Genomic DNA, 144,179 nt, shown 5'->3' on the forward strand with positions numbered 1-144,179 from the left:
CTCACCAAGTTTCAAAGGATTAAAACAAGCATTGAAAGATACACACTCGAATATGATAACCTTTAAATTTATCTGTATCTCCTCAACCAAGCTGTAGACAGGTTGATCTTTTAGATGGAGGCTGGTAAAAAGATGGATCTTGATTCAGAAAGTGGGCACTGTATTTCACTCTTTCCCTCGTGACCTTAGTTATTCTGCATACTGTTTCATACAAGGATAAATATCTCCCCTTCCTTGTATTGGTGATACGCTTGACCTCAGCCTCATGAACATTTTCACTCACTTGTAGTCACGAAATCATTTATCATCTTAGGGAATCTGTGGTCATTAGACATATATTTTAGATGTGCCCCATAAATAATTGAAGAATTAAAATTCACTAACGATTACGCTCTTTAGTGAAAATTTTGTTTGTTCTTGAAGATTATGTGGAAACTTTTAAAACATCATAATATCTGTTTCTAGCCATTGATGAACGTGATCACAGGAAATTTTTGATAGGTAGACTCAAAGAGCTTGCATTTCACAAATCATAGGATCCTTACATTCTTGAAATCCTAGCAGGATTCGGTTCTCAAGATCAGTTATTTCTTCCATTGCCAGGTGAAAAGTGGCATGAATTTCAAAATTTGGAAAATCCCTAGTGTTTTTTGAAAGATTCCAAAGAACCGTGATGTCCTGAGAAACCTTATCACGGTGTTGGTGCTGGGCAAAGCTTTGGTGGGAACTTTTCCTCGCCTCCCTAGATTTGTGTCATTTCCTCATGGAAATAATGATTTATGCAAATGCGTCATGCTAGGAAAAGACAAAAATTTTCCTAAGTTGGCAACTATGTCTAAACAATTTACATGCCCTTAGTGTTTTACAAGGATTATATGTACGCATATGATAAAGTGTCCTCACATTTGAATGGCAGTGATGCATTTTGTGGATGTTGCCAATTAAAATTCATCTTAATGTATTCAATGTTCTACGGCTGATGCTTCATGTAATATTTTACCATTTAATTATTGCTGACCATCTTTCGTGGTAGGGACTGCTCTGAGAATATGGGCCTTGTCAGTTACATTGGAGCGTTTTATGTATCCTCAACTCAATGACCTGACTTTTGCTTAAAAGTATGTAACCTCTCGATTTTAACATGAATGCTCAAGAATAATGATACTTTCAATTTGAACATAAATAAACAATACTAGAGACCCGCATGGTGACTCCTCCCAATCCATTATAGTATAAATTACAGATACCTCCATGCACATAGCATGGAGTGCAACAGGAAAACTTTATATTACTTCTCACCTTCACTTGAGATTAGTAAATTAAAGCAGTGGAAGCAGGTGCATGAGTATGGTTGTCAAAAAAGTTTGTTTCATAAGACTCACGATCCATTCATGTTGCTCTAGTCATAGACAGAGAAATGGAAATGGGAGCCACTCTCTTTAACGCAAGGGGATCATGTTCATGTGTCTTCGGTTTCAGTTCCGTGTATTGGACAAAAGGTTATAAGTGTTAGTACATTGCATGTGTACACTGGCCTACAGAGGACGTAGATTGCAGGTGTATTCACTTCCTCTTCAGCAAAAGCGGATGAACATTGAACCTGCCACCACTGAACCAATATTAGAGTGGATCAGGTCAAGGGTACAGCCTAAGCCATTCATCGATGCTATAACGGCGATTCATTCAAGATGCTCTAGATGCCGTTTATCTAGAGCACGAATGCCTCTGAAAATAATTGCGGAAGTTTATTTAGAGCATAGACAATCCAACCATGGTAGTTGGTTGATGTTCATTGCATGGATGAACCGAATTCGAGAGACCCGCTGACAGTAATGAAATGAATGAAGTGATCCCGACCATTTAGTAGAACCTACCCTAGCCCAAAGGCGGAACTGGGGGGGGGGGTTGCGCGCAGTCCTCCCGACCCAGTGAAAAAAAATTAAAAGCCCAGTCCTAGACCAGCCCTGAATCCAAAGGCGAAGCTTTGGGGGGGGGGCAGGACTGGGCTGTAGCCCAGTCCTACCTCCCAGACCAGTTAAATAAAAATAAAAATTAAAAGCTCAGTCCTAGCCCAGCCCTGATTCCCGGGTTGGATCCAGCATCTGGCGAGGGCGGGCACCCGCTCATGCTGGATCCGACCCGTTTAACTTATTACCCCAAAGCCCCTCTTCTTCTTGATTTTGAGTGACCTAGCCCTTTCCCTCGTCTTCCCCAAATCCCCCAACTCTCGACGACCGATCCAACGTCACCCAACTTGTTCTCTGACGCCGGCCGCCCACGTTTCTCCTCTAAGACTCCGGCACTGCTCCCGTGCTTCTGAGTGAGCGAGATGACGAGACACCGACCGAGCGTGACGATGAGACACCGAACTTTTGGGTAATTTGACTAATTAAATATGTGCTAGTTTAATTTAATCAAATTATAGGTGGATTAGAGTGGATTTAATCAAATCAACTCCAAAGTAGGGTTGATCCTGACCTTTGCATTTATTTTTTATTAAATTTTATTTAAAATAAAAAAACAATTTACCCATTTTAGAGATAAATCCTATTTTTTGTTCCTGAATGAGCTCCTATGCATATATTTCTATGTATATATGTATATATTATATACATATATGCAGATGTCTCTCAGTCTTTTATCTTATGTTAATGTTAATTGTTTGACTCACAAATTAAATTAAAGTGAAAGATGAATGTTGATTGTTGATGGTAATTTATGTTTTTTTGTGCAATAATTATACTTTATCTACTCATTTTAGTTGAAACAAAGCTAAGAGAAGGTTGTGAATCAATGACTTCTGAATTTTAGAATAAGTCCTGATTTCTGAATCATAGAATCAATTATCTACTTTATCTACTCAAATTATATAGAATTATAGAAAAGTCCTGACTTCTAACTTGTGTTTTAATGTTCTGATATCCAAGATATATTTTACTGAAAGCAGAGTTACAACATTATCAGATTGATGTGGTTTTTTATCCTCGATTTCAAGTAACTACTCTACTTGATTTGTATCAAAAGTTGGTTGCAAGTGGAAGGTCAGAAAGTTATGTCATGCTAACTAGATTATTTCATCTTGTATTGACATTACCAGTTTCTACAACCACTACATAACAAGCATTTTCAGTGATGAAGCATGTGAAGACAAAATTTCATAACAAAATGAACGACGATTTTCTTGCTGACTGTATGACATTATACATCGAACGAGAATATACTATAACTTTAGTTATAGATTCTCTTATAGATGAATTTTATGTTGCGGGTAACCATCGGAATCCATTTTAGTTGGTACTTTTGTATTTTGATTTATTTTGTCATAAATAAAATTTTTGCATTGTTATGAACTTCAAATTATCGCACCATTGTTATATATTGCCATTAGATAATGTTTAAGAACTTTCCGTTGAGGTTGAGAAAGACTGCAACAGATAGTTTGATTTGTCCATATGAAATAGATTTCTATTAATAAGTATAGCCATTTTTTATTTTATCTCAAAAAAAAATTTGGGGGGCGCTGCCCCCGAACCCCCAACTATCACACCAATTTTTTTTTTTTTGCTACAACCCTGTTTGCCCCCTCCCCACATGAATCCTAGCTACGCCCCTGCCCTAGGCAATGTTGTCAGAATCGGTATCGGCATCCAATCGATTTTCAAAATGATTCAGTGAATCAGGTTATTCCAATTCTGAACTGAATCAGCCAATGACACGTCACACAAATATAAAAAAGGTTTTAAACCGTTTTTAAAAACTATTGAAAAATAAGCCGATTCATCTTAGTTTCATAAGGGTTTCTGGCGGATAAGATACAATTCAGCCTGACTCCCAACATTGGTCCTAGGACCCACTGAAACAGGTCCAACAGGCTTCCCAGATCCAGCCAATAGACCACGGGTTCTAGTAAGACCCAGATCTGACGTGTATACCAAGCTCCAAGCTGGCTATATCTGAGACCTTGTCAGACCCATGCATCGCAGAGGGAGATGGGAATTCACTGAATCCCTTACATCCCCACTGTTTGGGGTCCCGGATTTGGAAGATGGGAGGGGAGGTAAGAGGAATTTGGCCTCCCATCTTCCAATTTCAACTACATCCTCATAAGAATGTAGTTGACAAATCCCCTCCAATCGCTCCCAAACAGAGCCTTAGAGACAAAGGATCGGAGTTGTGTCAATATCCAGATCTGCCTATGGATCAGTCATCCAAGAGACAGTAAGGCCCAGAACTGGAGCTGGTAAGCGTACTTAAACATGCCCAGTCACCTAGGTCCACTCATTATAGCCCCCACTTAATTCACTGTGGGTGTGGGATCACGAGGAGCTCCACCTAAGAGGGAGGATAATTAAGTTTCAAACTAACACATAAGAATGAGGCCAATGTCCATTACGAGTAAAAAAAATTAAACCAGTTACACGAAGAAACTGCTGCCAATAAACCATGAAAACTGACACCGGCAGCTCTTGGGGTTACATATTGAAACCGTTCTGAACAGGGAATAAATAAAATCCCAAAGATGCATCAGTATGGAGAAAGTGATTATCTGAAGCAATGTATTAAAAGAGTTTCTAACAATTAACTTCCATGCATTACTGGAAAAAATAGATAAACTTTTTTTGTAATTGAAGCATAGAGTCCACAAGAATATACAGGTCCTAAACTACCAGACGGTTCTTCAGATGATTTAAAGCTTAAATTAAACAGGAAAGATATGCTAAAGACAAATATCATACAAATTTTTTACACAAAATCCACCATAATACGAATGTCAAAATTGATGCATGTTCAAAATAAATTTCAGTGCATCAAGGACGCTTGCAACCCAAGATCGTTCATTATGATGAGCCTTACAGCTTAAGAATAAGACCTACAGGGCAGTGGTCACTACCAAGAACCTCTGGAAGAATGTAAGAATCATGAACTTGATCGGCTATAGACTCTGATACGAGAAAATAGTCGAGTCGCCACCCTGTCACATGTAAAGCAAAGGAAACAGCTCAACAAAAAGTTACTTAAGCTCGACAGTACAGCACACTAAAAAGCATCATTAGTTCTGATCAAAGATATTAAATCGAACTTTTCTATTTTTTGGATTATCCTATTATGCTAATCTTGTGATACTAATTAAACTTGTATTTGACAGGGTTTCTAGAAAAATATGGATCAATTTCTTGGTTGTGGTGAAGGCTTGCCGATTTCCTATACTAGGACTCCTGTGCACGCATGTCCATACATATGACTATACATTTCTTCCAGGTTATGAATAACTTGTCGTTACCCAAAGCACAGGACCAAGTAACCTATAAGAAGGCTTTGCAGATGAAGTTGAACATTAATCGAGAAAATGTATAGAAGCAATTTAACACAAGCAAAAGCAAAAGATATCAGAAACGTAGTCTTTATGATCACTCCAGGACCTACTGTATTCTCACTAGTGAATAACCAACAAGAATGGAAACAAAAGTCTAGAACTTTATAACCTTTATTGGTCCGACGTCCTCCATGCTTATAACCCCAATATGTGTAGCCAACCACACCAGGGTGTTGTCGCCGGAAGGTGTCCACAAAACCTTTTGACAGAAAATTTTTCCCAAATGATTGTCTTTCTTCATCTGTAAATCCAGCGCTTCTCCGATTTCCCTATGAAAATGGGGGAAAAGAATCAAGTGACACGGTAATGCAACTGTATAAAACTAACATCAAACAAAAACCACAAGACAGCAACTTCCACAGAAACATAGGAAGACCATGAAAAAACAACCTAAAGCCTTAGGTGTATCAACTAAATAAACCAGAAAAAATCACACTTCCATGGAGTAAGTTTCTTTTCCATAAAGATGATCAGTGCAAAAGAGTTCGCATTGTTGACCGGTAGATAATTTACACAGTGGTTTCGAGTAGAAAAGACAGACCCGGAAAGGACAAAAAAAAAATAGAAGGGCACAATCTCATGCTGCCACTTGTACAAAGATATTTTGGGGTAAGAAATAGGAAGCAAATTGTCGTATTTCATACATGCAGCTAAAGCTGTAGGGACTTTTCAAAGTTTAAATGCTCAGCGTCAAATACTTTTCAAAATCAAGCGATAAAATTTGGCAAAGTTAGAATGCTGGGAAAACGAGGATATTGCAGTCGGATTCTTGAAAAAAATCAATTTGTACATCATGTTTATACCATTAATTAGATTTTAGGTTGCCCAAAAAGACAATCAAATATTAATGGCATGCCTACTTTAAGAAATAGACTTCTTAGATATAATACCAGATTTTCTTTTTACCTTTTATCTTTATGTGTAATACCACTATATAGATATGAAGTATAACTAAATAGGCATACTATACCAAATTAACAGAAAAGGGCTTAAGGCCGTGACATCCATGTCTCTTACAGTTGGGTTGAAGATGTCAATCTCTTCATGTGCACAGTTAAGATCACCAGTTAAGATGACAGGTTTTGACTTTTCCAACTCCTGCATAACAGAACACAACCAGATAGGCAATTACACCAAATTGTTTATCATAAGAACATAAACTAAGCATGACAACTGGTCAAAAAAGGTCTCAACATGACAAAGATGTACCACAAATAAAGGATCAATCTAATCTTTACATTGACTACTTATAATTAGTTTTGCAGGTAATCAACCGCACCACTCTCCACTTCCTACCCACCAACCCAGAAAAGGTAAGAATTATTCATATCTCTAAATAACTACATCTATTCCATTCATCAGTTGCATTGCAAAAAATTCTCACTGCTCTAGTGAGAAACTTGCTTCCAAAAATAGTCTCAATACAGGCACCTATTATACCAGCCAATATTTCATATAGAGGTGCCAAGATACATAGTTTGAAATCCCAGTTGAACACAATCTACATTGTTCACTATCATGGACATTCCATCTCCACACATCTATCTTATCTCCCATTTCCATAAAGCTTTTATCAAATTATTAAATGCTTTAGCACTACTTCCATCCAGAAACTTTTGTTGTAGTCATGCCAGACCCTGTATGAGGATGGCGGAAGTGGACCTATTATCATATATTTATACAATTATCATGAGTGGCAATCTTGGCAATTCAATAACTGGGAATCTCCTCTAAGGAGTGGATCACATGATGAACCTTAGGCATTTTTTCAGTTTAAGAACTGCAACTCTCTAACTTGTTTCTAATATGATGGTCAATTCGTGTGACTAAATCTCAAGATGGAGTCACATGGATGGAGAATTACATTCAAATCCTATATCCGTCAGATAAAGGACTTTTATACTTGCAAGTTTACCTATGCCTGACAAATAATATTAACCTAGTAGGCGAGTACCTCATTTTGTGAGCCAGTTCCACTCAACTTGTACCACTCATTTGAATGCCACTGCCAAAACACTAATCAGTGATTTAACAATCTCTCTCTTTCATGGTTTGCCACTGTCAATTCTTCAACATTCACAGAACGACTTCTGGCAGCTTCTTGCTTTTCACAGGCATGAATATTAAATCAAGACAATATACAAAGATGGACAATTCTTTTTCTTTTTTAAGATAGGAATGATCAATAATTCTTACGAAGATGGAATTTACTTAATAACTTCACCAACTCCTCTTGTTACTGTGACAGATGAGGAGACCTCACTCAAATATGAACCAATGCAACTTGAAGAAAATTATGCATAAATGAAACGGTGGATAACCAGATATACCTTCATATAGTTGCCAAGTGATGGATCCCATTCTTTAACCCTGTATGACTGACAACAAAAGCTCCATTAGTTTAAGAGCATAAAATACTATCAATTGCATAGAACACATAAAAGCGGAGGCAATGGAGGAACAGAAGGTATTGAGAAGCATAAGTACCAGCCTCTTTAGACCATCCCCAGAATTAGGGACATAACCAGTAATCAAATAAAATGAATCAAACTCCACAGTGATAAGCCGGCCTTCCCCATCATGGTCTGGTATTCCAAGCCCATATTTGATTGAATGTGGCTTTATCTGCAATTACACAAATAAATGATCTACAGTGCTGGCATTTAGTAAACTGATTTGTATGCCGATGCTACGGAGAGCTGGAAACTGGGTCACACATATGTCTCCTCAGAGAAATGCAGAATTAAAAATGCCGGTGGAATAAACAAAGATAATCACATGCTAAAAGCCAGAAAATTTGAAGATGGAAAAATGACAAAGAATAGTTAAAGAGAAAGTCTATAACCATCCCAAGTTTCACAATAATAACAATATTACAAGAAACATTCTGTTTAAGTTACACACTTGTGGATAGATAATTGCATTGTTTGCATTATTTTCCATAAAAGCAAACAAAATTATCCCAGGAATCTTAGGATAGGACTACCATTACTTCCTGAAGTTCATAATGAAAAAGAATCACATAAAAAATGGCAACCAATGAATTTAGACATGCTTGACCTTCAACCAAAGTTTTAACATCAAGAACTGGAGCTGGTTTCATTGGTCTCCTAGGCCTCCAATTTTCTAAGTTAACAAATTCTAACTTGCTGGTAGGGAAAATACATAGAATTTAAGATATAAACAAATATAGGTTCAGATAAGACTGTAAGTATAGAAAAAGATTGATCTAGGTACAAGCGAAGGTATCAAAATATCAAATATGGAAAGTTATATTTGCAAGAGAGTATTAAGGACAACAATGACACCATTATGCTAGCCAATATCAATGAGAAGACCAATAGTCTATGCAACTGTAAAAGCGGCTATATATGCAACCGTAAAAGCAGAAGACCTACTACCACAATAGGTTTCTAACATGCATGGCAATGTGTGATGGATTTGGATGCACTTCACTGTTCCTACCCCTTGCATCAGTCTCCATCAAATGCTTCCTAAAGAACCATCAAAGTTTAACGTACGCAATCAGGAACTTTAGAAGATGCAAAGACATGTCTAATCATATTTATTACGATTAAAATTGAAAAAAAAAATATAAATACATAAAGTGGCCTATCTGGCAGTTTTTATTCGAGCTATTCAAGTATTTTTCCCATGAAAACAAAAATATACCAGTGACAATGATACCTAGCATATAGCATTAGTAACTTCTGGATAGTTAGTACAGATGGGAGAGCACAAACACATGCATGCATGTAGAGTAGTGCTGATATTGCAAAGGTAGCTCAGATACCCGTGAAATCACTGCAGTGCCAGAATATCCAAGTTTAGAAACACTGCATGTCCAAAAGCTACTATCATAACCTTCTATCATGTACTTCATATCTTCTACATCTTTCTCCTGTTTGCCAAAAGGAAAGAACACGTGATAAATTCAAAAAGTGAAAATCAACTAGTACCAAATTGTTTAAAATCCTCTATTGCAAATAATCAATGCCTTGTAAATGAAACAAGCAGCTCATAAGTCAGCCCAGCTCATCTTGGTAACATGCTTATCCAGCCTCATAAAATAAGCTTATATTCAGCTCAATACAAGCTCATTATGTTTAACAAGGAAAGCTTGAACAAGGGCTTCTCAGCTCTGCTTTTCTCTGGTAAGATAGGCTCATGTGTGTATTTGTGTGACTGTGTGTGTGTGTGTGCATGTGTATACTCATTGTGCTTAGCAAGCTAAGGTTGAATAAGGGCTGATAAGCTCAATTTTGCTCTGCTCAGGTAGGCTTGTGTGTGTGTGTGTGTGTGTGTGTGTGTGTGTGTGTGTGTGTGTGCAAGCTATTTATCACCTAGAAATTATGTAATGAAAAGGTTGTTGCCAGGCATGACTTACATACAAGAGGTTAGGAGTTCATTTATTCACTTTATCATTCTTTGAAAAAAATATACATTCAAACAAGCTCAGTAGTTAAATTCTTCATCTTTTCCCTCTTAAAGAAAATAATATCTTTTAGGATGGGCCAGCTCAGGCTCGGCTCGAGATTGTCATGGTGCGAGCTTGGATTTGAAGCTTGAACTTTGATTGAACCAAATAGACCAAGCTTGAACAAGGAAAGCCTGACTCATTGAGCTCATCAGCAGCATTTTCACAACTGCTAACAGTACAATACCAACACATTTTCATCCTAGCAACCTAAACAGCTAAAGGAAGTGTCACGAGTTTAAGTAACCAATTATTTAGTGATGCAGTTATACCTGCAATTTAGTCTCTTGCAAGCACAAAACATCAAAATCCTCCTTCTGTGCAAGCTGAAGTGCTGAAAAGCCTTCCAGTTTCAGTAAGGATCTTAATCCATTGACATTCCATGACATCAGCTTTACAAATTCTGTATCAGCAGAAGGTGGTGGAGGTCTCATGATGCGAGGATTATATGGAACCCATCCAGGCTGTGGCTTCTTGTGGGCAAGGACTGTCCACGGCTCATTATCATTCACTGCTAAGCTGACACTCTCTACAGATGCAGCTTTTTTCTTTATAACAGTTGCTGCTGCCTTTCTTTTGGCCCCAGCCACCCTCATTCCTTGCATCATTTTTAATCAATCAACTTGAAGCATGAAGATAACATGGAGATGGAGGTAATAATCCACAACAGGTAACTACTACTAATTATAGCGCAAAGTGATTAGTTGCCATTTTGTAGGAAAAGGAAGAGGAAAGCCAAATAACAGGGAGAAGAAGAAAATCTTTAAATTATATACCAAGATTACCATTTTTTTTCGTTGATGTCTCTTGTTCAACCGAGACAACTGTAGAATCATCTTCAATAGTGGCATTCTGGAGCAATGCCCCCTTTCTGCTACGTTTCATTTTTACTGTTTCCACCTGTTCCGAAATAATGTTGCTTTCTTTTTCCTCGACTGCTATAGCCTGTTTTTCAACTTTACTCTTCCGAGTAGCAGTCTCTAAACGGGTTTCTGAGACAGAAGAGGATTTTTCATCAACTACAGGAAATTGGTCGCTGGAACTTCGCCAAGCATTGCCAGGAAAGAACCACAAAAAGCTATTGTAATCAAGATACAGCTATTAAAGAAAGAATTTGATACAATTCTCTTTCGAAGACCATATTTGGTAGACCGAGAAAGGCAGCGAGTGTTCCTACCACGGTCCCGATTCTCAGTTTCTCACCTTGGCTAGCGAGGAAAGACTTGAGGGCCAGCACGAGCTCCTGTTTACGACCTTTGGTGGACATCTCAAATTTCCTGGAATCAAAAGAGAACAAACAAACACAGAGGAGCCATGTTTCTCACTCAAAAGGATTAACCAAACACAGCAACGAAAACTATTCCCACAATCGATTTTAGTAAAGGGTCACGTTATACAAATCTCTACAGTTCAAAGCAAGCACAAAGTTTACCTCATCATCTCCCGGAGTTCCTGCACCGTTAGAGTCTCCAGGCTGTTGATTTTCTCCCTCAAACTCTGGATGGCGTTCTCCTGCATTTCCAAGAGCCATTATTAGCGAACCCATCGGTTTTTTTTTTCGAGGTGGGTTTCGCCCCCCATGATGCTAAAACGATTACTGATAAGGAATAACCTTGATGGTGCTGCTCGCTTGATCCTTGACCCCGTTCCCGGATGGTTCCCCGGCAATGGCATCCATACTACTGGTAGCAGTAGATCCTCCTTTGATCTCCTTATCGGCCGACGACCCAATCTTCGACTTTGCGTTCCTCATATTGAGGTGAGATGACGATGATGATAGCGATGCCAACCCGCTCCTAAACTTCCACGCTCCAAAATTCCTCTGAGACACTGAAAAACTAGAAGAAGATTGGTGTCATCGCAATGAAACGCAGAGAGAGAGAGAGAGAGAGTAGCTCCGAATCTGATGGAAAGAAACGCACTGCAATCGCATCGCGCTCAACAAGACGCAGGCACAAATGTTTCTCACTCGGAGACGACGCCTGATATGCACATTCTGATGCATTCCATGGATTTTTGTCACAGGGACACCGCCAAAAATGACACATGACATGTCAATTTTTGTTGGTCCACCAAAAACAGTACATAAGATGACACGACACGACGGTCAGTTCGAGTATCCTTGTGAAATAGCGGGCGTGCACAGATGGAAAATGGCGGGATCGTCCACACACTGTGCAGGATCAAGGCCCTTGAAGAGGGTCAGGTTGGTTCGTTGTGAATCGGGTCGGTACAAACCCACGTCCTCATCTAGATTGGACTTTTTTTATATTTACACAGAGAAACCACCCCAGAAACAGAGACCTAGTAGCACTGGTTCTTTCTGCCGTACTTACAGTCACTGTCCTGACACGTAAAACTCTGTGGGCTTATTCTTTGCCCTCAAGGAGTTGCCATGCTTCAACTTATGGAAAGAGGTGATGCCCATGAGATTTGAACCTAAACCGCCTGCCTAGCAGCCTAAGCCTAATTGGACTTGGCTTTGGTTTTTATAACCTTTGGTTGTGCCCAACCTGAGATATCACCCAGGATCCACATTCTTAATTTATTATATTGCGGGTAAATTCTGATATTCCGGCGATCTCAAGTTGTTATGAGTTCAAATTGGATCTAGTCCAATACCAACGGTACTCCGAATGTTTGGTAGGAGGAGTTTGTGCACGTCAATCACGTCTTGGGATGTTGCAAGTTCGAAATCCACTGGTATGCATGGTGGCTGAATAACTGCCTGGCACCTGTCTGGTTTGGCTAAATGCTATTTGTAAAAAGAAGGTGGGCCTAATTCCCCCAACTCTGTTATGAAAAAAAAAGAAAGAGGATATAGTCCGATGATTGATGAGTTTTTTGTGAGAAAAAAAAAAGATTCGTGTATTTCTGGTCGAAGATTCATGAGTCAGAGGTTGCATTTGAATCTTAAGTGAAGGATCCGAGATCCCATGTTTTGCAAAGAACATAAATTTAGTTCGAGTCTCATACCAGGTTCAATACATTATACGCATTCAAATGCACTCTAAGTTTGGAAACTTGGGTTACAAGAGAAACAAGGCGAGCCACTCATGGCTTAGCTCATGCTCATAGAATAAGCTCAGCTAAATGAACCATGATCTCTTTTAAAGTTTATCCGACCCGAGCACAAACACTGGGTGATCGGCTTGGATTATCTTGTATTGGCTTTTAAAAACTTAATATGTACATCTATATGATATTACAATATTATATCACAATTTAACAGTGTAGCATAGTTAGTTGAGCTTTTTGGCTTATTTATTTATGTTTAAATGAAATTTTAAAGCAATAAGAAGTCAAGGACTCATTGCACTAAAACTAGATGACATAAAAACGAATTTTCTGATATATATATATATATATATATCGAATCATCCAATGCTGGTTTTTTATTAAATAAACAATAATAAACATATCTACAGGTTTGAATTAATTAGCAAAACCCTGGAAGTATGCTTTTTTGAAATGTCCAGATTGTCAAGGATAAAAACTGTTTAGGAGGCTCCCTGGACTCTTAATGGACCCTGTTAAGAGCTTTTATCAAAACAACCATGATTTTATGTTTGATCTCCATTTGTCTAGTAAATATATGAGCTCGTGCCACTCAGGTAGTTCATATGACTGCACGGTTCAATGTGCACCCTTAGTTGGACCTGGACCCTAAACCCTCAAGCTTGGATCCACTTTAGGGCCCAAATCTGACGAGCATAGAGCTCTTGCATCCCCATCACTGTTTCACCCCAGAACCATAGGTATCCAAACTGGCTTAGATCAGGGCGCTGCCAAGGACTGATAGGGTAGAGACATCGAGGCTGCATGCTGGCATGCATAATTTTTAAGTCTAGATCCAATTGGCCATAAACCAAAACAAAACATATTATACTGACATGTTCCCATACAAAAAATCACGTAAGCTGTAGAGGCCTTGGCTCACACTCGATTGGATCTGAAACACCTAAATCAAACAGTTCCATCAAGGACTTGGATCCAGCCATCGTCTCTCTCTCTCTTAATTTTCTGGCCAAGCCAAGCTAAGTGCCAGAAAACTGTGGGGATTCATCCACATGTAATCTTGAGGCTCATGGCTATCAGTCGTTTTCCATACTCCCAATTGCAATAGGATCACATCATAACTTGCAACATCACGTGAGTCTCTATGTAGTGAAGCTACCAATCAGCAATTTAAATAAGACAAAAATAACATAAAGCCACGGCTAAGCGAATTGAACAAGTAAACAAAAAGCCTCAGATTCATTTTGATCGGTTATTTGGAGCAAACGTGTGAGTAGATAAAAGTAACAATGCCCATAGAAATCCTATTAAAATTGAGTTCAACATTGATACCATCTAGGTACCGTACTCTCTGGTCTAAATGCTTGGATTGCATGTTTTGTAATGTCATCGCTAGTCTTTTTATTTTTAATGAAAAACGTGCATCACTTTAAAGGGTATGTCCGGTTTGCTGGGCCTCGTGTGGTCATAATGGATAAAAATCACAAGAAGCCCTTTGTCATTCTGATTTTCACATGAATAAGAAAATGGCTCTCATTTGCAAAGGCAAATGAGAGTTTCACACCGCTTAATACGTTGTGTTCGCTCATTCGCAAGAGATTCCAAATCTCCTGAGAAGTTTTTATTGTAGACAAGTTTCTAAGGGTGTGTTTGGATTCGTGTGAATACTCTTGAATGAGAATTCACAATTCCTAATTTCCTTCTGTCTCACGTTTGGATTTGATTTAGGTTTTGAGAAAACAAATTCTCAATCATCTAAATTCCTTGTTTAGAGTTCCCACCTAAAGAGGTGGGTACTCTAGTTCTCAATACTTTCAGGCTCTGCAGTGTTGGAGGGATTTGCAAGGCTGGATTTCAACATAAATGGATTTTAAAGGAGTGGATTTTCTCTATTGTTTGGAAGCATAAGTAATATTTTAAAGGATTCCGACTTTCAACTACTCATGATTCCTCACCATGTTTGGTTGTAGGTGAGTGTAATGCCCTTAGATTTTTAACCACTTGTAAAACACATAAAATTTAACACTTTTTTTATTGAATAATCATATGCAAAAACATTTTTCTTTTGGTTCAAAACCTTAGGCGGGTTACATTTCACACAAAAATAATTATACTGAATTTAAATGCAGATAACATGACTCATTTAAAATACTTTAATTTCAAAAGAACAAATTATTACAAAACCATTGCAATAGTAACATGTGTCTGAATTTAGTATCCGAAAAAGAAAAATGATTAGCCCATCGATGTCATCGCACCATCCCACATCTATAGTTAAACCTGTAATATTATATATGCACATAAAATGGGTCAGACTCTTGAAAGCCTAGTAAGTTTATGCCAGAACATATGGTGAGTATACAAAGTTAATATAGGTAGTACATTAATGATAACATAATCCATTTAATTAGATATTCATGATATATATTCATCATAGTACACAAACATGATGCATGTCAATTAGAAAAACACAATGCATTTATTAGCAACATGACTAAGTAGGTCTAATAAGTCAACATGTTCATTTGTAAGCGTGATGTATCATTCACCTAATAAGTCAACACATTCGTTTGTAGGCGTGATATGTCATTCACCCAATATATCAACATATTCATTTTAATCATACTGTGATATATATTCGATCCAAGTTCATCATATAATTATGCTACAATATTTAGAATAAAGTCAAATCCATAGATTCACAACTAACTATACTAATCAGCTCATTCGATCATCATAATCTATTGCAATCAATATATTTAACTTGTTTACACTCATCGAGATTTATCGCATATTGAAACAAGTTCTCTGACAGATTACCTGGTCTTGAAAATGTACATCCTTACAGGCTCGTCCTTGTCGGGCTACCTAGTATTGGGCCAGTACACCCTCACAGAATCGTCCTAGCTAGGCTACTGGTATTTGATATGTACACCCTCACAGGCTCGTCTCTGCTAGACTACTGGTATTGGACATGCATATCCTCACAAGCTCATCCTGGCTAGACTATCCAGTCTTGGATATGTAAAACCTCACAAGAATATCCTCTTGAAAACAATTCTTCAACGAGTTGTTTTATCAAGTGGATTTTATTACCATATATGTATAAACACAATTGACTACTCACAAGGTCGATGGCCACCAATTTGCGCACAAGCATGTATACATTCAATATGCATCACATTATATATCACATCATATGACATTTCAAGTCATATCATCATGCATTTAGCATATCCAGCAGGATTCCATGAACCTTAGCTTAATCTTAAGCTTGAGCATTTATTGCATACATTTATAGCTTCACATCATGTGACATTTTAATCATAAAGAAACATTTCATCATATGCATTAATAGCATAACATAGTCACTTACATATCAGCCACTTACACATCATATTTCATCATGCGTTCATTAATTAAATCTTGAAGCATTTAATCTTTCAATATGCATAATTCAAACATGAAGCATAAGTATAATTATCACATGCGTACGTGTAATCTCGCATATGTACGTAAATTCAAGCATATGTATTTGATAATATGAAACAGTTAAACCTCAAGCTTATGTATTTTCTACACAATTCAGGTTATGCATATATAGTTCAAATCATACATCTATATTTTTCAAAGTACGAACAATATCATGCATGCAATATAGATATTCAACTTCAAATAGAAAACACAGTTTCAACATATATATATATATATATATTATTTATTTATATATATATATATATATATATATATATATATATATATTATTTATTTATTTATTTATTTATAATGCAAATTAATGAGCAATCAATGTAAATACCAACACCAATATTCAAGCATTAGAATCGAACAAACACCAAACCAAGTGTAGTTTTACTACCTCAAAATCCATGCAGTTTTATAAGGAGCGCAAAATCTCAAAAATAACAAACTTTTTCAATAGTGAGCTCTCACACTTAAGAACTAGCTCAATTTTATGGATTTAGAGAGAGCCTAATTAGAGGTCACTCCCAAAATCGTGAAAAGAATTAGCTCTTTTACTCTAAAAACAATGGCACCAAAGAGGGATGGGAGGGAAAGAGTGGGAGAGAGTTAACAAAAGGGGTATTTATAGAGGAAAATACATAATGGTGAGTGCAAGTTTGATGCGAGATGAGTGATGTGAAAGGGAGGTAGGTGAAAATTTTAAGAGATTGTTTGGTAAGATATTGTGATGGTGTTTGGTAAGGGATTTAAGGGATTAAAAATAAGGGATGAAATGGGTGAGAGGATGTGATGGTTTTGAGTTTTGGGTTCTTGAATCTAAATCCAAATCAGTTACTTATTTTATTCTCTAGATCTAAATAGAGATCCAAACACAATTTAGTTTTAATTTGGATTAGATCTGTCAAGTGGATCCAATCAAATGCATTGATCCATTCGGATCTCCTAGATCCAAATACATCGGGTTAAAAAAAACATTTTAGGTGGGTGTACTCGTGTGGATCCATTAAGATCCAAACCCAAATCACTTTTGGATCTATTGGATTCGATGTGTTCCAATTAGATATTTTGAATTCAGAATTTTGTAGGTGGGTTTTGATCAGATCTTTACTAAGATCCAAACCCGAATACCTCTTTTAATCTTGTAAATCCAAATCGATACTTGGATAATTTAGATTTACTCTCTTAAGTCTTTAAACAAATTATTTAATTTATTAATTAAATATAATCGATGAATAATAGCTAATTAATTATCCCAAAAATGGTAAGTTAAATTGAATGCCAGAATAATTTCTTTTTTAATTACTTTAAAATTCAAAAAATTTGGTAGGTATTACAGTGAGTGTAGTTGTAAGTAAAGGTGGGCAATAAGTCGGGCAGCTCGACCCAGTCTGTCATGGACCTATAAATTAGGTTCAAGTTTGACCCAAACCGAGCTTAAATGGAGTTGGTATATATATATATATATATAACATGTATTACATATAATATATGTATATACATATATAATATAATAAGCAGCTTGACCAGATTAGGCCCATGGGCATAATAGACGGGTTGTGGGCCAAGGTTTTCTCAATAGGTCAGCCTGAACCAGGCTGTTGGCTCAACCCATCAATTTATGGGTTGGGCTTTGATCGGGCCAAGTTGGGTCAATGAGCTAGGATTTGACCGAGCTGGTTGGGTCAACAGTCTGATCCATTAGCGGGCTGAGTCAGCCTGTTGTCCACTCCTAGTTGTTAGCCTCTTAATTGTATCATTATTGCAATTAATAATGAGATAAAATAAGTGAATATAGGATTTATTGAGGTAAATGAGGTAAAAAATTTGAAACATCAAAAATTTACGAACCCACTCGATCCTTGTAATTCAAGGAGTTGTAAATACCTCTCCACTTTATTGGAAGAGTTGAAATTTGAAATTTTTGGTATTTGGAGTTGGCTTACTCCCAACCAACATTTACGCTTCCCTCTACTTCTCTCTATCAAACACATTCCAAATCCGTTTAAACCCTATCATGTCATGTAATCGTCTCTGACATCCTCCCAACTCCTTTGATACCCTTCTCTTTGTAAAACCTATAAATTTTGAAAATTATAAATAAATAAAGTAAACATCTTTATTATCTTGTTAGAAATGTGTTTTTAACTTTTAACTTTTATTTATTGATATATTATATGTTTATTTACTCATTTATGGCCAATAAAGGTATAATTGGTAGTTTTAAAATTATTTCAGACAATTAACTATTAAAATTATTTAATTTATACTTAGAAATATATATTTAAGTGTGTCTATGACTTATCAATGTGTTTTCACAATGCTTGAGATTAACAAGATGTATTTAAGTAGCTTGCAAATGGATTTTTATCAAAAAGGATATTTTGGTCAAAACAATTTAAGTAGATATTTTATTTCAAAATAATAATTTAATCAAGGACTTTATAAAACAATAATTATGAGAGTTAGAATAATTTGTTTTATTTTATCAAGTTTAGAATTTTATTTAGTAAAAGAAAATGGATTTTTAATATGGACCCGTAGTCCATATGGGTTTGGACCCAATGAGTCGACTCAAATTAGAATTTTTAAAGATTTGTAAATTAAAGAGAGATATATGTGATTGTATTTTTGAAATTTTAAAGGTATATATATGAAATAAAATGGCTATTATTGTGGGTTTTGAGTTTTAGTCTCTATAGAACCTAATTTAGGGTTTGGGATTGAACCAGACCCAAATTGGATCCGGTTTGGGAGGGTGCATAAGAGGCTTAATGAGAGGTTGGATGGTGCCCACCAATGCACTCGACCCCTCTTTTCTTCCTTCCTTTTTTCAATCCTCAAAGTCGATATCCCACTCTCTTTTTTCTTCTTGGGTCTTTTAGAGAACCCTTTTCATCTCTCTTCACCCTAGCCATCTTCTTGCCTTGGGATTCATGCCATTAAGGGATTTCAAGTGGTCGACCCCCTTCTTTCTCATTGTATATTGGGTTTTTCTTGAGAACAATATCACATTGGGATTCATGCCCCAATCTTGTGGATGTGGGTGTTCAACAACACCATCTACTTATTTTTGTAGTTCTTCTCTTCTTAATCGATTTTTCTAAAGAAATCAATTTCTTCTTGGAAACCATGTGCATTGGGAACTATGCAGCAACAAAGATTGTTCTCAAAGAGCATGCAGACTAGTGGAGGAGGCCCAGCTTGTGGGGAGCATTAGCCGACCAGCCCTCTTTATCAATTTTGGGAAAAACACCTACCCAATTTTCCCTATTCTTTGCCAATTTGGTGAAGGACAATTTTGGCATCTCCATCGAAGTGTGTGCATACTTGCACCTTTGTCAGCATTCAGTCACTCTAGTTCATGTTGTGTTTCCTTGTTTAGTTTTTTTGCACATGCAAACCAAGTGTTCGGTAAATTGCCAAATAGGCAATTTGTTGCGGAGTTTGCGAAATCTCTTAAATTTTTGGGTTTCATCACTTATTTTTACCAGATCTATGAGGGTAGGATCCCTTAACTAAACTTTTAGAATGCTCATTTAAGTTATTTTATTGCAATCTAATGTGTTTTAGTGTTAATATAGTTGATGTGTGTAGCATAGTATCATGTTAGCAAATTACGTTTTTGATATGCCTAATTTGATGATCTTGTTGGTGTAATGACTATGTGATTATAGTTGTTTAATTAGTATAATTTAGTTGGTTTAACATATTATAAATTCTGAAAAAAATCAATTTATGCCTTGAGAATTATGTTATACATTAAGTGTTCGGTAAAATGCCTAAGCAATAGAAAATTTTAAATTTAGATGCAGTTTTAAATGGAATTCAAAATCAGTTTTTAAATGTTGATCATGTATATTTAAAACTCAGTTTTGAAGTGGTTTTGTACACATTAGAGTTATGATTATGTTTATATATAAAATGCGTCATAAAAATGCATGAAAGCAGACGAGAATGTGCATAGTTAACTATGTTAACACACATCCTAAATTCAACTTTGTGCAAGTGCTCATGCATTGTTTATGTTCACAATTGAGTGTGCATAGATGCATATGTTAATTCAGTTTAGACATGTATTAAATGCTTAAATTTTTGTACCATGCAAATGTATGAATTATTATGCAGGTACTGTAATTAATACGATACTTAATGCTAAGTATTGCAAGTGACAAAAAGCCAAACCGCATTCAAAAGAATGGTAATGCTAGTATCGCAAGCGGTTAAAAGTCAAATGCTTTCAAAAGAATGTGAATGTGAGAAAAATTGGGTAAAATACCCGTGGTAAGTAATATTGATGCAAAGCATCGTGCAAATTATTGAAATGTAGTTCAGAGATCATGCAAAGCATGATTTGAATGTATGATAATAGAAATATTTTTTTGTTGTGGTTTAGAAGATCATGCTTGACATGATTTTAGATGGTGACATATGGAGTATTTTTATAGGTACATGTTTGCACATGCATAATTGAAATGAATGTTGCATAAATGATGTGAATGCATTGAAGAATTGAATGTTTGTGCAAATATTTGTATATAAATTATACTATGTATACAATAAATGTATCATGCATATGAATGAGAAATGAATGGATCATGAGTGTTGGCATGAATAAATTATGACATATATCATGCATTGAAGCATAGTTGAATGTGTCATGTATCTTGCATGGGAGCATGAATTGAATATGACATGTATCATGCATAAAAGCATGATATGGACAAATTATGCATAAAAGTATGTTTGAATGAATCATGCATCAGGGCATGAGAGAGTTATCCTGTGAGAAAATGGCACTGAAATGTGACATATGACTTTAATAAAAGATAACTTTGAGACCATGGGTCCAAATGAGGCACCGGTGAAACTGGACTCTCAGATATGGCTGGGTTCATTTCGATCTCATGTCTTCTTTGGAGAAGAAAAGATGATACAAATCTCATGGGGCATTATGATGTTGAAGGATTGTGTGTGCCTCATTCTTGCCCCACGAAGGTTATGGGGACATACTTATCCGAGGATTCACAAGGTAGGGCAAAAAACTCTGCAGAATAAAAGAAAATGTTCCCATTATTTTTAGCTCAGGTAGCATACACGGGTATAGGCCGCTACAAAAACTTTGTGTCCATCTCTCAATCATTGCATTATAGAATTAATCACCTAGGATAGACCCATTTAAGTCAAAGGAGAGAAAAATAAAATATATAGTATAATAAATACTTCTATGGTTGTTTTTGAGCGGCTATACTCTCTATTGTATCATATGAGTTTAAAATAATCAAGAGAAATAATGCATTAGATTCGTTATCATGTGCATAAACATATAGATGTAGACATATAAAATTTTTAATGTTTACATATGTCATTGCATACAAGCATACATGTGAATGAAAAAGACATGTATAGGATCATGTAATTTACGTTCCGGAATTGATAGAAATGCATGTGAAGTGTATGTGTGTGTGAGACACACGAGAGAGGTTGAGAGAAATGACCTATTACCATTTAATAAAAATGCAAAAGTGCATAAGTGGTCATAAAATTTGTTCTATTACCTACAAAATATAATAATGTATAACATAGTCATGAGATGGATGTATTTATGTTTTTTCTGAGAAAATGAATAAGAATGGTTTAGTTGCCATAGACTTGTATTTCTTATTTACTTGACAAGCATGTGTATATCAAGTATACATGAATGGTTGAATGAGACTTTGACATATTTGTCATATGTAATTTTATAAATGCATATGTTATGTTTGTGAGAGACTCTTATATTCTGACTTGTTTGAAAAGCATGTGTGTATTTCTCGTTTGACATGGTTAATGGGATTTGACCTATTTATTTTACATAATTATATGTGAATTGTTTAATTGTTATTCATTTGTGTGAATGAATGAATGCTATGGATGTGATTGAATGAATGAATGCAATGTGAATAAATGTTATGATGTCTATACCCTTTACCCTCATTTTATAAATGATGAGAATCACAATATGGTTATACCATTACAAACTTACTTTGTATTCTTTAAGTTTGATTTTGAGTTTCTTACAGGCACATTGTTAATACCCTACAATATTATAGATATCATCCTGAAATATTAAAGTGAATGATGGGTTGTTATGCATTTGAAGGAGACACGTTTACCTATTACGATCCCTGGGAGATCCAGACTTTTGATCTTTTACAGATTTGTAAACACTAAATTTTATTGTTCTATATCATTACTCATTTAAATACTTGTAAATATTTTGGAATGATATAAACTTGTGGATGTTGTTCTTTCCTATATGCAAAAAATAAAACGTGATTGCAAAATCTCAACTTTAACTCCTCAAATGTCTTAAACCTTAAATAAATTGCGTCTTTTGTATTTTATTATATGAATTTTTTTAGAGTAATAAACTCAATCAGGTTGTGTCTACGGATGGTTGTGTATTGTATCTGATACTGGAAAACTAATATGTGTTTGCGCTTAGGCGGGTCGTCCAGTATTTAGAACGGTTGGAATGTGACCCTAAATAAACTCGTTGACACGTTACTTTGTGGAGTCATATAAAACTTTATAAGAAATAAAAAAAATTAAATTTTCTTAAAATTTTGGGTTTTGGAAAAAGTTTTAAAATGTTGGATTTTTTAAGGCGTTATACTCCCAAACAAAGCCTCATGACATCGAGAGTTTTCCTTCCAACGCTCGATAGTCTTCTCTCTCTTGCATTGCCTTTCTCTCCCTCCTTCGCCTCCTCCTCCCCTTCATCATCATCTTCCTCTTTAACCCTCTTCAGCCTCTTATTCTCTCTCCATCCCTCTTCCACATCTTCCTCCTCCTCCTCTCTACTCTTCTCTTTATCCTTCTTTTGCATCTTACTCCTCTTCTTCTTCTCTCCTCGTCCCTTTTCTGCATATTCCTCCTCCTTTGTTGTCGCCTTCTCTTCCTCACAGTTAAATCATATCTAGCTGCATATAATGCATATTCATTTTTTCTGATGGTGGATAATGTCTCACACGTCACTCTATTGACTCTTATATCTGTCTATCCACCAAAAGTGATTTGTCAAGCAGAGCGACCTAAGATGAAGAGATAGAGAACATAACACAAGAATGTTGTGCTATATAAGTGTACTGCAAGTGATGAGGTTAGCCACAATAAGCGAAAGCACGAATAACAATATGCTAGAGTATGTTGCAAAATATAGGATTTGTTAAGAGTAGTTTAATAATGAATAAGCATGTTTATTTTTTAAAATGAATGCAATATATGAGTAAGTTTATTTTTTTGAATGAATGCAATGTATGAGAAGGCTCATTCCCTTGAATGAATGAGAAAAATTAGTTTTGAATGAATAAAATGAATGCAATGTATGAGCATGTTCATTTTTTTTAATAAATGCAATGTATGAGCAAGTTCATTTTTTTTAATGAATGCAATGTATGAGCAAGTTCATTTTTTTAATGAATGGAATGAATGCAATGTATGAGCATATTCATTTTTTTGAATGAATAGAATGAATGAGCAAATTCAGTTTTGAATAAATGGAATGAATACAATATATGAGTCAATTCATTTTTTTTTAATGAATGCAATGTATGGTCAGATCAAGTTTTGAATTAATGAAATGAATGCAATGAGCATGTTCATTTTTTTAATGAATAAAATAAATACAATATAAATATAAATTTGTATGAATTATTGAACTTTAAAGATGTTCCTTAAATAGTTAAACTGTAAACTTGCGATGATGAAAAAGTTTGCATAAAATATAGGTAAATAATGACCAATATTTATGATGATAAGAAAGTCTATGAGGTATATGCGAACTTAGTTCAGTATGTGCATAAAATATATGCGAACTTCATCCACTATTTGTGATATTACATGGTTCAGTTTAACTTCGCATATATTTTCACATAATTCGCATATATAGGACGAAGTTTGCACACATATATCTGTGAATTTTTTGTAATTGAAACATGTCAACACTTCACAACTAATGCATAGGAGATTCATAAATTTATTGAAGACTTAAATGTGAACATCTATATATTTTTGCAAACCAACATTAATTATGATGTTTCAATTTTTATGACGATACTTCGATAGTAAAAAAGTGATGGTTCTCATTTTAGGTTTTGTATTTTAGGTTTTGTTTTCGCTTTTAAAAAAATGACAGTGGAGAAGATTTTGGAACAACAAGAAGCGGATGTCATGGTTGAGGTGGACAAGATTTTGGAGAACATAGTTCTCTTTTTGGCTTATAAATGTCAGTCAGGTTATTGTTTTTTTTCGTAGACCCTCTTTTCTCTCAAGTAAATGATTGAGGCAAAATTTTCACCTCTGCAATCTGACCCAAAGGACATATAATTGTTCCTCCAATGGCTTATTTTCAATTAGACATAGCTCCATATCAAAAGTTTGATCTTTGGCTTCTTAATGTCAGTCAAACCTTCGATGTTGAGCTATTCATGGTTAAAAATGAGCCCTTACAGAGGAGGAAATTTCACTTCAATCATTTTCTCAAGCGAAGAGAGGGTCAATGGACAAAATTAGTAATCCAACTGACATTAAGAAGCCACAGAACGAAACCCCAATATTGAGTCTTTCCCTATTTCATCAATAATGACCATGTGCGGCGTAGTCTAGCGAACCCTCTAATGTTGAGTTATGTTCTATGAATGTTTGTAACATTTTTATTTTTGAATAAACAAAATGAATATATATATATATATGTTCATTTTTTAATGACTAGAATGAATATATATCAATAAGTTTATTTTTTGATGAATTGAATAAATATAATGAATATATGTATGACCTCGCTTAGTTTGAATGAAGTTGTATTGCACCCTCTGACTAAAAGGTAGATCCGTATGATTTTTTTTTTTGAACCTCACGAAGTCTGCATAAAATATAGGTTAAAATTTATCAATATTTATGACAATGAGGAAGTCCACATAAAATATGTGTGGATGATTAAGTCTGCATAAAATATATATGAAGATGACCAATATTTTATATACTTCCTCATCCTCGCAAATATTAGTTATTTTTTGCCTATATTTTATGTAGACTTCATGAAGTCTTCCTGATAAAATATATGCAGATTTTCTCATCCTTGCATAAAATATATGTAGACTTCATTCCATTCTTTTTCATTTTTATAAAATATAGGCGCTCATACATTGCATTTATTTCATTCTTTCACAAAATTAAGTCATTCATTCATTGTATTTATTCTATTCTTTTACAAAATGAAGTTTTTCATACATTGCAATCATTTCATTATTTTGCAAAATAAAGTTGCTCATACATTGCATTCATTTCATTCTTTCACAAAATAAAGATGTTCATACATTTCATTAATATCATTCTTTCACAAAATAAAGTCACTCATACATTACTTTTATATCATTCTTTCATAAGAATATAGTTTCTCACTGCCTCTTTGATGGAGAGAAAGCAGTTAATGTATAGAGGTACCTCCATCTCTTTGGCCTCAAGAATGTTGCATATCACCTCTTTCTATCTCAGTCATACCATGTGATCAGATGTTAACTGTGAGATACGTCAACTCTGTATTGATAGGAAAAAAGTATAATATATCATTGATTTTATACCATCATCGTCCATATTCTTTATGTTGAGAATGGATTGCAAATTTTATTTCTTATGTCACCTATACCATAAGGTACCCTTACTAAAAAAAACTCATCGTCGATGTCTTTTTTCGATGAAGTGTTGTCGATCTTTTCACTGTTGATGCTTGGCCCTAGGAAAATGGTCATAAGTTCCCACTTGTTTGAGACCACAAAAAATCTAGATTCTGTGAAACCTTATCGTTGGTTTTATAGTATGCTTGTACAAAAATCTACATATTTTATAAGAAGGTTGCATACCTAATTATGCAGAGAGACGCAAATATGTTACATCCCAAAATTCATTATGTTCGCAATACAAAATAAGTGTTTTTCCTCATGAAAATTACATTCTATAAGTACCAGCTATATGTGATTTTGCCAAGGTATTTGTGAAGTTACTATCATAAGGAGGTTCGCAAAACTTGTTTTTGTGCACTTCATGAAAACCGTAAAAAAATGTGTGAACATACATTTAATTAAGGGTTAAAACAAGAAGAAAGGAGGTTGGCACAGTTTTCCGCAACTTTGGTGTAAAATATGTAATTTTACTAAGGTATTTGTGATTTTACAAATAACAAAGAAAACCTCATAAATAACATAATTTTTTATGCACTTCATGAGGTCCACAAAAAAAAAATATGTACCTCCTTTTAAATGAAAGTTTTTAATACCCGACGAACAGAGCGATATATCACACGAACTTCATGAGTTTCGCACATGCGAAGGGAAAAAAAGATCCTAACGAAGGTGACTATTTGCAACTTTGGTGATCAGTTGGATTTAACAAATTGTGAGGTTTTTAGGAAAACACATCTTTTTTCATTTTTTCATTAGTAGATTTATATCTTATCTTAGTTTCCTACAACATTTTGTTATTTTTAAAATTTTGAATTCATCAAGATTTATGAGAAAAAATAAACAAATTTTGTTGCAAAAGATCCTGATATATTCTCTTGACGGGAAACTCTTGAGAACGAGATAGTTGTGACATACAGTGGAACGACTCAGGCAGGCTTTTGATGACACATACAAAGTGGCACAGCCACAAGGTAAAATCATCATAGGCTAGGCAAATACACGTAAATTACTCAATAATTTATTTACCTTACAAGATGAATTTGGAAAAAGCAATAAAACAAGATGTTGTATTAAAAACTCCCTAAAGGGAGGGACTAATTAGGCTTGGGCCTCTAAGAGAGGGCCTAATATGGATAAAATACCGTAAAAAAATTGCAAGTCTGAAATGCAAGGTGCAGCATTTCGGTTCACGACTCGGATCTAAACATCATGACATTTTTTTAATATTGTTGAAAAAGTCACAACGTTTGTCACTATGGCAGAGAACGGGATTATAGGAATTTAAACCCCAAAGCCGTAGTAGTGATATTGGGTTACCCACCCGGGCAGCAAAGCCCTACCCACCTTCCAAACGATGCGGATCACTGAGGGGCGTTTGTTACACTTACACACCCACACGGGAAAGCAGTTTCCCATGAAAGAGATGACCACAAAAGAAAGTGCTTGGAGGTGTGATCCTGTTTTCATAAGAAACAGGTTTTTGGCATTTAATGAGTGGGCCCTGTCATCTCTTTCTCATGAAGTTTTTTTTTCCTCATGAGGAAGGGGAAACCACAGACGAGATCAGAGACTAGTCGTGCTGGCTATGTCCAGTCGGTTTGAAACTTTCAATCTATTCGACGAGAGAGGCTCACCGGCCAGATTGATGAGAAACTGTTACGTAAACAATGACCAAACCAACATAAGAGTGAGAGAATCGCAGATAGAATTTTTTTTACCATGAGGATAACATATCATAAGCTCGAGTGCCTAACAGCAGTTCCTAAGTAGGGAGATTCAGATCTGAATCAAAAAACAATCTACCCATCGTATTCCCCTGTTGAAAACTTGTTCTCTGGATAGAACACTGCAACCACTATGTTACCGCCAAATTTTCTTCCGTTCAAGCTTGCCCGAGCTCGCGAAGCAGCATCCGTATCCTCATACTCCAAGAACACCTTAAATTTTTAATTAGCAAATGTGACCAGTTATCAACTGGCGATGAATACCAACTAAACTAAAAATCATTTTCATATGAAATAATTTATGAGAAAGTTTTGGAACACGGTCACAAATCATGTCCTCAAGTGCAACCACAGGGAATTATGGGCTCACCTTTCCCACCCCTGGAGTTTGCTCCCCATCTGGTCCAGGCCGTGGGATGACAACATTTACCAATGTTCCTGCCCAATGGAAGAATCGTTAAAATTAATCAATTCGCAAGAGAACCAGAGACTATTGTACAACACAATCCCCAAGGCAAACAAGTCAACCAAAACAAGAAAAAAAGAAGGCCATCGATGCAAACATTAAATGAGGCATATTTGGGCACTATAACAAGTTGGATGAATACCATATTTTCCGCCTTCTCCTCTCATGTCCTCCATTATGTCTTCAAATTCCTCATCATCCTTCAATTCATCCACACTTACAACTTGCGTTAGGCACACAACCTTGGTAGGGAGAGCACCTCCTTGAAAGACAAGCCTCTGCATGGTAATGTTACAGCATGCAGCTCGATTAACTAATTTAAAAAAAATAAACACAGAAATTGAAACTGATCACAAATTGTTTTCAATGATTCCGAGTTTCCAATGAAGAACTAAACAGATTGGGAAAAATAAAAGAATAAAGAAAACTATTCCGTACTCCGACTACTCATCCAAGGAAATAATGAATAACCCCCCTCCCCAGGAAACAACCCTGTATATTCTCAAAAGGTAAAACCACAACAGGCAACAAGGCCTCAAACGTGAAAAAATGTCATACTTCCTGTGGCGCAAGCACCACCCAGTGTTAGGGCATCCAAAATCGCATATAGTCCCAGCCAGACAGCAATACACTGTTGGTTCCAGCCTCAATGATGCTAGAGTTGCAACAGAAATGATCAAGCATAGACACAGATGGGGAGTGTGTGTGTGTGTGTGTGTGTGTGTGTGCACGTGCTCGCACGCCTTACCTGCAAAGCTACCACAGATGGGAAGTGTGTGTGTGTGTGTGTGTGTGTGTGTGTGTGTGTGTGTGTGCACGCCTTACCTGCAAAGCTACTTGCTGCTGTGCCTGTAACAACACACTCTCCTGCTCAGGCCTAGGCTGTGTGGCTCCCTGATTTGCACGCCGAACTGTGAGAGTTTTATCACCCATCTTAATGCCATTAAGAGCAGCACATGCAATGTCTGTAACACTTAGATCCTGATAGACGCAGAATGCATAGCCTTTTGAATTTCCTGTTTCCCGGTCCTTGACAAGATCAAAACCACGAAGAGGTCCAAAAGACTCAAGTAACTCCCTTATTTGTGCTTCCGTGAAGTAATAGGGAAGCCCACCCACGAAGACTCGATCTGGACCCTCTAGCCCACCAGCAGAACCAGGACTTAATCCAACAGCCGCCAAGTTTAGATTGGGATTAGGTTGGCTTGGACCTAATGCTGCTGCCAAAGAAGGATTGTAATCACTGGGCCTCCTCACTTTGACAGGTGCTCCCTACACAATTGAAACAAAGAATCAGGTAGAGCAAGCCAAACAAGCACCTTATGAATATCAACTTGATTATTTTATACAATAATAATTAAACGAAGAATTCAGTTACTGATGGCATGAATCAAAGACTCAGGAAACTGGGAAAGGAAAACAACATGAATAACATTACCAGCTATGGTACTAAGATATGGATATGAAAATGATGTAAGAAAGTACAGCAACATATTGGAAATTAATCTACGAATATGCACTCAAATAAATTATTAGAATTATTAACCTTGTCCCACTTTCCTGGTAATGGAGAACCGGTGACCTGGGGGCTGCATGGTTACCAATCTACAGGTAAAAGGGGCTATCCCACTAGCGCTCTGGCACTTACAAGTGAATTTTGTCAGACATACCTGATGTAGAATAATAGCTCTGTGATCTTGTATTCTGCTATTACTGTAATATATGTGTTAGATTTCATTCTTGTAACATGTATTGGGTTTCATACCACCTGTAGATGGCAATTATGCAATTAGTCCATTTTATATTTGACACAACATATGGTGGCATTCATTATAAGTTATGATCTGCTTGCATTTTGTAGTAACTCTAATCAGCGTTTTTGTATACTAACAAAGGTAATGCATGCTAGAGTGCCACTTATAATATGTTTTAATCTGCAACAACCCGAATCAGGGATTACATATATTAATGAAGGTTATGAGTGCCACCACCATACAGGAGGTCATTACAGAACAAAGGACCTCTCTCAATGCTTTCTTCAACCTTTGTCTTGATGGTATCAGAGCTTGGGCAACTTTCACCTTTGTTCTTTAATCTCAGGTTTTTTTATTTATAGTTTTCTTTCTTCTTAATTATATTACATTTTCTCTTCCCTCTCATTTCTCTTTGATTCTTGACTCACTCTTATTTTCTCTATCATTCCTAGAGTCAAATTTATCAGACATACACACATTATCGTGAGATTTTCTAATGCATCAAGTTTTATACATTCTCTATTTCTTGAATATTCCTCTGTTTACTCTGTTTAGCCATCATGAAATATCTAAGTCAGATATCAATTTGATCCAGCACTTTTTAATGCAAGTACATTTCAACATTAAAAATATTTTTTAATGTTGAAGTTGTTAGTGATCTGATACGTAACTTTGTTCCAAGTTCCAAACCAAATTCAATTCTTAGTTGTACTATATATTGAGATAATAAGAGCACCTCAGCGCTTGTTGCAAATCCAGTCTTTCATGACAGATCAATGCATATAGACATTGGATACCATTTTGAACACAAGATTGAATATGAAATAAAGATGAAGTTAGCTGATTCAGAATGGCAGATATCTTAGTAATTTCACAATGGACAGGTTTCATTTCCTAGAAGATGAATTTTGCAGCATAAATCCCCAAGAACAATTCAACGAGCAACATTACGCATTTTATACAAAAAAATAGCAGTTCTGTTATTTCATATAGTTTTCTTGTAATTTGTATGGGGCTTCATTCTTATAATATATGCACCGGGTCTCACACCACCTTTAAGCGATAATTTTCTATTCATTCTATATCTGAAGCAAACCTATGGTGGTATGTGAACCATGTAATATGCAATAATCTACTACGCATTTTGTAATAACTAATAACCCTTAACAAGGTTTTGATATATTAATGAAATTAACATGTGAAAAGAACTTTCTCAGTGCTTTCTTCATTCTTCCTCTTCCTTCATCGAAAGTTTACAGATTGAAAAGGATTCGAACATGCAATGTTCCCCTTCACCAACCAATAATTGATGTTCAGAATGCTTATAAAATCCTTGGATATAAAAAATAAACTATCTTATCACATCAATTGCAAATGAACATTTCATGTTCAACCAAAAAAGAAAAGATAAAATGCACCCACAACACCACCTCTGAGTGAAAAAACAATAGATGCATCCATCACACCCACTTTTCAGGACAATCAAGAAGAAATACTTTCTCCATAAAATGTGAAATTATTGACAAGACCTTTACAAGGAACAGCGAACCAGGATTCAGAACCCTTTGCATTAACTTAGTGGGATTTCCCTTCTTATCCCCATTAATTGCAAAAATCCATGCCAATCCTTTAATTGGATGACTCAGCCAACCACATCAGTAATTTCATATTTCTATCCTCCTTTTTTTGTTGCAAGCATCAAACGAATGTTCCCCATCCTCTCCGTTAAGATGAACAGCATTTTACTGTCATTCAATAATAATAAAAAGGCAGGATGAACCAAAGAACATAAAAAATAACTTAAATTGTTCTTCCTTGATAAGGCATTCACAAACTTCAAATATTAATTCAAGTTTCAAAGGTTTCAGCATTAAGGTATTCACAAACTTCAAATATTGATTCAAAGCCGACAACATTAACATAAACCACAGCCAATGATGAATGTGTATGAGCATGTGTCACATTGCAGGTACCAACGTTAAATGAAAAAAGTCAAACCTCAAAAATAATGCCATCTAAGGCCATCGCATTACTGGCTTCCTCAACAGATCTCATCTCCACAAATGCAAATTTCTTTTCATGGTTTATGTAAACATTGACAACCGCATCACCTGAAGTAACCAAGCTCACAGTAAGTCATTGCAACACCCCTCCCATCAGAGCACAACAAAACTAAATAACAAATAATTAGAGAAACAGATAAAGATGGAAAGTCATCAAGCAAACCTGGACCAGCAGTGTTCCCTCCAATAGCAGCCATAACCTGGCTAAAAAAGATTGCTACAGACTGCAAGAAGAGGAAAAAAGTGAAGGAAAAAGCATATCAGCCAATAGCCATACGATCAATTGAAGAATAAATCAACAAGAAAGAACAGTGAAAAGGCTACATCCAATGATCCATTCTCCCCTTCCCCCCACCCCCCCACCCCCAAAAAAAGGATTGTGCAACCCTGAAACGTGAGACAGTTTAAAAAGAAGGCCTCAACAATAACAAGATTGAAAAAGGAAAAGTACATAACCTGTTCATTGGCTGTAGGTGAGAGTCCTCCAACATACACACGGCGAGCATGCCGAGTAGCCTAACAGAACCAAGCAGATGCTGTCACTGTAGATCTATGTAATCGTACAATTAAATTAATGCAAAAGTGGATAAGCTCATGCCTGCTGTGTCATTGCTTGGACAGGCATTATTGGGAGGGCTGGAAACTGGAAGAGCAGACCAAAAAAGTTTAAACAATGAAATTAGCACAATATAATCAAAGGCGCCTTCAGGAGGAGGAATAGAAGATACCTGTCCAGTTCCCACTGGGAACATGTTCGGAAACATCCCGGGGATAGGCTGCGGAGCTCCAGCTACTTGCCCTGAAGGTTGACAAGAATTCACAGTTTACAACCAAAAGGTCATATTACTGAATCTTATCATGAAAAACAGTCAAGCAATACGCAGTGCATCACCTTCATATCTGCTCATACGAGATACGTCCTAGCTGATATGCCTTTCATAAGAAAGAAAACGTATCCAAAACAAAAGAAATATATTATTTCTAAGTACTGAAGGAAATATTTGTAAGACTACCAAAAAAGTAATAGTTGCCGGTTGAAGACGAACAAGATCCATCAAACCGGTGCACTGAACCTCCTTGAACATTAAAGCTACAGTAGTCAGCTCACACCAATTGGCACCACAGTGGGACAAGTAACCCAACATTGCCTTCTCACAACAACATACAGACACAAAACAAACAAACCACCACCAAAAACAAGAAAACAACCAAAAGGGCTCTCAGTTGAGTAAACAATATAAGAAAAAGATACCCAATATAGCAATATTTTACAATCCTATGTAACATATGAAATGGATAAAGAATAAACTATAGCTTGCCCACAGGACACTATGAAAATTCAACATGAAGTTGTTAGCTAAACAAAAGTAATGTAGAAAACTGTACTGCTAAACAGAAAAAGAAAATACAGACCTGGCACAGCAGCACCGGGAATCAATGCCGCAGCTGGAGGGGCCATGTCAAAACCACTTATCCGTTTGCTGCAGGCACAAAAAAACACATAATGTTAAGTGAATTTTTAGATAATAAGAATTATTATCAGCAACTGGAGAGCAAGAGCATGTAGTTGTATATGAGTCAAACATAAGAGAAATTTGCATCTATCTCTATCAAAAAGGCAATTAGGCTCTGATTGGGAGCCGGAGATAAGAGTGGAGATGGTATTTAATGAGGTTGCAATTAATACCACCTACCTTCACAGGTGTTTGGGAACACTGTTTTGGGAGATGAGAATGGCGTTTGGGTGAAGATAGAAGTGGAGATGGGCCATTTTAAACTACATCCTCAGAAGGATGCTACTGACAACTCAAGCCTCATCTCCTATGTCACATGGGTGCGGGTGCGGTGTGTGTGGCACCTTCAAAAAACTTGGGTGCGAGGGTGCGGCAAAAATAATATATATACATATATATTTTAAGTTTTAACAGTTAACAACAGTAACATTAATAAAATAAAAAACAATTATCACAATATCATCAAATCAATTCATCATCATGCATGCAATAAATCAAATTAACAATCTACAATTCTATTTTACATCATAAAAATCAATACCACAATTATAAAAACAATCAAATAAGTAAAGCAGAAAAAAAAAAAGTAAATTATATAGTATACTAACAAAAGAAGCAAAAAATGCATAATTACATACCAAAAGTATATCCTACACAACGTATATGACTATGAGGTAATGGATCCTAATAATTTCTTCTTCTTCATCAAATGCATCATAAGAAGAAAGACTGGACTCAGATATATCCATGTTTGTAATGTTGAAATCATGCTCTCCCTCTAAGTCACACTCTTCTGGGTTTACATCCCAAAATTTGGATGATCCTTGTCTGCATTACAAACCCAATTTGAAAATGTTAAATACAAGCATATTTAAATGAAAAAACTAAAAAATAGTTAAATAACTAAGAGAGAAAACTAGTACTTGTATTCATCATTGGTTCACAAAATTAGTCGAACATTTGAATGAACATATACTAAATCCTCTGCACGTTTGCTGGTGAGTTTGTTTTTCTTCATGTTGTGGATTTGAGAATATGTGATCCAATTTCTTTCACAACAGGATGAACTAGCAAGTTGGGATAGCAATCTCAATGCAAAACGTTAAAGAAGAGTATTTTTTATCCAAATGTTGACCATCATGTAATAGGATCTATATTATCCTCCCTATGTCACATGGTGCGGGTGCGGGTGCGGGTGCGGGGATTCGGCACTTCCAAAAAACCCGGGTGCGGCAGTGCGGCGGGGGCAAAAATGTAATATGTATATATATATATATATATATATATATATATATATATATATATATAAAGGGGAGAGAGAAAATCCTTTACTAAAAAAAGGATTTGAAAAGGCAGGAGCTGTCAGCAGCTGACAGGAGCTGTCAACAGAGAAAATCCTTTACGAAAAAAAGGATTGGAAAGGCAGGAGTTGTCAGCAATTGTCAGCAGAATTTTTTTTTTTAAATTTCACAGCCCATCGGCAGCTGTCAGCAGAATTTTTTTTTTTAAATTTCGCAGCACATTTCATAGGGAAATCTTTTTTTTTTTAATCCAAAAAAAAATGGACCTAAATGATCCTGGGTGCGATTAACGCACCCAGGATCGGGTTGACCGCACTCGCACCTGCGTCGAGTCACGTCGATGCGGGTGCGGCACCCTGCTAGCCGAATCTCTGTGACATAGTATCCCCCTCTCTCGCGAGTAATGCATGTCCATATAATCTCGAAGATGCAAATTTTTCAAACTCTCGTGTAACTTGATTTAGAATGTAATTCTAGATAAAGTCATGTCATGCACATATTTTTATGCCTTGATAGCTCTGGGTCTAAATTTGGAAGAACACGACAAATACCACCTTCCTGTTGTTTTTTGCATAATATTTTGGATTAAGAGAATGTGTCATGCAATGCAAAGGAGTGTTGCTCTTATCCCATCTTCTAACTAAAACTAAATGAATATGGTTAAAAAATTCTGAATCATCCAATGCAGGATTTTTTCCTTCAACTACAACTTGTATTTTTTCAATCATATTATCTCACATTTCATAAACTTTGTAAAGCATGGGCTTATCCTTATCAACTTCTTTCAATATTTTCCAAATAAGTTGAGTAAATTGAAGAAAATATACGACTCTGTCCCAAAACTCATCATCAACAATAAATTTCTTATGTCCAATTTTCATCTGTCATCATGCTAACCAAAGCATTCTTCACTTAATCTTCTTCATCATCACAATGATGGACGCAAAACGTATTTCAGCGACCTTTAACAATTTCATGCCAAAATGTTTATTAAATATAGCATTAGCATGATGATGGTTGACAACAAAATTCCTAATGCTTTTGACATTTTTTCTAATTCTTCAATCCATGAACATAGATCATATGCTCGTGAATTTTCTTCTTTGGGGTTGCAAATGGTCTTGAGGGTCAGATTCAAGCTGTGTGCTACACAGGGAGTCCAAAAAATATGAAGATACTCACTCTTCAAACTCAATGTCGCACTTTTACAAACTAGAGCGTTGTCTGTGATGATTTGTATTATTTTCTTATCACCCATTTCTTTTATTACTTCTATAAACAACCCCTTCAAATACTCAACATTCTTATATTCCTCAGATACATCAACTGCTTTCAAAAATACTAAGTCACTAAGCGAAGAAGCAATGAAATTGATTAGTGGATGCCTTTGAATATCTCTCCACCCATCAAAAACAATGAAAACTCCATTTTGCTCCCATTAATATTTTTTAATATCTAGCAATCTCTCAACATTTGCTCTGTGTGATTCATAGTTTTTCTGAGCTTGGAAGTACATAACCACTCAAATTACAATTTACCAAACAAACAACAACAAAATCCTTCCAATAAGGATTTCTACCTGCATTAAATAGGAGTGAAATAGAATAAAAATACCTCATTACTTTTCTATCCATTTCCTCCCTTCCATATATATTGAATGATGCTTGTATCGTTCCTCTTCCTCTACCTCCTACATTCACTTTTCTTTTTTTTAACATCTTCTTGGTGTCTTAAAAATGGCACACTAATTGCACAAGAATCACTCTTCCTCTTCTCATATTCTTCTTATATTTTCTTGTATTGTTTTTGCATTGCCTCATCAACTCTTCTGCATCCTAAAATGTCATGTCCTAGTATCTTTAACAAATGAATCTTAACTCTTGTGTAAGACCCAACAAAATCTCTTTCACATAGCTTGCATCGAAATCCCTTGTTTCCACCAGCTCCTCCTCTAGTTATTGCAAGTTTATCTACATGTACCCATAGTGGCCCCACATCATCACTCTCACTACAACTATCAGCAACACTTGCAGCAGAACTCACATGTGGAGATGAGGATGACGCAAGTCCTTTTCATTTATCCATCATTTTTTCCAAAAAATATAAAAAATTTATATTAAAATCAATTATGCATCTGGGGTTTTTTCAGTAGTAACCAATTATTAAACACTAGTAACCTTGTTAATTATTAAAATTTGAACACTAGTAAATTAACCAATTTACTTGTATTAGTCACATCAAATGGTATGCTTGTTTAAGCAAAGTATCAAACAGAAAGTTTGTATAAATACAGGGTCAAAAACAAGACCTAAGCACCTAATACTATTCACACTCTACATGCTAGAAACGTCAAACCACATGAATGAGGCCTACATGGCTTTCAAATGAATTTATGTGAATTTTGGTTATTGAGTTTAATGCCCTTCGTCAATGTTGTTCATGAAAAGGCTGAGAATTGTCTTCAAATGAAGTCTTGAAGTGTGTTACTTATATTAAAATCAATTATGCATCTGGGGTTTTTTCAGTAGTAACCAATTATTAAACACTAGTAACCTTGTTAATTATTAAAATTTGAACACTAGTAAATTAACCAATTTACTTGTATTAGTCACATCAAATGGTATACTTGTTTAAGCAAAGTATCAAACAGAAAGTTTGTATAAATACAGGGTCAAAAACAAGACCTAAGCACCTAATACTATTCATACTCTACATGCTAGAAACGTCAAACCACATGAATGAGGCTTGCATGGCTTTCAAATGAATTTCTGTGAATTTTGGTTATTGAGTTTAATGCCCTTCGTCAATGTTGTTCATGAAAAGGCTGAGAATTGTCTTCAAATGAAGTCTTGAAGTGTGTTACTTATAGAATCACTAGTTTGCTTTGGTGTTTGCAAGAAATTGCAATTGGTTGTAAGAGACTTCAAATTACTGAAGATTCATTGTGTATAAATAAATGCAAGTAAACATCACTTTTTCATTGGGAGTTCATAAGACTGGCATGGTTTTTCATAAGATTCAATATACAGCTATGGAATCATCGGAGCCACTTGTGGTACAACATTGGATTTACTCTTATTACATTGTTCTAGAAAAAAACGGTACATTGAGATTATTCTTCTACTAATCACTTACAATTTTTTAATGTCAGTATAATCATTGTATCCAAGTTTATGATGATTACAAAAGTTTGAAGGGGCGAGAGATTGAGAGTGAGAGAAGAGACAGAGATGGAGCGAGAGACAGAGGGAGAAGAAAGATGGAGAGATAGAGAGAACAAGTGAGAGTAAGTGAGAGATGGAGAGAGTGAGAGAAGAGAGAGTGATAGTGAGAAAGACAGAGAGAGTGAGAGACGGAGAGAAGAGAGACAGAGCGAGTGAGAGAGAGTACCTGAGGAGGAGAGGTTCGACAGAGAGGTTGGCAGCAGCGTTGGGGTTCGGCAGAGAGGTCATCGCCGGCTTCGGCTTCAGGAGAAGAGGTCGGGAGGAGAGGCAGGGAGGATTAGGGCAAAAAAAATTTGCCCTAATCCTCCTCTCCGCAAACATTTTATCGGGCGTAATTTTTTTTAAGGTCCAAAAATTGTACAGAAATGACCCTGGGTGCGTCACCGGGTGCCGCACCCGCACGCGCAGCTGCATCGCGTCGACGCGGGTGCGGCATCTTGTTGGCCGGATCCCAAACAGAGCCTTAAAAGAAGAACATTTACATGGAGATTGATAGGTAAAAAAGGAGTAATCATACCTTTGGAAGTAAATAGATAGAATTATTTTTTCTTAACACTTTGAGAGCAACATTTTTTATGTTGTGCTGTGTCATTGGTGTAAAATATAGTGTATGTGTATGTGTATGTGTATGTGTATGTGTATGTGTATGTGTATGTGTATGTGTATGTGTATGTATGTGTATGTGTATGTGTATGTGTATGTGTATGTGTGAAATGAAGAAGTGTAGCGATAAAAAGTAAAGAAGAGGGAGACATTGAAGAGGTGGGAAGACTTGCAATAGTATTAAGGCAGAGAAAGAAGAATTCGCTTATTCAGTTGATCCCTAGTTATGTACATAGCCGCCACCCTTGAGACAAAGCAAATAGGTTGAACTGTTAATGTGGGGTAAAAGACAAAAAACACCTTTATACAACAAAAAGAGGATATACAAGATTTGAATATGAATAAACCCTTCTACCATTCTTATTCTTATTCTGTCAGCCAAGGCTAACACCTTGTGATGAAGATCCAAATAAACTCTAACTTTTGTCCAAGATGTAACTATTCCAACCATGGTTGCCAGTTGAGGAAGCGGGAGCGGGAAGCGATACGGGAAGTGAGGCGCTTTCAAAATTTTAGGAAGCAGGAAGCGTGGGACGACTTAGGAGCGAATCAAGAATCATCTCGGAAGCGACCTAGGAAGCGAACCGGAAGCGACCTAGGAAGCGGAGGGAAGCAAAAAAAGAGAGAGAAAAAATAAAAATACAAAAAAAAAAATGAAAAAAATGGGGAAAGCGAGGGGGAAGCGTGCTTCCCATAAAAGGGAAGTGTGTTTCCCATTAAAGGGAAACGCGCTTCCCAAAAAAATGGCGCTTCCCCGCGCATTTTGGAAGTGCGACGTTTCGCGCTTCCCCTCTTACCTAGGCGTTTCCGGTAACTCTTATTCCAACCTACAATAAGTAGAACATTCCTCGCATCTAAACTTTGTATAGAATGATCAGAAAATGTGTCAAACACCGTCCACACTATCATGAATGATTCATCCACAGCAGGGCTTTCTAGTAGCTTTTACGTGACCAGAGGGTATTATGATATATTACAGTTTTCTACTATTTCTTGCAGTAGCATAACAAAATCAAACCTGCTATTCCGACAGATTCCAGATCGGCCCACACCAACCACCAGAAACAGCACCCATACAGCCAAATGTTGTCAGTTTTTTTTTCAATTTTGTGCATCCATATGGTTTCTTATAGACAAGGAAATTTGCCTTCTGTTAAACATGTGAAAAGTACTAAATTCTTTTGTTTTGGTTCAGATAATGTTAAAACCAAGCAGTGGTTCAACCTTGCATGCAACAAAAACCAGCCAAGATGCTGATGGATTTCAGATTGTTCGTAAAACCTTTAGGACAAGAATACCCCAATGTTGTTTAACGCGCATTCAATGGTTATAATGGATGCAACCAGTGTCACTGATATCACCGATATTTTAAAAATATTGTGATATTATCGGCAAATTCTGGTCAGCCAATCATATCGGCAAAATATCAGATATTTTCAAAGTATTGCCAGAAATAAATATATCACAATAATATCATGATATTATCACGATATTTTTGCAATATCTTTGGGAAAAAAACTTACTTTTCTATATTTTAAGCCCAATTCTTGTATTTTTTGTTTATTTTTGTATATTTTAAAAACTTTTCAAAGTTATTTCCTCATGCTTTCCCAATAATACATATTATTTTTATATTTCTAGAACTTCTGAAATTTTCCCAAAAAAAAACAATTATTGAAAATCTCTCTGAGAAAAACCCTCACCGCCTTGAACGATATAGGTGACTATGGATACAACTAAGGGTGTGCAATGAGTCTGGAGGTCTGACGAGTCAAACAGCTCCAGCCCACCTTAGCTTGGGTTTGCATTAGGGTTTTAGGCCATGAACCGTTAGGTACTAGACGAAACCCAGCCCATTCAATGATGGGTTGAACTTGAACATAGGTCAGACGACAGGGTACCAGGCTGACCCAATGGGCCTTAGTTAAATAACATCATCTAAGTGTTTGGTTCTTTGCATTGTTTGACTTTCTTTTTTCTTTTGTTTGAAGGGAACAATGGTTTTAGGGCCTATGAGAATTGAGAAATTTCATGTTGGTTGTATTTGGGGAAGGGAAGATGGTAGAAGAGTGGTTCTTGGTGACCATTTTTTTTGTCACTTTTGGTTTTGTCATCCAAAATATAGAGGTGCTTTTTCCTGGAATTAATGATGGTTTAGTTGATGTTGGCAGTTTTGGAATTGATAGGGGCCAATGAATTCAAACTCACTGGAATTGCAAAAGTAATGAAGATAAGAAGGGTGGGAAGAGTTTTTTGGACTGTTTGGTTTCATTTTACCTTGTTTTCTCTTTCTTGCATTAGAAAATGTTAATTACATGTTCTTGCTTCTTAATTTCTATAAAATCTAAAAAAAAAATTGTTGGTTTGCTAATTTTCAATTGTTGTTGACAACTTTATATTTAGTTAGTTTCCCATCACTGTAATTATCCTGTTAAGACCCAGCCCGAACAGAATACCCTGTTCGTACGGTGAGACATGGGTTTTGAAACCCATGCCCTAAGAAGTAGGCCAAAACCCCACCCATCAAGAAATAGCCCAGGCCATCTCGGGGCTGGGTCACTCCCAAAATCCAACAGGCCTAAGCTAAACATGTGCAGGACAGGCGGGCAACAGTATGCATGTATGATGTGGTACATATGTATGTAATATGTGTATGTATGAAAACAAATGGTTTGATTCATGTATTCACAAAGTGATATATAGATGGCATGTGGCAGACAAATTTTCAACATGTGCATTATGAGGATGTTATTCACACGGATACTCATACAAACTCCAAAATTTTGATAGAGGATGTAATGCACAAAAAAGATCCAAGTTTAATCAAACTGAACCATTTATACTAATTTGCCCCTTCAAGGCATAGAGTAAATCTTCCTCTGAATTTTGCTTACTAAGTACTATTGCACATAAGATGCTCAAGCATGAAAACAAAAGTTAATCTCATTGATCCGCATGCAATCCAACGACCGTGAGTTTTCAGAAAACAACCACTCTAACTCAGAAAAAAAAATCTGTGAAGCTTCTATTAGTATCCATAGAAGAAATTTCAGCAAACACAATATAAACACAAGCTGCTACCCTAGCAAACAGAAATTACCTCTTTGAACGTGAGCGAGAACGTGACCTTGATCTATGCTCTGATTTACTCCTAGAAGGAGATCTAGATTTATGCATGCGCCATCCTTCCCTGTCACGATCATAATCTCTGTGCCTGTATTCACATTCAGGAAACATTGACATTAATAAACCCCAAAAAGAACAATGGAAAGACAAAAATGATGCTCATTCAATTATTATTAACATTCCTACATCCCATCTTTGAAATCCATCATTCTTCCCAGTGCATCGCATCTGCATGACAATAACTTACAGATCTCATTTTGTTAAAATCCTATATAATAATGGGCAACTAACTTTTAAAATAGATAGCTAATAATATAGTACAAGATATTTAAAACGACACAATACGCAGGTGATATGCTTGGAGCTTTCCTGCCCATAGTAACATTTTAATCGAAGTCGTAAACACAAAGTAGTCAATAATGTGATGTAAATTAAACAACAGTCAAAAACACAAAGTAGTCATAATTCCTACCGCATCAGCATGACAATTACTTACAGATCTCATTTTGTTAAAATCCTATATAATAATGGGCAACTAACTTTAAAAACAGATAGCAAATAACATAGTACAAGATATTTAAAATGACATAATACGCAGGTGATATGCTTGGAGCTTTCCTGCCCATAGTAACATTTTAATCTAAGTCATAAACACAAAGTAGTCAATAACGTGATGTAAATTAAACAGCAGTCATAATTCCTATCGCATCACCTGTCAGAGTCACGGCTTCTGTGATAATCATAATCATCACCCCTATCACGGTCTTTTTCTCTCCTCTCACTGCGATCTTTATAGCGATCTCGATGGTGTCTATCACGATCCCTGTCCCTGTCCCTGTCCCTGTCCCTGTCCCTGTCCCTGTCCCTGTCCCTGTCCCTCTCCCGCTCCCGCTCCCGCTCCCTGTCTCTGCTTGACTGCAATGAACAGAGCATATCTTTCGAAAATACTTCAAAAAATAACAAACCATGCAGTTGAAAAAAAAGGAGGGAAACCAACTTCACGAAACATAAATGGTGGATGCAGATCGGACACACCCACCAACACCCAGACCAATTGACATGTGCTTGAAAATGATGTCTAGCAATCAAGCATATGACAGCGTTAGACAGTTAAAACTCACTAAGGAAGAACTTTTCCAGTGTCAATCATGGACAATAGGAATTAACTAAGTCAATTTTGATAAGTGTGCCTATTTAACATGTAAAACATCTGAGAGAGTATGACCAGACAGATTTTGTTTAGGGCGCCCATAAATAACAGAGTACACCACGAAACAGGAGAAAGATGTGAAGGCCATTCGTGATAATTATATCACCAGTCAAAAGCCAAGTAACTACAGTTTATTGTAAATAGAAAAAGAACGGTAGCTTGATTTTTTTCTCGAAACAACTCAAAAAACTAAATCTAAGCTAAAAAACAGATATGCAAAACTAAATCTACGCTAAAAACATATAAAAAGGGCAAGGAATAGCGATCCGTCCATCGTTACACCGTTCAAAAATAACAAAACTGCGCTTTCCAACACATTGGAGGGATGAAGACAGAAGAAAGAGTTCGAATTGATACTTCCTTCGAAAATCACAAAAACCCCAACTCCAAGTTCGCATGTTCCAAAGGGGGAATAAGAATAATAAGACAAACATGCGAATAAAATGAATCAAAGTTTCTCATAGATAAAAAAAAAAAAAGAGATGGGTTTCATCGTAATACTTTCTTTGTGCACTAAAAGTTAGGGTTTTGACATACTCCGGAAATTTTTCAAGAAACGCCTGGATAGAGGAGCAACCAGAAGAGTTTACAAGCTCTCTTGAAGCGACCGCAACGATCGAAATCATTGATCAGGAAAAGGAAGAGAGATACCTGGCTTCTGTGATCGCCATAATCATCGTAACCTCCCCCTCTTCCACCTTTGCGTGGAGAGGATGAGTAGTCGTTGTACCCATCACCGTTCCCCTCGTATCTCCGATCGTAATCAGGCATATCGCTTCGCTTTCTCTGCTAGGGCTAGGGTTAGGGTTAGGGTTTGATCCGTGAGGAAGAAGAAAGGTGGGGTTTTAGGGCTTGGGAGAATGCAAGAGGAACCAGATGAAGCAACGGCGGGTAGGCTTCTTTTACTCGGACCGCAAGCAACGAAGATGCCGACTCGAAATGCGAGCAGAGCAGAATTTGAGCGTGACTTGAACCCCAATCTGATGTTTGTCCGATCAGAATCCAAACCTGCCCAACTTGCTGTGGATCCCAGCAAAGAAAAATGATTAATGAAAAAGGATGAAAAAAAAGGTAGGTAATATATATAAAAGAGAGAGAGAGAGAAAAGGGCAGGTGCTTGCTTGGATGACCGATTTACTAAGAAATCACACTTGGATCATGTTTATTTGAGAAAAAAATTTGATTTTTTAAGTATTGAGTATTTTTAAAATTATAAATTGTTCATTTTTTAACCTTATAAAAACCTAACTTGGTGTTGGTTTCAGACAATCCAAATGTCAATTCTCACAAAATCTAGCACGCAATCTTTTTAAAGCTCAGTAAGCACGCGATAGTCTCTCTCTCTCTCTCTCTTTATATATATATATATATATATATATATATATATATATATATATATATATATATATATATATATATATATATATAAGTAATTAGTAAGTGCTAAACTAAATATGCTAAGTGAAATATGTTAAATGTGTTTTATGCTCTTTTGATGTTTTTTCACAATTCTAACCTCATAAATGTGTTGGGCATGGTCGATTTACGAGGAATCCACACTTTGATCGTGTGTTTTCAATGAAAAAAATGATACAAGAGTTGATCCGTATCAAATAAAATACAAATCAGAATTTAAAAAAATAAAATTAAAAAAAAAACTAAAAAACTTATTTAACATGTTTCATTTTCCATATTTTATTTAGCATGTACCTCTCACTCTATATATATATAGAGAGAGAAAATGGGTACATGCTAAATGGGTTTTCTGCTTTTTCAGTATTTTTGCAGTTATGACCCCATAAATGTGTTGAGCATGATCGATTTACGAGGAATCCACACCTTGATCATATGTTTACGAGGAATCCACAAAGATTTTAGACCGTTGATTTTTCAAACGCTATATAAAAACCCACCAATGTGTCAGAATTGAACACTTCAAAAGTTGATCCCTATAAAATCAAGTACATATATCGCATTTGTATGATCATAATTTAAAAATTAAATAAAAAATCCTTAAAAAAACTCATTTAACACGTTTCATTTAGCATGTGCCCTTTACCATGTATATATATAGAGAGAGAGAGAGTGTGTGTGTAACACTCCAAATTTTATCAAGTTTTAAACAAAGATTCAAATTTCATGAGACAATTGCACAGTTTTGCAAAACATAAAGGACAATCTATTTCATAAAATTTAACTTGTATAAAATGTTCATCCAAATTTATAAATTGCATAAAGTTTTCAAAAACCATATAAGCAGTTTCAGGTCCACATCCACTAATGTTCATGAGTTGTTCATGTGTCCTCTGTTGCCACATCTGCCTACAGTTGAGTGCCTAAAAAATAGTAATAATTGTGGGGTGAGACAAACCATAGTCTCAGTGTAAACCAACTACTCACACAAACGTCATATGATAGTAGCACGAGATCAAGTCTGTTCGAAAATGGTCACTATGCTTAAAAATTATTTTCTCAAGCAGGAAAAGTCAATCCACTACTCATCAAAGGTCAACCTTCAAAAAAATTACCATTCAAGAAAAAACTCAAGAGCAGTAAACTCTTTCAACTCAAGGGTCGACCCTCAACTAACAAGGATAAGTTGACTTAGATATATTCGAGAGTCAACTCTAAAAATTCTGACATAATATTCAAAACTAAAAGAGGAGTCAACTCATAGCTTAATAAAATCATCTATCATAAACGACAAAGGAGTCGACTATGATACATCTGGGAGTTGACTCTCAAAGTATGACAAAATATACAACAAAAAAGAAGTTGACTCTTAATGGAGAACATAACACCAATATAAGCTAAGATGAGTCGACTCGTCTAACTCAGGGTTTGACCCTCAAGTACGCCATGCACTGAACACATAGAATCATGTCATATCTACCTACATGCATGGATATTTTATTAAATATTTTCATTTAATTACTGTTGCAATACATGTCATGCACCACACACATTTATTAATTTAATCTTGCTTATCCAAAGGGGCACCACTATTGTGGTTGCTTAGGCATTACTGGGTCATTCAATGGGTGTTCATTCCCATATGGTTTACCTTGATACTTGCACGAGAGTTTGAAACCCTTCGCCAATGCATTTCTTTTTATGTGACCTAGAGTTCGGGACCTTATTTTTCTCCCTATAGTCAACGTAGTTTACACTATTAGGTATACTTTAACAACTCTACCTCTGCCTCGAGTATTGGAGTCCAGTGTTCTCTAAGCCTTGTGATGAAGAACGGATCCCTTAGATTCACATGACAGAAGCTCACTCAACTATCCTAACAATTCTCCTATGAGGTTGGTGTGGACTTATTCACATATGACAATCTAGTTCAAGTCACAAAAAAACCCAACGAGCATAAACAACCATTCAATGTAGCTTGCTATTAAATATTAATTCATTATGCATCATACAATGCCCTCTTGGTACTCTAGGTCAACACCCAAACACATTCTTGTAACAAGAAACCTGTAGGGTCATCACCTAGAATTCCAACTATATGTATACATACCCTTTTATTCTCATTAATATTACCTTATTTGTAATAATCATAACTGGAAATAGCGAGACTCCATATCCCATTGCAATACACAACATACAATAAGAAATATGCATTTAAACATGAAATGGATCCCTCTTGGACCAACCAAGATCAATGAATGCTTCATTGCACAAATATTGTTCAAAATCAACAAACACTAGTACTATCAATCCATACACAACTGTTTTGGGCTGGTTTCATTGAATTCCAGGCTCAACAAACCATACTCGAACTCAAAACATCACAAAATCACATTCAGGTAACTCAAGACTCGACTCTTAATGTTCAAGAGTCAACTCTTAATGTTCAAAAGTAGACTCTTTTATAATAGGTGTCAATTCTTTTAAAACATGCATTGACTCTCGTTCTTTATAAACACCCAACAGAGTTATGAAAATGAGGTGTCGACCCTTTATCCGCAGGAGTCAACCCTCACCCTCAAGAACATAGCAACAAGCATGTCCATGAAAGAGTCGACCCTAAACATGGCCAAATTGAAAATCCTTTCTCTAAAACAAAAGTTTTCAACCAAAATTCATGGATCCTCATTCTAAAATATGACACAAACTATTCTAACATGCAGTTCTATAAAAAAACTGAATCAACATTACATTTAACCTCATATTCACGAAAACACGCATGCATACTTTTGAAAACACCATTTCCTAAATGTACCACCATCATGGGTACATGAAAGTTCAAACTGCAAACAATACTGAACAACTTCATAGCATGCAACAAGTTTTTCAGTAGAAAACACTCATGATTTACACTTTCAACACTTCCTAAACATGCCAAAATTTTATCTAACAAACATGGTTTTCAGACCAACTTCATCTACATGCTTACACGGCCCTAGAATTCATGGAGTAAGAATATCATACCTTATAATCTTTGGAAAAATAGGAAATTCACTAAAGATAGCTCCTCACGCGCAAGAAAAAGAACACCATGAAATGGAAATCCCCAAAATAGAGACCCAAATCCGTTCTTATATTTCTCAACCAAAACTTGATGGTTATGAGAGAGTAGTTGAAATCAAAGGGAAATGATGTGTGGTTCAATGAAGGGGATGAGCAGTGAGGAATGAGAGTGAGAAGATAGAAAATGATATATATATATATATATATATATATATATATATATATATATATATATATATGTGTGTGTGTGTGTGTGTGTGTGTGTGTGTGTGTGTGTGTGTGTGTGTGTAAGCTTAGGTTTAATAAAATCCCCTTAATACACTAATCACACCTTTCTTAACAGATGCCATCACAATTAAGTAGGTGGAGACTAAGTTTTTCATTTTAATGACAGTTGCTCTACCAAAATTACCAAAATGCCATTCATGCATTTTTTATACTTGTTCTACCCCTCTAACAATCTACTAACCATTTTGCCATTATCCAATAAAACCTAAATCTTTTAATCAAATTCCTAAAACATCCCTTGACAAAATAATCCTCCTCCTTTTCAAAAAAATTCAATTATGTCTTTTGTATATGGAATTATGATTCCATCCCTAGATCATATCGGATCCAATTCGAACCCGTTTTTGGCAATTTCAAGGTCCAAATCTCGTAAAATCTAAAATACGATAATATAATTTATGAATTATGCATAAAATTCACTTTAATGTATTGTAATATAAAAAATATCGGGTTACAAAAAGTCAGGATGTTACAAAGAGAGAGTAATGGGTATGTGTTAAATGAAATATGCTAAATGAAACATGCTAAATGGGTTTTTATGCTATTTCGGTGTTGTTTCCACAGTTTTGATCCAATAAATGTGTTTGGCATGATCAATTTATAAGGAATCCACACCTGGATAATGTGTTTTTAATAAAAAAATGATATTTGGAGCTTCAAAATTTTATAAAGATTTTAGACTGTCGATTTTTTGAATATTATAAAAACTCACAAATGTGTCAGAATCGAACACTTCAAGAGGTGGTCCCTATAAAATCAAATACATAGATCGCATCTGTACGGTCAGAATTTAAAAATAAAATGAAAAGAATATGAAACACTCATTTAGCACATACCCATTACTCTCTCTCTCTCTCTATCTATATATATATATATATATATGAAAAATTCATTTAGCATATACCCATTACTCTCTCTCTCTCTCTCTCTCTATATATATATATATATAGAGAGAGAGAGAGAGACCTATTAAATGAGCACAATTCTAAATGAAGCATGTTACTGGATTTTTGGTGTTTTTTCAAAATTATGACCATCCAAATAGGATCTATATAATTGTTTTCATAGGAATCAGTTCTTTAAGCATTTGATTACAATGAATTAATAGGTTTTTAAGGTTTCAAAAATCAACAACATACAATTTTCACAATTTATTTAAGCTCTAAATACAATTTTCTTCATCCAAAATGCATGATTCAAATGTAGTGATGGCAGTGGACCGTGGCGGAGGCGGGGGACAAGGTCTCCACCCCCACTCGTCTCAAATTTATGTCCTCCATCCTCGCCTTCATCTTCACACAGGTTTTGATTTTAACCTTCATCTCCGCTTCCATCCCCGTTTCATGTCCTCTATCCCCGGTGAAAATGGGGCGAGGCAAAGCAAGGGAAAGCGTAAGTCTATCCCCGCCTCCATCCTCACACGGGTTTTGATTTTAACCTTCATCCCCGCCTCCATCCCTGTTTATGCCCTTCATCCCCGATCCAAATGGGGCGAAGCGGGCGGGTACCCATTTTCTCCTGGTCCATTGCCATCCCTATCCAAATGTTGATTTATAGTAAATCAATCATGTTCAATACATCTATGGGGTTGGAATTACAAAAAATAAAATACAGGTAATCCAATGTCATGTTTCATTTAGCAGTCTCTCTCTCTCTCTCTCTCTCTCTCTCTCTCTCTATATATATATATATATATATATATATATATATATATATATATATATATAAGTAATATTTGTTATCCTCATGGGTAAGGATCCTTTTAGTAAAAAGATATAATATTTTTATTTGTCAATGAGTTTTGCACATCTAACCCTTCACAAGTGATCTACATATCAAGTTTAGTAGAAACTAGCCTTTGGTTCATGTTTTGTCTAACATATATATTGGATTCTACTAAGGTTGAAAAATCAATCTCCTATAATGTACTAAATTTTCAAACTTCAAAAAAACATGTTTTTATGTTAAAAACTATATGCTCTAATAGTTGATTCCTACTATTTTGACCATGTTTAACACATCCATGATGTTATATTTGGTCAAAACAATCCTCCTCTATGAGTTCTAACTAAGGGATTCCTTACCCACGAGGGAAACAAATGCTATCCCCCCCAACACACACACACACACACACACACACACACACACATATATATATATATATATATATCATAAACAGGGTAATCATTGGTCCATGCCAAGAATTTGATTCTTTACATTTTTTTTAAATGATGCTTCTAATGTGTATCATGCATATGTAATTTTATTTTTTGGTTGGGCTTGAGTATTTAAAAATAAAGTGTCATTTAGATTGCATCTCTATATATATAAGGGTAATATTTGCTATCATTATATGTAACGAACCCTTTAGTAAAAAAAAATATAAAATTTTTATTTTTTCAGCTTTTTTGCACATCTAACCCTTCTAAAGTGATCTACATATCAAGTTTAGTAGAAACTAACCTTTGGTTTGTTTTTTTCTTACATATATGTTGGATTTTACTAAGGTTTAAAAACCAACAACCTATAATGTACTAAATTCTCAAACTTCAAAAAACATGTTTTCATGTTTAAAAACTATGATCCAATAGTTGATTCCTACTATTTTGACCACGTTCAACACATGATGTCATATTTGATCAAAACAACCCTCCTCTATGAGTTCTAACTATGGGTTTTGTTACCCACATCGCAAATTCTATCCCCCCCTCCACGCACACACACACACACACACACACACACACATATATATATATATATATATATATATATATATATATATATATATATATATATATAATCATAATCATAAACAGGGTAATCATTGGTCCATTTACCTCAGTAAATCCTACATTCACCTAATTATTAACTGCAATAATGGTGCAATTAAGAAGCTAACAACTAGGGGTGAGCAATGGGTTGACCCGACCTGCTAATGGACTGGGCCAATTGGGCCGTTGACCCAATCAACACTGTCAAAGTGAACCTGTAAATTGATGGGTTGGGGCAACAACCCCGTTCATGCGAACCCATTAGGGAAACCTCGGCCCACAACCCGCCTGTTATGCTCATGGGCCTAATCGGGTTAAGCCGCACATATTATATATATATATATATATATATATGGATCAAGTCGGGCTGCAACTTAATCTGTTTTGTTTCATTTTGGGTCAAACTTGGACCTAATTTATAGGCTCAAGCCCAACTGATGACAGGTTGGGCCAGGCTGCCCGACTCATTGCCCACTTCTACTTACAATTACACTCACCTACAACCAAACATGGTGAAGAATCAGGAGGAGTTGAAAGCCTAAATTCTAGAAAGAGTTACTTATGCTTTCAAACAATAGAGGGAATTTACAACTCCTTTACAATTTATTTTCCTTGAAATCCATTTTTTGTATTTTCTTGAATTGCTTGCAAATCCCTTCAACACTGATTCCCAAACAAAGCCTAAATGACTGAAACAAAGGTTTGAAACAAAGTGGGGTGGATATGAGGGATTTTGGGTTCAAAACAAGGTATGAGGTATTGAATGAAAACTGAAACCAGTTTGCCGCCCTCGAACTGGTTTCACAAGCAGTATAATGGGCATCATATGGGCGAAAACCGGTTTGAACTAGTTTTAAATCAAACCAATTCACTCTTCTTGACTCACCCTTACCATGGGAGGGTAGGGATGAGAGGGGGTGTAGCTTGGGTTTGGACACTCACTTCTCTCACCGTCCATGGCAGGCCACTAGCAGAGCTGATCTGGTGGCCACTGAACCAAGGTACCATTGGTCGTGGGTGGCGGGCATCTACCAACCGGCAGGATCTCTGTCGGCTTGCACCTTGCCAGTGGTGGTCGGATGGAAGAGGAAGTAGGTGGAAGAGGGGGAAGAAAGGGAGGCAGTCGTGGTGCTGGTTGTGGATGATGGAGGTGAGCCATGCACTTTTCCTGCTGGATAATGGGCGAAAGAAGATAGAGAGATGAAAAGGTAAGACAGGGAAGGAGAAGAAGGTGAAGGGGCAATGAAGAAAAGCAAGGAGAGGAAGGAGGGTAGGGGTGTTTTGACGGGGTTGAGGAGAAGAGGGGTGGCCAGTCTGCAGTCAAGAAGAAAAAATGGCAGAAGAGGTAGGAGTCGGGGAAGACAGGGAGTGGGGCAAAGCAATGGTGCTGGTGGCTAGGTCGGTGGGCAAGTGTGGTCGATGAGAAAGAATTAGAGGTGGTAATGTCTTGAACAACCAATAATAAAAAGAGAGAGAAGGTTTTGGGTTCTGAATGTTGAAAATTGACACTAAGAAAAAAATAATATTGTTTTAAAAAATGTTCATAACCTAGGATTGGGATAGTTCGTGATCCATGCTGTGAACCTTTTTCTCTCGTGTTGGTTGATTATAATATAGAGGCAACCATGTAATAGGTATAGTCTTTGAGATGCGATGGTGGTTGGTGGATTCTTTCAGATCTTCAGATATAAACTTGGAGAGGTTCAAGGATTCCATAGTCGAGAGGTTCATGATTTGGATTATGGGGACTAGGATTATTGATCTCATTGCCTTGAACACCAATGAGTTATTGATTCACATAAGGTTGAGGCTAGAAAATGGATATGGGTAGAACACAACCTTCCTCTTTATCTAGAGTGTTATGATCTTGAAAAGAAAAATATTTTCATAAAACTTTATATCTCGACTAACAAAAATTCATCGTGTTTCAAGATCATACACGCGATAACCGACTTGACCATATGGGTATCCTATGAAAACTCTTTTGCATGCTCGATTATCAAATTTATGTTAATGATGTATGTTATGAGCATAACAGAGACATCCAAAAATACAAAAATGATCATAAAAGTTGTAAGGACGAATTCTCTCCAAAATTTAAGGGACAAAGATGCTTGAAATCTCAAAGATCTTGCAACATTGAGTAAGTCTTTATGCTTGCGTTTAACCACTCCATTTTGTTGAGGGGTCACAACGAAGTTATGTTGGTGGTCAACCCTCTTTTGCTTAAAAAACTTTGCATGTCATTTGAAAAAAATCCAGTTCCATTGTCAGATCTGAAACTTATAATTTTGCTATTGAATTGATTTTCAACTAGTGACTTTTTTTTATTTGGACTATGGTTTCTGATTTATGCCGCATAAGATAAACCCATGTGGTTCTAGAATAGTCGTCCACTATGGTAAAAAAATATTGTGCTTTGGATAAAGCGATACTTTGGTATTTGCCCCATATGTCACAATGGATAAGTTAAAAGGGTTTTGACGAGAAAATCGATCTGCTAGGAAAAGAAAGGCGGGTTTGCTTGGCCATATGACAAATATTGCAATAGTTGTGGGAAACACAATCAAGTAATTTATTAAAACATGTAAGAGTTTGCAATTTTAAATTGAAAAGATGTTCAAGTTTCAAGTGCAAATATTATAGTCAAAATATCAACTATTCAAAGAAAAGTTGTCACCAATCTCAAACACATAGAGTCCACCATGTCGCTTACCCACACAATCTTCTTCTTCGATCGATGGTCCTGAAAAACACAATGATCATCATAAAAAGAAACATCGCATTTCAGTTCACAAATTAATTTACTCACAGAAATAAGATTGAACTTGAAGTCTGGAATAAAAATAACGCTTGAAAGAAGAAAGTTTAGTGCCAACCAGACACTACCCACATGAGTCACATGGGTAGAAGATCCGTTTGGTAATCCAATGGGGGTGGGGGTGGGTGCTGGAAGGATTAGGTTTGATAAAGAATTTGTAATATGGTATGTTACACCCGCGTCTATGATCCAACTTTCAGATGATATGGAACCAACAAAAGGAGTATTTTGATTACCTATTAAATTGACTGCAGGTACTGGTTTAGAATTACCTACATTTATTGAAGCAACTATTTGATCGAGTTGTTTCTGGGTAAGCTGTTGAGAGGTTTGAACAAAGCAAGATTTGTTGCTTTCAGAAGATACAAAGTTAGCACTAGTTTGATTTCATTGATAGGCATTGGAGGGTGTGCCAGATTGATTGGGAAACCCATGGAGATAAAAGCATTTAGCCTTTACAAGGCTAAGTTTTTTACAATAATTGAATTTTGGGCGGATGCAATTTTATTGATTCTTGCTTGGATCCACGTTGATCTGGGCATTGAATCCATTTGCAATTGCTGCCACTGGTTTTGGGTTAGCCATGACCCTAAGGTCACATTGTTTTTCTTCTTGCACTAGCAGTGCAAAAGCTTTTGATATGTTTGGCAATGGTGTCATTTATAACAATTGACTTCTTATGGCACTATAGCTTTCATTTAGTCTCATAAGAAACTGCATTAGTCTTTTCACATTATGTTGGTCGTGAATGACTTTTTCTGCTCCACATGTACATGGCAGACTAGTCATGTATATAAATAACTCATCCTATAGGCTTTTCATTTTCGTATAGTAAACTGCTACAAAGGTTTGCATCTGCTTGAGATTTATGATTGCTTGCTGGATCTGATATATACTACAAGAAAAATGAGGATTAGCGACGAACGCTATCCATCATTAATCCATCGCTAATCCGTTGCTAACGTGTTTAGCGATAGATTAGTGACAGATTAATGATGGAAATCGACCATCGCATAATCCTGGTTGCTAAAATGCGACAACATTTATCTGTCGTCAATCTGTCGCTAATTAGCGATGGATAATGTCTATTACTAAATAAGGATTGATTTGGTTTTATGAAGGAATGTATTCTGTCATTAATCCATCGCTAAAATTTAACAATGAATATGTACCCGTCGCTAATGTCCATCGCCAATTGAGCGAGGGATTAACAATGGATTAAATTTCGTCGCAAAACATCAACTGATTTAAATTAGCGACAGATATTAACGATGGATAATATCCATCACAAATTTAAAAAAAAAAAAATTTGAAATATGAATATAAAAAAAATCTCATTATATAATTTATATAGCCTGTGTATAAAAAAAATACATATACAAAGCAGGTGAAACAAATTTAACACAAATTATAAGTTACAGTACAATCCTTGCCAAGTTTAAATTAGTTACAAGTACGTGAAACAAATTAAACAGATGAATCTAATCCTCGCCAAGATTCGGGGCATCATCCTCTTCATTGTCTCGATCTACCGCTCCATCCATGCCTCCATCAACTCCTCTACGCTGATCATCTTCAGCATCCTACAAGAGAACCAAAATGTTAGTATTGATAAACAAAATATAATGAAATAAATTATATGCAATGCACCTAGTCTAATGCAATCAAAGTAAATGAATGAATAACACATAGACTAGCAATAAAGTGAAGGACAATAACATAATTTAGATATGTGTTCTAAGACTAACAAAAAAAAATCATAGTGATTCAATCATGCAAATATGTGTTATAAGGTTGTCAAAAAAATGTCACAGTGATTCACGTATGCATATAATATTTATAAGGCTGTCAAATAAATGTGTTATGTATCACAATCATGCATATATGTTTTATAAGGCAGTAAAAAAACTTTCATAGTGATGAAATCATGCTTATATGTGTTCTAAGGTTGTAAAAAAACTTTCATAGTGATTCAATCATGCATATATGTGTTCTAAGGCAGTAAAAAAATTTCATAGTGATTCAATCATGCATATATGTATTCTAAGGCAGTAAAATAATTTCATACTAATGAAATCATGCTTATATGTGTTCTAAGGTTGTCAAAAAACTTTCATAGTGATTCAATCATGCATATATGTGTTCTAAGGTTTTCAAAAAACTTTCATATTGATTCAATCATGCATATATGTGTTATAAGGCAGTCAAAAAACTTTCATATGTGCTAATATCATGCTCATATGTGTTCTAAGGTTGTAAAAAAACTTTCATAATTATTCAATCATGCATATATGTGTTTTAAGGTTGTAAAAAAACTTTCATAATGATTCAATCATACATATATGTGTTATAAAGCAGTTAAAAAACTTTCATATATGCTAATATCATGTTCATATGTGTTTTAAAGTTATCATAGTAATGAAAGAATGCTTGTATGTGTTCTATGGTTGTCAAAAAACTTTCATAGTGATTCAATCATGCATATATGCGTTATAAGGCAGTAAAAAAAATTTATAGTGATGAAATCATGCTTATATGTGTTCAATCATGTATATACTAGCTTGAAATCTAACGACATAAAATAAATTACATGAATCTTTATACCTAACGGGCACCGAAGCTCATGTTGAATTCAGACGAAGTTCGCCTGACCCAAAAAAAGTTGCACAACTCATTATGCATAAGGTTGAGAATGACTTCATGTAAAAAGTCACACATTTTGTCCTCAAGACGCTGACAGACACCATCCCAAGACATAGTAGGGTCAATCAGACGATGAAAGTTGATGCTGGTGGAAGAACTCTGAGAGCCCTAGCTGCAGAAGGCAACAACAGGTGTGGTGTTCATGTTACTCCCAAACCCGAACAAACGACCATTTTTGGGTTTACTGGTTGCAGTCACCCATACTGCAGGATCAAAAGGCGGATGCTGAGTGGAGTCATTGCCATATAACTCTACCATCTGCTGCTCGTATGACTCCTACAAAGTAATGGCTATAATATGAATTAATAATTATTAATTATAATATTTATGATAATATAATTCATAGTAACTTATATATTATAATGTTTATTAATACAATAAATACATACTGATGTCACTCTCGCCTTCGCTGATATAAACTCTCCCGTGCTCTTACGTTTATGTGTTTCAATAAACATATCCTTGTAAGGCATAATGCCTCATTTTTCTGCTTTCTGCAAGGTTAAATTATAAAAAAATCAATTAAAAAGTATTGTAAATCATTCACATCAAATCATTGTAATACATTGCAAATCATTCACATCAAACATTGCAATACATTCAAATCATTTAAATCATTGCAATACATTCAAATCATTTAAATCATTCACATCAAACATAAATGTATTACAAAATGTATTTCACTAGCTCGAGTATGCTTCCTCATCACTTGTTTGACTTTCATATTCTTCTTCTTCTTCCTCCTCTTCTTCTTCATTGGGCGTCTGTCTAGTTAGTACATCATTTGGATCATATTCTTTCATACGTGTGCTATCATACAATGTAGATGTGACATGCAGACCATGTGTGACATCATGACTATAAGAGAAGTCATACATATCATCTGATTGATAGTAATCACCCTCTTCAACAATTTTGTCTTCCTGTAACTGATTATACTCGGGGTATAGTTTAGACTTCACCTTGCAAAAACCGTCCACAATTAATTTCTATCTGACTTCCTTGTATTTGGATATGAAGTATAGTAAACTTGTTGAGCTTACGATGCTAATATGAATAGTTTATATGTTCCAAACATTGATTTACGATTCACATCCACAATGCCTGAGGCTTTGTCGACTCTTGTTAATGTGAGATCAAACCAATGACACTTGAATAAAGTTACCCTGTTATTTATGCCTAAGTAAGTCAACTTCATTATTTATTCTATAACACCATAGTAGTCAAGTTTATTTTCATCGTAACTTCTACCCTTGACACACACGCCACTATTCATTGTTGACTTGTTTACATCGTAGTCTTTTGTATGGAATCAATAACCATTTATGATGTATCCGTTGTAACATTATACAACTTTGGTCGGACCATTTTGTAAATCACATATTCCTTGGTCATTAACATCACCATGACGAACCTACAAGCACAAACAATGACTATAAACACGACTAATTAAGTAACATATTATTGTTTACATGGAAAGAATGCATGTCATCATCCTTACCAAGTCTTTCAACCATACCACAATCTTATTTTCACGTTCTTTTTGTAATTCTAAATCAGTGAGATATGGAAGTTCTCTTCGCAAGTCCTGATCAAATCGTCTGCATTTAACAAATAATTATATTACCGAACCAAGTACGTAGAGAACTTAGTGTAACATATTATGTATACTTACTCGATGTAGGGGTCGATCTCTGAGCAATTAAAAAGGATATAGGTTTGTGTTGCGTCTTGCTCTCGATCTTCCAAGAGTCTTGATTGACAATTGCCAAAGGCATTCCCAAGTGGTTTAGGTATCGATAGTTTATCAGCCACAATAACTTGTTCTCCATCATCATTGCGAGATGGGCAAGTGTAACATGTAGGAATATGAGGCTCAAAGTACATAGATGAGAAATTTGAAATTTCTTCTAAAGTGTACGCCTCACAAATTGAACCCTTCAGTTTTGCTTTATTCTGAACCATTTTTTTGAGGTCAAACTTGCATCTGTCAACAATATACATCTCGTAATATAATAAATTTTTAATAAAAATAGCGAGAAAAATATAAAAAAATTACCTTTCAAATGGGTACATCTACTGATATTACGTAGGACCACCAACCCTAAGTTCATATGGCAAGTGTATGATCACATGTTTCATAACGTCAAAAAATACTGGAGAAAATATCTTCTCTAGCTGACAAAATACTAGTGACGACAGAATCCTCTAGATTTATTACCTCAGTTACTACAACTTTCGATGCACACAATGTTCTAAAAAATCGACTCAACTCGGATAATACCCCCCATATAGGTTTGTCTAACATATCATGGAATGCTATAAAAATCAACCATTGATAACGTGACAATCATAGCTCTTCAATCCATATAATTGTCTTTCGTCTATCTTCACAGCCCGAGCATTGTTAGAGACATATCCATATGAAAATCTCAATTGTCTCAACTACTGGCATACCTGCTTTACTTGATCTGGTCCAAGCACGTACATTGCCTTTGGTTTCAATACTTTGTCATTATACTCTTTGAGTTTCAATTTTGGTCTTTTACGTATTACTTTTAAATTCATACGGACCTTCAGATTATCCTTCGTTTTTCCTTTGACATTCATTACCGTATCGAACACATTATTAAACATATTTTTCTTCACATGCATCATATCCAAATTATGTCGTATCAATAAGGTCAGCCAATATGGTACTTTCCAAAATATAGATTTCTTTGTCCAATTGTGATCCTTCCTAAATCCAAGGAAGGGCCTCACACTGCAGGCATTTGTCAGTCCATATAAAAAGTATCGCAATCGTCTTAAAATCTTCATGCCAGACAATCGTGTAGGTAAACCTTTTATTTTAATTGTGCCTTCTTTGAACACATTTTTTTATCGTCGAAACGGATGGTCGCTGGGTAGAAATCGACAGTGACAATCAAACCAACATGGCTTTCTTGCATGCGTCAATCTAAAAGATTTTGTATCCTCCATGCAGTACGGACATGTCAACATCCCATGTGTGCTACAACCAGATAACATACCATATGCAGGAAAGTCACTAATTGTCCATAAAACAACAACCTTCATATTGAAGTTTTGTTTTTTGTGGGCATCGTACAATAGAACACCGTCATCCCACAATATTTTCAATTCATCAATTAATGACCTTAAATATACATCAAGATTTTGGCCCAGAGACGTCAGACAAGGGATCATTAGAGACAAGAAAAGATTTTGACGCTTCATACACAGGCTTGGAGGAAGGTTGTATGGAGTGACAAATACTGGCCAACATGAGTATGTGATTGATCTACCCCCAAATGGATTAAATTCATCTGTACATAAACCAACCGTAACATTTCTCACTTCTATTGCAAAGGTCTAATGAGTACGATCAAAGTGCTTCAAGCTTCTGCATCAATAGGATACATGATCTTGTCTTCATCATGTCAAACTTTATTTGCATGCCATCTCATGTGTGTAGCTATCCTCGAAGACATATACGATCATTGCAATCTAGGGGTGAAATAGAAGTAGCATAGCGACTTGTATGACACTTCTTTTGACCTCGTGCTACCATTGCTCCATGTCTTTAGCTTGAACCGAGGATGCCCACATGATAGACATGATTTGCTATTTTCTTGATCTTTAAAATACAAAATGCAGTGATTTGGACAAACATCTATCTTTTGACACCCCATACCTAAAGCGTTGACCATAACCTTCACACGATAGAAATTTTGTGTCAATTTCTCATCTTTGGGCAACTTACTCTTCACAATAGAGCATAGATGGTCAAAACACGATTGAGTCAAATTATACTCGGACTTCAAATTCATTAGTTGAAGAACTGTAGACAAGATAGTGTGACTCTCACAACCCTTTCAAAGTGGCTCATCAACATCTCTAAGTAAATCATAAAATCTACTAGCTGCATCGTTTGCTGCTTCTTTCTCTACCCCAATTGGTACATCACTAAGACTCATAACATAACCCAGTTTTGGTCATGTGACATCAAATATCAAATCCATATATGGATTATCGTACACCACATCCACCCGTGCGTCAAAATTGTTTCAAATTTTTTCATCATAAAGCATCCAATTCTAATAATCACTCACAAAACCCTTCATGTATAGGTAATGTCTAACGCCATGAGGTTCTACAAATCGATTGTTTTTATACATCGTGCAGAGACACCTGATCTGACCTGTGGGATCCACTGTACTTACACTTGCCATTGCAAATTCAATAAAACTGTTAAGACCATCCATATATTCAAGCGAAACCTCATTATCAACTATCCTATGATATATCCATTCACGGTTTGCAGCCATTTTGTCCTATGATGGTACAAATATTATCCTAACAAGTTAAAAGAGAATCATAAGAATGCTATGATGAAGAAAATATCTAAATTATCATGCATTCATGGTGAATGTAATGATTTGATATATATATATATATATGTGTGTGTGTGTGTGATATATATATATATATATATATATATATATATATATATATATATATATATATGATGTCATTCAATCATAAGAACTATGATGCATGCATTGATAACTTAATATTTTCATATGCAAAACCATTTATTTGAAGCATGTTTGAAGCATTGATAACTTATCATTCATTTTCATGTGCAAACTCATTCATAACACGATACATTCATTTGAAATATGTTTTCATGATACAATTTCACATGAAAGGCATAATCAAATTGAAAATAACTTTATGCAGGTATGGATACAGTCATATCAAACATTGCAATACATTCAAATCATTCATATCGAAACAATGTCAAACATGTATTTGCAACAAACACACTCAAATATCCCACTAACTACTACCATAAAATCTGAATTTTAAAAATAAAAAATATTTATATTTTCATACAATAAAATCATGCTCATCATGATCTCCGAACTCCATCAAAGCAGTCCTAGATATCCATGACTAAGTGAGTGTGTGAACAGAAAAGTATTGCATCAAAGAAATTAAATAACCTATGATGCGCTTGCATCAGTTACTCACTACGGGTATTTACCCGATTTGCATTGCTTTTGCCTTTGTATTTTTTTCTTATTTCTTTTTGCATCGCATTTTTAACCGCATGCGATGCTTAGCACTAAGCATTGCACAATTAGCTTAACTACGTACCTGCAAAGCACAAATATATAAAACAATCTACTCCCTCGCATCCCGTAAGACAGGGAGGAGGGGCTCAGCCCCTCCCTGAAAAAAAAAGAATAAGAAGAGGGCTGAGCCCCTCCATCGCATCCTGTAAGACAAAGAGACAGGAAGGTCGCTCGACCCCTCCCTGACGAAAAAAGAACAGGGAGGGGGCCGAGCCCCTCCCTCACATCCCATAAGACAGGGAGACAGTGAGGGGGCTCAACCCTCCCTAGCGAAAAAAGAACAGGGAGGGGGCCGAGCCCCTCCCTCGCATCCCGTAAGGCAGGGAGACAGGGAGGGGGCTCGACCCCTCCCAGGCAAAAATAGAACAGGGAGGGGGTTGATCCCCTCCCTTGCATCCCGTAAGACAGGGAGACAGTGAGGTGACTTGGTCCCTCCCTGGCTAAAAAAGAACAGGGAGGGGGCTGAGCCCCTCCCTCGCATCCCGTAAGACAGGGATGGGGCTCAACCCCTCTCTGGCGAAAAAAGAACAAGGAGGGGGCCGAGCCCCTCACTCGCATCCCGTAAGATCAAGAGGCAGTTAGGGGGCTCGGTCCCTTCCTGGCGAAAAAGAAAATGGAGGAAAAGAAAGGGGCTCGCCGATCGACAAAAAAGGAAAGAGAAAGGGGAGTTGGGGGTTACCTGAAAGGAGCCAACATTGGTGTCCACAGACGAGAGAGACCAGAGTTGGGAGAGGGAGACAAGGTGAGGTCAAAAGGGGGTTGCCAGATGAGGCTCGTCGACTGAAAAAATGATGAGAGCGAAAGAGAGGGGAGCGAAGGTGAGAGGGGGATTGAGTGGGGAGGTTGATGGGCGACGGTCGATCGGCGGCGGGCGACGGTCGACCGACGGCGGGCGACGGTCGACCGACGGTCGACCGACGGTCGACCGACGGCGGGCGACGGTCGACTGACGGTGGGCAACAGGCGCCGGGTGAGGGATAAAACAGAAAGGGAAAGAAAGGGGCTCACATTAGGGTTTTACGGGGGAAATTAGAGATGGATTAGCGATAGAAAAGTTCTGTCGCAAATTCATCGCTAATTAGTGACAGATTCACAACAAAAAAAATTCTACCACTGATCCGTCGCTAAGTGACGACGAAGTTTGAGACATAATTATTTCATCGCGAATCCGTCGCTAATTAGCGACAGATTTGCAATAAATTTTTTTCATCGCTAATTCCGCAAATAATTCGAATGTTAGCGATGTATAGTTTTATCTAGCTAATTCGTAGCAAATTTGCGATGAAAAAATCCGTCGCAAATTTTTGTCGCTAATTAGAGTTTTTCTTGTAGTGATATGCGCGGGGGTATTCAATTGAGAGAATCGGTCATGGAGTTCAGCCCATACTTCAACAGTAGTCTCAACTTAGATGACGCTTGAGGACAAATCTGGATGCAACAAATTAAGAAGCCATGATAGGATCATGTTGTTGCATCGTTCTGAGGCAGTAACGAATTTGATGAGAGAGGTCGATTTTGTGATGGATTCATCTACGAATCCAAACTTGTTTTTCGCAGAGAGTGCTATAGTCATGGCATAATATCATTTGGTATAATTATCACCTACTAATGGCTACGATACGAGCGACATGTCGGGATTATCTGAATGATAAAAGAAAAATGGGTTCTCTATTTCTTCAGGATTCTGGCTTAGTGTGCTTTCACTTTCGCTATCTATCATACCGAACGTAAACCATGAAAGAAGACGAGATTGTGAAAAATAAAATTTAATCTCTCTGTTTGATTCAAAGAATTAAGGAAGAAAATAATACATATTTATATTATAAAGCATAAAATGTATGTAATTGTTGTACATTAAAGGAAAAATGTGACAGCCAAAACCGTTAATCTTAGTAACAGTATATTTGACTCCTTGATTCTCGTAGGTTTATCATATGAGCTGGAGCAAATGAAAATCGTGGACTTCATTTGCTCCTTGATTCTTGATGACTGATCATATGAGTTGGGCTACATTTGAGCCTTGATAATCGTAGGCTTTATCGTATGCGCTGGAGCATGATAAACCGTGGACTTCGTTTGCTCATTGAAAGTAGAAACTGAATGCTACATTTGCTCCTTAATAATCATAGGCTTTATCATATACTTTGAGTATGATAAACCGTGGGCTTCATTTGCTCCTTGAATGTAGAAACCAAATGCTACAGAGGATAATCAGGAGAGGATAACGATACATGTACATCGTTTACCCGTCTTTTATAGTTTCTTTTAAATGACTAATTCTAATGTGAATCAAATACTGATCTAACATACCTAACCTAGACTCAGGCCTATTAAAAGCCCGACTAAACCATCATGCTTGGCTGACATTCAGGTGACAGATTAGGAAACAGGTTGGGTTGGACCAGGCTCCATGGCAATGTCATTTTGGACATATCCGAACCCGATCTGTTAATCATTAGGGACCCGGGAGTGGGTCAGGCCGGGGCACTTGTGGGGCTTTGGGCTGAACAGGATGCGTGATGCGTGTCCCCAACGACACGAGTGGATAGACTCAGACACGTTGTCGTGAAAATTGACGCGTGTTTCATATTTTAATATTATTTCAATAATAAATTCCTTTTAATATTAACTTATCAAAAAATTTATTGATAAAATTTATTTATTTTTAAGCGTCCTCGTATTTTATTTTTTTTAAAAAAATCGTGTCCTCATGTCAACGTGTCTCTGTGGTACAGCTCTCCCAATGTGGCAATACCACTCCTCTCATGAACCCCATGGGATGAGAACGTCGGTTCCCCATTCTCACCTCTTCCCCCTCTCGAGCGAACGCGGGAAAGAGGAACTTCCCGGCGAGCTAGCTGCCACTGGTTTAGGCTATCGAGATCGAAACAAGGTAGCGTGAGAAAGACGAAGAAGAACGAGAAGGGATGGAGAGCGCGCTCGCTAGCGCCGCATGCATCACCGATCAGAGGCAGAAGATCGAGCAGTACAAGCACATCCTCACGTCCGTTCTCTCCACCAACAACGCCGTGGATGCCAAGAAGCTGATCGATCATCGTGATTCATCTTCCCCCTGTTTTTTGTTGGCAACAATCTCCATCTCACTCTTCTTTTTTTCTCTCTATTGCGTTCTGTCCTTTTGAAATCTGGCTGAAAGAATTGCTGTATGATTCGTACAGTGGTATCCGACGACGTCCCATTGGTGGTGTCGAGGCAATTGCTGCAGGCATTCGCTCAGGAATTGGGGAGGTTGGTCCCTGAGATGCAGAAGGAGGTCTCCCATTATGCGTTGGCTCAAATCCAACCTCGGGTTGTCTCCTTCGAGGAACAGGTCCAGTTTCAAACCCTAGAAACTCCGTCACCTGTCTTTTTGTCATATTTTTATTGAACAATATCAAGGGCTTGTTGGAAGGGTTTGTTTTCGCTTCCTTCTCGGTGGATTTTATGGTCTGACAGGGCAACCATAGACTGTTAAACCATGGCGTAGTTTATTTATTGTTACCTTTTTTCTATAAACCATAATAGTCACCCGAATCTTCGCGTGTTGTAATGTATCTACTGCATTGACGAAGCACGATTGCGCCTTGGAAAGCGGGGAGTTAAACTAAATACGTGCTTGAACTGCCTCACGCAGTGGTAACGGTATCAGTGAAGTGCGTTGCTAATGGTAACAGTGGTACTTATAAAATTTGGTTTTTATATGGTTATATTTAATTTTGGTCTAAAGTTGCCGATAAGGAAAAGATAAAAATTCCGAAAATCTCCTGATAAATTCTGCGCCGATTTATTGCTGTTTTAAGCTTTTGCCACTATGATTCTGCGTGTTCTGTAGGTCAGTCAATCTTTACTGGCATCCAGTATATTATATTATATTTTATGTTTAAACTAATTCCCTCCTAATGTTTTGTATCGATTTAATTTGTACTGATGTGACTGGGAGCTGCTACATTTTGTTTATTCTCCCTCTTATTATTATTTAGTGATATACAATTGATCTAAGCAAAAAGTAGGATGTTAATTTTTAGATTTCGGTCTTTTTACTGTTTTATTCATTTCTCCAAATTTTGTAATCTTTCAGGTGTTGATGATAAGAGAAAAACTTGCTGAGCTTTATGAATCTGAAGAGCAGTGGTCAAAAGCAGCACAAATGCTTAGCGGCATTGACCTTGATTCTGGAATAAGGCATGCTTGATTGTTTCTGATTCTTATTTCACTGAATACTCTTGAAAAAAAGGAAAACATAATTTCACATTGATTTTGCTGCATTCTTTTTTTTTTTGAACTCAGACTAGTTGATGAAACATACAAACTCAAGAAATGTGTTCAAATAGCTCGTCTCTATCTTGAGGTATGAGGCAACTCTCTCGAGTCAAAACATTCGTCCAAAAGACATCCTTTTCCTAGGGGCAGCGAACACATTAACTATTAGTTTTTTCTGTGAACAGGATGATGACGCTGTAAATGCAGAAACTTTCATTAACAAGGCTTCTTTCTTGGTCAGCAATAGTCAACATGAAGTATTGAATTTACAATACAAGGTTATTATATTTATAGCTTCTTATTTCTGGTGCTCATTTTGGCTTGAGTCCATAAAAATTTCATTTTGAATAATGTATTCATTTATGTTAACAGGTCTGTTATGCACGTATCTTAGATATGAAGCGCAAGTTTCTGGAAGCTGCCCTTCGTTATTATGACATTTCCCAGATAGAGAAGCGACAAATCGAAGATGAGTATGTAACTGTCTACCAGGCTCTACTGGGAACTGTGGTTCCAGTTGCTTTGAAACATCTTAATATATGATATTTTGTTGTAAAAGAACACGCCGTCTGATTCTGTTTTTCCTGGTACACTGAACAATTACTGCATGCGCCCTTCAAAAGGCTTAAAAAATTAAAAAATAAATTAGCTGCAATTCAAATAAGAATTTTATAACATTGAAGCTAGTTTGCAAGTCACAGCTTGCCAGTGAAATATGACAAATGAACTGTAAATAGGATCTATAACATTGAGTTTTGAGCTGTCAACTATGTGATGACCTACATGTAAGAAGCAACAATTAACAATGAATAACAAATATACTAAAGGTCAGAAAATAAACTCGGCAATTAAATGGAGAAGTGGTGGCTAAAACATGATCACCTCAAATCATATAGTGGATGCAACACGAATATCACAATTTCCCACACATTCGATTGGTATCTTTAATGTATTGTATGCGTGGATCATATGCCGCAGCTGCTCTGCCTCTCTTCCATTTTTTATTCCCCGTATAACTATTCTTAACAAGGACTCAATAAAGTAGCTGTACCCTTGTGTGGATCTGTTATAGTATTTTGACCTTTTTATCCATCAAGGTGCAAATTGCAGTTGCATTCTATGTTGTTGATGTGGAATACTATTTGAAGGGGAACAGGAAACAACACAGCAATTCTAAGTTGTTTTCTGCTTTGAAGGCATTCCTTGGAATTTTGGGTGCATTTGGATCAACAACAACAACAACAACAACAACAACAACAACTACTACTACTACTACTACTACTACGCCTTCATCCCAAAACAATTGGGGTCAGCGATATGAACCAAAAAAGAAAATCATTCTGGGTCTTCCACATGAATCCTTCTCCTCCAATCATTTCTATCCAATGCCATGTCCTCGGTGAGGTTCAAAGCATTCATATCCTTTCCTATCATCTCCATCCATGTCTTCCTAGGCCTACCCCGACCTCTTTTTAACTAATATATTTTCCCATTTCTCCATCCTTTTAACTGGAGCATCATTAGGCCTTCGCTGAATATGTCCAAACCACCGTAAACGATTCTCTCTCATCTTATTTTCAATGGGTGCAACGCCTACCTTCTTACGTATCTCCTCGTTCCGAATCTTATCTTTTATTGTATTTTCACACATCCATCTAAGCATACGCATCTCAGCTACACTCATTTTTTGAATATGATGTCTCTTGGCAGCCCAACATTCCGTACCATATAGTAAAGCGGGCCTAATAGTTGTCCTATAAAACTTTCCCTTCGACCGCAATGGCATTCTACGATCGCACAACACTCCAGTTGCACTTTTCCATTTCATCCACCCAACCTTTATCTTATGATTTACATCTCCATCAATTTCTCCATACTTTTGAATGATAGATCCCAAATATTTGAAACAATCATCCACCGGTATTTCTTGGTCACCAAGCTTCACTACACTCCCATCACTACTTCGTTGCTTACTAAACCGACATTCCATATATTCTGTCTTACTCTTACTCAACTTAAAACCTCTTGCTTCCAATGTCTGTCTCCATAATTCTCTCAAAGAAAATTTATCTCAAATGCAGTGGAGCCAAGTGGTCAGCATTTTGTCCATTTCCATTGCGAAGACATGCCTTTTTGCCCCGAAACATTTCGTCCCAAAAGAAGTCACTTTTTGTGGCAAAATAAGCACCTCAAGGGGTGCAATTTTTTGTCTCTAAAACTGTGGGACCCACATGAGGTAAAAAAAAAAGTCCATGTAGACCTTTTGTCCCACGTGATAAACACACCCTTTGTATTCTTGATTGGATGGTCATCTGTCTACAGTTCTGCCTCTCTGGGTGTTTCTCTTATAAAAGTATCGTTTTGCCAGTCATAAGGATAGACTTGGTTTTTATCTTTGGTATCTTTGGGATTTAGATTGACATCCTGTAGTTTCATTGCACCAAGTGGCAACACCTCTTAGCTGATTTGATCCAGGTTATGATTAGTAGTAGTCTTGAGTTGTTCTCATTTGGTTGTGGAGATACACAACACTGATAGAGGGAGTAATCTGCCATGTTCTTGTGCTAGCTTTGATTTGTATTGTTTGCTACTTTGTCATGGTTTGTGTTAGTTTAATATTACAATGATGATTGGTGATGGAAGTCTGTTTGTGTAACAATTCTATGCTTTTGAGAAGGGGAAGAAAGAAACTGCTTCTGTGCTGCTTTATTGAGTATGGAAAGTACAAAGATTGATGTTCAATTTATGATTTGATAAGTGTGTTCATGATGGATGTACTGTTAAGATGTGCTTTATTGAAAAGCTAATGCAATTAGAAGAAAGGTCTAAAATGTCATCATGTTTCTTTTGCTTTGTTGATTTGTATATTTTTTTCGTATCTTTCAGATTCTTCAGAAGCTGATGCTTCAATCTAATTCCCTTTTGCAGCGCTATATGCAACTTAAACTTCTTGGTTTGCTTTTGCCATGGTTCTCAGTTTTTCAATTGCCATGTTGCAGGATGATTGATGAAGAAGCACTGGAGCAAGCATTGACTGCTGCAGTTACCTGCACCATCTTGGCTGCAGCTGGTCCACAGCGTTCTAGAGTTCTTGCAACTTTGTATAAGGTCATCCTTTTGCACATCAGTGTCATCACTTCCAGATTCTATAATTTGTATTCTTTTGTTTTGATCTGTTTCCATTTTGGGGTTTGTCATTGATGATGAAACCTAATTTCCGAGTAAATTGCTAATTTGCCATCAATTGAGTTATGGTCCATGCCACAAGTGGCATGTCCAAGTCATAGACCAGTCAAAAGTATATGCCTTCACTTGACCCTGATCCAGAAGCAAAAAAGCTGATTTGTCTGTTTCCACAATCAGTTGGTTTCAAGTTCCCTGCCGACTATCCAAGAAAAGACATGTAATAAACTCATTGAGCCCTTCCATAGAAGATCATGGCTTTTACTCTTCTTTATGGTCCAAAATTTTGATTGGTTCAATAGCTGGGACCAGAATAAAGATTTTTCAAGTTCACTGCACCTAATCAGTCAAATCCAATTGATTGAATTTTTGTTGGAAGCAAAGTTGTAATGGTTACAATTGGATCAACTTGTCCGATGCTAATTTAGATTCCACTCTTTTGACTTGCTGTGGATAACCATACTTGGTTCATCATCATTCGGCATGGTGCAAAAACCTTGCAAAAGCAAGGTTAGCCATCTATCCATCTTTAATGCTGCCGATTAGCTTATTTTCCCTGAAGCAACTGCATGGTGATATTATAGCTGCTGTCCATGACAAACCCAAGGAAAGGTTTGTATACCACATAGTTGCCATAAAGGGCTACGAGGTACTAGTATTGGTATGTCAGGGTTTAAAAATTTTCAGGTATATCTTCATTCGAAACACATATACGAGTTTCTAATGAACATTGATAGGCTTTTTAAAAGAATTGATATGAGTTGTTAAAATTTTGATACAGACTATAATTTCTCATAAAGATACCTAGCAATTAAAATCATAAACATGCATATTTAGTCAATCATTATTCCACTATAATTTCTTTATAATTCATAATATTCAAAAATCTCAATGAAATTAGCGTTTTTGTATTAATTCCGTTGCTATTTGTATGTAGAGATTTTGATAGAAACAAGTTTGATACTCATTTATAATGTAATAGAAACGAATTTTCTACGAGATGTGGTGTGAGTTTCGGAATAATTGGATGAGTTTCTTAAACATTTGATACTTCTAGTAGTTCGGGTTATGAAACGAGTTTCATACCAGTATCTGGTGCTGTTATGCTGGGGTGTATGGAATACTAATGCAACTATGGTCTACCATTCTTAAGTCCTTGACATCCATGTATTTCAAGTGCATTAACAGGATGTAGGCTGTGATCAGAGTAATGGATTGCAAAATTGTCAACAGTGTCTTTACCCTGCAATATAGCAGTTGGGACGAGTGTTCTGTTGCTGGTTGCGATTTTTTACAATTGAGGCTTCTATGAATTTTGTGCTGAAGATATCTAATGTTTTACCTAACTCCTGGTGGTTATACACGCTATCTTGCACTTTGTGCTATGTTGCCATAATTATTTGTCAATGGTGTGTTTCTTTTTGATATTTGAGTCAGACTGACTTGCAAACTTGCAATTTCAGTGTTCATATGAAATGGGTGCAGTATTAAATTCGGATGGCAATGCCATTGCTTTGGAACTAGATCTTATGCTTGTATATCCTCCTTTCTAGAATAGATGTTTTCTCAGGCCTAGTGAGGTTGACAAACCATGGGTTTTCTACAAATTAACAGTCACGTTTTAGTTTTTCATTGGTAATAATTTTTCTCGAATATTCTTGCCTGAAAGATAATGGTTGGAATGGAAAATTATTTCTTACGAATCCTAGGTATTCTGACCGAACGTTCTTGGTTTTGTATACTTTCATGTGTCTCTTGAATGCTGCTCTTTTGCTTTCCAGTTTCTGAACCCCCTTTCCCTCCCAATGAAAAGTGAAGTGAAATTCATGGGCCTCTGCATTTTATCATGTTAATGAGGAAACTGAACCATTGGGTTTGAATTGCCAGGATGAAAGGTGTTCGAAGTTGAAGATCTACCCGATACTTCAGAAGGTAAAATGGTGTGAAACATATTCTGTAACTCTTGAATGAGTTTTGTCATATGTTGATCGAGTGTTGGTTTGACATTGCATACTTCATATTATATACTTTCTATCTTAATAAGCTTGACCTTTTGTTTTTTGGGGCACTTTCCAGGTATATCTGGAGAGAATATTGAGAAAGCCAGAAATTGATGCATTTGCAGAAGAACTTAAAGCACACCAGGTCATGTATTACTTTGCTTGTCAAATAACTTTCTGCATTATCTATTTTCCAACAGTTCCTGAATTTCACTGGATGCATATGATAAATTATTATTTTTGGTGTTCCAACAGAAAGCTCTTCTGCCTGATAACTTCACTGTGCTGGATCGTGCTATGATCGAACATAATCTTTTAAGTGCAAGCAAGCTTTACACAAATATAAGGTTCTATTAAAACTAAGAACCTTAGCAAGGCTGTTCTGAGTGCTTAATCAGTTTTATTTTGGTTCTTATGCTTAAGTTTTGATTGGTGCAGCTTTGAAGAGTTAGGTCAACTACTTGGGATTGCTCCTCAAAAGGTATGTTGTCGACATGTTCTTTTGTCCTCCCTTCTCCCTTTCTTTCTTACAAGGTGCTGGAAAATTGTGGGTTGTTTTTTTGTGCGACTTGGGTCGCACTTGTAAAGAGAATGATTTTCCATCTATACTATGGCCAGGAGACTAAAAATTATCTCGATCTAGTGTGTTTTGATACAATTCCTATTGATGATCATGGCTGGGTGTGTGGCCACATGATACATTGATTGCGGGCTAATGATTTCAATTACCACAACCTTTGATAGGTAGAATCTCGTTTTTACTTTGAATCCTTTATGCAAGAAACAGGAAAAGGAATTAATGTGTGTAGAGAGATAGAGAGTCTGTGGTCAATGCTAGTCTCTCTTGATGGATGATGTTGCAACTCTCATTCTAATAGATCTAGTCATTATAAAAGATGCTTGCTTTGGTGCACAAGCTGCATCCTATGTCATAAAGACACGAGTATACTCTTACGCAACTCACGTTTGTAACATGGATTCAATTTTTTTTTAAATAAGACACAAGGACACATGCACGCACCAAAAAAAGATTGCAAACTATGCAAAAATTCCAAATAAATCATCATTCATTAGTCTTTTACAAGTAGCAATGAAGAAGTAAAGACATATTCAAACTTTACAATAATCATCACTCATCAGTCATAACATAAGTGCAGTCTCAACTCATTGTCATAAGATTAAGTGGATGACAAGAAAGTCTTTTTTAATAGAAAATTTTTAATCAAATAGAACATAAAGTTCAAAACATTGTTTCTTCAACCTTCAACCCAACTTCTTCATGTCCATCATCAGCTTCTTCATGGCATCCTATATTTAGTGATGGTGGAACAGTTTACAACCTCACGGTTTACAGTTGCAGCCCACAGTCACAATGAGTCGACTCCATCACTCACTGAAAAAGGTCAGATTATAAGCAGCAAAAGCAAATTGAGCAATTAACCATTAAGAATCAAACAAACAATTAAGCAATTAATCTTAAGAAGTAAAGGAACTAAGTTAAGTAACAAAGCAACCAAAATTTATAAACAAATTATACAAATTTAGTAGATATTTGGAAAGCTCCATCAGGCCTTCACCGTTCGCCAACCCAAAATCAAAAGTCCTAAAATTTGGATCCCCAAACAAGTGTATGATATGAAGCATACCCAGATATCCCATTTATCCCCTGCACTAGACAACTAAAAAGTAAAACCCCCCAAAATGCCCATCAAAACCTAAGAACTAGGTATTGTTTTTTCAAATGTTCAATCCTCCTACTCCACCTTTTTGATCCTCAGAGACAAAGAGATCGAGTGAGTGGAAGAAAGAGATACTGCTCTAAGTGCATGAGAGCATTCTAGTCTGAGAGAGAGGGGGGTGGGGTGTGTGTGTGTGTGTGGGGGGGGGGGGAGTACCTGTAGCAGTAGCACCTCTGGCCTCTAATCACCGTCGCTGGCCGGAGGCACAAAGATTGCCATCATCAAAGCAGAGGAGAGGCTGAGAAAGGCGAGAGGGATCAAGAAGAGACTCTATTAGGGTTTTGGTCGAAACAAAACCTTTTTTTTTAAATTTCAGCCTAAAAAAAGGGTTGAAATTGACCCTGAGAGTAGGGATGGCAGTGGACCGGGGCGGGGGCAGGGGACGAGGTCTCCACCCCGCCCCATCTCAAATCCGGACTTCCATCCCCGCATGAGTTTGGATTTTAACCTCCATCCCCGCTCCAAATGGGGCAAGGTGAGGTGAGGGGGGACGGGGCCCGTTTCCCCTCAGTCCATTGCCATCCCTAAAGAATGATTGTGGACGGGGCAAGGTGGAGATCGGGACGGGGACGGGGGAGGGTGGGGGAAAGCGTAAGTCCATCCCCGCACGGGTTTTGATTTTAACCTTCATCCCCGCCTCCATCCCTGTTTCATGTCCTCCATCCCTGCTCCAAACGGGGCAAGGCGGGGCGGGGCCTCGTTTCCCCCTGGTCCACTGCCATCCCTACCTGAGGGTCATGACACGAGGTTGACTGAGTCCAACTCGGTTAACATGTCCACAGTGTGTTGTGGTCATAACTGTGTTGTATCTCGTGTCCACGAGTGTTGCATGCGACACATGAACATTTTAATGTGTCCGTGACATAGGCTGCATCTTGTGGAAGGGCCATTCTTCGCCAGAACCCATTGTTGTAGGTACATGATCACCTTAGTAAGTTACCTTAGGATGATTCAAGCTATAAAGATTAAAGACCCAATATGCTTGGGTATGCTGGTTTGTGGGTCGGCATGGTGCAAAAACTTTTAATATGTTTTTTTTATTCTCAAAGAAACTAAATGTTTTAGTAAGCTTTCTTGTTTGAATTATTGGAGTAGGTCACTTGTTTGTTTTCTCCACCATTTTGCATTATTCCAAGATCTCCATAGTTCCATCTGTAGGATAAACACTTGCCTTTCCATGCCAATGAACTTGTTCTATGCTTTGCTCTTGATAACAACTGTGCTTTACTGACAACAGGCTGAGAAGATAGCATCAAAGATGATATATGAAGACAGAATGAGGGGTTCCATTGATCAGGTATGTGTATATCTTTCTGTTCTATGGTGGTGTCCATGATATGATTTTCTTGAGAATCCTCATTCTCAAGTACCAAACGAAGAATGGGTCTTGGTGACTTAATCTGGTACAGTTTAAATCTGAATAGTGACCGTAATTTGAGCATCTCTAGTGTCTCTGTGGTCACTAGGTTGGCTGCCCTAGTCCATTATTTATGAGTCACCTGGGTTTGCTAATGATTTCTGGATTATTACCCGACATCACTAGTTCTGTTTATTGAGCTTGTCCTTTTTCAAGCAACTTTTAATTGTTCTTGCCTTGATTATCATCATATAGCATTGGCACGTGAATTAGACTTAAGGGAGCTCTTAAAGTATAACTATATTGTCATTGAACTGGTCTTGCAGGTTGAATCAATCATACACTTTGAGGATGATACAGAAGAGCTGCAGCAATGGGATCAACAGGTTGGTTTAGTTGGCAATTAAAATGACGTTTTGACACCTATTGATGCTACTATGGATTTTTTTAATTTCTTTTGGTGAATTTGGCCTTTGCAGATTGTTGGAGTATGTCAGGCCGTAAATGATATTCTCGATAGTATGGCAAAGAAGGGCCTCAGTGTGGCTGTCTGAACTCTTGAGAGTTTAGATGTTATTTGAAAACATAGGTGTTATTGATATTTTGGATTTTTTTATATGGCATGTTCATTATGTTCGTGCCCATGGACACTCACGTGGATTAGCATTTTCTTACATTTGTAGTAGTGGTTGTGCTAAAGCGTCTATATTTTTCAAGAAATAGTAGAGAGCTCAAGTGCGAAAACTCCAGCTTTATGGAGAGTAAATTACAAAAGCCACTTAAACATATTGGTCATCTTTCAAATATTTCTTTTATACATTAGGTTTGTATCTAATGTGCAACATTTTGTTATTTTCCATTTTTGATATTTTCCAGGCACTTGTGACCGTGTGATTGTTGATGCCAGGTTCACTTCATTCATGTTGGTGGCTTGCTAACTGTTCTTGTTCTCTTGTAGAATCTATGGATCGAATTATTACTAGTAGTTTTGCTGGCAGTGTAGAAACTGGCTGCTCAGTCATTCCCAGCTGTAGTTGTGATGTGCTCATATAATGACTCGATTGTGTTTTCTAATTTAGCTTGAAACAAAAGTCGCACATTTTTTTTGGATATTCTGATTCATTTCTAAAACAACCATTCGATTTGCACAAAAATGAACAAATAGGTTTTGATGCATCAAAACCTTGGGCATCTTTGCAGCTTTTATTATTGGAGCACTTGATCAACAATTGTTTTTGCTGGGTCTTACAGCTTCTAATGGCTGAGGATGACGAAGGATTCTGGAGATTGGGATCATTGGATGTGTAGACAGTGTATTCTGCTGAAGATTCCACTAGATGTTAACACAAAGAATTGGGAAGAGTCTGTGATCGTGGCATTCTGTGAATAGAAAATGACCATATTGTATTGTACGACAAAAATGATATTTTTTAAAAAATCTACAATTTTTGAAAATTCACTCGATGTCCAAAAACACAAAAGTTTGGTTTTAAAAGACCCATTTTAACCTTTGCATAGTGGACCTCCTGAGGTTTGCTCGATATATCGGTTTGCTCTCTTGGTATGCATTCTCTCACTAAAAGGTAGATTCGTATGATTCTTTTTTCTAACTTTAAAATGTTTGTGTAATTATATTTGCTAACTTCCTATAACTCAAACACGTTGAAACTTCGTAAATATTTGATTAAATTTGCATAGAAGTCTGCACTTTTAGTAATTGAAACTTATAAAAAATTTGCAAATATTTCATTAAATTTACAATCGTTTGAAGTTCCTATAATCATATCTTTGATTTTTTTCATAGTTAAAACTTTGTAAACTGCTTTCGTATACATAGTGTGAAGTTTGCACAACCAAATCTGCGAACTTCGTATAACTGAAGCTTTTAGTAACTTGTGAGATTCACATAAAAATAATATGTTTATACAATTTTATTTCATTCATTAAAAAATGAACATTCTCATACATATTCATTCTTTTCATTACAAAATGAAATCGCTCGTACATATATATTCATTTTAGTTATTCAAAAATGAAATTGCTCTTGCATATATTCATTCAATTAATACAATGGATCATGAAAAATACCGTTGTTACCAAAATAGTATTGTTGTTCTATACATTAATGATATAAGCACTATTGACTATTATGGTGTTTTGACAAATATTTATGTTCTACGCTATATAAGAGGACATATAACATTTTTATTCAAATGTGATTGGTTCGACACTCAGCCTCGTATGGGAATGAGACATGACACTTATTTCACAAGTGTGAATGCATCTCGAACATGGTATGGTAACCAATAATTTATTTTAGTGTGTCAAGCTATACTGTGCTTTTACCTTTCTTATACCAAATTGGGTAGCAGTTGGCATGTGGTGTAAAAAATATCTTCAAGACACACGTACGATGTTCCTAACATATTAAGTGAACACGAAGAAAATGAATTGACTGAGAAGTACACCGATGATGGTCATGATGTTGAATTTGATGATGAAGATGCTAATTTGTTAAATATTCAATATGACGATGAAGAGTCACCATTACATAGAGATGACATTGATCCGATTGAAGTGCAAATTGATCCGATAGACACCCATCATGAAGTAAAAATAAAAAGAGATCAGACTGATGATGACACATCTTTTGATGGTCAAGAAGAAGGCATATACAAGCTCATAGAGACATACATTGATGATGAGGATAAATATTTTATTGGTTTAAGTGCAGATTCTGCAGATGATCCGGATTGATGGTGTAACGCCCCAGATTTCCAAAACAAAGCTAAGTTAAAATTTTCATGAATTTCTTTTTTTTTCTTTACAGCGAAACTTAGAAAAACTTTTAGCAGCGAAATCAAACGATAATGAGTCACCAGTTTTAGAAAACTCCGGGCAAGTTACAGGTACGTGGCCAAGCTCTCCTTAACCACCAAAGTGTTTTATTTATCAAAATCACTTGTTTTTTACAAACATCACTGCTTAAAAAAATAATACTTAGTTTTAATAAAGGAAGCAGTACAACCCTGTCTAGAGAAATCCTGAAACTCGATGTCGCCTTGCTTCGCATATTGCAACGCAGGTTCAACACCTGAAATCTCCATTAAATGGGGTCAGAAACACTAATGGTCTGGTAAGCAAGCAATCATACGTTCATTCAACTCAAGTAAATGCGTTGACCACTCAAGGTCACAGTTCGCAATAACGACGTTCATGCCTCCATGACTTAGCGTATATCGCAAGAGCCTCTTCAGGGCTATAAGTTGAACATTTCGCTCAAGTCTTCATGACTTGAGTAATTATCTCCATGACTTCCATTGGGATATCAGACTCAAGTCTTCATACTTGGCACATCCGTATCCTACGAATCTAAATGCAAGCTTCTCAAGCTTCGCTTAGTCGTGCAAATACAATATGAGTCTTTGCTCTATCGATCCAGTAGTATACCGATTATGATACCTTTCTCAAGGTTATGCAGGACTTCACACAATAACGTTCATTCACTCATACATTCATACATCGCTGAACCTAGATCTAATGCATTGTTTCGATATTATTCTTTTCTCTCTTGGTACGCAGGAGAAGCTTTGTCCAGGTATCAACACGATGTTTTGGGGGTTGATTGTTTCATGTATTTTAGATACCCCAAAGGCCTGTTGACCCCATCCATAGTAGGGTGGTAGACTCATACCGGAAGAACCCTACTAGGCCCAATTCAGACGCATCCTCTACTATAGTAGTTGGGTTCAATCCTTAGATAATTTAAGGATAACCATGACCTGAAACCCCTTGAGTGACTGAAGTCCTATTGAACTCTGTCAGGTTCATAATCAAATACATGTCACTTGGGCTGTACTATCACCATTTGTCACGGTGAACGATAGTCATGAAGGGGTCCGACAGTCTTACCATTACTTATCGGATATGCGCATGCCACTCAGGCAGTCAGTGCCTCCCGCACTAAAGATATATGTACCCAACCCCATTCATTATAATCCCCCCTAACATGATTCTTTGACCACGGGGTTCATTAGACTTTAAGTCTTATTCATATGCATGCTTAACTAAGCTCTCGGCACTACGGCCATCACGAGCACCTCACCTCTTTTGGGTGGACAACGTACTCTGGCTCTGCGGTCCTTACGAGTTTAGTTGTATAACAGTATTCATGAGCATGCATATGACTCAATCTCAATGGATCAGCTGCTCGGTGTGAATCACCGCAACAAGCAATTGGCCTATTCAAAGAACAATAACTACTCTGGCTCTGCGGCCCTTACGAGCAATTACCTAGTCAAGGCACAACAACTACTCTAGCTCTGCGGCCCTTACAAGTAAAGTGTTCTTATAGGCGAAACATGGGAACAAGCCATTCTAGTAGCGTTCCAACAACAGAGCATCCTCGTGCCATTCAACTAGTTTCGGCCGCTTTTCTGCCAACCATTTCGACAACACTTATCCTGCTTCGACGACAGGAGTGAGTCGAACCTTTCTATGTTGTAGAAAGTACTTGACAGAATATGAGCAACACCTCCTTTGTATGATGGAGTAACATGCTACGTTCTTTCCAAGCTTGGTTGAGCTTCTTCAAAATTTTTTGCAGCACTCCTTCTCTTTATCTGAGGAAGCGTGCGTTTCTTTTAAGCTCGATGAGCATCTTTTCAGAATTTCAGCAACACTTCCCTCTTTGACGGAGAAATTGATATACTTTAACTCGGGAATGGATGTGCATCATTGTAAGTACTTTGCATCCATCGAGATTCGATAGAACCTTTGGTCATATCCAGGCCATACGCAAGTGACTTAGGTCTTTACGAAAAAGCAGTTTTGCGTAAAGGTGAAGCCTTTCCAATAAGAGCTTCATTCATCAAGTAGAATCTTGATCGATGAGCGGTAATGAAATTGTATTGGCGATTTGGAGTTGATCTCCATTTAAACGCTTATTTACGTGCACTATATTTAGTATAAGCAAAAGCCTATGCTTTATATGACGACAGCGTAAAGGAGTGCATATACATATTGTTTGGGGGGTAAAACTGAATGAAATATCTTACATATATAATTGTAGAAAGCAGGAGCCTGGGTATCGTTCGACGCAATGACAAGACAAAATGCGTAATGTAAGTGCATAATGTAAATTGCAAAAAACAGGAGCCTTGGCATTATATAACGTGATGGCAAGACAAAATACAATATACACAGGAATCAATATCCAACGATAGTTGCAAGGCGAGCACGTGAACACCAGAGTGTTCTAGAGGGCTCAACTAAGGACTATGGCGAGATATCATTTTTAAGAACACATATACTGCACATTCAAATATATATATCCAACGATAATCGCAAGGTGATCGCGTGAACACCGAAGTGTCCTAGAGGGCTCAACCAAGGAATAGGGTCAGATACTACTTCAGAAAGTATTCGTCGTATACAAACAAGTAAATACTTGAGAGAGATGGATCGATGAAGCAAACTTACTTCGAATCGGGGAAGAAACAACTCCAGAATGCTCCGACTGCTTCGATCCTCCCTTTGAGAGGTCAGACTAGGTCTGATGAGTTCGACCTAGTTGAGGAAGAAGAAGAGAAGGTCACGCTGCTAAACTCAAGTGGTTTGAACCAAACTGGGTTTGGTCCAAGTCAATTGGGTTAGGCAGGTTCGAACTTAGCCCAAGTAGGTTGGGTCTAGGCTAAGTGAATCAAACCAGGTTTTAGGACTAAAAAGAACTTTGAATTTGACTAAACCCAACTAGGTTCAAGCCAAGTCAAGTAGGTTTGGCTTAGGTCAGGTGGGTTCAGACTAGGTCAGGCAGGCTTAGACCAGGATAGGTGGGCTCAGGCAAAGTGGGCTAGGTAAGGGAGGTTTAGGAGAGAGAGAGGAGAGAGAAGGAGAGGGTGGGTGGGGGGGGGGGGGGGGGTTATAAAAGGAGAGAGAGGGGGAAAGCTATTTATAGCCAAAGTTAACTTAGCTCCTAAGTTAACTTTTTTTCTTTTTACCCCTAGCTTTCCGGATAAAGATAGGATGTTCCTTTTGTGTGGGACCTACATGGAATATTTCCATGGGATATTTTGTGGGTCTTACTAGATATTTTCTGAGGAATATTTCTGTGGGTCCCATAAAAATTTTGGGTTTTTGCATTTTTTTAAAAAAAATTCTGAGTACGCTATTCTTTTTGTACTGACGTAACTAAGAAAGTTGGCTCGTACAAATCTCTTAATCTTATTCAGAGATGAAGTTATGACTCTCTCACTGTTTGAGCATATATTCGCGAAGATACGAACATCCTAAGTATAACTGGTTCGTAGAAATCAATTTGTTTCATATTTTGAGTTCGAATGCTATTTTAACTTGAAAATGTCTCATGAATTTATTCGAAAAGATACTAAAAAATTGCAGGTCTTACATCATTACCCCCTTAAAAGAATTTTGTCCACAAAATTTTATTAAGAGTACTAAGTGCGTAACTCGAGATATTTCTCCCATATGTTAAATTCATAATGTTATTCACTTAGTTCGACATCGTATTCATTCCAATTATAACCTCATATCATGATCCATGATTGATGAGGGTATGCTTCTCATATCTGAGTTTAAATTACGCTGCGACTATGACAACTTTTGTTGAATTGACGTTTTTCCAACTGGCTATCCATCATAGCTATTCTGTGCAAACATTTCATACACACATATCACTTCCTAAAGATTAACCATATTGGAATAAGTCCTCTATCAAATTACCTGGTCTTGAAAATGTACTTTCTCACAAGTTTGTTTTTGCCAAACTTACCTGATGTTGGATCAATATACCCTCACAGAATCATACTAGCCAAGGTTACTGATCTTGGAACATATATACTCACGTAGAGCTATACATCCTCACAGGCTTGCCCTGGCTAAACTATCTGATCTTGGATATGTAAAACCTCACAGAACTCTCTTCTTGAGAACTGTTCTTCCATGGTTTATTTTATTAAGTGTCTTTTAGCGTTCTAATTACGCAAACTCAATTTTTCAATCATAGGGTCTATAACCATCAATTTTGGCATAAGCAAATATTTGACTTGATAAATTCAAGATTACTTTGAAGAACAAAATACATATCAATTCAGATGACCATACACAAGATTATGAGCCACTTATCTAGTCTCGAGTATCTTGATCTATCTTCCAATTTGCTTTTTACCCACCACAACTCTATCTATCAAGGGCATTTGGATTCCTCGATATGGTCATTATCTGTGAGTTGTTCGGTTGACATAGCATAATCATGACCCATCACAGGTTTCTTCTTTAACAAAAGTAGTGGTAGTCATTGTTGAGAGGGTCCTCCAGATCTTATATTTTTTCGTTGAAGATCTGAGGTCTTTCTGCGACATTCTTTTACATGATTGACTTGTTTGCTGCAATATAGGCAACCTCCTGTATTGCGGGGATAAACCCCTCCAAGGTGATGTGAGGTTCACCTGGGACAATGAAATTTAGATTGTTGATAGGGCTGAATGACTTCTTTCATCTGCGGAGGTCGCTTGGGTGGTGGAGAGAACTTCTTCACTTGAAAATCCCTTTTATGGACAAGTGATTGCGATTCTTGCCTCATTTTATGGATGATAGTCACAAGGTTACGAAGGTTCTCTAACAAAAACCCCCGTATGTAGGACTCCTCGCTCGACATGATTCTTCTTGTTGCAGGAGCCATTTAACTAATCACATACAAGCAATGTGATTCAATTTCTCAATGTATGTAGGGAAGTAAAATTTTATTTACTTGTATATATACACTGCAACACGATATACACACATCATTTTTAACTATAATTGTCATGCCACATTGGTAGACATTGGCAGTGAGAAACCACACATATGAGTCTATCGACTCCAAACGTTACCAGTTCCTAAGAACTGGGTTTCTTCTTCGACATAAATAACCTCAGAATAGGCATGTCGGTCACCATATCGTCTTGGCTTAGGTGCAATTAGAGTTGGCTCGAGTGACACTTCCGCACTCTCAAGCAAATCTTTTGGATAGACTAGTGATGTTGGTCCATCATATGATGTGGCAGTATTATGACTCAAGGAGTCCGAAATCATAATAAATGAATAGAAAGAATTATATCCTTCATTCAGGTCGTACAAGCTAGGTGCATGATATGCCGGTTGGTAGCTTGGTGAGCGATTGAATTTCACAAAAAATTTAAGTCAAAGTCTCTCAGACTTGGTGATCCATCAGAAGTTGATGGGAGTACTGCTACTCCCTATACTGAAGTGATATGATCCTTTTAATGCGTGAGGTCTCATCCTTAAGACCAAGTGATCTATGGTATACTTTCTTTGACATTCGTTGGCGGAATGCCCATCTTTGCCACAATACTGACAGTCTTGGACTTCCAACAGGCATATCCACTCATCGTGCATGCACTTGCACCGATAGCAATAGCCATGCGAGTTGTGAGTTGCCATATATAAAAAAATGCACCCAAATTAGAAAAAGTATAAAATTTATACTTACAGTACGATACCGCAAACAAGACGGATCTTGAACCAGGTTTCTTAGACACTTGCTCTGATACCATTTTTATAACGATCCAGATTTCTAAAACAAAGTTAAGTTAAAATTTTCATAAATTTCTCTTTTTTTTTCTTTGCAGCGGAACTTAAAAAAGCTTTTAGCTGCAGAATCAGACGATAATAAGTCGTCAATTTTAGAAAACTTCAGGCAAGTCACAGGTATGTGGTCAAGCTCTCCTTGACCACCAAAGTGTTCCATTTATCAAAACCACATGTTTATTACAAACATCACTGCTTTAAAAAGCAGTAATTAGTTTTAATAAAGGAAGCAGTACAACCTTCTCTAGAGAAACCCTGAAACTTGATGCTGCCTTGCTCCGCATATCACAACGCAAGTTCAACACCTGAAATCCCCATTAAACGAGGTCAGAACCACTGATGGTCTGGTAAGCAAGCAATCACACGTTCATTCAACTCAAGTAAATGCGTTGACCACTCAGGGTCAGTTCGCAATAACAACACTCATACCTCCATGACTTAGCGTATATCACAAGAGCCTCCTCAGAGCTATGAGTTGAACATTTTGCTCAAGTCTCTACAACTTGAGTAAGCCTCTCCATGGTCTCCATTGGGATGTCAGACTCAACTCTCCATACTTGGCACATCCGTATCCTACAAATCTAAACGCAAGCTCCTCGAGCTTCGCTTAGTCGTGCAGATACAACATGGATCTTTGCCCTATCGGTTCAGTAGTATACCAATTATGACACATTTCTCAAGGTTATGCAGGACTTGGCACAATAACGTCTATTTACTCATACATTCATACACCGCTGATCCTAAATCTAATACATTGTTTCGATATTATTCTTTTCTCTATTGGTATACAGGAGAAGCTTTGTCCAGGTATTAACATGACGTTCTGGGGGTTGATTATTCTGTGTATTTTAGATACCCAGATGCCTATTGTCCCCATTCATAGTAGAGCGGTAAGCTCGTACCGAGAGAACCCTACTAGGCCCAATTCAGATGCATCCTCTACTATAGTAGTTGGATTCAATCTTTAGATAATTTAAGGATAACCACGACCTCAAACCCCTTGAGTGACTGAGGTCCCATTGAAATCTGTCAGGTTCATAATCAAATACATGTTACTCGAGCTGTACCATCACCGTCCGTCACAGTGAGCGATAGTCATGAAGGGGTCCAACGGTCTTACCATTACTTATCGGATATGCGCATGCCACTCGGGTAGCCAGTGCCTCCCGCACTAAGGATATATGTACCCGACCCCATTCATTGTAATACCCCCTAACATGATTATTTGACCACGAGGTTCATCAAACTTTAAGTCTTATGCATATGCATTTTTAACTGAGCTCTCGACACTACGACCACCACGAGCACCTCATCTCTTTTGGGTGAACAATGTACTCTGACTCTGCGGCCCTTACGAGTTTAGTTGTATAACAATATCCATGAGCATGCATATGACTCAATCTCAATGGATTGGTTGCTCGACGTGAATCACAACAACGAGCAATTGGCCTATTCAAGGTGCAATAACTACTCTGGCTCTGCGGCCCTTACGAGCAGTGGCCTAGTCAAGGCGCAACAACTACTCTGGCTCTGCGACCCTTATAAGTAAATTGTTGTTACAGACGAAACATGGAAACAAACCATTTTGGCAGCGTCCCAACAACAGAGCATTATCGTGCCATTCAATTGGTTTCAGCAGCTCTTCTGCCAACCATTTCGACAACACTTTCCCTGCTTCGATGACAGAAGTGAGTCGAACCTTTCTACGTTATAGAAAGTACTTGACAGAATTTGGGCAACACCTCCTCTGTATGATGGAGTAACATGCTACGCTCTTTTCGATCTTGGTTGAGCTTCTTTAGAAATTTCTGCAGCACTCCCTCTCTTTATCTGAGAAAGCGTGCGTTTCTTTTAAGTTCGGTGAGCATCTTTTCAGAATTTCAGCAACACTTCCTCTCTTTGACAGGAAAATTGCTACGCTTTAACTCGAGAATGGATGCGCACCGTTGTGCATTCTTTGTATCTATCGAGGTTCGATAGAACCTTTGGCTATATCCAGGCCATGCGCAAGTGAATTAGGTCTTTACGAAAAAGCAGTTTTGCCCAAAGTCGAAGCTTTTCCAATAGGAGCTTCATTCGTCAAGTAAAATCTTGATCGATGAGCGGTAATAGAATCACATTGATGATTTGGAGTTGATCGCCATTTGAACGCTCATTTATGCACACTATATTTAGAATATACAGAAGCATGTGCTTTATATGGCAGCAACATAAAAGAGTGCATATACGCATTTTTCGGGGGGGGGGGGGGGTGGAACCGAATGAAATATCTTATATATATAATTGCAGAAAGCAGGTTCCTGGGCATCGTTCGACGCGATGACAAGACAAAATACGTAATGTAAGTGCATAATGTAAATTGAGAAAGTAGGAGCCTTGGCATTATATAACACGACGGTAAGACAAAATATAATATACACGGGAATCAATATCCAACGATAGTCGCAAGGCGAGCGCATGAACACTGGAGTGTCTTAGAGGGCTCAACCAAGGACTATGGCGAGATACCATTTTTAAGAACGCATATACTGCGTATTCACACATATATATCCGACGATAGTCACAAGGCTTGTGCGCAAACACCGAAGTGTCCTAGAGGGCTCAACCAAGGACTAAGGTCAGATACTACTTCAGAAAGTATACGTTGTATACAAACAAACAAATACTTGAGAGAGATGGATCGATGAAACGAACTTACTTCGAGTCAGGAAAGAAACAACTCCAAAACGCTTTGACTGCTTCGATCCTCCTTTTGAGAGGTCAAACTAGGTCAGATGAGATCGAACTAGTTGGGGAAGAGCAAGAGCAGATCAAGCTGCTAGACCCAAGTGGTTTGAATCAAACTGGGTTCAGTCTAAGTCAACTAGGTCAGGTAGGTTTGAACTTAGCCCAAGTAGGCTGGGTCTAGGCTAAGTGAATCAAACAAGGTTTAGGACAAAAAAGGACTTTGACTAAACCCAAATAGGTTCAAGCCAAGTCAAGTGGGTTTGGACCAGGTCAGGTGGGTTCATACCAGGTCAGGCAGGCTCAAACCAGGTCCTGCAGGCTTAAACCAGGTCAGGCAGGCTCAGACCAGGCTGGGTGGGCTCAGAACAAGTGGACTAGGTAGGAAAGGTTTAGGAGAGAGAGAGGAGAGGGGGGGGGGACAATTTTTTTATGAAAGAAGAGAGAGGGGGTACGACTATTTATAGCTAAAGTTAACTTAGCTCCTAAGTTAACCTTTTCCCTTTTTGCCCCTGGCTTTCTAGATAAAGATAGGAGGTTCCTTTTGTGTGGGGGCCCACATGAGATATTTCCATGAGATATTTTATGGGTCCCACTAGATATTTTTTGAGAAATATTTCTGTGGGTCCCACCAATATTCTTGTGGGTCCCACAAAAATTTCGGGTTTTTGATGATTTTTTCTCAAAAATTTTTGAGTACACCATTCTCTTCATACTGACATAACTAAGAAAGTTGGCTCGTACAAATCTCTTGATTTTATTCATGTTTGCTGGTTATATAATTGCAGATTTTGTTTGTGTTTTTTAATTAGAATTTCTATTCAAACAACTTTATTATGGCTCTTCAATAACTTTTCCTTTATGCGTGTATCTTTACGTAGTTAGCTCCTTAGGTTTTTTCACTAAATATATATTGTGTTTTCTATGTTTTATGATTGTTCACATTGCACTGAGATGATTATTTTCAAATTTTTTGTATGCAGGCGTGGACAAGTGTTGGATTTGGATTATTTTGCTTTGTCCTTATTTTTTCTTTAATGAAAAGAAAGTGAATGAAAAAGTTCATGATTTCTTTTAGTATTTGATCGATGATTTGAGGTTTGTAATAATTGAAGTTTTATTTTTATTTCTGCTATTTAGGTTGAGCAAACATAAAATGTTCTGTTGAGAAAACATAAGATGCTTGTGTCTGAAGATATAATACACATTCTTACATTTTATTGATTATTGATGAAGCTTCATATTATGCATCATTAAAAATTTTATAATAATTGCTGTTATGGAGTGTTTTCAATTGTATATGTAATACCTACAAAAATTTGTTTAATATAACTTTTAAATTCGAGCAAAATTTAGGTGAAAATTTGTTAAAATCAAGTGAAATTTGAATTTGAATTATTAATCTTGTTTAATTTGATGTTTAATTTGAGTTTGAAGTTATGCCTAATTCGAATCTACAATGAAAGCGAAGTTGGATTTGAATTTATACGTGTAACCTAATTTTAGTTTGAATTTTTAAGTGAATTTAACTTGGATTTAAATTTGGTTTAGTGTAAAGATTTATTTGGTTTAAATCTTAAATTAAGTAACATAGGGAGCCCAATGGGTCACTCTCAGTTCTGTGGAGCACCACATGTCACTGTGGGGATCTCACAAGGGGTGTGGAGGTGGCTAGGGGTATAGTGATCTTTTACACCCTCTCTATGACAAGTGGCAAGTCCATAATGCATAGAGATTTTTTAGATGGGTCTCATAAAGTTTAAAATTTAGAATGATTATCTAAATAAAGTCCATTAGGAGATTTAGTAAAATAGAGAAGTTACTAGAGTTTGGTAACTCTCTCTTTTACTGAGAAGGTAAATGAAATTCAAATTAATTAACTAATTAATTTGAATAAAGGATCCTATAAGAAGGTGGGATGCCCTCATATGGTAACTAGGCTAGTTACTTGGTTAATTAGGTTAGTGGGGGTTAGAAAAAAGAAAGAAAGAATAGGTGGGTCGACCCCTAGTGGGGCCCATAAGGATAGAGATAGGTGGTTTTAGAAACCAGCTCTCCCCTGCTTTCTGGGGAATAGGCTGGATGACCCTCCCTGGTAAGACCCACATTAAAGAAAGGGAGGTGGTTGGGAAACCAGCTTTCCTCAAAAAGAGGATTCTTTTCTTCTTTTTCCTCTTTTATGTCCTTTTAAGGAGGAAAACACCCTGGACAATTTCCCCTATCTCTCTTTTCTCTCTCTTATTCAGCATAGAGGGGGTGTGCAACCATTATAGCTACACAGTATGAAGCTTGAGCAACGTGCGACAAAAGTGTAAGAACCTATATACGCACGTACGAGGTAAGGTTCTTCCTACTTATAGATATATATAGGATTTAACGCATAGATCATGCATTTTTTATGGTGGGTTTGATTAAATCCAAGGTTAGATCATATCAACACCCTCTCCAAAGATAGAGAGGATTGACCGGATAGTGTTCCCTCCCTCTTCATGGATATGAGAGCTTTCAATTCAAATATCCGAAGTCTGTCTTGAAGCTGGTAGGGTAGGGAGCTTGAAGTCAAGGGTGGCTTTCAAGTAGTAGGCACAATTGGAAAGTGAAGCTCATTTTTCTATGGATTTGCCTTTCCCTGGAACTAGATCTGCTTCATGTTAGGCCTTTGGTGGTGCTTAAAACGAAAATGGATTCTATTCTCTTGAGCAACATGCAAACGAAAGGAAAAGATTTGACTACGAGTATTGAAACTGGTAGCATCGCATTCCTCAAAGAAGAATTTACCAGAACTCCTAACCGTCCTTAGAAATGGTCATCAATGTGGAGCATCCAAATATTGGGCCAGCCCTTGCATTAGCGGCAAACCAATATTCACACGTTTGGAATGATCCTAACCGTCTGATCAGAAAACCTTCATAGAAAAAACACACATGGGCAAGCTTGCTGCCTGAACCACGTGAAGGGAAGGCTTTTTGAATGACTACGAAAACTAACCTACACGAGCACATGGGAGAACAAAGAGCGGTGGGGTTTGCTCTAGGGGGGCCACCTTGCATAACTTTGGAAAGAAGGGTCGAAGGCCGGTCTTTTGGATCGGATCTCCCTTGCTTGCATAAATGAATGGATCAAAACGGGGGTTGGGTTCTATTTTTGAGTAGGGCATGAGGTGAAGGCCAAAAGAGAAGATCACCCTCCTTACGTTTGAGGGCTATCAAATTGACTATTTAAACATCGAATTCATTTGAGTTTTTATATCTATAAGCCTTCTAAAAGGATAGAGTTCTTATAGAAGCAAGAGTTTCTTTAAGAAAGAGACTAGAAAAATCTATAAAATGAGAGGTGGGGACCCCTCACTCAATTTCGTCCATCCCTTTCTTTCTACCCTCTTCTTCCTCAAACCCTAAGTTTAGACCTCCATTGAAGATTAGAAGTGAGGTTGTATATCCATTGGTGGTGAAGCTACACACCTACATTAAACGTCCAATGATTTTTTGTCTACGAGATTTCAGATAGGAAACCTTCAACATGTGCATGTGTACGTATCACTAAGGGTGCATTCATATGCTGAAATATAGTTCCAAACATGTATTAGAGGTGATACTAGTCTCAACCATGTCCTCAGATCGATATTTGGTGTTTTTGGAGGTCTACAAAACCTCGAAACACAATTTTACCAAAAATGATTTTTGAAAAACCCTGCTTCTTGATCATAGTTCATAAAAAATATGATTTATATTTTTAAATTATATTGAATGTGTGTTTTGTATGATCAGAATGTTGAAATCATATTGAAATTGATATTCATGGTGTTTAATTAAATAAAATCTTAAAAAAGAATAGAACTATAAATATAGAAAATCAATTTTAGAGATTTCTAGTTTTTTGGTTGTTTCATATTCAATTTTATGTGTTGAATGATTTCATATATAACATAAAAATTTGTTGATGCATGTTTACACTTAGATTGAATATATTATGATGAATTGAATCATAAAATTCATGTTTATATGGTTTATTTTGTGAAAAATATGAAATATACATGATTTTTTATAAAAAGGCACACTATCTTGATTTTCACGGTCTCAATCACTTTTCAAGAATTTTATTGTACACTTAAATGGATTGGCCAAAAATATTCAAATTTTAGAGAGATGTTCTATACTTATTGAAAAAGCCGTAGGAGAAAATTTATCTCCATTCAAGTTTCGGATGATAAGATATGGTCTCCGAAAGTCGAAAGAGGATTTCTGTCCTAACAGACATCCTGTATTTCGACTATACTATGTTGACAATTTTATTTCTCTTAATCTGTAGTATGGTTATGGCTGAAAAATTTATGTATATTAGATTACATATTAAGAAAGTTTCAATAAAAATTTGGTACATAAATTCATTAAGGTCTCTGAGTTAAAAATCATGGAATTTGACTGAGAAACCTAAAAATTTTTGTAGTCTTGCCTGTCCAAGAACGTAAATAGACTACGGTTTGTGAATTTTAATTTACAACTATTGTATAGTTTGATTGTTCCAGACATATTCTTCTATATATAATATTTTTTACAAAAATTTTCTGGTTTTGTAAAGATGTTGAATCAATACTTCTTTAGGGCGGCAACACCGAATAGGTCCGTTCAGGAGCAAAAAAACTAGTTTAAGTAAAATATTTATTTTTTCCTGCTTTGAACTCAAATGAGGCAAGTTTTATGGCTAGGTTTAACTAACATATCTGTGCATATACTATTAAAATTTTAGATTTTTTTCACTATAATATGATTGAAACAAAATTTATATTGATTGCTAAAGTTCAGTATATGCAGTTCTGAATTGGAACTCTTATGCTCATGTTGTCTAAGTTTTGAAAGTGAACAAGTTGGGATATGGTTTAGCTCTAGAACTAAATCAAATACATATATGAATGGTTGAATATTAATATGTATTGTTATTGATGTTTAAAATATGCACTTAGAGATTATGCATGCTTTTATGTTATGATGATTAACATGAATTGATATATTACATGTGCTTGTATGAAATAATATATTTATGGTATGCATGTGATATGTCTCAATGCATACAAGGCTATGCCATGTAGTAAGTGTGCATATGGGGTTCTATTTATATAAGTGTTTTGAAATATATCATGGGGCCATGTGATTGTTGCATATGATATCTAATGTGCATATGATAATAGTTAATTGCAGTATGCCATGATTGTGCATAGAATTTGACATGTGTATGTGTGTGTGCGCATAATAACAAATATGCATTTGGTTATGAAAGCATAAACCTAAGACACACAATGTGGGTAGACAACCTAGCTGCACTGACCTATTGCCTTAATAAAGCGAACCCTGAGGGTGATTTTCAGATAGAATTAGTGACTAAAATCTTAGAATAATGGATCATATCACAGTTTTAGGCGGAATTAGTCGATGAACTTGTGTGATCAGACTTCCTTGACCTGCCTTGGAGACAACAACAATACAACTTCCATGGACCATATTTTATTTTATGGTTGAAAGGACTCACTGGTTCCCAATCCACAGAGTTAAGGAGCCTAACTACCTAAACTTGTTCTAGGTGGTATGTTAATGTCTCTATAGAGTAAGGATCAATCAGGTTTGTAGTCGCTGGTGAGTTTCTCTCGACATTGGACCACTCTTAGGTGGTTTTAGCTTAGCTGATCACTTGGTTTTAATTAAAACACATTGAATAATATACTTTGAGTGATTTGGACTGGGTTATGTGACTCTTTGGCATACCCATTAAGTCATTAAAAGTGAAATAATGCATTAGTTGAATATGAACACTTTACAAATATTACATGCATATTCATAGTTGCAATTGTGTCTAAAACATGTTTTTGATTATATAATGATTAACTATGATATAACTGAATATTATGTTATCTAAAATTATCTTTTTAATTAAATGCTTATGATTATTGATGGCATGTGCATGTATGCTTTGTGTTATGTATATATGCCTTATTGATGTGATTCTTACTGAAACCGTGGAAGTCTAACCCCATAAATTTTAAAAATAACATATACAAATAGTTGAGTTGGAGCGGTTGCAGGATGTTGCGGAGGTGCCATGTGAATCAACTATTGATCCCTAGGAGACATTTTGAGAATTTTCTAATTATTTATTTCAGTTAATTGATACCTATAAATATTTAATTTATTGAATGAATGGATTGGTTTGGTAGAGACATTTTGACATACTTATCTTACTCAAATTGTTTAACTGATTTCAAATATTATTTCTGCTATGATTTCAAACCAAACAAGTTTAATTAATTGGTCATCTTATCTCTAATGTTGTTCTAGGGAGCTAGTAAACGTCGGTGCATGTATAGGCTGACTCCTTAGAGTTGGATTCGATTAAGATGATGCCCTTGATGAGATACTTAATTTAATGATTCTTTTATATAGTGTGTTCGATAAGTTGATAATGGTATTTCGTACTGGATATAACATTAAGAGGTTAAGATATGCTCGCGCTTGCGCTCAGACGGGCCATCTACTACTTCACACAGTTGAAACATATCCATTGGCAAAACCATTGGATAATTACATATTAGAATTAAAAAAAATCATGTATATTTCAGTTAAAAGTTTTGGGGTGTTACATCCCACCAGACGATATTTATTGTCGGATATTTTTGACATATATGTTTTTTAATATAAATATGATGATAATTATTGTCGACTTTAAGAGAGAACCTACAATAAATATCGTTAATGTTATTAAATTTACTCAATGATATTTATCATCGAATTTAATTACTATAATTGACAATATTTATCGTCAACTATTTGAACATATATGATTTTTTAATATCTCTATGACAATAATTATTATTGACTTTTGATATATAGGCGACGATATTTATCATTGGTTTTAATTAGTATAGCCGTCAATAAATATCGTCGCCTCTAATTACTATTACCAATGACATTCTAGGGCTGACTGTTTTATACTGACTATATCATATCATTGAATTTATTTTTAGATACATGACGATATATAAACATCATTGAAAATAGTAATATAAATGATCATAAAAGGCTGATGATACGGCCAATAATAATTATTGTTGTTTATGTTATTGGATACCATAAATCATATATTGTTGGCAATAAATATCATCGACAATGACCTTTTTTCTTGTATTGAATTGATAGAGGACTTGCAGTCTTGCAGTTTACATGTTGAAGGATGGTGATTGAGAAAAAACTCTAGAAAACCTAATTCCTAATTTGTGCAACTAATTACCAACAGGGGCTCCTCATGCATGGCAGGAGCAGTTAGTGTACGTCACCTTGTGTATAATTGGTAGGAGTCTGCCTAACCCCAGCTTTCTCTATCAAAAAAATAAAAATAAAAAAATTAGTGTAGCTAATTAGGTAAATAGCAATAATTAACAAATAGCAAGTTTCCATGCAACTAATTAGGTAAATAGTAATAGTTATCTAAGTTACTATGTAATAGTTAATTTTTAGATTTTTTATATTATTAAAAAATTTAATAAATAACTCAGGCTCATCGGACCAGGTTTCGGCTCGGTATCTAACAGGCCCGAGCTTAAAATCATGGCCCAAACTCGGCCCATGATGGGCCAGGTCGTGGTCCATCGAGGCTGCCCACCCTTAGATGAAGGGATGACTTTTCAATTTTTAGAGTTGATATATCTTTTTTCCATTCTAGACCCACTGGCAAAAAGAGAACCTAAGGCACTTATTTGACTCATCTTCTGTTTATAAGGGGCATCATATTATGGTGTTAGAGCATGCCTGCAACAACCGTCTCAAGCGGAGGATCGGCTGTACCTAAAGGTCATAGGTAGGTGTCAACGGGATGGGTTGGGTTTGGTTCAGATCAAGGTGGAACCAGACCCAGGGGCGTAGCTAGGATTCATGTGAGGGGGCCGGGGCAAACAGGGGTGTAGCAAAAAAAAAAAAAAAATTGGTGTGATAGTCTGGGGTTCGGGGGCTGCGCCCCCAAAATTTTGTTTTTGAGATAAAATAAAAAATGGCTACAATTATTAATAAAAATTGTAGTGGCCATAGAAACGGGTCGGATCCAGCACGGGCAGGTGCCCGCCGTCGCCAGGTGCTGGATCCGACCCGGGAATCAGGGCTGGGCTTTTAAAAAATATATATTTTTTAAATGGGCCGGGAGGCAGGACTGGGCTGCACCCCCCCCCCCCGAGCTCCACCTTTGCCCAGACCTGATTTCAGATGATGGTATCGGGTCCGAACCCAGGTCCAATCAAACCCATCATAAGAGAAACCATACATGGATCCTCTAAAGATTACATGAACCAGACCTGGTAAAATAATATTTTGTAATTTTTTTTTTTTTACATAAAAAAATTGTGGATCTTAGTCGGAACTCAGAGTCGGACTTGGGTCTGAGAGAAAATTTCACAAACCATACCCGGCTCTATATAGTAGTGGCCGAGTATGATGTGGTGTGGGGTCTATGCCAAAATGTACGGTGCTATCAGAAGCTGGATCTCAGTTCCGAGAGGGTGGCTCGGATCTGAGATGGTCGGGACTTACAAACCCTGGATCTCGGATCTGGGCAGAGCTTGCTGATATTGGAGGGATTAAAACACACTTGAGTGAAGTTCATCGCCAAAATAAAGGACAACCAAGGCACGTACCTCCGACGGTCCGACCTGATCCAGTCTCAATAGCAAAATATGTTTGAATATAACTTTGTTAATTTACTAAAAGAGAAGAAAAGAAAAGAAATGCGTTTCAAGAGAGCAGCAAATAAAATGAGATGAAAGCAGTTGTAATGCCCAAGTCCAACCAACCTTCTTCCCACAGGCCAACCCGGTCCTACCAGCTACTTTAATGCATCCGTCACTCTGTCTACTGACAACGGACGATCGAAAAATCATAATATGGTAGTCCAGAAAAATTTCCATTGAATGTCATCCCTGTGCTTTATTGGTTCTGGACAAATGGCTTCTTCAAGTTTTTGTGGACAAAACTCTCTCTCTCTCTCTCTCTCTCTCTCTCTCTCTCATATTTATTTGGTGGGGGATGAAAAATTGAAACCACTGGCAGTCTGAAATGAATGTAGTTGTAGTTGGCACCAAAATACATTGATAAGTATTGAGGTGGACCCACGGTGGTCGATCATAATAAAGCTATATGGAAGCCGGAAGGAAGACAGCTACGTGCGTGATGAGGAGAAATTTTGATGGTCTTTTTTATTTTATTTTATTTTGAAAGGCAATTTGATGATCTTTTCACAATTGCCAATTTGAAGGAAGCCTTTAGATTGCACATGGCGATGATGATGTCCAAAAAGCAAACCTTCATGTCAACAAAAGAAGAGGTAAGAGGAAGAATTTTGTGGAGCTTAATATCCTACTCACTTTTGTGGAATCTCCATGATCGTTTCCAACCTCTCTCTTTAAGAATTCCCTTATTATCATTTGGTTAGATAGAATTCAGGTGATAATTCTCCTTCTTCTTGATTAGTGTAGCTAAGAAAGAGCAGTGGGAATATAAACAGGTCACACTCAATTCAGATTGACATTCTAATCGGCCTAATTATATTCAGATTCAGATCCAAAGACGAATGAAAAATAATTCTGAATCCGGATCCAACTAGCTAATATGCAATCGGGTTGGGTTATCCAACACAGATGGGACGTGAACCAATTGAACTTTGCAGGCCCGCAGTTCATATATATCGGACAAGTGCTGTGCAATCAAGTGGGGCATCACATTTTTTTGTGAAATGTGGTCTCATTCTGGCTCTGGCAAAATACTACTTGTGCCATCATGAACGATGAGGTGAAGACAAAACTTTCCTATTTAGTTCTATGGTTGAGCCACGCATGCCCTTCAACCATGGGGCCAACCAAGAAGACTTAAAGAGCCAAATTTTGGTTTCAGCTCCACGTCAAGATTCTTCTTTCCGGATCCTATCAAATCATAAAAGATTTGTATATTGGCCCTATGGGGGATCGCCAATAATAATCCTTTCTCTTTTGGTTGAGGGTCAAGTTCTGTTGTCGGGATACCCATCCCAATTACTCATCGAAAAATGACTGTACTGTATGATGAATTTGACGTGTTTCCTGAAATGCCTCACAATTTACCAAATTCATCAAATGGATAACTCCGCAAGTTCTCATATTTTTTTCTGGATGCTTTTACTCCTCCCAGCTCTGAAATTTTCACTGGTCACGATGTTAAAAGTTGATGAACTTGTAAAACTCGTCAATAAAATTGCATATGAGGTTGTGATATTCCAAAAATTATTGAGAAATTCTAATAAAATCCTTTACCTTAAGAAATTTCCAAGGAGTATCACATAAAGTATTATGAAACTACTAAAAACTTACGAAAGTCCTATATTGCGAAATTCTCAATAAGTATCACACTGATATTGCAAAATTCCTGTCTATATAAATGATGCTTCATTTCTCAACACTTTATTTGCATCCAAATGCTCTATTTTTGCAACCCTAGGGTTCTTTTGGTCCACAATCCTTCAGACGATCTTTCAACAACATTCTGATGATATTCAAGTTTTGCAAAACCCCCTCATCAGCAGTGGTTCACCGGTGCTAGTAAACCCCTAAAGTATCAGCGACACTTCATTAATGGTGAGTTTTTCTAGTAAAAGCATGGGCGACACTTCATTGAGGATAAGTTTTTCTGGTTAAAACATTGGCGGCACATCATCGACGTTGAGTTTTTTTGGTAAAAACATCGTCGGTGAAAAGATCATCGACACTTCATAGACTAAAAGATATGAAGGATGATGATGCAAAAGGCATTCACTCTAATAAATTGTGATAGCCAAAAAGATGTGTTGAACGATAATAATATAGAGCCAACGTATCTCACAGTTAACATTCGTTCGATCATATGATATGGGTAAAATATGAAAAATCGGAAGAACAACACAAAATGTAGAATCAACGATGATATACTATCTTTTCTTTCTATCAAAGATACAGTGATATATAACATTGTTGAGGCCCAAGAGATGGAGGTAACTCTATACATACTCTGTTTTCTCGCTATCAAAGATGCAATGATAAACAACATTCCTGTTAAAGAATAGACTGAATGCAATGTATGAACAACTTCATTTTGTAAAAGAATGAAATATGTATGAGTGACTTCACATTATGAAAGAATAAAATGAATGAAATGTATGCGAATCTTTATTTTGTGAAAGAATAAAATGAATACAATGTATGAGCGACTTCATTTTGTAAAAGAATGACACTTCATTTCTCAACACCATTTTTGCATCTGAATGCCCTATTTTTGCAAACGTTGAATTTTGGCCCCCCTCCAATAATTTTTTCTATGAATCTACTACGAATATTGAAGGTCTCCTGCGAATAGTGGAGGCGAATAAAAAAATTTGCAAGAAAAAGAAATTTTGCAACCCCCATGCAAAATTCATGGAGAATTTCAAAAGGTTGCAAAATTCCTCATGATTCTCACATCTATAATACAAAAATTGCTACAATACTTGTGAAGTTTGTTAAAAGTTTCACGTTGTTGGTTACGAAATTCCTGAAAAGTTTGTAAAATTTCTGAAATATTTGTAGAATTCACTAAGTTTTGCATACGATGATGCAAAATTTCTTTTCAGCATGTGAAAATACTGCCACATTAAATGAGATATTTTGTTTATGGCAAAACACAAATCGATGACACTTTATTAGCGGTACTTCATCTTGATGTTGATTTTTTACTCAGAAAATAAAGGTATCCAAAAATATATAAAAAAGAACATAAATTCTAGACAATTATTTTTCCAATGATATTGTATTCACTAGAAAATGATGAACGAGCACTGATATATAACCCTTAGAATGTTCTTAAAATAGGTGATAAACATACACAACTGTGCCTATCCCAATGATTATATGCTATTTTTTGGTTACTTGTGCCAAGAATTTGAGAAAACAAAAAAAAAAAATAACAAAGGAAGATGAAGACATTAACTTTGCAATGCCACCAAGATCACATTGATTTGATAAACGGTTGGAAAGAAATGCCTTTTGGAGCATAAACTATTTGGTTGTAATAGTTTATAAAACAGTTTTTTGTTCCGGTTTTGGATCTCAAAAACGAGAACCCTAGATGGGTTTTTGGTTATGACTCAAAATAAAAAAGTCTGAGATTTGTATCTCAGCTTTTCAACAACTATAAAAATATGGGTTTTCAAAGATAAATGATTGAGATATAGATCTAAAAATAGAGCTTGTTCTATAGATTTTTGAGAAAATTCGCATAGGGGTTGCAAAATTCATGAGGTTTGCACATGAAAAGGGTAAAAAGGTCCTAAAAAACTGAGAACCTGTAGAAATTTTCATTTGGTGAATTTGGTAAATTGTGGGGTATTTTTGGAAATGTATTATTTTTGTCATATAATACAATTATTTTTTTATTATTCATACTTACTAGTATATATTGCGGGTCAGTAGGAGGGGGACCTATTCAGAGTTGTAATTCCTTTCAAATTGGTTTATATTTTATTGTTCATCCAATAGTTGCCAGAAGAAGGTAGGGTATGTAGCATTGGTATCAATAGGTCCAATGTTGTCACTATCGGTATCAGCTCTGAATCATTTGGCCATCAATTCAATTGTATTGACCGATACTAATACTCAAGTGAATCGTTTTGTATCGGCCCAAAAAAATTAAAAAATATTATGTGTCAATCATAACATGACATATGTTAAAAACATTTAAATAATATTAAAAAATATTTTTTTGTATTTTTTATATTTATTAAAAATTGCCTATTCAGGCTTATAGCATATTGGATGATATGCACCGATATTGATAACATTGGGCCTGAGATTCACTTTTTTCCCTTTGTAATGTGTACATAAGATTATATCAATACCATCAAAAGTGTAAATGTCAAAAGACCTTTTAGTCATACCATTAATCCTACCTTCCTAACACCACGAACATGTTCTTTTTATCTTAGATGGGTCCCATAAGTTTTTTCAAAGCCATTGATCCTATATATGATAAGCATCTAAAGCATTCGAGGTTGTGTATATCCCATGCACGCTTAGCACAACAGAATTATCTTAAACAGTAGTGTCGAACATGTCATTAGTAGGGTGATGCCAAAGTCTTTGACGTATAAGCATCCAAGCCAACGAGGGACAAGTGTGTCGCCTTCTTGTGACAAGTGTATGAGCAATCGAGGGTCATAGAGCGAACTACTCAATCAAATAAGCACTATAAACATTGGAGTGAGCATCGAGTTTCAAAGATGCACCAAACAAGGAGTATATTGCATTTTGTCACTTATAGGCCCTGCAAGGTGTATAGCATGCCCCACGAGGAATCCCTCCTCATGATGGAAAAGACCTTTCGACCCCCAACTGAACCCAGTTGCTAGTATGACATTGTGAAACTCTCTAGCAAAGAGGAATCATCGTCGCTCAACATGTACTCGTCGAGCTCCTCGCAAGGGTGCGAAGTTGGCTGACAAGAGCGGGACCTGCACATGCATGAGATGCTCAAATGATGAATTTGCATACTCATGAGCTCCCCTTTGTACTCCGATGTGCTATTCATAAGATATAGGGGTTGCCCACTCTGGATCGCACGGTGGTGCACCAATGCAAGTCAAGAGGAAGGCCTCCTATATAGGTGTTATGGGCACTGAACCCCGCGAGTAGGAGGAACCCTAATACCACTTGAAAACACAACCTTTTTTTTTCTAATAGTATTTTTGAACATAAACTTTATATTTTGCCAAAACAACCACACCAGGGTCTTATCCACATATGAATATGTCAGCGTGATTTTGATCTTGGTTCAGAGATTCTCAATGTGCATAAAGATACGCGGGCCCGAAGTTTGGGTGAGCCTGCATAAACACCACCATGGCACCTTTGAATGAAGTAGTTCCTTTATGTGTTCTGACTTCACGAACACGTTCTCCAGATATGGTTGTGCGAGAGAGTACTCGACCGTAGCACATGAATTATGCAAGTAAGGCCTTCGTTTATAGACACGAAGTTAAGATGACCCCGAACGCATGGCACAGGGCCACAAGTGGCCGAAGAGACCCTTGTGGCATGAAGCATGGAGCTGAGCACATACACTTGAGTTGGAATACACATACAAATACTTGCATGTAGAGCTGCTTACTAGAAATGTTGTGTTGCCTCATGCTGTCACTGCATGCCATAGGCAAGACATGTGCTTCACACTTATCAACGTGCGTGTCACTATAGGCTCCATTACAACACATACACACATGCACCACTTTCAGCCGGTGATGAATAAAGTTCATCACAGGATGCTCCAAGAACGACTGTCGTTGTTCTCTCCTCTACATGGAACAACAACGTCTGAACACTATTCACCACATGCATTTTTTATGCACATAAATAGGATAGGGTGTTCCTGTATACTCGTGTCCGTAATTCAAGACCTTGAAGTGTTCACATTATATGCAACAGTGACGACCACCCATCTCAACAATACCATCTCGAGAAATGTTGAGATGGGTGGTTGTCAGCAGTGCCACTACATAAAAAATGACCTCCTAGTATAATGATCATGGATTGCACGCACTCTTCAAAGCTTGTAACCTGTCATAAGAGCATCACGCGTCTTTTCAGGATGAGAATAAAACCAAGTTTGACAAATCTTGCTTACTCTTTGATCCTATCTGCGGGCATATAAACAAAGAAAATATCTTACTTATGTTGCGGTCTATTGATATGTAAGGAAGTAGGATATTCTCATACAATATATGAGGTGTATCATCATATGTTGTTTACAATCATTAGATCAAACAAATCATGACCATCTGTGGGATATCAAACCACCTGCACACGAAAAGTGGTTGTCGTTAACAGTGGATTGTGCCAAACTTTATTTGTCATCGGCTGAAAGCGGTGCATGTGTTTGTGCATTGTGGAGGGGCCTATAATAACACACGCATTGTTAAGTGAAAAGCCATTGTCTTGTTTATGGCATGCGACAGTGACACAAGGCAACACAACATTTCAGCTCATCAATCAAGCTTTAGTATGCATATTACTTCTCAAGTGCATTTGCTTAGCTCCATGCTCCATGCCGTGTGGGTCTCTCTAGCCACCCACAACCATCTGCCATACTTTGGGGATGTTACGCCACTTGCGGCCCGTCTCAACTTCATGCCTGCAAACAGAGGACTTCAATAGAGATTTCATGTGTCAGGATCAAGTATTCTCTCAAACAATCATATGTGAAGAACACATTCGTGAAGTAAGAACACAAAAATAAGCTACTTCATCTGAAGGTGCCATATCGATGCCTAGTGGGCACGCCTAAACTTTGGAGCCACGTATCTCCATAAAGATTGAGAATCTCTGAGCAAAGATCAAAATCTCACCGACACATTCATATGTGAGGAAGACCCTTGTGTAGTCATTTCGACAAAATATGAAGTCTACATTTGGGAACACCATTAGAGACAAAACTTCAGCATTCCCAAGGGATATTAAGGTTTTTCTTATTGGCGGAGGGTTAACGCTCATAACACTTATATGTGGTACCTTTCTCTTGACTTGCATTGGTGCACCACCGTGCAGTATGGAGTGGGCAACCCCTATATCTCGTGAGTAGCATATCGAAATGCACAAATGTACTCACAAGTATACAAATTCTCCATGGGCATCCCAGGCATGCGTGAGGCCCGCCTTGCCGGCTAACCTCGCGCCCTTGCGAGGAGTTCGACAAGTGCATGTCGAGCATCTTTGGCATTTCCCCACTTCTAGCTTTTTTGACACTGCTGCTTAAGACAATTTCGTTGTGCTAAGTATGCATGGGATATGCACTGCCTCAAATTCACTTTCGCCGTGCTTACGTAGCTCTCACTTTCATGGCAATCTACGTGCCACATGACCCAAATAGCCCGCCAAGCTGCCTTTCTGCGCGAGACAGTAGGTGCAAAGAATCCTTTCCCCCAACAAAAAAAAAACACATCAAATGGTGCGTGCCCATGCCGAGCATACCCTTTTGGCCTCTCAAACCACCCTCCCTGGATCCTTCTATCCGGTCTCTATCTTTCTCGAAGAGACTCACCATTGTAACATCATCTTACCTTTCCTTGAATTTTGCATTTTTTAATGCAAAGCTCACATACCTCTCTTTTGGTTATGAGGCCAGTGTAGATCAATCCGTCGATAGACACCTGCGAGCTTTTCTTATCGTTGCTAGTTGACAGCGTGGCACAAAATCAAGTTATGATATTGTGTTTTCTTTCTAACTGTGTCTAATTGGATATGTTAGTGATTGGAGAAATGGATGCAAAGGTACATTAAGAATGATATTGAGCTTGACTTGTTCTTGATTTATTCTCTCAATAGAATGTATGTGAAAATGGAAATTTGAAGTTGTAGGCCAAGTGTTTGTTGATATGTTTGAGAGGACAGGCTTTTCATGGAATGTCATTAATGCATAGGAATGGATCATTTTTCCTTATCCTTTGAATTTGAGATTGTTGGATCTAGGGTTAACACCAATGTATAGAGTTGACTCACAACTTGTGTTGTGTAGCCTGTGGGTCGACCCTTGTGCGGGAGGGTCAACTCTTTTATATTTTAGTTTATGGTTTAGACTTGAATGTCAATTCTTTTAGTGTTAGAATTTGAGTTTTGGCCATGATGGGTATTCCAACAGTAAATGTTTGTTATGCTAGTGTGTGATTTGTGTTGAGTGTTGGATCATACTGAAACATGTTGTAGCTTCATTCCACTTTACTTTAATGTTTTCAGGTATTGTAGGTAGGCAGATGGTACAACACGGAGGACTCAATGGTTTCTAAGGCACTCGACCTGAGACTGCTTCTGGGAGTTGGTTTTAGTTTTTGTACTCTGTCATGTACATATATTGTGGTTTGTAAACTCTATTGTAATATGAATGAAAAGTATTTTTGTGACAAACCTTGTATATGAAATGAAAATGTTTTAGATATTGGCTTGATATCGAAATGGTACATTAGCATTGACTTAATGTCGGTGCCAGAATGGTATGTGTGAACATAGTAATGTTGACCTATAATTGGTAACATAATGATACTTAAAGAAAATGATGGTTTTATAAAGATGTGCAAAATGTTGATCTGCCAACATGACAAAGTGTTTCATGAAAATTTTGGTCTTAGTTTTGAACCCGTGTTTTGAAAAAAGGTTTTATAAAAAGAATAGTCATCCCGTTGAGTTGGCCTTTCTGAAATGGGAATTTCAAAATGAGTGTGAAAAAAAGAAAAAAGAAAAAAGAAAATTGTTTGTGCATTACTGTTCATAGTCATTCTATTTGTAACCATTCAACTAACACTAAGAAAAGAGATTGATTCAAGAAAGTTTATTAATTAAACTCTCTCTCTCTCTCTGTAACAAAAATATGCGATTAAGAAAGTCGTTGTCAGTCATCAAACCATTTCAGATGACAGTTGCCTTGAACAGTGAGATGAGCACCTTGATGTTCCCACCACAACCTTTTAACGATAAAGACATTTAATTGTCGCTTTGTATGTTGTTTTAGTTCTTACCACATTCAATCGTGTCTACGCTACCTTGGAGCTGCAATGCGCTGGGCTACCCCAAACCGAAGAGCATCACGAGCTAACGAGGGTTTGAGAAAGGGTGCGAAGTAGATGAAGGAATGCAAGGATGTAGCGATTGAGGGCTGAAGAGAGGCCACCCAAATAAAAAATTAAGGGAGGAGGCAAAATGAGGGTTTGATAGGGGAAATTGTGAGGGAGAAAAACGGTTTGAGGAGGGAAAAAAGGAAGCGACGAGCACCATTTGATTTTATTTTTTTTGTGTTTTCTTTAGTACATTGACGTCCGCCATAAACGATGACCGCTTTCCGTGCGGCGGGTGGTTTGGCATCCCATGGATGGTCACGATCTCTCTGATCCAACGACTGTGAAGGACATATGATGGCACACCTCATAATTCGTATGAGGGGATTCTTTTCCGTTGACGTAATAGATTTATCACGTGAATCACAATGTCAAAACCCAAGAGCTACGTCGTGTCTATTGTTTGGGAGCTTGTAATAATTTGGCACTAAAATGCCAAAACCTTGACGTCCTAAACAAGCGTTGGTCGAGTCCTCAATTTATTTGTTGTTGGGACTTGGCAGTGTTGCTGCATTTAGAGCATAGATACTGGAAGCTCTCCTATAGGGGAGAAGCGAACTTCCTTCAAAGCGTGCTTTTGAAGGAAGCGTCACGCATCCCCCTTATGACAACAAACACAAGCTGCTGCGTTTAGAGCATAGTTACCAAAAGCATTCCTATTGTTCCCTTGCGACTTACAGTGTACAGTTGCGATAGAGTCTGTTTTGCTTTTGTTGAGTCTGATGTAAGCTGCCCGGTTCAGGTGAATCAATACCCCGAAGGGGCAGCCCGTATACTTGAACTGTAATAGCCTGCGGGCAAAATTGTGAATGAATTAAATGCGTTGAGCTTTCTTTTGTTCACCCTCGTTGTGATTGCTTCTTGTGATTGCAATTTCTCTCCCTTCATTCTCTCTTGCTCTCTTGCACTCTGATTACAAGCTTCCGCGACCGGCAAGCGAGCTGACGAGTAGGCTTGCGGCGGTAAGGAAGGACCGTCACGCCGCGCTGGCCCATTGAAGGAAATAGGCCCGTGACAAGTGGTACCAGAGCCCGTTCTCGTGCTGGGGAAGGGACTCCGGAGTCGGTGTCGACAGACACGCCGACAGGCTGCGATTTGTGAGCAAGACATCGTGGCGCCTTATCAACACTTGCGCAACACCAAGGGCAAGGCAGTTGCCGGAGCTGAGGAGATGGGTTCACCTCGGGGCCAAGAAGAGTTGGCTGCAACTGTTAACAAGCTGGTGGAAGATGTGACTTTGCATGATGAAGCGATTTCACGCGCATGTGAATCATTCAATGGATTGAATGATGTGGTGGCGAGCCTGCAAGAGCAGATGAACTTACTAATGGGGCAGGTCACTTCGTTGACGACTACAGTAACCGATCTTGAGTTGAGGAACCGTACGTTGCAGCGGACGGTGACCCTGAATGGCGGAAATGGTGAGAGACCATCAAGGATTGATGTACCTAGACCCGCAAAATTCAATGGTTCTCGCGACAGCAAGGCCATTGAGAACTTCTTATTCCAAGTAGAAGACTACTTGGATATCCAGAATGTGACCCTCGAAGATCTGAGGATCAAGGCTGCAGCGGCCTTACTTGATGGTGATGCTATCGCTTGGTGGAGGCGGAAACGCAATGACATGGAGAGGGGTCAATGTGTGATAGACACCTTTGACGACTTCAAAGTAGAGTTGCGCAACTACTTCATGCCAAGAAATGCGCAGAGACAGGCTTACCGGATGGTTCGTGAGCTCAAACATATTGGTTCGTTGCAAGACTATGTCAGAACGTTCCAGAAGCTTATGCTGGAGATACCTAACATGCCAGAAGACGATATGCTCAACTGGTTCATTGTGGGACTTCAACCATGGGCACAGTCTGAAGTGGAAAGGAGTAACCCCCGTATTTTGGAAGATGCATATGTGGCGGCTGAGCGCTTAGTTGACACTCAGCGCAAGCCTTTCACCACATCAACCAAAGTTGGGAAGAAGCCTGACCACGGAGGCAAGAAGGATGAGCAGCGCAACGATAAAGGTGAGGCGTCGACACGCCATCAATCCGAAAAGAAACAGAACTACACAAAGCATAACAACAGCAACAAGGGTGCAGTTGTGACATGTTGGTTCTGTGGTGATAGACATATCGCCCGACAGTGCCCAAAGCGCCTTGTAAAGGACGACGGGCAAGCCAATGCTGCACAGGAAGAATGCAGCAATACTGAAGGCAGTGACACTGAGACCATGCAACCGAGGATGGGCGCCATGCGATCGATTAACGCAGCTAGAAGTTGCGCAGCTAAGAACATGCAGGGCAGTAAGGAACTTATGTACGTAGAAGTCATTATGAATGGAAAGTCTACTTCGGCAATGGTAGACTCCGGGGCCACACACAACTTTGTCTCGCGAGAAGAGGCAGAGCGGTTGGGCTTGAAAACTGGGCCAAAACAGAGGACTATCAAAACAGTAAACTCTGAGGCCAAGCCCATTCTTGGTGAAGCAAGAGATGTGGCTACTCAAGTGGGGAGTTGGGTCGGCAAAGCCAACTTCTCTGTGGTGCCCCTGGACGATTTCAAGGTGATTCTGGGTATGGAGTTTCTGCGAAGCCAGAATGTGATGCTGCTGCCAAAGTTTAACACGTTGACGATCATGGGATCAGACCTGTCCCACACAGTGCAGTGCCTTACGCAGAAAGGCAAGTCTTCAGTGTTATCAGCAATGCAACTGAAGAAGGGTGTCAAGCATGGGGAGCAAACATTCTTAGTTGCAGTGCGTGCAGATGAAGGGAAGGTAGAAGCAGCAGTGCCACCGACCCTAGCCCCTCTATTGGAGGAGTTTCGGGGGGTGATGCCTCCGGAATTGCCAAAGCGTCTTCCGCCAAGACGCGAGGTCGACCATAAGATTGAGTTGACCCCTGGAGCAAAGCCTTCCGCAATGGTTCCATACCGTATGGGGCCAGCAGAGTTGAAGGAGCTGCGCAGGCAGCTAGACGAGATGTTGGACGCAGGCATTGTTCGTCCATCAAAAGCCCCATTTGGTGCCCCGGTCCTTTTTCAGATGAAACATGATGGCTCTAAACGATTATGTGTGGATTACCGGGCCTTGAACAAGGTCACGGTGAAGAACAAGTACCCATTGCCATTGATAGCAGACTTGTTCGATCAGCTAGGCAGTGCCCGTATCTTTTCCAAGCTAGATCTGCGATCAGGTTACTAGCAGGTGAGGATTGCCGAAGGTGATTAGCCGAAAACAACTTGTGTCACCCGCTATGGTGCTTACGAATTTCTATTAATGTCATTCGGGTTGACAAATGCTCCAACAACGTTCACGACTTTAATGAACCAGATCTTCTACCCTTATTTAGACAAGTTTGTGGTAGTCTATCTGGATGATATCGTGATCTACAGCAATAACATGGAGGAACATGTCGGGCACTTGCGAACAGTGTTTCAGATGCTGAAGGAGAATGACCTCTGTGTTAAACGAGAGAAGTGTCTCTTCGGGCAGGAGGAGATCAACTTTCTTGGCCACGTTGTGGGGCGTGGTGTGCTGCGTATGGATGGGCAGAAGATAAGAGCCATATAGGAATGGGTTCCGCCAAGCAAAGTGCCATAATTGCGGTCATTCCTCGGCTTGGCAAATTATTATCGGCGTTTCATCGAAGGTTATTCCCTCATTGCTGCGCCCCTCACAGATTTGTTGAAGAAGAATCGGGTATGGCTCTGGATAGGAGCGTGCCAAGATGCCTTCGAGGGCTTGAAGAAAGCCTTAGTGAAAGAGCCAGTGTTGCGACTGCCTGATCATTCGAGACCCTTCGAAGTCCACACGGATGCCTCAGACTTTGCCATTGGCGGAGTTATTATGCAAGATGGTCATCCGATCGCATATGAGAGTCGCAAGCTGAAGGATGCAGAGAGGCGTTACACAGTGCACGAACGTGAGATGACCGCCATTGTGTATTGCCTCAGGACCTGACGACACTACCTTTTGGGTGCCGAGTTCGTCGTCAAGACGGACAATGTGGCCACGAGCTATTTTCAGACGCAAAAGAAGTTGACGCCCAAGCAAGCTCGATGGCAGATGTTTTTGGCTGAGTTCGACTTTGCCTTAGAGTACAAGGTTGGAAAAACCAATGTTGTGGCGGATGCCCTGAGCCGTAGGGCTGAATTAGCTGCTGCGCGCGCAGAGCCTTCTGAAGTGCATTTGGAGGGTGCATTGCTGAGCTGCATCCGCGAGGGTACACAGCAGGATCCGACCGCACAACACCTTGTTTCTCTGGCGCAGGCAGGGAAGACTCGGCGATTTTGGCTACAGAACGGCCTCCTCGTAACAAAAGGGGGACGCATCTTTGTACCACGGTGGGGAAGCCTTCGCCGAGAGCTACTCAAGGAGTGCCATGATACACTATGGGCCGGCCATCCTGGCCAGGAGCGGACCTTAGCACTCCTTGAGCGCGGCTACTATTGGCCGCAGATGAGAGATGATGTTGAGGGGTATGTGCGGACATGCCTCATCTGCCAGCAAGATAAGGGGACAAACCAGAAGGCTGCCGGTCTCCTTGAGCCTCTACCAATTCCAGAACGTCCTTGGGAAAGCATATCTATGGACTTTATTGTTAGTCTGCCAAAGGTAGAGGGCCTCAGTTCTATTTTGGTCGTGGTAGATCGTTTCTCAAAGTATGCCACCTTCATCTCAGCTTCCAAGGAGTGCCCTGCAGAGAAGACTGCAAAGTTGTTCGTAAAGCATGTGGTGAAGCACTGGGGCATACCAAAGAGCATTGTGAGCGATCGCGATGCTCGCTTCACGGGCAAGTTCTGGCGTGAAGTATTTCGGCTACTTGGCTCTGATTTGTTGTTTTCAACAAGCTTCCATCCGCAGACAGATGGGCAGACAGAGCGCATCAACGGGATATTGGAGCAGTACCTTAGGCACTTTGTTAGTGCCAATCAGAAAAATTGGGTGAAGCTCCTTGATGTGACACAGTTTTGTTATAATCTGCAGAAGAGCGAATCTTCAGGCCACAGCCCGTTTGAGATAGCCACGGGACAGCAGCCACTGACCCCGCACACTCTTGCCGCACAAGAAAATGGAAGGCCATCCTTCGCCTATCAGTTTGTTCGCGACTGGCACGAGCAGAATGAGTTGGCGAAGGCATTCTTACACAAAGCGGCGAAGAGAATGAAGAAGTGGGCGGACAAACACCGTCGGCCCGCAGGGTTCCAAGTTGGGGACCAAGTGTTGGTGAAGCTATATCCTGGTCGCACAGGCATCTTCCGCGGCCGGCACCGCGGACTACTCAGAAAGTATGAGGGACCCTTCACCATCACAAAGAAGGTGGGCAAGCTGGCATACAAGTTGGAGTTGCCCCCAGACTTCAAGGAGCACCCGGTGTTCCACGTGTGCAACCTCAAGCAGTTCCATCCAGATGATGGAGACCCAGAACGCAGTGTGCCACAACGCGCTCCCATCATGCAAAGGGCCCCGGCAGCACAACGGGCCGAGAAGCACCTCAGTCAGATCCTTCGCCACAAGGTCAACTACTTGGGGCAAACGAAGAAATACTTGGTGCAGTGGGAGGAAACAGCAGAACCAACGTGGGAGCCTGCATTTCGAATGAACAGCCGCTACCCGGCTGAAGTCAGGGCTTACCACGAAACAGATGGCGCCGAGGACGGCGCATGATTTGAAGGGGGGAGCATGTTCCCTTGCGACTTACAGTGTACAGTTGCGCTAGAGTCTGTTTTGCTTTTGTTGAGTCTGATGTAAGCTGCCCGGTTCAGGTGAATCAATACCCCGAAGGGGCAGCCCGTATACTTGAACTGTAATAGCCTGCGGGCAAAACTGTGAATGAATTAAATGCGTTGAGCTTTCTTTTGTTCACCCTCATTGTGATTGCTTCTTGTGATTGCAATTTCTCTCCCTCCATTCTCTCTTGCTCTCTTGCACTCTGATTACAAGCTTCCGCGATTGGCAAGCGAGCTGACGAGTAGGCTTGCGGCGGTAAGGAAGGACCGTCGCGCCGCGCTGGCCCATTGAAGGAAATAGGCCCATGACACCTATAGGGGAGAAGTGAACTTCATCAGAAGGGCATTTCGAAAGCGAGAAGCACCACACTTCTCCCTTGTGCCAATGAACCTGAGCTGCTGTGTTTAGAGCAGAATTATCGGAAGCTTAGGGGAGAAGCAAACTTCCTTGGAAGCGTGCTCCAGAAGCAGGAAGCACCATACTTTTCCCAAAAGAGGAAAGTGTAGGGAAAATTGAACACCCCCTTGCTTCTTGTTTATTTTTGTGTATTTCATATTAGCATTTATTTTTTTCTGCTTTTCCCTCGCTTTCCTATGCTTTCTCCTTCATTTTTTTTCATGTGTCTTTTTTCGCTTCTCACACGCTTCCATAATTGCATCCAAAATGATTCTCAGTTTACACTACTTGTTAACACTCGCTTTCCTGCTTCTACTTCATACATCGCTTTCTGTTAACTATGGTTTATAATTTGTGCAGCTCCAACCTGTTGTTTCTTTTTTCTTTTTTTTTTCCTTGTTCGATGTAAAGCTGCACACACCCTCAAGCATGGTATAATCACTTTAAAGTCATTTTTCTTTTGAAGTCATTCAATTTGATGGCCAGACACTTGATAGTGTTATGGGATGCAGTTAGACTCGGAAGGACAAACCTTCTAATTTTGGATAATGTAGTTATCTTCATATATTTTTTATCATAATTGAAATCTACTGGTACTGTCCAAAGCTTTTTGCTATATGGAGAAACTCATTTTTTTTAAAGCTTGCTTCTAGAGTAGGAAATTCCTTACTTCTCCAAAGAGGAGAAGCTTTGAGAAAAAATATGAGAAACTTGATTCTCTTTAATGGGAAAGACTTACTTTTTTTGTTTCCCAAATTAATTCCTTTTTGCATCACTTTTCACTTGGTTTTTTCTTAACTTTTTTGTACTAGAAAATTTTAAATTTTGTAATAACAAGCTTGCATGTTGGTTTTATATCGAATTATATTTGTGTTCATGTCATTTCTTATTTTCTTTTGCTCATGCTCCATATTGCTTTTCATATGTTTTCTTTTTATTTTTTATTCACTTATGTATCTCACTTCCTGCTTTATACTACTATTTACCCCTAGCCTTCTTTTTTTTGACAAAGAAAGCTGGGGTTAGGCAGACCCCTAATAGTTATACAACCATACTATTTTGGGGTTGGAAGTTGCAATATCCCAACACAAGGTGACGTGTACTAACTGCTCCTGTAAGACAAGCAAAGCCTCGATGGTTTAGCACTTGCCTCATTGCTTTTGCTTCAACTATTGCGTCTTGTAGTGACTTCGTTTCTTGAAAATTATGTATATATCCGAAGAAGAGGATCCATTGTTCTTTTGTCCCCGATTTTCACCATGAAATGAAGAGATGCATGAATGACGATGATGATACACATCCCATTCTCTAGAGGCAGCCACAAAAACTAAAAAATGGGTTCAAATGAAAATTATGGAACTTTACTATTTGTTATTGGTGCTAAGGTTTACAGATATGAAAACCAATATTCATTGCGTGTACCCCTTTTAAGATTCGATATTTTGCAATCGGCTGCAGTTCATATCTCCCTGTGACATTCCAAACACCTGGTGTAAACTAAAAGAAAGTTGAAAAAGGAAGATGATGATAAGATGACATTACGTTGGGGCTGCCAACCACAAGCGATAACTATATTGCTTATTGGAATTAGAGCGATGGGCGGGATTAGGATTTTTTGATTTTTTTTATGATGAGGAACTCTTTACGAAGTGAGGAAAACTTCAAGTGAGACTCTACTATGATGAACTTTATTTGTCACCGGCCGAAATTAATACATGTGCATGTGCTATGCTAACACGTGCATTGCTAAGTAGAAAGCCCATATCTTGACCATGACATGAGGCAATGGCATTAGACAACGCAACATTGCTCATAAGTAGCTCTTCAGATGGCTCGATGGTATGTCAATGAATTGGTCCATACTCTATGCCAACGGATCTCTTTAATCACTCGTGGCCATGTGCCAAGCTTTGAGAGTGGTACGCTACCTGCGACATGTCTCAACTTTGTGTCCACAAATGAAAGCATTTCATGCAGAATTCATATGCCACGATCGAGTATTCTTCCGCACAACCATATGTGGAGAATATGTCTATGAAATCAGAACACAGAAATAAGCTACTTCATTCAGAAGTATCATGCCGGTACCTACATGGGCCACCCAAACTTTAGAACCTTATATCTCCATGCACATTGAGAATCTCTAAGCCAAGGTCAAAATCTCACCGACACATTCATGTGTGAAAAAGATCCTGGTGTGATCGTTTCGGCGAAATACAAAGTTTACATTCAAGAACACCATTAAGGACAAGACTTCAGAGTTTCCAAGTGATATTAAGGTTCTTCCTATTAACGGGGATCCGCGCTTATAACACATATATAAGAAACCTTCCTCTTGACTTTCATTGGTGCACCACCGTGTGGTCCACAATGGACAACCTCTATATATAAAACCCATGAATTTTAATGAATTTTTAGAGAAATAAAAATGTAAAATTTTACAAAATAATATGTCTATCAAATTCAATGAAATTCCACTAAATCTAGGTTGGTCCACATGAATCTAATAAAGAAAGCACAAATTTGGAATCACATTCAGACTATAGGGAGATCCAAAGATTCGACCCGATTTGCGAAAGAATTTTGGGAAATTCAAAAGATTCAAGACTCCAATACGAGATTCAAAATATATTAAATAGAAGTTAATACGAAGATAAAAAGAATCGAAAAGGCCCACGTGAAAATAAGAAAATCCACCGAAAAGGGAAACGTCAAACGTAAGCTTATATAAATTAATTCTACCAAAAAGAAGCAACAAAAGAGAGTATGATGTAGTGGTGAGGCTTGTTACCTCCTAGGGTTTGACGTAAGTTCAAAATCCATTGTGTAGCATAAAGAAAAATATTTTTCTTTTTTACATAAAAAGCAGAAATAGGCCTAGACAAGTTTAAGTATAATAAATTTTGCATTATTTGTAATGAAATACGAATTGACACAGTGATGAGGTTCATTGCTCCTTTGAGAGTAGACCACAGTTCAAAACCCCCTGTGCACTAGGCTTTTTGCACTACTTGCGTTTTTACCTTTTTGAAAAGGTAAAAACATGGAGGCTAAAATAATCCCTATCTTTTAGCCATATCTCCACTAAAAACGTGAGAGGAGTTGATACTCCTCTCACTTTTCCAAAAATTTAGGGGAATCCCACCAAAAGTGAGGGAGGCGTACCAAAAATAAAAAAATGGTAGTTATAAAAATAAATGTTCAAGTTAGGAAGAAGGGCAACATGGGAAGTGAGAAAAATAGTAGAAATCGTGCATTTTGAGGAGACGATTTCACCTTTTCAAAAGGTTTTGAAAACCACCTAAGTAGGTGGAGATAAAATAGGGGAAGTAGCCTTGGAAAATCGTGAATCACGATTTTGGCTTCCATAGCGCTCTCTCTCTCTCTAGTCCCTACACCCCCATTGTTGAACGTGGGATTTTCTTCATCCCTTGCTTGTCATGGTGTTTCAACCGAAGAAGAAAGTTTCGTCTTCGCCGGCTCGAACCTCCGAACGAGGTAATGAGTATATTTATCTATGTGTTTGGATTCGGTGCCCTGCAACACAAGATGTTGCAGCATCATTTGATTGTATGTGAGAACATACAACCGACTGGAATCACCCCGACATAAGGGGTTGCTACCCTTTTTGGAAACTAGTGTCCTACGATGCACGTCTAGTGCGAATCAAGACCGTGTGGTCAAAAAAAAAAGGAAAAAAAGAAAGAGAATAACGTCTATGGGGTGAGTCGACTCTGGATGCCATCACGTAACTCGTGAGGGTTACATGATGGGGTGGATTGAGTGTGCAAGCATGGGGACTTGGACACTCGATTTGCCACTTAGCACCATTCTCAAATAATAGATCTTGTTCCATGTACATACCAGCATGCTGCACCCACCACACTCGTAGATACCGAATATTAAATTGAATAGGGTGATAAAGTATGCCTTGAATGCATCGTCGTATTTTGCATGGACTGAGCACTTAAATTGCACACATGGCACTTAGTTCATATCAGTTTAAATTGAATAGGGTGATGAAGTATGCCTTGTACATGGACTAAGCACTTAAACTGCACACATGACACTTAGTTCATATCAATTTAAATTGAATAGGGTGATGAAGTATGCCTTGAATGCATCATTGTATTGTGCATGGACTGAGCACTTAAACTGCACACATGACACTTAGTTCATATCAGTTTAAATTGAACAGGGTGATGAAGTATTTGTGACATACATTCTGTAGTGTTACACTGAGAATGTTGAAAGTTGCTTTTGTGTCAATAGTTAGTAATGAGGGAAAAAAAATGGGTTGAGGCTGTTTTAAGCCTCAACCACGTTCCTTACTTGTAAGGGATGTCTGGGCAGAACCGACCCATTCTGTCCGGTCTGTTCCCTGTCCATTTAGGCTGAACAACTTCGGTGCAGTGGTTTATCACCGACCCTTAACGGGACTGCTCTGCCACTCTTGGCAGCAGACCATCGACGGGCTGTAGGGACCACCAACACCAACGTGCAGGTTGTGCACACTGGGCAAGCACTTGGTATGGCTCGTTCTATGCTGGCCAGACCAACATCTTGCCACCATAGCTGGACACCACTGGTCCGACGTGAACTACGGGCCCTGCTGGTGTCGCGTGGCTGCAACTTAGAAGCCATGGTCCAGGGTGGTACTTCATGGATCTACTGGGAACCGGTTGAGCCCAATAGACTCCCTCTTGTCAAACGGTAGTAGGGGCTGCCTTCGTGCAAACCTAGTTGGCTGGATTGAGGGGTTCAGTCCCTCTCTAGCCTTGGGATTCAGGGATGCTGTGGCGGTGGCGCTGGCCACTGCTCATGATGGTGGGTCAACCATAGGGGTCTTTCGTGACTTGCTGGATTAGACTGTGGTGTTGCACCACTAACATGGGTGCAACCGAGAATGAATAACCCCATTCGGGTGCTCGTTGAGCCTTGCACACATAAGTGGCAGGTGGGCTCCCCATCAAGCGCAGACAACAATTAGTGTCCTTTGTTGTTTGGCGTCACTTGGTGGTGGTAGCCACACGGCTATGATGCGGGCGGGCTTAGAGCAGCCCGACGCGGTGTGTGAAGTCCATGTGACTTTAATAAGGGTGCACATAAAGAAAAGAAAAATGTGCGTATACAAGATAAACAAAGCTTGCCCCCAGTATGGCATTGTTCATGGGTACGAAAGCGTACGCCATAGCTCAAAAAATAAATGTTCGAATGTGGGCTTTGAGTCGAGCCAAATTTTGAGAATTTTACACATCTGGGCGGTGCTTGTGACACCCAAGTGATAAGATGCATATAATGTGTTTGAACACAGTGAAGGGTTCAGGATTTTGGAAATCCCTCGTGGTGTGATGGCTTAGACAAGAAAATAAATAAAAAATATAAATGTATGCACAAATATAAAATTGCGAGATTTTGGGTATACCTGAAAGATGGTATATGTTACCAGATTCTCTGGGCTCCGGGTACACCTGAAAGACGGTGTATGTTACCGGACCCGTGGTCTACCTTGGAGATGGTAGATCGTATAAGCTTCGTGGGACAATTGAGTTTTTGTGAGAGCTAGGCGTCTCACCCGGTCCCCAGTCCACGGAGTTAGGGGGGGGGCAGGACTACCAATGCATCCTAGGTGGTAGATCCAAGTCTTCTGCAAAAGTTTACAGGGTGCATCCTAATTCTAGTTCTAGCCACTGAAAAGTACTTTCTTGGTCACGCACCGTCCCTTTTGGATATCTGTACGGCTAGTCATGCGGGTTATAAAATAATAGATCTTCGTATGGTCTTGGTCTGATACGATGTTGAATGCCTGTGCATACCCACAGGATAAGTGAAAGATAAACATAAAAGTTTTACATTGTTCTCGTATTAGTTTCAGAGTACAGTTTGTAATCCTTGTCTTAGATCTTAGAAATTATAGAAACAAGTAATATCTGTAAGAATTAGCATGTATCTGGTACATCTTGTTGTTTCTTAATAAAGTAGAAAGCATGTCTCCCTCAGTAGAAATTTCGTTCTTAGCAAGTTACATTGCATAGAATTTTATAAATTGTAATAATTGTAAATATTGCACATATTTGTATATAGGACACTGAGCACTACATATAGATATAATGCTTCTTACGTAGACAGGGGAGTCTGATCCTTTTTGCATTAAAAAATTTTAGGTAGCGAATGAGTGGAGCGATCGTGGGTGTCGCAATGGAAGTAGCCACGAGATCTCATCTTTTAGTGTTCATGCTTAGACTCTGATTAGTTAGATTTATGTTTCAGTTATGAGATGTAATTAATGACATTAATACTTTATTTAATGAATGAAATGTTCTTTAGTACTCTCTGTTTCGCCCTCTAATTCGCCCGACTATTGGACTGGTCACTCCCGCTATTTAAAAAAAAAAATTATCCAAAATTTTCTGTCCAATTTGTTGGGGTGTTACATTATATCTTGTGAGTAGTACGTTGGAGTGCATGAGGGTGCTTATGAGTATGCAAATTCATTATTTGGGCATCTCATGCATGCACGAGTCTTATTCTTGTCTGCCAACTTTACACCCTTGTGAGGGACTTGACGAGTGCATGTTGAGCGACGATGATTCCTCTTGGTTAGGGAGTTTCACTACGTCACACTAGCAACTGACTTTTTTTGGAGGCCAAAAGGTCTTCTTTATCATAACGAAGGGATTCTCGTGGGATGCATTCTACGTTTTGTGGGGTCCGCAGGTGTCATAATAAAATATTTCTCTCGTTTGATGTATTTTGAAAACTTGATACTCACTCTAATGTTTGTGATGTTTATTTGAATGGGTAGCTGACTTTATGACCCAGGACTGCTTGTGAGCTTGTTAAAGGAATGGGATACACCCATCCCTTGTTGGTTTGAATTCTCATACATCAAAAACTTTGGCATTGCCCTCTTATCGACCCGTTTGATTTTGTAGCTTTAGAGATTCCATTATACTAAGTATGCATGAGATATGCACGACTGCGAATACGTTTAGGCAAAGCTTACGTAGCTTTTCACCTGTAAGGAAAGTTGCATGCTGCACGGCCCGTCTCTATACAAAACAGAAATGTTGAAAAAAAAAAACCGTGACACCACGACCATCTTGCTTTATGTGGCTGAATGCTACGGGGTTTGATCCTGCGCCTTCAACTCAACGCTTCACAACCACCCTTCTGCGACTTCATCTCATGAGATTTGTCTTATTCAAGCTCAGAAATAGTGGTGGGTGTAGGAAATTCTTGGGCATGTCGGGCTGGAGTTTGAGAACAGATGTAGGAATCACATGCAACTGTACTAACATGGCATCTATCTAACAATAGTTCAGTATCATAGTGATTCAGAACTATTGTTCTAACAATCATAGATAAAGTATAGGGCGGTCAATGGGCCGGGTTTGTATAGGGTAAGTACTCTACTCCATATATACGCAAATTCTTTAGTATGCAAACCTGAATATTCAAGCCAAGTTTGGGGTCATGATTTTTGCCTAGTACTCGACCCAAAGTAATATATATATATATATATATATATATATATATATATATATATATATATATATATATATATATATATATATATATATATATATATATATATATATATATATATATATATATATATATATATATATATATATATATAATAAAAATAAAATTTTGAAATTATGTGGTTCCTCAACTGGGATTTCATTTTGGTGACCCGACAAAACCTGAACCTAAACCCAAACCCAATATACTATAATGGGTCGGATGCCCGAGCTGTTGACAGCCTAAGCGTAGACATGACTCTGAATTATGAAGTTTTAGTACATTGTAAGCCATTGATTTTCAAACTGTTTACATGTTTCAATCACGTGATTGGAAACTCATTTAAGATTACAACTACAGGGCCTGGTTTACCAAAAAATCAAGAAAAGCTTGAGAAAAGGAAAATATTTAAGTTTCCCGTATCCAATTTTGGCCTATTATGAGATGAGATTATGTACATAAAGAATGGGACCAGGTCCACTGGTCCAGTGTTATTAGGTCCAAGAGCTGACCCAGTTAGTCCGAGTGCTTTCGTTTGATTTTCACTGTTTCAGAGGGTGACTGTACACAATTTAAATATTTAAACCGAGAAACCTCTTAATTCGTAAGAGGAAGATCCTCTCTCATAAGGAAGATTATAAAAAAGAGAAGCCCCCCACTACACGACAAAACTTTCGATGCCACCGTCGGCCAGACAGATGCCGAGGGCTCGCGTCATTTGCCACCTGGACGGTGTGCATCGGAGAAAAAGTCGGTTTGATTAAAAAATAATATCTAGTTTGTGTCCTGTCAACTAACCCAAGAGTTGGGTCGTCTGGTTAAGACTTGAAAGTCATAAAACCTGACCATGGTTAGTCCAGGGTCGGTTCTTACTTCTTACCCCCTTCTGTAATAAGTTCTCATTAGAAAAAAAAGAACGTGGCGTTTTATTTATTTCAAGAGGAAACAGAGGGGTCCCTTCCCAACTCTCTCTCTGTCTGAGATAAGAAGAAGCAAAGCAAGCAAGCCGCCTCGGATGATGACCGTTCAGAGTGCGTCGTCACCACGCTTTGGTTTTGCTCCAGAGCTTCGGTTGTCGCAACCCAAAATGCTTTGAAGAAGCTGGCGGTTCCTTGGTCTCCGACTAGGACTACTGGAAATGGTGAAATTGGTAGGTTGAGCTTCGAGGCCGGTAGGTGGCGGGGTTTGCGTTTTCAGGTCTGGTGCGTCGGGAAGGAACCGAAGCTCTTCTCCGGCGAAGGTAGTGGTGCTTTATGGCGAGTTGGTATCTGGCAGCTGGGAGAAGAGTGAGGTTGGGTAGGGTCTGTTGGTTTTAAGGTTTCCCTTTTGCGGGGGGTCTGGATGCGAATTCGCTGGTGGGTGATTGGAGTGATTCTGAGTCAGTGGGAATTGAGCCGGAGTTCCTATTCCTGAGATTGTTTGGTGCTTTTCCGGCCGGAGGAGCGGGTTTCTTTCGGTGAGGAAATAGTGATTCTGGTGGAGACCGTGGAGAAATTAAAGAATTCTTCGGCCGTGACAGTGTCCAACGTGACGTCGGCGTCCGGTGAGGCCAGCGTTAACTCCAGCGGCAACCAGAAGCAGAACCAGGAGATGCCCACCACAGCTGTCGCACCTCCGATGCCCAAACGGAAGAGAAATCTGCCCGGAATGCCAGGTAGGGAGCTGTGTAGACGGAAGAGATCGAATTCCCGAGCACCCTTTTCCCTTCTTTTTTTTCTTACGGAATCTGGAGGAATTCACTCTCTGTTTCTTCTTTCTTTCTGTTTTTCTGCAGATCCGGACGCGGAGGTGATTGCTCTGTCGCCGAAGACCCTGATGGCGACGAACCGATTCGTGTGCGAGATTTGCAACAAGGGATTCCAGAGGGACCAGAACCTTCAGCTACACCGAAGGGGGCACAATCTGCCGTGGAAGCTACGGCAAAGGACGAGCAATGAGGTGAAGAAGCGGGTTTACGTATGCCCGGAGACGACGTGCGTCCACCACGATCCGGCGAGGGCGTTGGGGGATCTCACCGGAATTAAGAAGCATTTCTGCCGGAAACACGGGGAGAAGAAGTGGAAGTGCGACAAGTGCTCCAAGAAATACGCTGTCCAATCCGATTGGAAGGCTCACTCCAAGACGTGCGGCACTCGCGAGTACCGCTGCGATTGCGGAACCCTTTTCTCGAGGTCTGCTTTCCTCTTGATCTATTTCTCGTTCCATTCTCGCTCTGATCTTGTGTGTAAGAAACTTCGAATAAGGGGAGGATTCCGATGGTGGGTTCCTTTATGTATTTATATAGGAGGGATAGCTTCATTACTCATCGAGCTTTCTGCGATGCGTTGGAGGAGAGTTCTAAGGCGCAGGCGGTGGTGGAGAAGGAGCCGGCGGCTTCCGCCCGGCCGGCGAACTCCTCTTCGGACGATACCATCAATCCCAAATCGAAGATGGTGGACGTTGCTGCATCCCAGCCTGTTGCTTCTAAGAATCCCAACCTCCCCTCAACGACGCCTACTCCACCTGCCGTTTCTGTAGTGACTCAGCCTCTTGCTATTCAACAAGGTGAGGATGAGGGGGAAAAAATACATATGCGCCCAAAACCGTAATCTAAACCCATTGCTGCGTTGTCGTTTCTTCATGTTTTGGCCATAAATCCAAGTTTTGTCTGATATGCTCGTTTCGTTTGGTAGATCCTTTGTATTAAAGAAATATTTTTATTAATTAAACTCAAGTACCCAACAGTGACAGGGAGAAAAGATTAAAAGTATTCTTTTAGTTGGATTGATCTAAAGGTTCTCACGAAAACTTTAAGCTTTCAGTCTCCCCTTGTTAGCCAGATTTATCTGGTCTATGGCTATCCTTTTTGGCTAGACTTTTTTGAGTTTTGCTCTCCCTTTTTAATTCTTTTTTTCTTTGTTCTTCTTAAATGATGCCTACTTTTATTAGTTTAATTGTCGGCTGAAAATGTGTATGAATATTCAGAGTATGAACTCCTTTTCCTTTTGGTGCTCTTTTCTAGAGAGGGGAGATTCGGGAGGGTACATACACCCTTTTTTGCACAGCAATGTCGGGGGCAGCACCAGCATTTTCGCCACTCTCATGGCTTCGGGCGGCATACAGACGCAGACGCCGGATTTCACAGACATCATTGGAGCCATGAACCGCTGCAATGGCTTGGCATCCGGGAGCTCGACGTCGACCTCTTCGTCTTGCTCCCTTGCCCCGCAGGTCGCGCTCTGCCTCTCTTCCAATGCTTCGACTGCGGGGCCGTCGGCTGGCATGGCGGCTTTGTTCGTGCCATCTGCTCAATCTCAGAGCCACCACCGATTCATCCCTCAGCCACCTCACATGTCCGCCACCGCATTGTTGCAGAAAGCGTCTCAGATGGGTGCGACCGCAAGCAACGGCTCGCTGTTTCGAGGCTTCGGGCTGTCATCTTCTCCATCCACGTCTTCTTCACCTGCGTCTTCCCTGCAGCATGATCAATGGATCGATGGTTTGCACCACCCACGCCCAGAAGCGGGTTTAGGACTTGGATTGATGTCAGTTCCCTCTTTGAGCTATACTAGCCGCCTCAATGAGGATGTGGACATGGCGGAGCTAATGGCTAACTCCATTTTCGGGTCACCGGCCACAATTCCCAAGCCTACGACTCTTGATTTTCTTGGACTTGGAATGGGCGTTGCCCCTCCTCGGGGTTTCTCCGCGCTTATTACATCGGTCGGTAGTGGTGGTATAGAAATGGCGGCAGCTGGTGGTGGGACTCACAGCGGCGCCGGAAATTCTTCCAGCAAATCTTGGGATGGCTGCTGAGTAAGAGAGAGCATGGTGGTGATTGTGCTTTTAGACCGTTAGTTTTCCTAATGGCTAGTAAGTGATTTGGGTGTGGAAGGAGAGCTAGGATCTGATTGGCCTGGCAGCTTTGAAAGATACGTTGATATAAACCGATGGATGAAAACTTGAAAAGGCATGAAGGGAAAGGGTGATCCAATCATCTCTCATCTTTTTGAAGAATCTTCATAACCTCCATCGCATACCAGTGCACATCTGTAATATGTATATATTTTTATTTGCTCTTCTTTTTGTGTAGCGAAGGTGATTGTATATAATGTGTTTTCCTAAGGTCTCTCTCTCTCTCTCTCTCTCTATCTCTTAGTGCTCTGACTGTAGCTTACCGCTGCTGCCTCCGGCATCGAGTGCCATCTCCCGCCGATCTACCACTCTCGTTCTCTCTCTGTTTGAAGCCCACCCCATCCCCTCCCCACTCTCTTTCTCACTTGCTGGAACCCTCATTGAACCCACCTCCTCTACGCCCCACCGTCGTCCAACCTTTGTTTCATTCTATGCAGCATCGTCCCTCAACGCAGTGGAGCCACCGTCGCCCGACCTCTTCTCCAGCGATGCCTTCGCCGCACTGCGAGCCTGCAAAAAGGGATTTTACAAAGTGAAGGGGGGTTTCGGCCACCGACGTCAAGAATTTCGGGGTTTTGGCGACCAGCGTCAAGGATTCCAACCGTCGTCACAAATCCAACGGTGAGTGGTTCCTCTCTCTCTCTCTCCGCTTGCTAGGGCCATCGACGCAGATATAGCCCTATGCCGATGCCCTTCCACACCCTCACCATACTACCTCTCGGTCTCTCTCACCCTCTCTATGTGAGGAGTTTATCTTTGGACAGCTTCTATGGCACATCATCGTCACCATCGGCCAAATTTTGGAGCTTTTTGGGGCCTCAGCTCTCGTCAGCCTTGTCGCATCAACCGTGATGCCCTGTGTGTTTTGGAGAAGTCCCTTAACGATTGGGGGGCTGCCTATTGTCTGCGACAACATGGTGCTTTCGTTCGCCTGCCATTCCTCGTAACATCTTTCTTTCATCATCTCATAGAGGTTTTCGCAGCATGCCTGAAAACAAGATTGTTAATGCTCCATGACATTAGGCAATTCCTGCGAGCAGTGCGAAAGGAAGCGGCAGGGGCTTGCTCTGTCGGTTTCATCCTACATCCGCCGTTTTTCAGGCTTTCTGCGGAGGAACTGCTCGACGGATGGAAGCTTGTTCCGTCGGCGTGACAACCGTCCTTCAGTTCTGTCATTAGCAGAGCAGAGATTTCACGAGCTCGAAGGGCCGATTGGTGGTGCTTGAAATGCTTATCATTGAATTTTTGCAGCCACAACGGTTGTTTCCATTGTGGGTGCGAGCATCGGGGATGCAGACACCTTGTTTGTTGTGCTCGACAAAGCTTTTGTTGTTTTGTTTATTCATATTCGGATCCGGTACATGCACTGTGCGATTCACGAAAGAAGGTTACCTTCAACAATATGCAGGAGTTATGCTTGTTTGAATCTTTTGAGCCCTTGTTCCAAGCCTTTCGGGTGGGAACCATCTAGGTTCCCGTCCGTCGGACAAACAAAATTTTCACTGGAAAGTCTCCATTGTCACCGGAACTTGCGTCTTTAATGGATGACCGTTGCGAACCCGCGATGGAGCGGTCGTCACAGTTCACTATTATACCGGAGGGTCCTTTTCGATTCTTGGAGAAAAAATCTCCTCGTGAAGATGTTAACATCATTACTCACTCTGTGCTAGAGGATCAGGGTTATGGCTACTTAGATGTTGTGATCCCTGACACTTCATATTCTACCCGCCCTATTATGAAAACTTGCGATAAAACAGCCCCTGAAGAACGTATCATTCTTGGTCAGGGCATAAATATTTTTTTTATGCCATGTTGTTTTCTCGACGGTTGGCAACATAAAATATATCATCATTGGACCACTTCAGATTATCTTGAAAACTCCTACGACCTGCATCTTTTCTCTCACTTCTTGTTTTGGAACAAGAGCTTTTCTGTATCGGGCAGATATGGCTCTCACCTTAGTTTGTGCTGGGAGAGCGGGTCAGGACCACGACTTCTTCGCGGCTCCTCAAGCAGTGCAAATAGACATTGTGCACAGAGTCAATGAAGGAAAATCTTTAGGGGAAAAGGGGGATGATGATCAGTTGCTTTCTCAAGTGATGAACTTTGATGTCACGACGGTAGCACAACTACTGGGTATTGAGTTATCAAAATCGCAACTACATGAAATCTCGAAGGATCTTACGACCCATGCTACAACTGTGGTTTCATCAGTTAACCAGCCTTCCTCGGATGATTTGTCTTCAACGTCCTCTCGTTTGGGGTATACACAAAATGGAAGGGATGTCAGCACCATTATATCTCGCATGCAAAGGAGAGATGTTGTCTCGCCACGTCGTTCACCCCGGACACGTAGACCTCAGATTTTTTCATATTGTGTCCAATGAAGATGGCTTGCTGAAATATTCAGGGCCTAAACTGCCCGACAAAAACGCTTATTCTTATCTAATTGGATTAGACAGAAAAATTTAGATGTGATTGCTATTTGTGAAACAAAGATGCAAGAGGTTTCTATTGCTTCGGTTTCAGAGTTGTGGAGGTGTGCAAGCTTCTGTTTTAAAGCGGTTGTTAATCATGTTGGGGGTATTTTAATTTTGTGGAAGTCTTCATTGGGGGTGGCTCAAGTGGACCTCGGTCAGTTTTCGATTTCCATCGCTTTCACTGTACAAGCTCTAAACCGTATGGTCGTGCTTACTGCGGTATGACCCAAATTGCGCTTCTAGGAGATTATTGTTATGGGAGGATCTAAATTGAGTGCTCACTCTGGCTGGTGATTGCCATATTCTATTAGGAGATTTTAACTGTTTATTGTCCATTCAAGATTCGAACAATTTAGTGATGCCCAATCCGTCGATCAGAGGATTCCAAGATTTCATTGCCGCTAATCAACTATACCCCATGTCATTGTCTGAAGAAAGGTTTACTTGGACTAACCGAGAGGCACAACCATGTTGTAGGGTGCTAGATAGAGTCTTAATTTCAACTGGATTCCTCGAAATCATCCCAGATATAAAGGGGTGGATTATTCTCCCAACCGTGTCTGACCATGATCAGGTGATCGTGCAATGGGGAAGAGGCTTTAGATTAGTTCATCAATTTTCTTTCGAGCAGTGGTGGTTAACTGAACTAGAGTTTCATTCAGTGGTTGAAGGGTCCTGGACTTCGAGGGTTCATGAAGACAGGGCTGTTATCCGATACCAAAAGAAGCTTTTGTGCCTAGCAAAGGATATTAAACTTTGGTTGCAAAGGCAGTATGTGAGTAAGTTTCATGAGATGGTTGAATGAGAGGCAGAGATCTCATCACTGTTTACCCTATTATCTTCCACCGAAGGATTGTCGGACGAGCATATGAAGGGATTGCAAAGCAGACTTGCTGATCAGACGACATTATTGAAACATTGGAGGATAAAAGAGGAGTTTAAATGGAAGCAGCATGCTCGGGTGAAATGGTTGGCGGTAGGGGATTAAAATACTCATTTTTTTCATTCATTTGCTTCTGATCAGTTTAGATGAAGTATCCTTCAATCGATCACAATTGATGGGGTATTGTGGGAAGGGCAAAATCTTGTGCCAGCGATCTCTAACTATTTCGAGAAGCTTTATTCTATTCCGCCAAATACGGGAGGTAATATTGGGCATGAGTTATTTCATTCTCTTCAACCAGATCAGGTCTTAACATTGCAACATAGGTTTTCAGAAGCAAAAATCATGAACACAATTAAAGATTTGTCGGGTTGGAAGACACCGAGAGTAGATGGTTTCCCTGTAGATTTTTTCAAAGTTTTTTGGAGAGTAGTGAAGAGTGATTTGTGTATAGTGTTTGATGAGTTTCATCGTAACTTTAGACTGCCTAGGCACTGTCATGTCAGTTTAATCTTCCTTATTCCAAAAGAAAGCATCGCCACAAATACTATGCGCTTCCGTTCCATTTTCATAATGGGAGCCTTGTATCGTATAGTCGCAAATGTCTTAGCATCAAGACTAAAATTGGTGGCATCTAATATATTTTCTGATTTTCAGTTTGCTTTTATTTCAAATAGGAGAGTTCAACAAGCATATATATCGGCTTTAGAGGTCATTCATTCCATGCACGTGAGTCGTACTCCTTATTTCGTGTTGAAGCTTGACTTTAATAAAGCATATGATTCTGTGTACTGGCCTTTTCTTTTGCAAGTGGTGAATCACATGGGATTCAACAACCATTTTTCTAGATGGGTGTCAGAGCTCCTTACCAATGCACAAGCCATGGTGTCCATTAACGGGATAAAGGGGGAGCAGTTTTCATTGCAGTGCAGCCTACGACAAGGATGTTCGTTATCTATGCTTTTGTTTAATACAGTGGCAGAAGGACTTACAGTGGTTCTTAGACACGCGCATACAAGGGGCTTCGTACAATAGTTGGATATCCAAGGTTTTTTCGAGCATATTATACAATATGCAGACGATATGCTAGTCTTCGAAAGGGCTTCACTGCAGCAGATGCTTTGCGTAAAGCTTATTATCATGTTTTTTGCAGCTTTGTCTGGACTGAAGCTCAATGAAAATAAGTGTTCGGTCACGCTTCTAAATGGCAATCCGTCCAGTCAAAATGCGGCAGAAAAAAATTTCAACTGCGCTTTAGAGCCGTTGCCGATTAAGTACTTAGGGCTACCCCTACAAGTCAAGCCAACTTCTAAAACATCATGGGCACCAGTTGTTGACAAGGTGTGTCTTAAGCTTCAGTCTTGGCGTGCCAGATATTTGTCTTTTGCAGGCAGAATTACTTTGATCAGGCATGTTTTGTCAGCAATTTCAGAATTCTTCATGTCAGTTTGTGTCATGCCAGTCAACGTTGAGCAACAACTTAAGCGCGTCCTGTCCAGTTTTTTGTGGCGTGGTGTAAATAGACTTTATAAGAGGCACTTGGTGAGATGGGACTCCATCGTTATGCCAAGGACTATGGATGGCTTAGGAATTTTTGCTTTGCGTAAAAGGAGCGTGGCATTGACTGTGAAGCAGTGTTGGTTGGCTCATACTTCACAGTATGCATGTGCAAACTTTCTCCGACTGAAATATGGTCTAATCGATTCACTTGCTGTTCGTCGGGGGGCTCGTGGACCATACACATCGCATTTGAGGAAAATGTGTTTTAGGGCATTGCGTTTGTTTCTTAACAGGGATTTGGACGTGGGGGTAGACAGATCTTGGCTTCAATGGACAGTCTCAATTGCAGGAGTTTTCCAAGTCCACAAGGTCTACCGTTCTCTTTTACCTCCGGGTCCGGGCTGGATCCCCAAACATGTTTTATGGGCGAAGGGACCACCTTCGAGGACCAAAGTATTGGCTTGGTTGATTCTTTATGATCGGATACAAACCCATAACAATATCAAGAGGATGGGATTTCATTTTCCCAGTTGGTGTGTACTTTGTCGATAGGCTGAAGAAACCACACATCTTTTTTGGTCCTGTGAAGTGTTTCAGGAATTGTTTTCTAAAACTTGGAGGGCTCCATCAGTTGTTGTGAGGCAGAGTTGCTTTGCGTTAGATCTTATCCTCGACCCGACTATAATTAGATGCGAAAAGAAGTGGAGGACTATTTGGAGAGTTTGGTTATTTACAGTGTGGTGGTTCATATGGATGGCCAGAAATGATGCTACTTTTTGGGATGTTCCGTTCAACCTTAACCTTTTGACTCATAGGGTATTGGTTGATGTGTATGCTATCTTACATATATATCTCAAAGACCTGCCTCTGCCTAGATGTCTGTGGTCCTTGATGAGTTTTCTGTTTTGTGTTCGGGTTTTTCTGTTTTTGTGTAAATGGTGTTTTCATGTTGTGATGTTTTGTTTGTGCTTATGGGACTCAACGCTTTGTTGAGTTTCACTTTTAAGTAATGTTGATCGCTTTTCGTCTCTCTCTCTCTCTTTCTCTCTCTCTCTTTCTCTCGTGCGCGCTCGCTCGCTCACTCTGCCTGTTTCTTCATATGCATAAAACATGCATCAAACGAAAGAAAGGGTGAGCAGGAAGAATTCAAGCATAGGGTGGCAGGGTAGTCCTGAAATCTCTTTGCCCCAGCTTAGCAAATGATGATACTCAGGTTAAAGATGCTGTGAGCGTCGTCTCTCTCTCTCTCCTTACTTTTTTTAAACTATTCTAGTTAATCGTTGATGTCGCAATGTATTCGAGACTTGATTTTGATATCTTAGGCCTGTTTGTTTATATGAAAATCTGAACGGTTGGTGGGCATTTTTTTTAATATAGTATTTTTAGTGTCACAGGGCTTATTTCTGTCATAGGTTAGTGAGGTGTGACGGTCTTTCTTTACCGTTGCATGCCTTTTGATCACTTACTAACAACTAAGTTATCTCAGGCATAAAATGCTTCACAAACTCGTGATGCGTTAAATTGCTTAATCTGGTCAGCCTAATGGCCAAAGGTTGTGTAACACTTTTTAATTTGCAGAATCATTTCATTGGTCCTGTATTATCTCGTGCACAGTTGTATAGCGAAAGCTGATCAAGAGCATCTTTAGATGCATATTCTATGTAGTTCATGTCACTTAGTGCATAACTGTTTTATACTAGCTATCATTTTCAAAAAGAGGATAAATTTTTCCTTAGCTTTGCGTGTCATGAAGCATATTACAACTTCCTATGCACGCTACAACAAAATCTTGTCACTGAAAGAATAAAACTTTGCGGTCTTCAGTTTGAAGATCAATTAATTTGAATACCATAGCGAAGAGCACCATTCAAACTCATTTGTCTGTGTCTAGGCATTCACTCATCTAGCGTTGAGTCACCATACTCAACTGTAATCATCTAATGTGATCTCTGGAAGAATTAACCCTAACTCACATGCACTCTTGTGCATCCAAGCACTACACGTGAGAATCTTTTACAAACCGAAAGGTCTTTAACCAAATCTTCAAAGGCAACATCTTCTGATTCGCTAACACTGCTTAACCAAACAATGCTTCATGTATGTGCCACAACATAGCGACGCACTAACGATGATACAGTTATTTATCGCGTTCCATGCTACCACTGCATGTTATCGATCAAGCTAACACATACATCGTGTTTCTACACTCGATGCATTTTTTACTAAGTAGAGCTTCGCATTGCACATGCTCCATTTCGAAGGCTCGGTTCAGAACATTTTCTCTCACCTAAACCATTATCGTTTTCAATAATTCTGATGCAACTAAGAGCACAGTCTTAACAGATATGCAAATTTTTCTTTGTACTTATCTTTGATTTACTTCTTTTCTTCATCCTACTCAACTTGTTGTGGTTTTTATCCACTATCGCCGCAACCTTTAACACGTTAAGTTCCATTCCTTAATGCATCTTTGATCATTTAAATAGTGTTTTTTCGCTTCACCAACATCAAACATTCTTTTCTCATGGGATTCCAGTGCAATCCCATACACAAACAGGTTATCATCGCCTGCACAACAAACTTGTCATCTTTATGCTCATGATTGGAGTGCCTTTCAACCTCAGCAAAAACAATTTCAAGCCCTTCGTGGTCCTCACAGAGAAAGACGACCACCAATGCATGCTGTAGGAATATCAACTCCCTTAAGACACCAACTTGCGGTTTTTCAACGATCCAAACTAGTCTTCGGTGGGGAACACCCACTTTCGTATCACCTCAAAGCAGTCATTCAAAGCGTTTTCCTGACAATCGTTCTCACAAGGACACCTTGGTTCAATGCTACAACTCTCATCTAGAGCCAATACACTGTAACTTTCTTTCAGATTCAGCAAAACATTCTCGCAGAAACCAAACCGATGAGTTACGAACAATAACTTTTTTCGCACAAACAATCCACAGAAGAACTGCCAACTCAAAGGTCTAAAATAATGAGTATTCTGTTTAACATGGGCACTTCACTAACGCACAATCTTGAAAGAAAATATAGAAGTTTAGTTGAATATCTCATACCTAAAGGTGTAAATTCATCCAGCCGAATCCAACGTCCATTCTCTGTATGCAAAAGGCAAACGTCACGCTTCACCTGCGAGCCTAACGCACAATTGGTAGGAATATTTAGCTCATCTACGTTCTCTTAGTTAACTGAACAACAATCTTGTACTTTTGCTTACCATGGTCAGGATGTCCCATACTATTCTGTCAACATCTTGCTTCTGTGCTCGGTAAGTATAAATTTGCATAACCAAGATAAACCATCTTTATCCTTTTCAGTATCGCATATAATGAATAACAAGGTCTTCATGAATCTTTATGCTCTGATGCTAATTTGTCACTGACCTATTTTTTTATAGGCTAGTGTAGCGCGACGGTCCTTCCTTACCATCGTATGCCTTTTTATCGCTCACTCGCAACTAAGTTATCACGGGCATAGAATGCTTCGCAAACTCGCAACACGCCAAACTGTTTAATCTGATCAGCCTAACGGCCAAAGGCTACGTACCAACACATTTCCATGTGCTAAATCATTTCATTAACTCCACACATCACTTCGTGCACAACTGCCTAGTGAAAGCTGATCAAGCGCATCTCCATATGCATATTCTATGTAGTCCATGCCACTTAGTGCATAGCTGTCTCATACTAGCTATCACATTCGAAAAAAGTACAAACTTTGCCTTAGCTTTGTGTGTCATAGAACATATTGTGACTCCATGCGCACGCTACAACAAAACCTCACCACTGAAGGAACAAGACCTTACACCATAGCTAAGAGCATCACTCAAACTAATTCGTTGGCGCCTAGGCATTTACTCGCCTAGTCCCGAGTCACCATATTCGGTTGGAATCACCTAATGTGATCTCTGAGAAAATTGGCCAACCCACATGCACTCCCGTGCATCCAAGCGCTATGCGTGATAATCTCCCGAGAGGTCCTTAACCAAATTTTCAAAGACAATATCCTTTGATCCACTGACACTGCTTAACGAAACAATGCTCTACGATGCACTAACGATGATACCGTTACCTATCATGTGCCATGCAACCACCGCATATCATCATTCAAGCCAACACATACGGCATATTCTTAAACTCGATGCATTTTTTATTCAGTAAAGCACATGCCCCATTCAGAAGGCTCGGTCCGAGACATTTAGTGTCTTCTAAATAAATACTAACAATAAAATCATTATAGGCGGGAGTCCCTGCAGGAGGAACCGAGCAAGCAGATCGGTGGAAAACTAAGACAGTGACACCACCTTTTCATCGTTTCCAGCCTCTCTGCTTGGTATCCGTTTGTGTTGGGGTGTGTTTTTTAGCTCGTGGAAGATGATGATTTAGGTGGTCTGTTTGTCATTTAGGGCCATCATAATATTTGCAATAATTGTTGAACTTGGGGTCGAGATGGGCGGCATTGACCCGGTTGGATGGTGGGTCCGTCCTCTCTGTGTATACTGTTTTTCCTTTTTCTGAAATAACTATTTTGACGCAATTGGGGCCTCCTCTCCTCTCCCGACTGTAATAATCGAGTCCCTTTATTAACTCTGACACCCCCCACAAGTCCAGACCTCTTCCACACTCAACATACAGAAGACACAGAGAGAAGTGGGGCAGGTTAAGGGACGTCATTGGGTTGAATTGATTTGGTCGAGCTACTCACCTGCGCATTTTACAACTCTGTGGGTTCTAAGATGACCTACCCTTGGTTTCTAACAAGATTCTTTTGGCACTTTTGATGCTCTTGTTTTTTCCGAAATGGTTAAGATGCATACTGAAAAAGGAACCACTCCGGTATGGATAGATGTAGGGGTGGCAATCTGTCGGGTTGGCGGGTCGGGTCCGCAGGTTGGCGGGTCAGCATACCTCAACACGAACTCGACCCATTTATTAAACGGGTCAGCTGTGGCAAACATGAACCCAACCCATTTATGAAACGGGTAACCCGACACGATACGATTAACCCGTTTAATAAACGGGTCGGGTAAACGGGTTGTCGGGTTGGTTCGTGTTAACAGGCGGGTTGGGGTTGGGGTCGGGTAAACGGGTTGGCAGGTCAGATTCCGGTAAACGGGTTGACTTACCTGCCTAACCCGTTTATTAAACGGGTCAGCCGGGTTGGCATAACCCTAACATGAACCCGACCCGTTTAATAAATGGGTTAGGCGGGTTGACCCATTTACGATACGAACCCGTTTAAGCCAAACCCAAACCCGCCTAAGAAGCGGGATGGCAGGTCATGTCAGATTTTGCCACCCCTAGATAGATGATCATATTTGCTTTGGTCAAAGGTGGGGATAAACAGTTACAGCTGAGAAAGCAAAAGCTAACAATCACAAGGACAATTTTATGATCAACTGTCGCCAAAACGATCACGACTGGCAATCACAATTACAACTTGCACTTTTCTCATGTTTCACTAACCTTGAGAAAGTATTGCAATTGTGATTTACAATTATAAGATCTTGAGAAAATCCAATAATCACACGGCAATGCAAACGAGATATATGAGTTTGGTGGAAACCAAAGAATGGCACATCCCTGGGTAGAGGTTACTCTGGTGCCTGCAAAAAATAAAAAACATGTAGTAGACTGGTAGTGGGAAGTGAGGTGAAATAACATGGAAAAGTTGAAAGTTCAGAGAAAATGGAAAATTTTGAATTGCGGATCAGAGCTGATTTCTTGGGGATAGAGACAAGGTCTTTGTGCTCATCTAAGCAGATGTGAACCAGTTGGGATAAGTCATAAGTTCTAGTGTAGCAAGCGCAGATCAATGTTGAGTTGCAAATTGGTGTTGCTGTGAACATTGCTATTAAACGGGAGGGTGGTGTGTGTTCTCCATGGAAGAGAGACTCTTTGCTACAGTGCGTGTTTGGGGGTCTCAATGAGAGCCACACACGTAAGCACATGGGGCTCGTACTTAGCATTGGAGTCTGATGCGGTTGCAAAGACTTAAGTACCCTTTCTTGCTATTCTTACCATGAAACGATGGTTCAAGAAAATAACAAAAATATCCTCTATTCAAAAAAAGAAAAACGACGGTTCGAAAAAAGGATAAAAATATCCTCCATCCAGAAAGTTGAGGATGATGTTAACTCTTCAAAGTCCAAATATCGAAACAAACATGAAACACTCTTTCTTTTTCGTTTGAACTTTCCGTCGTCATCTTCTTCTTCTTCCTTCTCCGTGAAACACTGTAAAACCTAGGGGTGGCAAAATCTGACCCGACCCGCCAACCCACTTCTTAGCCGAGTTAGGGATTGGCTTAAACAGGTTCATGTCGTAAATGGATCGACCCGCCTAACCCGTTTATTAAACGGGTTGTGTTCGTGTTAGGGGTATGCCAACCCGCCAACCCGTTTAATAAATGGGTTAGGCGGGCGGGTCAACTTGTTTACACGAACCCGTCAACCTGCAACCAGAGTCCTGCCAAATACACAAACACAAATCCTATTATGGTAATCGGGTCCCATCACCAAGACCGGCAGGTTTCTGAGCGAGATTCCGACCGATGACAGCCTCGTCGGAACCCTAATCCCCCAACTGAAGCTGACAACAATGTGCTTTCTCACCGGAAAGGCGCTCCTCGCGCGGATCTTGACACCAAAGAATAGGCCATTGATCACGCCGACAAATGATCCCGATGCCACCGCCGATCCGTCACGCTGCTAGGCCGCGACCACTCATCTGTTCTCGCATAACCCTAGCCAGAGACGATCGGCCGATCCTCCGTCGCCGTTCTCCTCCAAGAGGCTGTTTACCTCCAAACCCTCGCCCCTCTTTCGGTCAAAGAAGGCGCCGGGATTATCAAAGAATCCGATCGGCGGCGATCTAGCTGTCTTCTTGATGGAGAAATCGTCGGCCCGGGGGTTGAACCGAACGAAGAACTTGGGGTCGCGACCGCCGCGAAGGAGGTCGAACTCGATGCTCATGGAGAGCGGGGGAGCCGAAGGGGCTAATGCTGGTCTTGACGACGAGGCAGAAGGCGTTGGGGCGGTACGAGAGGCGGACAGAGGGACCAACATCGAAGGCGGTTGCGAGGCTCATGCAGAGCTCGACGGCAGAATCTTCGATCGAGACCCGTTTATTAAATGGGTTAACCGTATCATGTTGGGTTACCCGTTTAATAAATGGGTCGTGTTCGTGTTTGCCACATCTGACCCGTTTAATAAACGGGTCATGTTCGTGTTGAGGTATGCTAACCCGCCAACCCGACTCGATTGCCACCCCTAGTAAAACCTTCTCTCTCTTTCTAGAAAAGAAATTAAGGGAGGCAAAGAACCTACGATCCAATGGCGATCATCGTCCTCTTTCTGCTAGCAGTGGCTGAAATGTTGCCCTTGTCTAGCGGACAATCGACTGCGATGGCCCCTCCGTCGCCTTCGAGGTACACCTACAACAAAATAATCCTCCAGTACACCTACAACGAAGTCTTTCACAGTATAATCTGTCTACCCCTACGTTGGCAATACTTTCGATCAGGGCTATGCCTTCCAAGTCACCCTGACGCTGCTTAACACGGGCGTTCACACCCTCAAGTCTTGGTGGGCATTCATCGAGTTCTGGCACTGCGAGGTCCTCATCTCGACCTCAGACGTCGTGCTCTCCGACAGGACCCACCTCCCCGCCAATATCGAGAATGACACGTTCCTCTCTGGCTTCTTCATCACGGACCTCAAGACTGCCATCAGGACGACTGACGACTACAACCTGATCACGACAAAGATCGTGCTCAAGGGGGCAGTGTTCGGCATCACGATTTACGATTTACATACAGTAGCGATTTACGAACATCGCGTAGCGCAAAAAAAATGGCAAATCGCAAAATCGAGTAGCGATTTATGAAAATCGCGTAGCAAAAAAAATGGCAAATCGCTATGCGATTTTCGTAAATCGCTATATCGAGTAGCGATTTACAAAAATCACGTAGCAAAAAAAATGGCAAATTGCTAAATCGAGTAGTGACTTACGAAAATTGAGTAGCGAAAAAAAAAATGAAAAATCACTAAATCAAGTAGCGATTTATGAAAATCGCGTAGCAAAAAAAAATCGCGAAAAAAGGTGTTACAAAAACCTCGAGCAAGAAACAACCGAAGGAAACATATGAGCGCCACGATCAAACAAAATACTTTATTGCTCTTTTCCACAGTCGGACCCCCTTCCTGTAAGGGCAAAAATTCTGAATCAAGCTCTACAACTCATCAAGTTGAACCATGCTACAGTCAGTGTGCAGGTCAGTCAGTGTTTGATAGAGTAGTGTAGGATCGTATGTTGAATGTGCACAGAGGCAAAAAGAGAAGGGAGAGAGAGAGAGGGTTGATGTTCATGGCCTTCTTCATGTGAGATTCCTTTCTCAGATAATCCTGCAGTGCAGGGACGAGGTCTTAAATAACCATCTTCGGGGTACTTAAGTCTTTGCAACCGCTCCTTTTCTAGAATCATCGTTTTATGACATCAATGGAGGAAAGGGTACTTGAGTCTTTGCAACCGCACCAGACTCTGATGCTGATAAACATGGGGATACAAGCCGTACGTGCTTACATATGTGGCGCTCATTGAGACCCGAACATGCGATGTAGCTAACAACCGTCTTGGGGGGGGAAAGAACGGTGGTGACTCAAGAGTGGTGGGTGCTGACAAGACGGCCCCCATAAATGGAGGCCTGAGGTTTGGGGTGAGCGCAGAAATGAATGCATATTATTACTATTGGTGGCATCAGGGGATCAAGCAACTTGGTTGGATCCAGAGTTTGGGTAAGTACGTACATGACCATATGCGTGCATTACGATGTGATATGTTCATTTCTGTTAATGGATAATACTTGAACGTGGTTATAATGACAATAAGCTATTGTACAAACTGGGCATGTGCCGTGAACAGCGGGCCCATGCATGTAGTTATCCATATGCTTCACACGCACGCACACTCAGAGGTTTTTGGTGGTTTGGTGTTGTCTAGTAGAAGATATTAGGTCTAGGAGGCTATGAGTAAAGTGGAATTCCATATAGCGTGTCCGTGGAAGCAACCAGCGCACAATTTGTTCCATGTTAAGTCCCTTTATGGCTTGTTTGATGGCTTGTCCAGGATTGAACTAAATGAACAAACAAAACTGACTGTAACAACTTAACCAATTCCAACATTTGTTTCAACCGTACACGGAAGTAACTACTTCCAGCTGAGGGTTACCTTCTTTGAATGCTGGCAAATGGGACTCCATGAATTCCCTGCAACCTTATAACACCAGACTTTCATGAATAATTTCTTTTCATGATCTAATTACAGAAAATTCAAGCACAGATCATGTCCTATGCAGTAATAGATCGAGGATTGGAAACCGTTCAAGTTACAATAATACAAAGTTCACCTACAGCAATGCATTCTGCATGGCACAGGATGCACTACATTGCACTTGAGTCATTTTGCCCATAGAGGCACTGTATGATGCTGTGCCAAATAGAACTCTCCCTGCCCAGTGCCCAACAAAAATATGCAACAAAGCAATGCAACTTTGAGAATGACAGAGAAGAGAAGAAAATAGGTCCACTCTCTCTCTCTCTCAATGACATTCTTCAAAATGAAAGAAGGGGAGAATACAATAAAATCCAGTGACACAAGATCTTGCATAATTTTAAAAGCAAGGCATACAAGGGGGAACAACAAATAAGAGATAAAGAAATAAGTGAAACAAATCTGGTTAATGTCCTACGCAATAACTGATCAACTTGTTCGAAGGAACAGGGATTATGCTCATCATTGTTTGAATAGGATGGCTTGCATTGGAACATCTGAATTTCAAAACAATTATTGTAGGTGTACTTGTTATAAGCAACACAGTTACTATTAAACAAAAAAACTTGAAAATGATTGAGCAACAAGACATATCCTGAAGGCAACAGTACACTCAGAAAACATGGAGATAAAGAATACAAAGCGTCTCATATAGACATGCAAAATCAAGCAGAGCAATCTAGAGCACAAAATGAATCACCTTATTCCTCGACTGCTTCCGCCCCCAATCACAGTAGCTCACAACCAGCTTCTTTAGTTGCCACACCCCTCTCAACGCTATTCAACCTCTAGGACTAAATCTTCGTCAAAGATACCGTACACCATAAGAAAATTGAGCCAGCAAACCCTGGTTGCTACTCAAAGTGCTGAACCATACCCGCTAACAGAAGCAAAGAACAAAACAAGGCAGAGAATCCTCAGTGTATATTTCAAATGCATATGAACGAGATTGTTGATCATGGATCAACATCCAAAAGCTAGGAAATTCATCACAGGCAATTTGGACTAGAACATCCAACATCATTTATTCAACTCTAAATTCATCATACTCTGCGTTTGAATCTGCAGAAGCGACAATCAGAAGCCCAAACTCTAAAATCAAGAAGATGGGTACCCCAAAATTCAATTCAATCAGCATTAACACACACACACACAGACCTGAGGTTCGGGGCGTTCTTTTGCAGTTTTGCCTGGGACTTAATCTGGACTCTGGAGGGTGGAGTCGCCGCCGGAACCCTCACCGCCACCGAGAGAGAGAGAGATATAGAGCGAGAAGGGGGAAGAACGAAGAGGAAGGGGGAAGAAATGGGGGACACCGCCGGTCTCGCCAGTGGTAATCACCACTGGCGCTGGTGACCCCCGGCGCCGCCTCGGTCTCGCCGGCCTCGTCCCTCGCCTCTGGCTGCAGTCGAGAGAGAGATATTTTCGTGAGAGAGAGGAGAGGAGAATGAGAGTGTCGGGACCCTCTCTCTGGACTTTTTTTTTCTTCCAATACGCCGTACCCGGGTCAACGTTCCAAACGTAAGAGGGGTGTTACGAAAATTACAGTCGCCTGCAGTGAGGATTTCAGTCAAAAATCCAAAGTAGACAGAAGACCAAATAAGCTCTTCCTGGTAGTGTTGTTCAAGGTTACACCATGTCGTAGTTTCTTTCAGGTTCTGTCAAGCTTTACTAGTTAATTAGGTTCATGGAGATTATCAGAGAGTAGTATGAGGCAGCCTACTATTAAAAATACGAAACTGCTATTTTTTTGTAAAATTGCCTTCAAAATTGTCAAATCTGTCTGTTGTCTAAAATCTTCAATACTGCTATTTTTATGATCTTTTTAGCTTAAGCACCTATAGTTTTCGGTGCTAATTTCCTTCTTATGCAAGTTTCTGCTGTTTCTATTGAAAACTCCAACTTCGTAAATAACTGGAGTCATTGTGCATTAAAAATTTATCAAATTTGCATAAAATAAGTGTGAGCCAACTTTTTTTAAACTAGAATCGACAAACATCACAAATATTTGAGTTACCTCGCATAAAAAATATAATAACATCGCATAAAAAAATTATGAATTTTTTTAACTTGAATCAACAAACAACGCAAATACTTGAGTTACCTCACATAAAAAATGTAATAACGTCATATAAAAATTCTGCAATTTTTTTTAACTCAAACTGACAAACATCACAAATACTTGAGTTGCCTCACAAAAAAAAATGCAATAATATTGCATAACTCAAACCAACAAACCTTGCAAATACTTGAGTTACCTTACATAAAATATGTCGAACAAACTTTTTTTTATACTCAAACCTCCAAATATTGTAAATACCTGAGTTACTTCAAATAAAAAAATTCACATAAAAAATCTGCAATTTTTTTTTAAACTTGAATCGAGAAAATTTGTAAATACCTAAGTTTCTTCGCATAAAAAATAAAATATATATCATCGCATAAAAAACTGTGAATGTCTCTTAAAATTTAAAACGCACACATTTTTTCTATGTTTGAGATGCTAATATTGGGTCTGTATTAGGGTTATTTTCGAATCGGCACCAGCATCTCAACATTTTTGCTTCTTTTTAATAACAAAATCTTGGGTTCTTCGTGGTTCTCAAAATTCCCTTCGCAAATTTTTTGAGTTTTTTTTTTTATCTTTGATGATTTCCTATGATTCTGACGAGGTTACAACATCCTTCCCATCGACTTCTCTTGTTAGATCTAAAGGTGAGTTTTTTGTGGTCCTCAACTTGTGGACCTCAAAATCCCCTCTAAACATATAGTTTAGTTTTTTTTTTTTGAAAGAATATAATATATTTATTTTGAAGATGTGTGTTAGCTTTGAAGATGCTTTATCACATAAAAAATTAATATTTTTGTTTTTTTTTGAAATTTTTTATCCATTATTATATGATTTTTTTTATTTTTTTGTGTATGTATGATAGAGAATTTCACCCAGGTATGTATTTAAATGTTCTTGTTTGTGATGAGCATCAAAAGACTGGTATCACAGATGACAGAAAACAGATAATCACTTACTCCAAGCAAGTTAGTGAATTTGAATTGGCAAAGTTAGCTAAAGCAAAAAAGGCAATGGCTGAAGCAGAAAAGGCAACGAGAACCATAGCGCAACCAGCAGAATTGAACATTGCTACGCTACAGGAAACCACAAAGGTAGAGCAATTGGCATCGCTAAAAGAACACACTCCGTTAGTGACAAAAACAGTGCCAACGAAAGCTCTGTGGTCGGCAAAAGAAAATGAAGTGCAAATCAAAGCTCTAATAGTAACATTCACACAAAAGAGAGTGACAACGTTTGAAAGAAAAAAGAAAAAGAAAAAGCTAACAACTGAAGAAGGGGATAATGTTGAATTGTGGGGCGAATTTGATAATATATTCAGATGACGATATTAAGAAGAAGTAAACATTGAATGCATGAATGTTATTTAATTTCTCAATGATGTTTTAAATTTAAATTTGACAGATTTTATGATATTTTTTAAATTCTTACAAAATTTATTTTAAACTCGAACCTCAAAACCACGCAAATACTTTACTTTAGATAAAAATTTCCAGAAATATGCATAAAAAATCTGTAAATTTTTTTTCAAACTCGAACATCAAAACTGCACAAATACCTGAGTTACTTCGCATAAAAAATCTATGTAATTTCTTTTAAACTCGAACCTCAAAACCTCACAAATACTTGGGTTACTTTGCATAAAAAATATAATAACTTCGCATAAAAAACTGTAAAATTTCTTTTAAACTCAAACCTTAAAACCTCGTAAATACTTGAGTTACTTTTGTATAAAAAATATAATAACTTTACATAAAAAACTGTAATTTTTTTTTAAACTCGAACCTCAAAACCACATAAATACTTAAGTTACTTCACAAAAAAAATGTAATAACTTCACATAATAAATGGTGTAAGTTTTATAAAATGAATTTTTAAAAAGATATTTTTGATAAAAATATTTTGTGAAAGCCAAACACCAAATAATAAAAACCAGCTCACACTAGGGTAAGATCCGGGTCGAACTTAAGGAAGGGGGTGAAAAAATTTGTATTCTACAGAAATGCAATCTTTTTTGCCTTAAAAATTTATAAAAATAACTAACTAATTACAATGAGTTACCCTCTTACAGAGGGCTCAAAAATAATAAAGGGCCTTATTACAAACCCACTTAAATTAAATAATCCTAAAGCTAAAAGAAAAGAAAAAAAATAAAGAAAAGGGTCTTCTTGCTTGAGCCCTAGTCCCTTGATATGCGTTGCTTCGCTTGAATCTAAGAGCTAATGGTATTTCTTCTTGATTTGCCTTGCATTCATTGCTTACATTTCTCATACATCTTCCGAAGGGCCTTCTAAAGGGCTCTTTTAGGGGCCTTCAGGGGACCTTTTAGGGACCTTCGAGGACTCTTTTGAGGAGCTTTTTGAGGGCTGATCACACATGCAAACATTTTTTGCAACACAAAAAAGACAAAACAAAACAAACTACAGAAACTATACCAAAATCTAATGTTAGTCAAATCCAAAACAAGAAACAAAAATCTAACAAACTAATATTCAAATGTAACTAACTATGAATCAAACTAATGACTGAAATCAAAGGAAATACTAAAAAGAACAATGACTTAAATAACTTGAACTAAAAAAACTGAACTAACTAATTCACGCTTGAACTAATTGAATGATGTAGGGCTGAACACGGTTCAACGTCAAACTTATGAAAAAAATTGAATGTAGATAAATAAAAATTCTGAATCAAACACATTAAGCACAATATGCTAAATCAAACAGCCTAAACGCAAAAGAAAAATATCATTGAATGCAACCACTTGATAAGAACACGTAGGCCCAGGATCGACCAACGTCAATCACGTTGGTGTGTGTGATTTACGTTGGGTTCTTAAAAATATGTATGCAGGACCAGATCTGCGTATTCTGTGAAGGAACAATGCAGATCAATTGATCAATACGATCAAATTCAGAGATTGGCGAGATGTGTAGTTCTCGTGTTCAACGAATAAATGCAATCTGCAACACCCTGTTAGCATGAAATTTGTTATATAACGTGATATGTAATTCAACGTTGTAGGTCTCATTATATTCTGGAATGATCTAACACCAGACACGGCTGGCGTGAAGCGAAAACTTCACTCAGACCGTATCGGGTTACCACAGGCCTGATCTGCGTTTAGTGAAACTTGTGTGGTTTGCAAATGACACAGATCACACAAGTTTTCTAATATCTGAAGACCAAATCACACCAAACACTTCAATGGCCAGGAAAATGAATCGACTATACTATGTTTTCTAAAGAAAATGAAAACAAGAACAAATCAAATATTATGTTAAGCAAAAATTGAAAAACTAATGTATGCTACTTATGCCTAATCTAATATACAAAACAAAAAAAACTGAGAAATTTGGAAACAGACTATCCTATATGCGATATGTGCGAGATGAATATGATGCACGTAAACTAAAAATAACATCTATAATGAACACAAAATCATGCCAAAAGAAATCAACAAACCTAACTATGAACTATAAATATAATATAGAGAAATGATGGAGAAGGAATGTACCATGTGGTTGCTTTCAACGGAAGGGTTGAGAAGAAGAACGACCTTCCTCCGAGCTGCACAAGCCTCCGACGATGGGGAGAAGAAGAAACCGGCGACATATGAGATTAGAAGACAAGAAGAACAAAAGTGAGAAAGAAGAAGTTAAGAGGGAGAACCGGCTGGATAGAAACGGGGAAGAAGAGAGAAGAGAGAAGAGAGAGAGAAAGAGGGCTGGCATGTTTCTCTAGAGTAAGACATCCCCTCCTTCTTGAAAAATATATTTTATACTAAAAAAATAGGGTGAAAACGATTTTTCTATAAAAACACCAACTAATTTTTGAAAATTTCAAAACTACACTTCTAAAAAATATATTTTAAAAAATAATCAATCCTAAACTAATTAAAACACAGTAAAAACATAGGGAAGGTTTGAAATTGATGATTTTAGCTTTATTTTGATTTTAAAGCAGTATATTGAAAAACACTGACAAGAATGGGTTTTTAATTCATTTTTTTGTCGGATCATGCATAAAAATATGTATATAAAATGCAGAATTTATGCATGATCAATAAATCTGCAAGCTTTCTTTTAAACTCGAACCAACAAAATGCATAAATATCTAAGTTAATTCACATAAAAAATATAATAACTTCATATAAAAAATCTATGATTTTTTTTAAACTCAAACCTCACAAATACTTAAGTTAATTCACATAAAAAGTGTAATAAATTAGCATAAACAATCTGCAAATTTTTTTTTAAACTCAAACCTCGTAAATACTTGAGTTACTTTATATAAAAAATATATTAACTTCCCATAATAAATATGCAAACGTTCTTTTAAACTCGAACAAACAAACTACGCAAATACCTGAGTTACTTTGCATAAAAAATATAATAACTTTGCATAAAAAACTATAAAATTTCTTTTAAACTTGAACGTCAAAACCTCGCAAATACTCAAGTTACTCCTTATAAAAAATATAATAACTTTGCATAAATAAACTATAAAATTTCTTTTAAACTCGAACCTCAAAACCTAACAAGTACTTGAGTTATTTCGCATAAAAAATATAATAACTTTCTTTTAAACTTGAATAAAAAAACTTCATAAATACCTGAGTTACTTTGCATAAAAAATCTGTAATTTTTTTTTAACTCGAACCTCAAAACCTTCCAAATACTTGAGTTACTTCGCATAAAAAATGTAATAACTTTGTATATACAAACTGCAATTTTTTTTAAACTCAAACCTCAAAACCTGGCAAATACTTAAGTTACTTCATATAAAAAATATAATAACTTCGCATAATAAATCTACGAACTTTCTTTTAAACTCAAACTGACAAACTACACAAATATCTGAGTTGCTTCACATAAAAAATGTAATAACTTTGCATAATAAATCTATGATTTTTTTTAAACTCAAACTTTAAAACCTCACAAATACTTGAGTTACTTCACATAAAAAATATAATAACTTTGCATAAACAAACTGCGAAATTTCTTTTAAACTCGAACCTCAAAACGATAAGTGCGAGGGTTAAAAACTTGGTATACAAACTAGTCAAACCGTCAAATATAGAATCAATTACAACTTCATTTCAATGACTTATAAAATAATCAAAAACATAAATCACTGCCCTAGATCCCTCAGTCGTATTTATAGCTGCTCGTTCTCCTTAACATAGTTTTCTATGATTGCAACTTGATGTTGTATAATGGCTGACATTACAGTAAGTGTTTCCTTTAGCACAATGATTTTGACCTCCTTTGCAATAAGCATATCCTTTAGTTTCCCGATCTCTACCAGCGCAAGAGCCAACTGAGTATCTGCTCCACTTGTGTTTTTTCTGTGCTTTTGGTCATGCTCCTCCTTCTCATTCTCCTCTTCAGTTGTCTCTTCAAAGAGATTGCCTGCATCATGATGAGAAGCTATAAGAAAGTCATCATCGACAATTACCATGAAGGACAAGTAGATGTCTTGGCCACCATCACACCAGCCTGCAAGTTTCAATTGGAATAGGGTGGAATAATCCTTTGACTTATCTTTGATTCTCAACGGCACAATTTTGCTAACTGCTCTAGGGCAATTGGTTCATTGCTGAACATAGTCAAATTGTCAGACCACTTGGTTGGCCATTTGGCGCTCCACTTTATTTATGTTGTACAACCAAATATCCCTCTTTGTGATAGCCTTTGCTTGCACAATGACTTCCCGATTCTCTTCCTCCTCACCCACATCTTCATAGGAGCACCACTTTACTTGCATAATAAAGTTTCATTTCATAGTTAGTCATATATTGTATTACTTCAAAACATGTATGATATGTTAACAAAAAAATATACTTACATCTACCCTGGTTAGCTTTTATATTTTTTTTAAAGTACTAGTCACAACTCATATGATGACGAGACTTCCTTCCACTAGGCGCGTCTTCATTGATATTTTGTCTCCATATTGATTGATATGTAAATTCATGGATAACCTGACATCTCAGGGGCCTTCCAACATATATGTGCTCTCATAATGAAACCAACAAGGATTTATATAAGGATTAACACATAACAACACGATAAATTACATAAAAAAATAAAAAAATGACAAACATGGTAAATTATATAAAAAATATTTTAGCTTAAATCAACAATTTGAGTACATTGAAGGAGTAACTACATCCAACAAGACCAACATGCCGGTCAAGTTTACCTTTTCGACTTTCATGCTATACAAAGAGGCATAAAGGTGTGCAAGCGCAACTGCTTTCCATGCGTATTCATCGATGCGATCTAAGATTGCCACCAAATTAACATAGAAACTATGGATCAACTTTCCACCGTTGTCAATGAATAGACATGCACCAAAGAAGTAGAGCAAGAATTCTCTCAGATCCTTCTCTTAGGTACTACCGACCTTCCTTTCAGCACACGGTAGTTTGCCCTTCAGCCTTTCTTCTTCGAAGGCACCATCTATCGCTTAGAAAACCGTGGTAGCCAATTGCTTATGATTTTTCCACCACTAACCACTCATTGGCACCCTGTGACACTTTAATCTGATGATTTGTGTCACATCCTCCAACATGATGGTCATCTACATATCTCCAAATTGGAAGGTGTTGGTTTTTAGACCCCAAAACTTTACCACGACTTCTAAGAAAGGATGACTATTCTTCAATGGCGAGTTCTCAAAGAAACTTCAAAAATACATAACATGAAGCGTTTCCTCAATGTCTTTTAGGAGAGCTTGAAACCACTATCATGCTTGGAAACAATAGAAGTGGTGCATGCGGCTGACATCGGCTTGTGGCTCTTGTTTAGAAGCATCAAACCTTCTTCTACTCTTCGAGGAAATCCTTAGAGCTTATACTTTCTTCTCGCCATCCGCCCATTGTTGTAATGTCTCTAGGCCTTGTTGAGCTGCCTTCTCCCCTTGTTGAGAAGCGTCCACTTGTTGCACAACCTTAGCTTAGAAGCATTCATCCATTGTGCAACTCGGTCCTTCCCTTACTGAGGTTCATCCTCTACTCTTCTATCATCTATATTCGCAACAAGGGGAGGAGGCAACTTAAGTATATCTCCAACAACCTTCGAGTGAGTGCATGGCTCAAACAAATGCTCTTTCTCTGAGTTCCCCTCTACCCCTCCTCCTTAGATGCTTCGAGAATAGGAGACATCATTGTGACAACAACCCCTTCATCCATTTTTTTGGCTAGTGTTTGTGGTTGCTTCTTATAGAGTGACAAAAATTTTAGCTTGCATTTTCTATGATAAATGTCTAAAAACCTCTGTTTTGGTTACTATTGAGGTAAAGACTGTGAGAATTTGTCCCCCTCTCTCCAAGTTTCAAGACATCCACATACTTTATAGTACAATGGTTGAAGAATGACATAGTTCATGAACATAGGGTTCTTAGTCATCATAACGCCGAAAAAAGGTCGTCAGAATGCTGAAAATAGTTGTCAAATTATTTTGGTGGAAACCATAAAGAAAACCCTAAATTATGCGTGAATAGAGCTAGAATATGAACTCTAGAATATGAGGTCTTGACACTACTATTTATATAATATGAAGGAGCCC

At 38.3% G+C, this 144,179-nt stretch overlaps 4 protein-coding genes across 5 annotated transcripts; 2 read left to right on the forward strand and 2 right to left on the reverse strand.

Annotated features, from left to right (window-relative positions):
• Positions 1–4,607: 4,607 nt before the first annotated feature.
• ARP (apurinic endonuclease-redox protein) lies at positions 4,608–11,811 on the reverse strand. 2 transcript variants are annotated; one of them, XM_090007881.1, is made up of 12 exons: positions 11,774–11,811; positions 11,464–11,681; positions 11,284–11,363; positions 11,055–11,128; positions 10,637–10,843; positions 10,124–10,449; positions 9,168–9,275; positions 7,862–7,999; positions 7,705–7,752; positions 6,392–6,472; positions 5,484–5,643; positions 4,608–4,972 (listed from the first exon to the last, which is right to left on the reverse strand). In XM_090007881.1, coding segments are annotated over exons 1-12 (1,563 nt in total). In that variant the 5' UTR covers positions 11,775–11,811; the 3' UTR covers positions 4,608–4,850. The 2 variants fall into 2 exon arrangements, with proteins under 2 accessions (XP_089864007.1, XP_089864006.1); XM_090007880.1 differs by having other exon boundaries at positions 11,464–11,689; positions 11,774–11,805.
• A 15,949-nt stretch (positions 11,812–27,760) lies between these two features.
• Positions 27,761–43,988, reverse strand: LOC149838965 (splicing factor U2af large subunit B-like). Its single transcript, XM_090006901.1, has 13 exons — positions 43,708–43,988; positions 42,559–42,761; positions 41,821–41,934; positions 33,492–33,559; positions 32,807–32,877; positions 32,677–32,721; positions 32,535–32,594; positions 32,242–32,302; positions 32,014–32,126; positions 29,087–29,533; positions 28,404–28,539; positions 28,166–28,233; positions 27,761–28,008 (listed from the first exon to the last, which is right to left on the reverse strand). The coding sequence occupies exons 1-13, from the start codon at positions 43,825–43,827 to the stop codon at positions 27,871–27,873; spliced, it is 1,644 nt and encodes a 547-aa protein (XP_089863027.1). The 5' UTR covers positions 43,828–43,988; the 3' UTR covers positions 27,761–27,870.
• A 20,042-nt stretch (positions 43,989–64,030) lies between these two features.
• On the forward strand, positions 64,031–74,625 carry LOC149838966 (COP9 signalosome complex subunit 4-like). Its single transcript, XM_090006902.1, has 14 exons — positions 64,031–64,313; positions 64,436–64,587; positions 65,335–65,438; positions 65,544–65,604; positions 65,702–65,794; positions 65,889–65,989; positions 68,516–68,624; positions 70,587–70,631; positions 70,776–70,844; positions 70,955–71,046; positions 71,138–71,180; positions 73,676–73,735; positions 74,122–74,181; positions 74,275–74,625. The coding sequence occupies exons 1-14, from the start codon at positions 64,184–64,186 to the stop codon at positions 74,347–74,349; spliced, it is 1,194 nt and encodes a 397-aa protein (XP_089863028.1). The 5' UTR covers positions 64,031–64,183; the 3' UTR covers positions 74,350–74,625.
• A 42,774-nt stretch (positions 74,626–117,399) lies between these two features.
• LOC149838967 (zinc finger protein GAI-ASSOCIATED FACTOR 1-like) lies at positions 117,400–120,542 on the forward strand. Its single transcript, XM_090006903.1, has 4 exons — positions 117,400–118,092; positions 118,213–118,609; positions 118,723–118,982; positions 119,440–120,542. Exons 1-4 carry the CDS (start codon positions 118,029–118,031, stop codon positions 120,231–120,233), a joined length of 1,515 nt encoding a protein of 504 aa, XP_089863029.1. The 5' UTR covers positions 117,400–118,028; the 3' UTR covers positions 120,234–120,542.
• The last annotated feature ends 23,637 nt before the right edge of the window (positions 120,543–144,179 follow it).

This window comes from Nuphar pumila, chromosome 5, assembly GCF_984573655.1.
Source record: "Nuphar pumila chromosome 5, dmNupPumi1.hap1.1, whole genome shotgun sequence".
NCBI lineage: Eukaryota > Viridiplantae > Streptophyta > Magnoliopsida > Nymphaeales > Nymphaeaceae > Nuphar > Nuphar pumila.

Bases quoted from the DNA above. Each gene is read 5' to 3' on its own strand.
- LOC149838966 (XM_090006902.1), top strand. From the start codon at position 64,184: ATGGAGAGCGCGCTCGCTAGCGCCGCATGCATCACCGATCAGAGGCAG. The intron at 65,605-65,701 runs GTATGAGGCAAC...TTCTGTGAACAG, and splicing joins TAGCTCGTCTCTATCTTGAG to GATGATGACGCTGTAAATGC. The intron at 71,047-71,137 runs GTTCTATTAAAA...TGATTGGTGCAG, and splicing joins AAGCTTTACACAAATATAAG to CTTTGAAGAGTTAGGTCAAC.
- LOC149838965 (XM_090006901.1), bottom strand. From the start codon at position 43,827: ATGCCTGATTACGATCGGAGATACGAGGGGAACGGTGATGGGTACAAC. The intron at 33,560-41,820 runs GTAATTTCTGTT...TTGTGCCTGCAG, and splicing joins TCTCGCTCACGTTCAAAGAG to CAAACGGATAAGTGGTTTTG. The intron at 32,722-32,806 runs GTATCTTCTATT...CTGCTCTTCCAG, and splicing joins TCCCAGTGGGAACTGGACAG to TTTCCAGCCCTCCCAATAAT.
- LOC149838967 (XM_090006903.1), top strand. From the start codon at position 118,029: ATGCCCACCACAGCTGTCGCACCTCCGATGCCCAAACGGAAGAGAAAT. The intron at 118,093-118,212 runs GTAGGGAGCTGT...GTTTTTCTGCAG, and splicing joins AAATCTGCCCGGAATGCCAG to ATCCGGACGCGGAGGTGATT. The intron at 118,610-118,722 runs GTCTGCTTTCCT...GTATTTATATAG, and splicing joins TGCGGAACCCTTTTCTCGAG to GAGGGATAGCTTCATTACTC.
- ARP (XM_090007880.1), bottom strand. The intron at 11,129-11,283 runs GTAAACTTTGTG...TTTTGATTCCAG, and splicing joins GAACTCCGGGAGATGATGAG to GAAATTTGAGATGTCCACCA. The intron at 5,644-6,391 runs GTAAGAGACATG...CCATTTTCATAG, and splicing joins TTGACATCTTCAACCCAACT to GGAAATCGGAGAAGCGCTGG.